The sequence below is a fragment of the Polypterus senegalus genome, chromosome 4 (assembly GCF_016835505.1).
Source record: "Polypterus senegalus isolate Bchr_013 chromosome 4, ASM1683550v1, whole genome shotgun sequence".
NCBI classification, from domain to species: domain Eukaryota; kingdom Metazoa; phylum Chordata; class Cladistia; order Polypteriformes; family Polypteridae; genus Polypterus; species Polypterus senegalus.
Window position 1 is genome coordinate 222,040,535 of NC_053157.1, and position 144,179 is coordinate 222,184,713.

The 144,179-nt window shown below is 41.7% G+C and overlaps 1 protein-coding gene across 1 annotated transcript; it reads left to right on the top strand.

Annotated features, from left to right (window-relative positions):
• The first annotated feature begins 19,163 nt into the window (after positions 1–19,163).
• On the top strand, positions 19,164–79,330 carry LOC120528036 (interleukin-20 receptor subunit alpha-like). The gene is made up of 6 exons (XM_039752001.1): positions 19,164–19,434; positions 57,741–57,870; positions 61,156–61,325; positions 61,805–62,224; positions 71,982–72,100; positions 78,563–79,330. Exons 1-6 carry the CDS (start codon positions 19,371–19,373, stop codon positions 79,001–79,003), a joined length of 1,344 nt encoding a protein of 447 aa, XP_039607935.1. The 5' UTR covers positions 19,164–19,370; the 3' UTR covers positions 79,004–79,330.
• Positions 79,331–144,179: the final 64,849 nt, after the last annotated feature.

The window sequence follows — 144,179 nt, forward strand, 5'->3', positions numbered from 1 at the left end:
TGCAGGTTTTTGTTCCAACCAGACTCACAATTGGTGATAACACTGAGCTCCTTTAATTAGCTGGTATTATTTTTCTTTAATTCTACATTCAGAAAGGCACAGCAGCATGATTTTTACATTTATAAGACATTTTTAGAATATTTCTAATTTTGCTATTGATTTAAATGCTTAACTCTCTTTTGTTGACTTCATTATATTTTGCCCTTTCTCTGTGCAGTTTTCCCCCTTCTTTATATCTTATTAATGACAATTAAAAATGAGCAGAGCAGACATGCTGACAAACACCACTGAATCATGAAAGGCTGCAACTACTTTAGCGCCAGACCCACTAATTAGTAAATAATGGATTAATTAAACAATTAGAACACCTAGAAACGTAGAATGAAAGTCAAGATGAAAATATTGTCAAAAAGACATTACTGTATTCCCATATAACTGCTTGATACATTTTAATATATATATATATATATTTACCAAACATAGTTTTCTAATTTTGATATTGTTCCCAAAACACAGAACTTGGGTAATAACACTTAATTAGCCCAGGAGTTCAATTAAAAACAGAAGCTGGTTGGAACAAAATCCTGGAGCCACAGGGGGTCCCGGGACCGAGTTTGGGAAACGCTGCTTTAGTCAAAAGTTTAAACTGCCCTCTATGACAAGACAGAGATGACAGTTCTTTCTCACAATTAAGAGAATGCAAACATATCTTCTCTTCAAAGGAGCGCTGTCAAGAGCAGAGAATTTAACAGAGAGCGAGAGAGAAAAGCAAACAATCAAAAAATCAATATGTGCTGTTGCACACTGCGATAAAGCAGTCGCAACAGAAGTGAGCAATGTGAAGGTAGTCTTTCCGCATTTTTAGAGTGGCGTCCGTATCTTCTAGGCAAACAGCCTCTGTGCAAACAGCCCCTCTGCTCTCACCCCTTCCGTCAGGAGCAGAGAACGTCAGAGAGAGTGAGAGAGACAGAGAAAAGCAAACAATCAAGCACCGCTCGGGAAGCACATCGTATATCATTGAGGAATTTTATTTAATACGTAATACGTGCTCTGATTGGGTAGCTTCTAAGCCATCCGCCAATAGTGTCCCTTGTATGAAATCAACTGGGCAAACAAACTGAGGAAGCATGTAACATTTAAAAGACCCATTGTCCGCAGAAATCCACGAACCAGCGAAAAATCCGTGATATATATTTAGATATGCTTACATTTAAAATCCGCAATGGAGGAAAGTCGTGAAAGTTGAAGCGCGATATAACGAGGGATCACTGTACACCAATATGAATGCATTCTGAATATTTTGTGTAGTTAATGTTTAAAACCTGTCATTATTTGGCAAGTGCTTTTATTTAAAGCAACTTACAAAGTTCGTAGTTGAACTGGTCCCAGATTTCAACATTTGCATATTGAGAGACTTGCTGAAGGTTATTTTGGTGAACAAATGGCAGCCTTGTTAGTTGCAGGCTAATGCCTGGACCACTAGGAGTGTATGAGGTGAGCCAGTGGTGGTGCTGTTCTTGAGGTCAGTGGTCTTATGCTGTGCTAGTTAATTAAACAAACTTCTAATTAGACATTTTTAGGTAGTTATTTTGCCATTCTAGTAGGTTACATATTATTCTTTACTTTCTCCTATACGAAGTATAGGGAAAGTATTGTAATCGTCCAAAGACTTGATGTCAAGATTTTGATGAATCTCGACGTTTTAGACCTCCCTGACTTTCTCGTATACAAAGTATAGGGAAAGTATTGGAATTCGAGATTTTAATAAATCTCGACGTTTTAGACCTCCCCGAGTCTGAAAATACAATTTTTGGAATTGTGTGTGTGTAAACAACACCTTCACTTAGGTCAACCAAAGTTTGCATACAAGTACTAGATACAAAACGTAGATTTCTATAATCTTTTGGCCAATTGTTTTAACTTGTTACAGTCTGCAGTCTTTTGCCAAAGTGATAGTTACTTGGCTTCTCATACTTTCATTTTTGTAGTAATTCACATTTACTTATAACTGAAATTGTATGCGTTATTCTCAAATGTCAATCTGCAACATTTCAAACACAAGTGATTTTCCCAGTGCTCTAAGTGTCTTTATTGTATTAGTAATAGTCAAATCCTAATTTACTTATACTTGTTGTGGTAATATTTATTATATAGGTAGTTTTCAATTACTAATAGTTTAAAGTTGACATGTTGCTCTTGTCTCAGTCTGCAGTATTTTGAATGAGTGTTATTTCATCTGTGCCTCTAATCCTTTTATTGTTATAGAACTTTTTTTTCTGTTATAATTCAGATTTTGCATGTGAATCTAAATTTGTAGTTGCTGCGTGTCAGTTCCCCTGTGCTTCCTATTTCGGTAATTTTCATTTATAAATAGCTCAAATTTGATATTCATCTCAACGTGCACTCTTTTCAAACATTTGTGAGTTTCCATTTGCTTTTCATACCTGACTACTGCATGTTGACCTTGGCCTATTCAGCTGTTTCTCAGGTTATTTGTCTCCTAATGAGGCGTTCATCCATCCATCCAATTTTTGATGAAACCATGGCCCAGTCAGCCCTTGTTAGCAATCTCATTCACTTTAAATCCAAACACACTTGGTCACTAATGGCCAACCAAGCACATCCTTTGAGGCTCTTATCTGAAGAGCACACCTCAGGTGTTGAAGAGTCTTGTCAAGGATCAAAACCTTGAAGAAGCCACCCTGTTTAACTCCAAGAAGAAAAATGCTTGGAATAGTTTAGCGTTAAATATGCTAACTTTTTAACTTCGACTAATTGCCATTGAAATTCCTATTAACCTGGGTTAGGTCCCCAGTTAGTTTCCTCTTCTGAAGTAGTTCTAAAAATCTTTAAGCATGTAGCCGCTGATGTATAAAGCGAAGTCAGGCACGGGTAAGATGCTTGTCAAAGAAATCTCACAGTCCAAAAGTTTGTTTTAAAATATTTAGTGAAAGTTAAAAGCAAATAATCCACACAAGAATAAAAGAAAAATAGTTACACACGAAGAATAAAGACAAAAAAAAGGAAAAATGTATCTTCTATAAACTTAGCTTTTCTTGAGAAGCTTTGGTTATTTCTGTACTTAAACGTTAATTATTTCTTTCTATACTTAAAGGTTCTTAATTTCTTCTTCTGTATGCCTTAAACATACGGTTCAACACTTAAATCTTTTATTTTACGAGTTACTTCACACTTCAAGGCCCGTAGGCGTTGGCACATAGACATGTGCCCAGGCAAGCACAATCACGAGCACAAACAAGAACACATTTAAAAACCGTATATCTCTATACCTTACACAAGACAAGGCTACACACTAACTGGAGATTATTGTTTTAGTCAAAACTGTTAGAAATGGCAGGGAAATACCAACAGAATTGTATTCACGGGGGTTACAGGAACCTCCCATACTTTATGCATTATCATCTAGTAAAATATTTGTGAATTTTATAGAACTAGGAAAATGGCTCTTACAAAGAAGGATTGGTATTTTCAGGAGAAAAAAAAAGAAAGTATTTACATTTACATATATTCATTTAAAAGACACTGTTATCCAAAACAACTTACAAAAGATGTCATCATAATCGAGTAAACGCAAGTCTGAGGGTTAATTTGGGATGTCATGGATAGTTGAGGAGGTGGAGGGTTTAGGAGAAGAGGGGTTGAATGTAGAGATTGAGCTACAAGTTTCAGACGGGTTGATTATCCAGTTTTGAAATAAGCTGTAGCTGTGCCATCCATGCTTGATTAGTAGTAGGACAGGATCAGTTGATGATGCTGTTTTAACTTTTCAGTGGTTAAGGGCACATTATCAAGTTTAGAAGACTTCTAGTCAGACTCTCTTCACAACAGATGACTGCTTTGTTTGGTGCAAGATAGTCAGTAGTCCAAATCATATACTGTAAAGCGGGTGTCGAACTCCAGTCCGGGTGGGCGCAGTGGCTGCAGGTTTTCATTCTTGCCATCTTCTTCATTAGTGACCACTTTTGCGGCTGATTACTTCTTTTATTTAACTTAACTCGGCCCCTTAGTTGTTTCTTTTCCTTAATTAGCAGCCAAACAATAAGGAGACACAAAACAAGCCAGCTCACCTGTGCCCATCACACAATATGTGAAAATAACTAAAAGTGAAGGTCTCAGTAAGACTGATTTCGAGGTCACCAAAACATTTTGAAGGTGTTATTAGAAAAACAGAACATCAACAGTTTTGGAAGTGTCTGCTGTGGCAGAATGTGAGCAGCAACAAGCTGTGGAATTAAATAACGGGCTTAATTAACAAAATCAGCTTCTCATTAAGAAAATGATTGGAGTTTGAAGCCCCAGTTTAGCTGGTCATCTGTTGGCTCGTTTCACGTCTCATTTCTGTGTGGCTGCCATTTAATGAAGAAGTGAATCTATTCAGAGGACTGAATCCTTAAAAACAGGGCTATTAAAATGAAGGAAAAGAAGTTAATTAGCAGTGAAAACTACTCACTGATTAGGAAAAGGGTTACAATGAAAACCTGTAGCCACTGCGGCCCTCCAGGCTCGGAGTTTAACACCCCTGCTGTAAAGTCATGAAAATAGAAGTGGGTACGGAAAGTATTCAGGCCCCTTGAATTTTTCACTCTTTGTTATATTGCAGCCATTTGCTAAAATCATTTAAATTAATTTTTCCTCATTAATGTACACACAGCACCCCATATTGACAGACAAAAAAGAATTTTTGAAATTGTTGCAGATTTATTAAAAAGAAAAACTGAAATATCACATGGTCCTAAGTATTCAGACCCTTTGCTCAGTATTTAGTAGAAGCACCCTTTTGAGCTAATACAGCCATGAGTCTTCTTGGGAAAGATGCAACAAGTTTTTCACACCTGGATTTGGGGATCCTCTGCCATTCCTCCTTGCAGATCCTCTCCAGTTCTGTCAGGTTGGATGGTAAACGTTGGTGGACAGCCATTTTTAGGTCTCTCCAGAGATGCTCAATTGGGTTTAAGTCAGGGCTCTGGCTGGGCCATTCAAGAACAGTCACAGAGTTGTTGTGAAGCCACTCCTTCGTTATTTTAGCTGTGTGCTTAGGGTCATTGTCTTGTTGGAAGGTAAACCTTCGGCCCAGTCTGAGGTCCTTAGCACTCTGGAGAAGGTTTTTGTCCAGGATATCCCTGTACTTGGTCGCATTCATCATTCCCTCGATTGCAACCAGTCGTCCTGTCCCTGCAGCTGAAAAACACCCCACAGCATGATGCTGCCACCGCCATGCTTCACTGTGGGGACTGTATTGGACAAGTGATGAGCAGTGCCTGGTTGTCTCCACACATACAGCCAAAAGTTCTATCTTGGTCTCATCAGACCAGAGAATCTTATTTCTCACCATCTCAGAGTCCTTCAGGTGTCTTTTAGCAAACTCCATGCGGGCTGTCATGTGTCTTGCACTGAGGAGAGGCTTCCGACAGGCCACTCTGCCATAAAGCCCTGACTGGTGGAGGGCTGCAGTGATGGTTGACTTTCTACAACTTTCTCCCATCTCCTGACTGCATCTCTGGAGCTCAGCCAAAGTGATCTTTGGGTTCTTCTTTACCTCTTTCACCAAGGCTCTTCTCCCCCGGTAGCTCAGCTTGGCCGGGCGGCCAGCTCTAGGAAGGGTTCTGGTCGTCCCAAACGTCTTCCATTTAAGGATTATGGAGGCCACTGTGCTCTTGGGAACCTTAAGTGCAGCAGAAATTTTTTTGTAACCTTGGCCAGATCTGTGCCTTGCCACAATTCTGTCTCTGAGCTCTTCAGGCAGTTCCTTTGACCTCATGATTCTCATTTGCTCTGACATGCATTGTGAGCTGTAAGGTCTTATATAGACAGGTGTGTGGCTTTCCTAATCAAGTCCAATCAGTATAATCAAACACAGCTGGACTCAAATGAAGGTGATCTCAAGGATGATCAGAAGAAATGGAAAGCACCTGAGTTAAATATATGAGTGTCACAGCAAAGGGTCTGAATACTTAGGACCATGTGATATTTCAGTTTTTCTTTTTTAATAAATCTGCAACAATTTCAAAAATTCTTTTTTTTTTTGTCTGTCAATATGGGGTGCTGTGTGTACATTAATGAGGAAAAAAATTAATTTAAATGATTTTAGCAAATGGCTGCAATATAACAAAGAGTGAAAATTGAAGGGGTCTGAATACTTTCCGTGACGCACTGTATCTTGAAAAGGCTGCTGATGTTGCATATGATGTGTACCAAAGAAACAAAAGTGAGGGAAGATGATTAACTTTAGGATGTATATTTCATAGTCTTTTAATGCATCTGTCTAGCTGGAGAACAAATGTGTTTGTCCATCCATTTTCTAACCCGCTGAATCGAATACAGGGTCACGGGGTCTGCTGGAGCCAATCCCAGCCAACACAGGGCACAAGGCAGGAACCAATCCAGGGCAGGGTGCCAACCCACCCAGGACACACACAAACACACACACTAGGGCCAATTTAGAATTGCCAATCCACCTAACCTGCATGTCTTTGGACTGTGGGAGGAAAGCGGAGCGCCCGGAGGAAAACCCACGCAGACACGGGAGAACATGCAAACTCCACGCAGGGAGGACCCGGAAGCGAACCTGGGTCTCCTAACAGCGAGACAGCAGCACTACCACTGCGCCACCGTGCCGCCCACAAATGTGTTTGTGTTTCATCTAATCCAGGGGACTCATGTATAAACAGTGCGCACACACAAAAATGTTGCATATACCCATTTCCACGCTCACTTCAGATGTATAAAAACTAAATTTGGAGTAGAGCCACGCAGATTTGCACGGCAGCCTCAAACCATGCATGCATAAGTTTCTGCTCGATTTTGCAAACAGGCAGCATCCAACATCAAATAAGTGCTACTGTTTCTGTGGTCTGCCTTTCTTTCTATAGATTCACATCCACGTCGTCCAGTTCCTAACCTTTCATTTTCTTTCCTCACATAACCGATCATCACATGATAAGCATCTTTGTAGTTGTTACTTTGCCTACACATGTTGAATACATGCTTTAATTTATTCCATCATTAAAATGATAAGAAGTATACATCAAGTTCAAAGAGCTGTAATATCATGATTGTAATCTGCGTGGTGATCACTGCTCGCGCTCCTGTCGGTGTAAGAAAAACCCTGTTTAAGAAACATGGAGTGATTAACGACTAGGTTAGGGAATACTTAAAATACAAAGCATTTAACGTGCTACTTTAGTTACCATGGGGTTTGTGAAAGTCTAGTAAATTAAACATTGATTTTAAAATGCAGTTTATGACGTCCTTCTTTAATGATAAAATAAATTACTTAGATTAAAGTGGAAATTTTGAGATGAAAGCCACCAAATAGTACGCTTTTCCATGCCTACACTAAAAAAGTACCTAAATTTCACATTTGCTTAAATTCTTCTTTTTCCTCATGCTTTTGCCATTGTCTTTTAACAAAACACTGAATGGAAGTAGCTATTTATATTGATTTGTATGTTCAAATAGGCAAAATTCTGGGAGGAGTCTGGTGGTGCTGTAGGTCGTGCATGTGAATTAAAATTCACGTTGACTATGCCTCTGAGATTTTTTTTGTGCATAAACACATTTCCAGTTTTATCCATACACCCTATTTTAGTATGAATTTCATACACAGCGTTTAATATACTGCTCAAAAAAATTAGAAGCACACTTTTTAATAGCATCAAGTCAATGAAACTTCTGTGCTATTGATCTGGTCAGTTAAGTAGCAGAGGGTTATCAATACATGCCATTGCCAGAAGGTTTGCTGTGTCTCCCAGCACAGTCTCAAGGGCATGGAGGAAATTTCAGGAGACAGGCAGTTACTCTAGGAGAGCTGGACAGGGCCTTAGGCCCCTACCTCCAGTTGGTAATTTCTCTTTGGAATAGGCCAAATGGATATGCACTCAGAGCCTCTCAAAATTGGACTCCATTGCTTCTACATGGCTGACTACTGCATTGACCATTAATCCAATTCGACTTTCTGAGGGTGGCTCTGGGGCCTGCATCCATCCATCCAATTTTTGATGAAACCATGGCCCAGTCAGCCCTTGTTAGCAATCTCATTCACTTTAAATCCAAACACACTTGGTCACTAATGGCCAACCAAGCACATCCTTTGAGGCTCTTATCTGAAGAGCACACCTCAGGTGTTGAAGAGTCTTGTCAAGGATCAAAACCTTGAAGAAGCCACCCTGTTTAACTCCAAGAAGAAAAATGCTTGGAATAGTTTAGCGTTAAATATGCTAACTTTTTAACTTCGACTAATTGCCATTGAAATTCCTATTAACCTGGGTTAGGTCCCCAGTTAGTTTCCGTACGCACTGTATCTTGAAAAGGCTGCTGATGTTGCATATGATGTGTACCAAAGAAACAAAAGTGAGGGGAAGATGATTAACTTTAGGATGTATATTTCATAGTCTTTTAATGCATCTGTCTAGCTGGAGAACAAATGTGTTTGTGTTTCATCTAATCCAGGGGGCTCATGTATAAACAGTGCGCACACACAAAAATGTTGCATATGCCCATTTCCACGCTCACTTCGAGATGTATAAAAACTAAAACTATTAACGACTGGGTTGGGGAATACTTAAAATACGAAGCATTTAACGTGCTACTTTAGTTACCATGGGGTTTGTGAAAGTCTAGTAAATTAAACATTGATTTTAAAATGCAGTTTATGACGTCCTTCTTTAATGATAAAATAAATTACAAGATTAAAGTGGAAATTTTGAGATGAAAGCCACCAAATAGTACGTTTTTCCATGCCTACACTTTAATAAGCAGTACCTAAATTTCACATTTTTCCTCATGCTTTTGCCATTGTCTTTTAACAAAACACTGAATGGAAGTAGCTATTTATATTGATTTGTATGTTCAAATAGGCAAAATTCTGGGAGGAGTCTGGGTGGTGCTGTAGGCTCGTGCATGTGAATTAAAATTCACGTTGACTATGCCTCTGAGATTTTTTTTTTTGTGCATAAACACATTTCCAGTTTTATCCATACACCCTATTTTAGTATGAATTTCATACACAGCGTTTAATATACTGCTCAAAAAAATTAGAAGCACACTTTTTAATAGCATCAAGTCAATTAAACTTCTGTGCTATTGATCTGGTCAGTTAAGTAGCAGAGGGGTTATCAATACATGCCATTGCCAGAAGGTTTGCTGTGTCTCCCAGCACAGTCTCAAGGGCATGGAGGAAATTTCAGGAGACAGGCAGTTACTCTAGGAGAGCTGGACAGGGCCTTAGAAGGTCCTTAACCCATCAGCAGGACTGACCAGTATTTGCTCCTTTGGGCAAGGAGGAACAGGATGAGCACTGCCAGAGCCTACAAAATGACCTCCAGCAGGCCACTGGTGTGAATGTCTCTGACCAAATAATCAGAATCAGACTTCATGAGGGTGGCCTGAGGGCCTGACGTACTCTAGTGGGCCCTGAGCTTACTTCCCGCCTTACACCGTGGAGCTCGATTGGCATTTGCCATAGAATACCAGTATTGGCAGGTCCACCACTGGTGCCCTTTGCTTTTCTAAAATGATAGCAGGTTCACCCTGAGCACACGTGACCTACATGAAAGGATCTGGAGAAGCCGAGGAGAACGTTATGCTGCCATTAACATCGTTCACCATGACCGGTTTGGTGGTGGGTCAGTGATGGTATATCTAGGGAGGTATATCCATAGAGGGATGTACAGACCTCTACAGGATTGACAACGGCACCTTGACTGCCATTTGCTATCGGGATGAAATCCTTGGACCCATTGTCAGACCCTATGCTGGTGCAGTGGGTCCTGTGTTCCTCCTGGTGCACCACAAGGCATTGTCCTCATGTGTTTGCGAGAGTATACAGGCATTTCATGGAGGATGAAAGAATTGATACCATTGACTGGCCCCCACATTTACTCATCTGACCTAAATTCAATAGAACACCTCTGTGACATTATGTTTCAGTCCATCCGACGCCGTCAGGTTGTCTGTCCAGGAGCTTAGTGATGCCCTGGTCCAGATCTGGGAGGAGATCCCCCAGAACACTATCCGGCATCTCATTAGTAGCATGAACCCCAACCAATGTTGTCAGGCATGCATACAAGCACATGGGAGGCCATAGAAACTACTGAGTATGATTTATTTGGAATTGCTGCAATGAAATTTTGGCAATATGGACAAGCCTGCCGCATCATTTTTTCTTTTTGATTTTCGAGGTGTCTTTGAATTCAGCCCCCTGTAGGTTGATCATTTTCGTTTCCATTAAACGATGTGGCATCCTTTTGCTCCTAACATATTACTTTATCAGTCCATATCAGTAGAGATACCCAGCAGGATTTTTTTTTCCCATTGAGATCTGATGTGTTTTCAAAGTATTCCTTTAATTTTTTTGAGCAATCTACAGTATATAAAGCCTTAGGTATGTGAGAGAACCCATAAGTAAGTGGGACTAAAGAAGCTATCCATAGTGGTGGTCCACTCATTTAAATCAGTCGAACAAAACTGTCATGATCTGCTTTTTTGAACACTATTTTTTTTTTGGTGTTGAACGTGGTGTCATCAACACAAGTGCATTGTTTTCCAGATGCCGCCATTGTGCTTTTGGTTTTCATGGCCTGTGTTTTCACTGTTACCAAGGCATGTGGTCGATCACGTAACATGCAATTAATGTGACATACCATGTCATCACAGCCCACCTGTATAAGAATGGCAGCACATGTCTTCACATCCTTGCTCTGGCTTGAAGATTTCTGTTGTTTTTATCTGAAAGTTTTTGCTTTTAGGAGTTGAAGGAAGGTTTTGTGGTTTTAGTGCCTGTTTTTTCTAGTCTATTTTTTATGTTTTTTGTCACCTGCCTGTTCAGCAACTATTCTTTGCGTCTACCTTTCAAGCTGTTTCTAATTCCCCATTTATTTAATCAATTGCATTTTGGCTGTCTTTTTTTTTTTTAAACAGTGGCGAGAATGTATAAAGGGTTCAGAAGGGGCTGTGACATGAAAAGCTCTGGAGACACTGACAACCGTCCCCTATCACTCTCATGCCACTTGTGCTTTAAACCAGCCTTCTAGTGTATTGTCAGTTTTAGAGGATGTGACTGAGCAAAGCCACCATTGCATTGTTTTTCTGGTATCATTTTTAGTTCACACCTCATTCTTCCGCCTGGGGCACAAACCCACAAGATTTACCTACTGCAACATCAAGCTAATGGGAGTGTGTTTTGAAAAGCGTCCAGGACAAGTTACAGCATTCTTCATGCAGTACTTTATGAAGCTACTAGATTGTTCAGTTGGTGTTGCAGGATTAGTCTTCGGAAAGCACTTTGCCTTCTCCACATGACCTTGCCTCTAGAAAAATGCACCTTGAGAACCTTGGTAAATTAATACAATGGTTCTCCCATTCAATTGGGGCAAATCGGGGACTCCAATTCCTTTTTTTAATTGGACTTCTTCCATAGTTATGGAAGCTGTTGTTCCGAGTCTCTGTCTCTATTTTTGTTTCTTGTATCAATTCAGAATTTACAGACTGGTTATGGTAAATCTTTAGTGAATGAAGCAGGACTCTGAAGAAGATGTAGACCATTTGTGCTGAAATAAAAAAAACTTGCACTGTGAATACTAAAAAGTCTCAATATGTTAAAAGAACTGGCCACTCTGTACGCATTCGTTCCCAGTGTTGCACATAAACCACTTGTCAACCCATCAAAGATATTTTTGCCTCCTCTTTATACAAAACGTTGACCGATTAAACATTTCATAAAGTGATTATCAAGGAAGGTGTTTGATTTCAATACTGGAGACCGATGTTTCCATGAAAAACAGATCCCAATATTAAGGAAGGCCACAGATCGAACACGTCGTCAGTTATCATTGGTTTGAAGGTCTGCTAGTTGGGCATCAGGAACTGGCATGGAATGAATTCAAGGAATTTCTACAGAAAGTTCTTGGCAACTACTGAGCCCCAAACTACATCCATCTGGTTACTAACAAACATCAAGCATGCAAAACCATCCAGTGCAAACAGGTCGCTGTAGCAAGAAGATTATTTGTGCCAAATGTAATCACCAGTTCAGCTGAGAGAGAGAGAGAGAGACAGAGACTACCGGGGTGATTGACAAATGACAGCTATAAGTCAGGTTAGGGAGATGAAGACGTGTAAACGTGTAAAGGACACAAGCAGGTTACTTTAGATGCTGATGTCTGCTTGACCAATATGGTTATAAACCCCATAGTCTGTATTAACAACCAGCCAGTTCTTCTGGTAGTCACCCATATCTGACATGAATTCTATGAATATGTAATTATATAGTGTTTATAATGACGAGGATCCAGCACAGCGGCAGAAGCATCTCACTATACCACCGACATTCCTCGCTACTGGATGGGACATCTGTGTGTCAGCATTCTCCCACTTGGCTGGGTTGTCCATTTGCTTCTCTCTGGCCTGACTATGTGTGTATACAAGATTATGCATTATATTCTGGGAATATAATATTTCTTAAAGCAAGTTAAACACATATATCTGTTATATCTGTTATTATTCCTTATTTCTCTCTTGTAATTATTTTCCACCACGAGTGCAAAAGGGATAGTATTGGTTCTAGTCAATTCAGCATCGAGAAACACATCTGTTATACTACATTTTTCTTTATGTCACTATATCTGGACAATACTGTTATGAGTTTTATTCACATGTGCATGTTAAATTTGGCACACAGGGGCGCAGCAGTTAGAATTGCTAGCCAAGCATTGGATTAGATAGCCAAAGACAACTGGAGGCTTGTATAGTCAGCTTAAACACAGGATAGGGTATTTCTGTCCTCTGTCAGCACAAAATCTTTTTCCTCATTGGGGTAATGAGAATCGGCATGTAAGCACTATGATATTTCTGTATTTTGTGGAGGAGGAATTCAGCCCTTGTTTGAAGACAGAGAAGACCAGTAAATGAAGCAAGACATTATAAAAGGCTTGGACAGCAGCCAGACCCTTAGAGGCGGTATCAACAAAGTTCGAAGAAAAACCTCCCAGCGTGCAGGACGAGAAAATGGCTGACTGTGTTGATCCAGATTTCCCACCTGGATTAAGTCTGTCCATGTGCCTCCCCGTCTGTAACCGCGTAACCGTCAGTAAATGTAAGCTAAAAGATATTTTTTCTCATGTGATTCTTGTACCGCTGTAATCACGATGGGAGGGATATTTCTGGTTTATTATGATATTGTTTAATTATTTAATATGCCACAATTTCAAAAGAACACATTTCAAAGAGAGCTAATTAATGCCTCTTCAGGAAACAACATCCTAGGAGAGAAACAGCACCCTCTGCTGGATATAGATACCAAAGATTATTTTTGTGCTTTTGAACTTAAACAACGTCTGTGCTAATCTCGGTGCACTTAATAACAAATATGTTGAATAGTTGCACCAGAGTATCACAAACAGAGGTTTAATCGCAAGCAGAATCCATGAATGCTGGCCAAATATTGTTAGTCATTGAAGAAAGATGCATCAGATGCTAAGTACAAATGAAAATCATCCCATCATTTTTTTATCAGATGAACTAATGCAATGTGTCGGCATCATTAAGTGACTAAACACACTACATTAGGTAAAAGTGAGTTTTGTGTTTCTCCTATGTGATACAATCAATCTAAAATTAAATTTGTGTTCTATCATAATCATCATGAAGGAAAACTTTTGTAAGCCATGGTGTTTGGCTTTTTAGTATTTTGTTGTTATTAATGTTCTGGTTATTTAAACTACAATAGGCATCTCAAGCATTCCTAAGAGAGCTATTTCAGTGCAAATCTGTGGCCATCAAGTGCTAAATGTACAGTCAGACACCACACATCAGATTTAGATTCTCAAGATGATGGTGAATTCGGAGCTTCTTGAATTATCGTAACTGCTTGGTACCGTAATTTGTTTTTTTCAGATTTACATTCATTTGCTTGGCAGATGCTTTTATCCAAAGTGACTTACAAAAGAGGTACACATAATCAAGTAACATATGGCTAGAGCCTGTTTGTTCAGCAAGTGTAATAGAACAGGTAACAAATGTTAATTGCCACATGTGAAAAGACGTGATAATTTACAATCAAAAATTGTAATTGATAAAGCATTTAAACTTAAAACAACATAATAAACAGCAATGTAACGGATCACAGAGCAAAGGATTTTTTTAAATCAATTAGACAGATATATTCGCAGAACAGATGGGTTTTCATTTGCTTCCCAACCCCTTATCAAGCGGGGTCATTTTTGCTAAATCGCTTGTAATTCGACCTCTCCAAATTAGAATCATTGCTGTTATTGAACTATCTGGAGTATAAACACATGTTTGGTCTCTTTGTAAAGGTAACATTCTCTAGTTTCACCCTTAGTAGTCAGAATCACTGTAGGTGTGACTGATCAAAAGTTATGCACATTAGAACTCACAAAAAAAATGAATTTTTTTGTTCTCACCTAAGTTTTTTTATGAAAATAAAGGAAAATAAAGCTGCAGGTGGGGACAGAAACACACTATGTACCAACAGAATAACTTGTTGACTACTCACATTTCAAATTTGAAAAGAATACCTGTAAAAATGACATTTTTACACCAGTTTTTATGTGGGCATGTCCAGGTGCTTTTTAGAGGGACCATTATCCACATTTTGGAACGTATGGAAAAAGTGTAATAACTTTTGAATGCTTCAACCCACAGATATCAATGAGGGCTCTACTGAAAGCTTACACCTAAAGGAATCTATATCTACACACAGTGTCACTCTATTAGTTATAAAAATAATAAAAACAATAAAAAATACACATTTCAATATAAAAATAGTCAATACAAGTCTTATGGGCCAAAAATATATTTATATTTTGTACTTTTTTTTTTATAAAATGCACACAAACTATATACATTTCTTTTACAAACTGTTACAACACAGCTCAGCGTTTTTCCATGTGCCACAGGTGGCAGCAATCCCTAGCAGGCAGAAAGCACAAGGGCGTGTCACATGTCGCTTTCTGCCATTAGACGTCTCCTGGGCCGATTGAATACTTTCACGCCGCGTACATGCCTCTAATACTTTTAATCGAGAGTGTATTCACGTTTATCTGTACTTTTATCCATATTTAAAATGCGAAAAAACTTGGTGAAATCACAATAAACAACCACGCACCAAGTCTGCAGACTGGCACGAATGCCACCTTCGCGCAGCTCCGATCGTTTTGTTTACAAGTTAGTATGGCAAGTTACATATTTACGTGCTCAGCTGCTCATTGGCTGTAAGTTTTGAGTGTCACTCACAGTGTCCAATCAAACTGGTAGATTCTACCAGGGTTTGGAGTTGTACGTCATCGTTCAGCTGTCTGTGACACTCGTTGGCTATACGAGGTGCCAGTCAACCCCAGACCCGTCGTAATTGGCACACTTAGGTGTCAATCAGAAGCTAACATTTCCGTGTAACATGCTGTAGCATGGTTATCGCCGACAGAAACAAATTACTTCTGATATGATCAATAGAAATGAAAAAAAATGACGTAGCTAGTCTCAAGTTATGAAACGTTTTCTGGAGTTTTTGTCCCTTTGAGGATATATCGTGTGTTTTGGACCTAATCCTTTTACTGGATTATATTCGCTGGAGCCTTACGGACAGAATGAGATCAATATTGCTCGGAAATATTGATGTTTGACTTGCAGAGGGTCTTCAAAGGTAGGGAAAGTCAACTCTTAAAAGTATGTACTTCTCTGTAAAAAAGGCTTTAGTGTCAGTGCTGTGGTTGTTGTGTGTCAAAATGGTTTATATCATCAGAAAGACGAGACTTTGAAGTTTCATTTGATGGGTAGTATGTCGAGATGCATGACAGATGGACATGCACACATGGCTGTAACGTTGTCAAAATGCTGTTATGTCCCGGGACCGGTACGTGTGCACGTTAAGGTTTAAATACATTGAGGGAGTCAGCAATACAAATGGAGGTGGGCAGCCCTTTCCACCAACTGGTAACTACACAGGAAGGGAGTCTGGATTGAGACTTGATACCACACAGAATTGGCATCACCTGATGCTGTTCCCTGGCAGACCTAAGGGGGTGAGAAGGAGCACAGCGCTTCACCAGTGTCTCCACATTCTCAGGTGCTGACCCACTGACTACTCTGTAGGCAAGCATCAGGAATTTGAACTTCATGCATGTGGCTACATGGAATCAATGTAGAGACCAGAAGAGAGGAATTGGTTAAATTCAAAATGGGCCATTGCATTCTGGACCATCTGCAGTGGCTATATAGCACATGAGGATACTCCTGCCAGGAGTGAATTGCTGTTGTCTAGACGCGACAAGACCAAAGCCTGGACCAGAAGTTGTGCTGCATACTCTGTCACAAAAGGTCTGATCTTGCTGATGTTGTACAATGTGAACCTGAATGAATGAGAAGCCGTAGAAATGTGGTCAGGAAAAGAGAGCTGCTCATCAAAAGTTGCGTACTGACCTGGTGGGTGTTAGCAACAATGAGCCAAGCTGTACAGAGATAGGGAATTGAACAGATTGGCTGGCTGGGATCACAAAAAAATTATTTTTGCCAGGTTGACCTGTAGATGGTGGTCCTTCATCCAGGTTGAGATATCAGTATGATATGCAGAGACTAGCTGACACCGTATTGTCCTCCAGTGAGAACAACAGGTATTGATTGCTGTGTATTATCCGCATGGCACTGATAAGAGAATGGGATTGGATAATGGAGCAGAGCAAGTGGTGTACAGACAGAAAAGTAGAGGACCCAGCACCGATCCTTGGGGTACACCTGTACTTGTCTGGTGTGCCTTTGACAACACTCCTCGCCAGGACTCAAACCATCTGAGAGCAGTCCCAGCGATGCCAAAGGTCAGAGAGGGTGGCAAGAAGGATGTCATGGTTGACCATGTCAAAGGCAGAAGAGAGATCTTGGAGGATCAGGACCGATGACGCAAGTTGTAGCTGTTAGCCACCGTTAGACACCCGACAGGATGGTGAATTCAGGGCTTCTTGAATTAACGTAGCTGCTTGGTACAGTAATTCATTTTTGCACTCGTATCTGACAAGGACTCATTACCCTGAGCAGGCCGTTTCTTTGCTTTGGGAATCCTGTGGCTTAGAAACTTGCACAAAGCTGTTGCTGTACATGTAACTCTTTTGACGATACACCAGTCAGATTGCACCTTTTCAACTTTGATGGGTGAAAATGAAATCTGTCATGTTGTATGCGGTGTCCCTGAAATAAAGAAACAATTAAATACTGCACATAAAGAACTAAGCAATAAAAAACATTTTGACACATTTAGTTATTTATGCTTACATCACTGCATTTTACTTATTGTAATGTTTGACAATGCATTTATTTATTTGCATATCTATATATATATAATTCACGCAAGACAGTGCCCCGCCTGCCAACTTACCGAGCCCCGCCCACCAACAATTCACTACACACGACACAACAGAGCCCTGCCCGCCAACTCAAACCCTCCTACTGCCACACTCGCAAACTGTTTTACATGCTGCATACAGTGATTCCCAACCGAGACAAACTTTGTTGACTTACCCGCCCGCCTGACTGTTACCAGCATTCACCACAATGTACTGGAGTGTTAAACTATCGCAGCCTATACCTCACAAACTGCCCTTATTCCCCGGATGTCGGATACGCATGCACTCAAGACAGAGCCCCGTCGCTTTCATCTGTGTACAGTCCACATGCACCTGTGCGCCATGTTGAATGTTCATTTTCCAAACACATCCTGAGTTGCTTTGGTCTGTGCTACAGTCTACATGCACCTCTGAGCCACATTGACTGTTCATTTTCCAAACATGGCCACCACTTCAGATATAATTCATGGAAACAACACTTCTTTCAATGTTATACAAATTCCCGCATCAGGTAACTGTTTGTTTCTATCAGTCAGATATTTTTGGAAAAATGTCATCGACGAAACTTTTGCTCTCGAACTTTGCAACATGACTGTAACCTTTGTTAGCCAATACTGGGATAACTTCGGCGACATGCTGTCCGTTGCTCTTAGTCAAGGCAGCATAGTCATACAGTCTGCTCAACAATATGCTGACTACACAAATACTTCCAGAGTTTATGGTGGTGACGCAGAAATTGTGACGATGTACTAAATACTTACAGCTACCATTACCGTTGACTTCCGAGAACGTCCTCCTGCCTCTCCTCGAGTTTACAATCAGGGCCAACGTCTCTCCATATCCCTGCCCTTTAGCGGTCGTTTCGATCATGGGCATTACGAAGTTCTCTTGCCTCTCACAAACACATCTGCTGACCTTCTGGTGCCATCTATTGACAATATCGATATGTGCACACAAAATACACACCCACGTGATCTCCACACTGATGTGACATCACCTTCCCACTATCCTCTTACTGAAAAACATTTACAAAACGCTTTTCACACCGGTATTGCAATGCAACGTTTGCTCCGAAACCTTCACACTCCAGAAATATCTCAACACACATTTAAAAACACTGAACGAACGCAACTGTGTCTTTCAAGAAATGTTCAGTCATCAATAAATAATTATGAGGCGTATGCTACACTGTGGGTTGGCTAGTTTCTTTAGTTTTGTCTGACGTAATCCTTCATTCCAGGCACAGGTATCCTTTGGCCAAGAAAAGAGCAGATTTGGAATTTGAACTGCAGTTTTCAATAAAACCACGAGAGGGAAGTATTGAGGTAAGCCAGAATGCCAGTTTTTATGTTAATGTATGCCAGTTTGAAAGTGTCAAGAGAACAGAAGAGGGGCATACCTGTCTGGGCTCAGGTGACGGGAGGTGTGATTGCACTGTTTCTCTTCATACTGTACTATTCATAAAGTGGCCTGTCCTGACATACACTGAAAAGACCCAATTCAAATGAAATCTTTTTAGAGATTCTCACAGAAAGCAGGGCTGTGAAGATGGCTCCTGTTATCTGTTTACTCTTTTATTTTTAATTTCACACCTTTTCTACAATATGCTCGTTAAGTCTTACATGCCGATGAGTGCTACGTTGTCACCAGCGGCTTTGGGGGGCCCAGCCTGGTAGGTCTGCGGCTGAGGTTTTCCTGTGGTTCAGCTCCCACGGTCACACACGTGTGCTGATGACCCAGATTGCTGTGTGACACTCTGACGCGAGAGGCACAGTGCCTCATCTTTTTCCATCGTGACGACAGCACCGTAGGAAACCCGGCAAGGGCCGCCCCGCGGGGGCCGTTTGGCCCCTTGTCCTCGGGTAGCTGCTTCCACTTTCTAAATGACAGAACACTCTAGTTCAGTCACAGCTGCACACCACGCTGCCGGAGACGGACTTACTGGCACTGCCGGCCCAGCATGTGTAGACAGATGGCTCAACTGCTCATCCACATCTAAAGATGGAGCCACTCTGTGGGGTCTGCACACTGCTCAGCTTCCTCTGTGGGTTTTGGATCTGCTTAGGTGAGTCGAATCTGACTGGGGTCAGCCTCAGGGTGGGAGGGTACCCGATTCTGTTTTATTTTATAACAACATCCTGGAGCTTACGTGGCCCTAGATGTCTCCGTGTGAGCCTATGGGTGCCGCTTCTGAGGGAGGGACTGGAATTCGGTCGCACGCCTGGGTGCCCTCCTTTGACTTTTTTTTAAACTTATAATCTACATCAAAGTGAAACATAGCACCATCATCTTTAAAAAGAAAGTATCACCTTAAAGAGTGAAAAGGGGCAATGGCAGTGGGGAATGGGGTACAGATGCCGAATCTGGTTTTTGCATTAGAGAGGAGCGGTTCAGGTACTGTGTTTTCATCTAGTTGGTCTCCTGGAGTCCAATAAAATGAGACAGTGCCTGGCAGGGCTTTTCTTTTGTGTAGCTGATGCCAATTTCTGAGTGCCATTTACTTTGGATTGGATTGTTAACCACCAAATAGTGAAAGACGCTCTATACAGTAAATTGAAGGTGGCAGTTAATTGAGAAAGATCTGCAGGTTGGAATGACCACCAATGTGACAACGGGAACATTTATTCATTATGCCGATGGAATATTAGAGTGTACTTTTAATATGATAATTAAGTGTGTTTTTTATTTATCAAAACTCAATGATACAAATACATTTTGTACCCTAACCCTAACCCTAATTTCTAAGACTTCTTTTGAGTTAACTTAACCTGCTTGTTTTCTTTTGTCTTTCACTGTGTATGATGGGATTGTGGTGGATGTTATCATTGGTTGTTTTATTAATCTGCTCTTGCATGATTTGTTTGTATTGTGTTTAATTTAATGCCTTTTTGTGCAGCACTTTGGCGCAACCTCTGTTGTTTTAAATGTGTTTTTACAAATAAAATAATCTAACTTATAGTTGGGGCTTGAAACAGAAGATTCTCATAGCTGGTAGTCAACATGTTAACTACATGGATTGTTATCTGTGAAAGGGGTGTGTGAAAAGGCACTATATGAAATAGCATTTGGCATTAAAGACACTATTTAAATAAAGTGTATTGTTATTATGGGCTGTCGGGACTTACAGAGGTGTGCATCAGTCTTTCATAATAAGAGTTTACTGCAGTTTAGTTGTTTGTTTTTAAGATGCAATTTTGAACTATCAGTTATATAAAGCATAATTTAAATTCATCTTTAAGAAATTAAAGTTTAATCCGATAGTTTCAAATATCTGGGTTCATTTTGGAATGGTCTGATTGGTCCAGCATCGGGGTTTTATATCCCATGACTGACCGTTGGACATAAGAAAATTAACAAACGTGAGGAGGCCATTCAGTCCATCAAGTCCCAAATGCTAAGCTGTCCCCATATCTCGTCCAGATTCTCCTTAAAGGTTATCAAGGTTGCTGCTTTAACTCCATGTCTCAGTAGTTTGTTCCAGATTCCCATAACTCTTTATATGAACAAATGCTTTGTAGTTAAATGAACTTCCCCTTAATTTCCAATGATGTCCTCAAGTATGTGATTCACCCTTAAGCTGAAAGAAAGTTGCTGCGTCTCTTTTATCAGGCAGGGCCTTTGAGGATTTTAAATTCTTGATTAGTTCCCTGTGCAGTTTTCTTTTTTATTTAGTTTAATATTATTGATATTATTTGAAGAGAACAACATTCTATGCAATCATGTCAAACGTAACTCCAAAATACTAGCTAGGAGGATTGAGGAAGTACTTCCATCTGTAATATCACAAGATCAAAATGGATTTATTAAAGACTAGCTGTCCTGCACGGCTCCACCTGCATAGTTGTGAAACAGGACAAACTTTAAAAATCGATCCAAAAATTTATATTGATAGCTTTCGTATCTGATGGCCTCTTGATATACAATATTTTTGGTTTTGCTGTCGGAGCAAGAATGTAGCTGTGATCTCTTTGGCAAAAATGTAAACGTATCTCTGGCCAAGTTGAAGGTGGGCATACGCCAACGTCAAATGTTACCACTGTAGCTGATTGTGTTCAGCTCTGACGGGAGAGAGCGCCCCCTGGCGTGGGGAGAAGAGCACATGGCCGTGATATCTCCGCCAATGAGCAACTACCCTGTAAAACACACGTGATCGCTTTCTCTCGAAAACGTCAAACGTTACTCTTTAACAGTGTCTAGATGATAATGTCTGCTGAACAAACAGGAATCGCTAGCTAAGCGGAGTCAAGGTATGCTCCAAAATGTGGTGAGAGGTAGACTGAGTCGAAAGGAGGATGGCGCGCGAGTGTGGTGGGCCGCACCCGGCTCCTTACTCCCGAGGTCCCACCTCGCCCTCCCCTTGGCCCACAGCCGCTCTTTCAGATTCTCGCAAATAAATCAATGCTGCAACCGAAATTTGATACTTGGTGCGATGAGGGAAGTTGCAAAATCAACCAGAATGTTCAAGAAAATTATAGAAAAAAATCCGTTAAGTAGTTCTCTCGTGAAAAGCAGACAGACAGACAGTCAGACGTTGGATTTTATTATACAGAGATATGAAGTATAATCTTTCCTCTAAAAAAATCCATCAGTTCCTTATGCAATATCATCTGCTCGAGACTTAACAGGTTTATTTCTCTGAGTCTGTCACAGTAGGCCATGTCCTTCATTCCCATGATGCAGCTGGTTACTCTTGTCTGCACAGCTTTAAGTGCTGCTATGTCTGTCTTGCACGGTAATGACCAGAACTGCACACAGTACTCCAGGTGTGCTCTTAAGGTGCATTATACGATTTGAGCATAACGTCCCTTGATTTATATTCAATAGTTTTTATGATATAACCAAACATTTTATTTGTCTTCTCCACTTTGCTTAGATGTTGAAAATGTGTCAACATAAACCCCTAAATCCTTTCTAGAGATGGCTTCCTTTAGCTCAGTTGTCTCCCATCTTGTATTTATAATTGATGTTCCTTTTACTAACGTGCAGCACTTTGCACTTTTCTATATTAAACTGCATTTTCCGGGTGTTCTCCCAGTTTTCTAGCTTGTCCAGGTCTTTTTGAATTCTTTTTGCTACCTCCTCAGTGTCTTCCATCCCTCTAATTTTAGTGTCCTCTGCAACTTTGTCAAGTTTACTAACTATACCAGAATCTATGTCATTAATAGAAATCAGAAATGGTCCAAGGAGAAACCCCTGAGGGACTCCACTATTGGCATCACTCCATGTGGAGTATTCGCCTCTTATCTGTACTCTGTGTCTCCTGCCAGTTAACCAACTAAACATCCAGGTTTGGAAGATACCTCTGATGGTCGTTGTCTCTGGTAGTTTTCTTGCAGCTACTCTGGTTTTCCTCCCATATCCTTTAAAACTTGCAGGTTTAGTTAGCTTTTGAGAGTTTTTCCTTGTCTTCTCAGAGAGTTAAGGCTGGGGAGCTGTCAAGAGGCAGGGCCTGTTAAAGCCCATTGTGGCACTTCTTGTGTGATTTTGGGCTATACAAAAATAAATTGTATTGTATTGTATTGTATGATACCTTGTGACTGTGTGCATGAATGGACCCTTCGGTGGACTGGCGACCTGTCTAAGTTTATCACCTGCCTGTATTGAATCCAGCCTGCCATGATCGTGAATTGGATTATGTGGGTCTGGCGATGTCCTTGTTAGTTTTATTTTAACTATACCACATTTTTGGATGTGTACAGTACTTTCAGCTTTAAATGAGAAGGGCACTCTATAAAAATTAATTGAACTCCATTCAGCGGAAGCAGGAAGAAGGCTAGTCCACACAATCCACCATGATGTTCCTACATTGATGGATTAAAGGCCAGAAGTCCACATGACCATCATCATCAAGTCCTTCCATGAGGACCCTAAATACAATGAGGACTGATTCATTTATGTTAGGTAGAATGCCTAGAGGGAGCTGGGCGGTCTCATGGCCTCAGGGCCGTTTGAAGGAATTTGGGGGCCCCAAGCAAAATGGACATGGAGGCCCCACGCACGCACGCACGCAAAGGAACCACAGCATAGCCATACTGTACATATTTCTGCTAGCCTACCTGCTGCAAAATTGCACCATTTGTACAAGACAAGTAGAGCTATTTTATGTGTGTAATTTATCACTTACCACTGTCTTGTTTTTTCTTATCCTCCTCTTCCTTTCTCTTCTTTCTTTTTTGGCTTCCTGAAGCATAATTACGCTTCCTGACTGCCGAGGAAGTTTTGTATTTTGCCGGCAGCAGAGATCGCGTGGTTGGCTGACTGCTGTCAGCGAGGGGGGCCCCCTTGAGGGGGATCCCGATAACAGTGTCATTGCACTTTACTGCATTCACTATCAATGGGGCGCTCACACAGTTTGTCGCTGCATTTTATTCTTAGCCAGTCGTTGTCTTGGGGCCCCAGGCCAGCTCGGGGCCCCAAGCAATTGCTTGGTTTGCCTGTCTTGTCGCGACGGGCCTGCATGGCCTGGAACCCCTGCAGATTTTATTTTTTCTCCAGCCATCTGGAGTATTTTTTGTTTTTTCTGTCCTCCCTGACCATCGGACCTTACTCTTATTCCATGTTAATTAGTGTTCTCTTATTCTTATTCTTACTTTGTCTTTTTTTCTCTTTTCTTCACCATGTAAAGCACTTTGAGCTACATTACATTGTATGAAAATGTGCTATAGAAATAAATGTTGTTGTTGTTGTTTTTAGCTGTTGTAGAAAAGCTGTTTTGGGCTCCAGTCCCCACAGAGGATGATTTCAGTTTGCTGCCACTTCCATGAATGTGGGTTATCATTATTAAACATTTCAAACAAGTCAAAGTCCACAGCCCTCGGTTTTGACATTGTTTTGTTGTTCTCATTCTGGGCTGCATGTTCTTGCAGTGGTTTTTACTGCTGTCTAGTGACCCAAGACCTGGTCACTGTATGTGTAGTGTCTGCATGCTTCCCCTTGTCATCCTGGGTTTTCTCTGGGTATCCTGTGTTATCCCCCATTCCACAAATATGCATGTTAGGCAGAATTGCGATGGATTGGCACATCTCCGTACACTCTTCAAAGTCAAAGTTATTTATAATAGCACATTTAAAAACAACAGATGTTGTACCAATAATGCTGTACAAAAGAACATACAATATATGATTACCGTAAAGCAAATGATTATGTACAAGGGGGATTTATTAGAAAATGGACGAAACCTTAACAAAACTGATCATGTCATTTCTCAATGTAGCCTCCACCCTTCTCAATGCACTTGTGACACCTGCCTGGAAGTGCCAGGATGCCAGCAGAATATAAAGGTTTTGTCTTGTCCTCGCCACCACTTGTGCACCGCTTTCTTCACGTCGTTATCTTTCTTGAATCGACGACCACCCAGATGTATTTTTAGTGGTACAAAAAGGTGGAAATCACACTGTGCCAGATCTGGCAAATAAGGCAGATGTGGCAATAACTCAAACTGTGCCATTGTCTGGTAGCAAAGGGACTTCTTGAGACAGCAGTCCCCGCCACATGGATCGAGTAGCAGGCTTTACATTGGTCTCCAGCAAGTCACAGAAACTTGCCCTAGTGACTGGAGTACCCCTCGGCATGTAGTGTTCGACGATAACTCGCGTGCACGAGTGGTGGCGAGAACAAGACAAAACCTTTTATTCTGCTGGAATCCAGCCATTGAGAAGTGTGGAGACTACATTAACAAATGACATCATCTAATTTTGTGAAGGTTTGTTCCATTTTCTAATAAACCCCATTTTCTAACTTTAGCTTGACTTCCCCTTGTAAAACAGTTTGTTAGTGACTGTTTAATTTCCATCCTCCCACTCCCAATATCTTTATCCACAGTGAAAGGTGGAAGGGATAAAGTGGGTTTTTAACCAAGTCTTAAAAACCTCAATAGAAGGAGAAGATCTGATGTGCAGCGGTAGATCATTCCAAAGCCTAGGGAGCAACAACTGAAAATGTCCCGTCAGCCCTGATCCTGGAACAGCAAGGAGTAGCTGAGCAGATGACTTCAAAGCCCTCGTTCTTGAGAGGGGATGTAGGAGATTTCAGATGTATTTTGGGGGGCTAAACCATGCAAGGCCTTAAAAGCAAGCAATAAAATTTTAAAATCATTCCAAAATCTCACTGGTAGCCAGTGGAGAGAGGCCAGTACAGGTAAGATATGCCCTCTTTTTCTAGTGCTGATTAGAAATCTAACTTCTGCATTCTGGGGCAGATATGGGCAAACTCACATATAGAGAATTGCAATAATCTAGCTGAGATGTAAGAAAAGCATGAATCTCTATTTCCTTCTATGAAAGAAAGGATTTTAATTTTGAGATTTGTCTCAATTGGTAAAAGCTGGACGTTACCACTGTGGAGATTTGCTTGTTGAAACTTAGTTATGACTCGATGATCATACCCAGATTCCTGACATCATTACGAATTTAAAAAGTAAAATTGGCAAGGTGGTTCTTTGGCACAAGGGAACCATTTTTAGTCCCCAAAAGAATCATCTGCATGAAGATTACACCATGATCCTTTATTTATTTAGACTGGTAACATGCTCCATAAGTAATCATGACTAGATAACAGATTTGTGAAATACCAGTGGGACTTGCTATAATACAATCTCACATCCTAAGTTCATATTTTCCTGATCTGTTTTATCCTGCTAAATTGAAGGATGTGTTATTTTTTCACCTATAAGGAACCTTATCAAAGCTGAAACAGCCAATCACATATGCCAGGAACACTCCCCAGAATTAAATAGTTCTTTTTCAAGCAAAGTCACCACACAACCTAGTAAAGTGCCATCAAAGAGCTGTTATTTTTAAGAGTTTGTGTTAAACACAACTGCTCCATGACTTTAATTTAGAAAACAAATGAACATTTTATTCATTATTTAGTGGTTGCTCCTAAAAAGCACATTTGGGCATTTCTCATGTAAGGCTGCTGAAATGAAGGCTTCTGTCTCCAGATTCCCAATGGACAGGATTTTAATTCAGTTTTTTTTTTTTTTTTCTTTTTTCTAGTGATTTTCACTGAGTTCAGGCACAGAGTGTGTGACAAGTTCACAGGTAAATCCAGGAGGTTGTCCGTTCAAATCCCATTACTGCCAAAAGGGATCCCACTTTGTTGGGCCCTTGAGCAAGGCCCTTAACCTGAAAATTCCTTTTGGAGTGCTATACAATGGCTGACCCTGCACTCAGACCCCCAAAGGTTAAGTGAAAAGACAGTCTAGTCTCTGGGGTTAATAAAGTATATCAAAAATACAAATATAAACTTTACTAAATACATAATGACTATATATATATATATATATACAGTATATATATATATATATATACATTTGATTAACCCTTAACTATTCGCACCATTTCTCATCTCATAAGAACTCATGCGGTGTGTGCTTTATACACCAGGGTTAAAATGGCTATTTATATGCATGCTGTGAGGTTGTAATATAAAATATTGCAATAATTTTAAGTTGTACATGTTTTAATATAATTTAATACCATATTACTGAATACTATGACACAATCTAGGACTATCTAAAAATAAACCTGATCCACTTCTCCAATACTCACACTTTTATGCACTGCAGGATGTATCACATTTCACTTCAGTTGTTGAAAAGTCAGTGCAAGAAGAACATCTCATTGTCGTCATAAATATGTAAGTTACCGTGCCGTGGACCAAATGCACTTTATGGAACTTGCGACTGTGCATCCACTCATAAAACCGGCTGGGAGGACACTGGAGGGAGACCATTGCGACACGTTACTTGTAGTGAATCAAACTGAGGAGAGATGGTGGATGCTTTGCCTGTAGGTTCAAGTAAAAGGATATTGGACAAAAATAACTGAGACTGAGGTACAAAATACACCAGCGCAAGTAGTTAAGGGTTAATAGACAGGAAAGCCAAGTACTTTGAAACAGATAAACATAAGTAAGGTCCAGTAATATCTGTCCATTAAATAATTAGAAGAAGGAATTTTTCTGTCCCATTGGAACTTACCGGCTTTTTAAAGGTTACACAGTAGTCATAATGTGGTCTTTACTAGTAAGGCACTAAATTAATAAATAACAAAACTCATCAGGTAGATTAAACCTGGGGCCAAACTCCTGCTGAGCAAATAGTCAATAAGCCAGACCCTCACTACATGTCTGACACCCTTCATCAGACACTCGCACGCCCTAATCCGATCACCACTCATTCACATTACACAAGATGAGAAATGGGGAATTTCAGAGCAGGGGGTTTGTAACGAATGATGCAACCATTGTGGACTGCTTTAATTATGCACCAAATGTACAGTGCCCTCCATAGTGTTTGGGACAAAGATACATTTTTTCTTAAAGGTTGCAGTGACTGCAGTGCTACCAGGTGACTACAGGAATCTATACTAATAAAAGGCAAAGCCCTCACTCACTCACTCACTGACTCACTCACTGACTCACTGACTCATCACTAATTCTCCAACTTCCCGTGTAGGTAGAAGGCTGAAATTTGGCAGGCTTATTCCTTACAGCTTACTTACAAAAGTTGGGCAGGTTTCATTTCGAAGTTCTAAGCGTAATGGTCATAACTGGAACCTATTTTTCTACATATAATGTAATAGAGTTGAGTTGGAGATGGCCGTGGGGGGCGGAGTTTCGTGTGACATCATCACGCCTCCTACGTAAGTACGTAGAGAACAAGGAAGAACTCCAAACAGCGATGAGCACAAAACGCCATTTCACAATTGAGAAGGCAGAACAACATTATGAAGCAAAATGATGCATACAAGCATATTCATAAGTACAGCTACTGCGGAAACAAAGCACGGCGTGAACCGTAAGTTTATATTAAATTAAGTTCATAGGCTACCACTAGCGTTTGTAATTTAGTGCCTGCCCATATAAGGCCGTCCATCAGCGGCAATCCAATACAAACACTGGCGATAAATGTTCACGGGTGAAGGACTGCGCTTATGCAGAGGAAGATGAGATGGTCAGGGTGGTGTTTGGCACAAACTCATTGAAACTGCGAGAGAAACTTTTAAGTGCTGGGTCTTAGCTGACATTACACGAGATGGCACCAGTACAGCTGGGAACCTTCGATGCAAGAACACCAAGAGGCTCACATGAACTGCGAGTGCACAGACAAAAAGCAACAGTTCCAAAGAGTGCTGAACAAAAACCGAATTACACAATTGAGAAGGCAGCAAAAAAATATGAAGCGTCTTATACATACAATCATATTCATAAGTGCAGCTACTGCGGAAACAAAGCACACGGTGGAAAAAGTGAATGTCCTGCTAAAGGAAGACAGTGTAAAAAACGTGCATGCAGTTTGTCACGTCTCAGATAAAAGGAAGACGAGCTGTTTATTGATGCAGTAAGAAACTAATCGATGAATGAAACCTCTTATCTTTACAACGATTGACAAACACGGAATGTAACTTGAACACAACACATCCTACAAATACGAACCTGATTGAAAGAAATAATGATAATCAAATCCTTGACAACAGCAACATTCAATAACACTCACAAAACAATTACTGTATATTGACAATCATGTTACGTTATTTTTAAAATGTTCCCTTTTCTTTTTCATAACTTCTACTTCTCCACTGCGATACACAGGTATATATATAAATGTATATATATACCCCGATCTACAATACATACTTTAGCATAGACAAGCCACACGCTGTGGCTAATTGTAGAGTCTTAAGCCTCTAACGCCGATATTCGAGGTTCGATTCCCGAGAGGGATGTACTGACTATATGCAGCGTGTTACCCGATTCGTTTACCTTCGCATCTCCTTGGTTTGGGACGTATGAAAAAATATTAGGTTAACGCAGAATCATGTTACGTTATTTTAAAATTTTCCCTTTCTTAGCACAAGCACAGCTGAGAAGCTTCGATGCATGTACTCCATAACGCATTAAAAAATAACGCATTTAATCACACTTTCAATTCCAAGCAAACGGGAACTTTTGGCAATGCATTATTTCCTGGTACATCCATTACACTGATGCACACATCACAGCTACAAAAATGTTAGAGTCGGAATAAAGCGCGTTCCTACGACTGATCATTTCGACTTCCCCAGCGAAGCCTTGATAAAAGCATGGTTTTGTGCACACTGAAAAGCAAGCAAAATTAGATGCATTACAGAAAGCGGACTTTGTGGCTCTTACTGGGGATCATTGGACTTCCGTGACCGTTAGTAATTCTAAATACATCTAATTACAAAATGTTCAATGATCACACTGTTTTAGCCTAATGTACAAAATAATTTTGGCTAATGTTACTCAGAGTTTAAAGAGTAAGTTGGTCAAATTACCTTTTATGTTTCTGACTTATTTTTTAAGAAGAAAACTGCACTTTATGTTGAAATTTTGGTTATTATTATTTAAAGACAATACTATTCTGAAAATGTACTTAAAGTACTTAAACTACCACTTTATTTTTAAGTCTGCCCAATTTTAACCAGGGATGATATTTTTGTTTCTGTTTTGAATTCAAATGCAGTTTAAAAGCTTTTTTTTTCAGAAATTAAAACAGCTTCAGTTTACAATATTCATGTCCATGTCTATTATTTGATTCTGTCGCCCACTAAAACCGTTTTAAATAAAAAAAAAAACATTGCGATTTGGGGCAAATTTACGTGCGATTACATACGATTAATCAAGATTAATTCTTACACAGCCTCTAATTAATTGGATTAATTTTTTAATCGAAGTCCCACCCTAATATATATATATGTAGATATATATATGTAGATTTGTATATATATGTGTATATACAGTATATATGTAGATATGTATATGTTGTATATACAGTATGTATATATGTGTGTGTATATATGTATATGTATATATATGTATGTGTGTATATGTATATATATATAACTGTATATATGTATGTGTATAGATGTGTGTATATATATATATATATATATATATATATATATGCCAGCAACACTCATGACAATGACAAAACAATTACATTGTCAATCATGTTACGTTATTATTAAAATGTTTCCTTTTCTTTTACTTCTCCGCTGCCAATCGCAGGTATTTTGCTATATATATATATATATATATATATATATATATATATATAATATAAATAGATAGATATGACAACAACACTCATATCAATGACAAAACAATTACATTAACAATCATCTTACGTTATTTTTAAAATGTTTGCTTTTCTTTTTCATAACTTCTTTAACACACTACTTCTCCGCTGCGAAGCGCGGGTATTCTGCTAGTACTATATAAAAGAAAAAGGCAACTTTCCTTTCTTTACACCTTTTTTCCTTTTATCCCAAACCAAAGCCTTTCTCTCTTAACACTGCAGAGGACACAAAACTAATTTTCTTTAAATGCCGGTAAGGCACATTACCAGAGGCACAAATTTGAACGTTCACATAGAAAATGTAATTTCAATGTACCTGTACTTCTTAAAACGTTAATGTTTTACTGTTTAATAACTTATAGACTATAATTTATTATTTTCCCTTGCACTCAGTGACCAAAGCTATACACACACATATAGACACATACAAACATACACACAAGTATATGTATGTGTGTATATATATATATATATATATATATACACACACACACACACACACACACACACACATTATATATATATATATGTGTGTGTGTGTGTGTGTGTATATATATGACAGCAGCAATCCAAGCTGTGAGAAAACAGTAAAAAAGAGGCGTGTCAGACGTCGTGGTACATTTTCTGATGCAGCTACCGAAAACAACTTCGTGACGCTGCCGCCAAATACACAAAACAATTACTTTGACAATCATGTTACATTATTTTTAAAATGTTTCCTTTTCTTTCTCTTTCCTTCTTTAACACACTACTTCTCCAAGCGCGGGTATATATATATATATATATAGATAGATATGAGAACAACATATAGATAGATAGATAGATATGAGAACAACACTCATATCAATGACAAAACAATTACATTAACAACCATGTTACGTTATTTTTAAAATTTTTCCTTTTCTTTTTGGTACCTTCTTTAACACACTACTTCTCCGCTGCGAAGCGCGGGTATTCTGCTAGTGTTTAATATATCCCACTTTATGTTCCTCTGTGTCTTTTAAATTCTCAGATGTTATATACTGTATGTAGGCAGCCATCAGATATTTTATGCGGTAAGACAAGAAAACAAAGAAAGAAAGAGTTGGGGATCCACCCGGTATATTGTGACAAAAGCACTTCTAAGTCAAAGTAACTCCAGAGCAGAGCAGTGTCCAAGATGGGACTGACTGGTAAGGTGAGGAGGTTGACTTTTATAGGTGGAGGAAAGAAAGAGGCGGGTCCAAAAGGGGGCTTTCTGGAAGTGAGACCTGTAGGAGGGCGTGGTTAGGAAGGACAGGCAGGAAATGGTCGCAGTTTAGGTGGTCTTCTGTTCTGGTGATCTGTAGAAGAGGGAGATGGGACATTAGTGCATTTCATCAACCGCTGACTTTGCGTCTTGCCCTCAGTTAGATTGTCTCCCAAGCGCACGTATGTGACAATGCTGATCATGTGATGTTTCTCAAGTTACCAGCTTGTCTGAGAGGCAGCTTTGGTAGGCCGGTGCTCGGGTCTGCATTGACAGCAGCATCTCTTCAGTTTAGTTTAAAAATGTATTAAAAAAGGTTGGTCTTGTCCGATGCGAGAGATGGACGTCTCAAGTGGAGCTCCGCTAGCAGCGGTGTTATTTTTCATATTATTTGCTTATTATCCTGAGATATCCTGTATTTATTCAACCCGAGAGGGACTGCTACAGTATATGTAAGCACATATAAACATGGCCAACAAGAAGGGGGGTCCGAAAGAATCGAAAACTAAAGCTACACTGAAGCTAAGATCAGCAAGTCCTAGTTCAAGATAAGGCCTTTCAGAGACAGACCTGGATCAATTGGGCGAAAGTACAGACTCCTCGGGACCACGGTCCACTACATCGTCGCCGGCTGAGAGCGAAAAGGGGAGGGAAGGTGCGATCGTGAGTGCAGATCTGGATAGCTCGCCAATCGGAGAAGATTACCTGAAACTGGAAAGGCCTTGAAGTCCGCGGCTTCAATTACTCCACGCGAGCCGGGAGCAGCGGGGACACCGGTTACAGCAGAGTCTGCTGCTTCATCTACGGTACAAGAAAGCACAATTGAACTGTCTGAACTGAAGGTGTTGGTCGCTGAGCTCATGCAAGATATAAAGAAAAGCGAGAAGGCTAATGAGAAAGCAAGGGCAAAGGCAAGCGAAAAAATGAGACAGGAGGTGAGACAGAAGTTGAAACAGGCAAATGAATGGCTGCGACAGGAATTCCAACAGGCAAATGAAAGGCTGCGTCAAGAGGTGCAACTTGAGCTTCGACAGGTGCTGGGTAAAATTGAAGAGCGCATTCAGGAAAACTCGGTTAAACTGAGCATGCTTACTGATCAATTGGAGGATCTCAAGGAGACATTCACGAATCGGATTGAAATGGCCGAAAATTTAGCTGCCAGTGCCGAGGAAAAAGCAGTAAATGTCAGCTCCGAATGCAAAAAACTCGGAGACAGATTGGCTGCTTTGGAAGATGGGAGTAGAAGGTATAATGTTAGAATTGAAGGTCTGCCTGAGAATCGAGAAAGTTCAAACCCTGTGAAATTCACAGCTGAACTCTTTTCTAAAATAATCGGGGACGACTTTAAAGCAGAATCTGAGATAGCAGCGGCTTACCACGTACGCGGATCAAACACCATTAGACCCAGACCCAGATCTTTTATAGTTCGTTTTGAACGATTATCATTTAAGCTAGAGGTGATGGCATTTCTCAGAAAGAAGGAAGATATTATATATGAAAATAACCACATTCGTATCTTCCCTGACTTCTCTCCAGCAACAGCTACTAAACGGGCAGCCTTCTACAACATTAAACAGCGGTTACGGCAAGCCAGCATCAAATACAGCCTCTTGTATCCGGCAGAACTGAAAGTGGAATGGCAGGGTCAATTGTATGTCTTCGCTAGCAAGGAAGAAGCAGAAAAGGAATTAAGAAAGCTGATCCCGGGACTATTCTGATACATAATAGTGAGTCATGGCGGTTAATGATAAAGCAAGGATTAATAATCTACTGTCTTATCTTTTCGTTTTAAAATACGGGTTTTTGTCAGCATATATTCTTATTATTACTTAGTATTACTAGGGCGCTATCTGTTTATGTTTTATTGTGCTTAATTATACTTTTTTCTCTTTTTTTTTCTTTCCTAATTATTTCATCTCTACCCTAAACGAGACTGTTCAATATCATACCCTTGATTTATTGTTATTGCTATTACTGCATATATGATCTTAATGCACTAAAATTGCTGAAGACTATATATATATATACTAGCAGAATACCCGCGCTTCGCAGCGGAGAAGTAGTGTGTTAAAGAAGTTATGAAAAAGAAAAGCAAACATTTTAAAAATAACGTAAGATGATTGTTAATGTAATTGTTTTGTCATTGATATGAGTGTTGTTGTCATATCTATCTATTTATATATATATATATATATATATATATATATATATATATATAGCAAAATACCTCTGATTGGCAGCGGAGAAGTAAAAAGAAAAGGAAACATTTTAATAATAACGTAACATGATTGACAATGTAATTGTTTTGTCATTGTCATGAGTGTTGTTGGCATATATATACAGTATATATATATATATATATATATATATATATATATATATATATACACATCTATACACATACATATATACAGTTATATATATACATATACACACATACATATATATACATATACATATATACACACACATATATACATACTGTATATACAACATATACATATCTACATATATACTGTATATACACATATATATACAAATCTACATATATATATCTACATATATATATATTAGGTGGACTCGATTAAAAAATTAATCCAATTAATTAGAGGCTGTGTAAGAATTAATCTTGATTAATCGTATGTAATCGCACGTAAATTTGCCCCAAATCGCTGAATGTTTTTTTTTTTTATTTAAAACGGTTTTAGTGGGTGACAGAATCAAATAATAGACATGGACATGAATATTGTAAACTGAAGCTGTTTTAATTTCTGAAAAAAAGCTTTTAAACTGCATTTGAATTCAAAACAGAAACAAAAATATCATCCCTGGTTAAAATTGGGCAGACTTAAAAATAAAGTGGTAGTTTAAGTACTTTAAGTTCATTTTCAGAATAGTATTGTCTTTAAATAATAATAACCAAAATTTCAACATAAAGTGCAGTTTTTCTTCTTAAAAAAATAAGTCAGAAACATAAAAGGTAATTTGACCAGCTTACTCTTTAAACTCTGAGTAACATTAGCCAAAATTATTTTGTACATTAGGCTAAAACAGTGTGATCATTGAACATTTTGTAATTAGATGTATTTAGAATTACTAACGGTCACGGAAGTCCAATGATCCCCAGTAAGAGCCACAAAGTCCGCTTTCTGTAATGCATCTAATTTTGCTTGCTTTTCAGTGTGCACAAAACCATGCTTTTATCAAGGCTTCACTGGAAGTCGAAATGATCAGTCGTAGGAACGCGTTTTATTCCGACTCTAACATTTTTGTAGCTGTGATGTGTGCATCAGTGTAATGGATGTACCAGGAAATAATGCATTGACAAAAGTTCCCGTTTGCTTGGAATTGAAAGTGTGATTAAATGCGTTATTTTTTAATGCGTTATGGAGTACATGCATCGAAGCTTCTCAGCTGTGCTTGTGCTAAGAAAGGGAAAATTTTAAAATAGCGTAACATGATTCTGCGTTAACCTAATATTTTTTCATGCGTCCCAAACCAAGGAGATGCAAAGGTAAAATGAATCAGGTAGCGCGCGTACATAGTCAGTACATCCCCTCTCGGGAATCGAACCTCGGCGTTAGAGGCGAAGACTCTACAATTGAGCCACAGCGTGTGGCTTGTCTATGCTAAAGTATGTATTGTAGATCGGGGTATATATATACATTTATATATATACCTGTGTATACATGTGGATAAGTAGAAGTTATGAAAAAGAAAAGGGAACATTTTAAAAATAACGTAACATGATTGTCAATATACAGTAATTGTTTTGTGAGTGTTATTGAATGTTGCTGTTATCAAGGATTTGATTATCATTATTTCTTTCAATCAGGCTCGTATTTGTAGGATGTGTTCAAGTTACATTCCGTGTTTGTCAATCGTTGTAAAGATAAGAGGTTTCATTCATCGATTAGTTTCTTACTGCATCAATAAACAGCTCGTCTTCCTCTTTATCTGAGACGTGACAAACTGCATGCACTTTTTTTACGCTGTCTTCCTTTAGCAGGACATTCACTTTTCCACCGTGTGCTTTGTTTCCGCAGTAGCTGCACTTATGAATATGATTGTATGTATAAGGCGCTTCATATTTTTTGCTGCCTTCTCAATTGTGTAATTCGGTTTTGTTCAGCACTCTTTGGAACTGTTGCTTTTGTCTGTGCACTGCGTCAGTTCACGTGAGCCTCTTGGTGTTCTTGCATCGAAGGTTCCCAGCTGTACTGGTGCCATCTCGTGTAATGTCAGCTAAGACCCAGCACTTAAAAGTTTCTCTCGAGTTTCAATGAGTTTGTGCAAACACCACCCTGACCATCTCATCTTCCTCTGCATAAGCGCAGTCCTTCACACGTGAATATTTACCGCAGTGTTTGTATTGGATTGCCGCTGATGGACGGCCTTATATGGGCAGGCACTAAATTACAAAAAGCTAGTGGCAGCCTGTCTATGAACTTAATTTAATATAAACTTACGTTCACGCCGTGCTTTGTTTCCGCAGTAGCTGTACTTATGAATATGCTTGTATGCATCATTTGCTTCATAATGTTTTTCTGCCTTCTCAATTGTGAAATGGCGTTTTGTGCTCATCGCTGTTTGGAGTTCTTCCTTGTTCTCTACGCTTACGTAGGCGTGATTAAGTCACACGAAACTCCCCCACGGCCATCTCAACTCAACTCTATTACATTATATGTAGAAAATAGGTTCCAGTTATGACCCTTACGCGTAGAATTTCGAAATGAAACCTGCCCAACTTTTGTAAGTAAGCTGTAAGGAATAAGCCTGCCAAATTTCAGCCTTCTACCTACACGGGAAGTTGGAGAATTAGTGATGAGTCAGTGAGTCAGTGAGTGAGTGAGTCAGTGAGTGAGGGCTTTGCCTTTTATTAGTATAGATATATATTTTTTAAGTGCAAAACTCTTTTTTAAATTTTTTTAAGACTATATTGGTAATAGATATCTCTATCTTTTAACCCTAAAGCGCCACTGCATGGGGCTTGTTTTGCTTTGGACGTGCTCTGTCTCTGGGTATGTCAGAGGACTGGGACTGCGTGAAGTGGGTTTTAGCCTCACTTGGGGAGGCAAAAGGGAGGGTGGGGGTTAAGGGGGAGAGAAAGAGAGCAGGCTTGATCTATACCTAATCTATCCTCTAATCTTTATAATTATAACTACCAACGTAATAATAAGCTGCATGGCAACAACTCTAGGGGAAATAGGAAAGCTGTCTCACTTCCAGTTAAGACTATAAAATGACATCAAAAACTCCATGATGGGACAGTTAACTTTGTAAGCTGGAATGTTAAAGGCCTGAATCACAAATTAAAGAGAAAGAAAGTACTCTCTCACCTAACAGGTCTAAATGCTAAAATAGTATTTTTACAGGAAACCCACTTACTAAGCAAGGATCAGTTCCGCTGCAAAAGACTGGACTGGCCAAATGTTCCATTCTAGTTTTACAAAGAAAACTAGAGGTGGGAATTCTCATACATAGAACAGTACCATTTGTAGCATCAGATGTAGTATTGGATCCTGAAGGGAGATATGTGATGGTCATGGGAGACTTATCTAACTGTAAAATGATTTTGATAAATGTTTATGCACCTAATGTTGATGATAAGGAATTTATACAAAATTTATTTGCATCCATTCCCAATCTGAACACTCATAAAGTTATAATGGCTGGGGACTTTAATTGTGTTCTAAATCCACTTTTAGATAGGACTTCCTCCACAGGGGAAGCATCTAACACCGCAAAGATAATTACAAAGTTTATAACTGATCACAACTTATCAGATCCCTGGAGGTTTTAAACCCAAATTCAAGAACATATTCTTTCTACTCACCAGTACATCATTGCTACTCAAGGATTGATTACTTCTTTATAGACAATAACTTCTTGCCTAAGATTAAATCTTGTAAATACGATGCTATTGTTATTTCTGACCATGCACCTATGATCTTGGAGCTGAAATTACTAAGCCCCATACACTCACCCGCAGATGGCGCTCAACCGCTTCTATTAGCTGACGAGAATTGTACTGAATTTATATCCAAACAAATCAAATTCTTTCTAGAGACAAATACATCCCCTGAGATCTCTGCAGGAATACTCTGGGAAACTCTTAAGGCCTTCTTAAGAGGACAGATTATCTCATATCTTTCCCACAGAAATAAATCCGAAGCCAAGAAAGTAGCAGAGATAAAAAGCAAATTACTAAAATAGATGAAGAACATGCCAGACTACCAAGCAGACTCTACATAGGAGGAGGCAGGCTCTACATTCAGAATTAAACCTCTTGACAACTAAAGAAACTGAACAACTAATTTACAAATCCAGACATCATTATTATGAACATGGAGAGAAAGCTAATAAGCTTTTAGCTCAACAAATTCACAAGCAAGAAGTGCAACGCAATCTCGTAATCACTAACACTAACGGAGATAAAATCATCGAACACAAAAATATAATGCACACTTTCAGAGACTACTATAAATCCCTATATACTACTGAGTTTAAAGAAGACAATATACAATCTAATGCATTTCTGGATACATTACAGATACCACAAATAGACGCTTTTAGTGTAGAGGAACTTGATAAACCTCTGTCATTATCAGAATTACTGGATGCTATAAAGTCACTCCAAGGTGGAAAAGCAGCAGGCCCTGATGGCTACCCTGCAGAGTTTTACAAGAAATTCTCCGCTCAGCTAGCTCCCTCCTATTAGCAACATTTACAGAAGCCAGAGATAACCAATCTCTTCCACAAACCTTTCGCCAAGCACTAATCACTGTCTTTCCAAAACAAAATAAGGACTTATTACAATGTGCATCATACAGACCAATTTCACTTCTGAATAACGACGTTAAAATACTCTCTAAAATCATAGCTAGAAGGATGGAGAAAGTGCTCCCTCGTAATATCACAAGACCAAACTGGATTTATTAGGGGCCGACACTTATCTTCAAATCTTCGACGCCTGTTTAATGTAATATACTCACCAACTAAATCAAACACCCCAGAAATATTATTATCATTGGATGCAGAAAAGCATTCGACATGATTGAATGGAAATACGTCTTTTACTACATTGGAGAAGTTTGGGTTTGGCCCGAACATTTGTGCATGGATTAAATTACTGTATACTAACCCAGAAGCTTCAGTTTGCATCAATAACATTTGCTCAGACTACTTTAAACTAGAACGTGGCACTAGACAAGGATGCCCTTTGTCACCGCTGCTGTTTGCAATTGCCATTGAACCACTGGCAATACATTGTCGAAATACTGATCAGATAAAGGGGATTAGCAGAGAAGGACTGGAACAGAAAATCTCATTATATGCAGATGACATGGTACTGTATATATCGGACCCAGAAAATTCTGTGCCTGCAGTCTTAGCAGCACTCACAGAATTTCAAAAGATCTCTGGTCTCAGAATTAATCTGAATAAAAGTGTACTCTTTCCAGTGAATTCTCAAGCATATAATATTAGATTAGACACCCTACCTTTTATCATTGCAGAACAGTTTAAATACCTGGGTAAACATCACAAGTAAACATAAAGCTCTTTATCAACAAAATTTCGCGTCTGCATGGAAAAAATTAAACAAGACTTGCATAGATGGTCAACCCTTCATCTCACACTAGCTGGAAGAATTAACACTGTTAAGATGAATATTCTTCCTAAGCTCCTTTTTATTTCAAAACATCCAATATACATTAATAAATCATTCTTTAAGCAATTAGATTCAACAATAACCTCATTTATTTGGAATTCAAAACATCCACGCATCAAAAGAGCGACCCTACAAAGACAAAAGGCAGAAGGCGGCATGGCTCTACCTAACTTCCAGTTTTATTACTGGGCAGCAAATATACAGGCGATAAGAACCTGGACACAAATAGAAGAACATACACAGGCTTGGACCGCAATAGAAGTAAAATCCTGCAGTACTTCTTTGTATTCCTTGCTCTGTGCTCCAATAAACACACGCTATCGGCAATACACTAATAACCCAATTGTGCTCCACTCACTTAGAATCTGGAACCAATGTAGAAAGCATTTTAAGACGGAGAAGCTTCTATCTGTGGCACCTGCAAGAGAACCACCTCTTTCAACCTTCACAAACATATGCAGTTTTAATATCTGGAAAAATTTGGAATTAACTTGCTTAGAGATCTTTATATAGACAACGTCTTTGCATCCTATGAACAATTACATTCCAAATTTAACATTCCAGCTACACATTTCTTTCACTATCTTCAAATCAGGAACTTTGTTAAACAGAACCTTCCAGATTTTCCTCATCTTGCACCCTCATCCATGCTGGAAAAATATTGCTCAATTTCAAGGACTAGACTCCATCTCTACAATATATAAAATCATTTTACAATCCCTTCCTTTCAAAGATCCAAGAGGACACTGGGAAAAGACTCTCAATTAATATATCAGAAAAGGAGTGGAAAGTAGCAATGCAGAGAATTCACTTGAGCTCCATATGCGCAAAGCATATAATTATACAACTCAAAATTATATATCGAGCACATCTGTCTCACTAAAACTCTCCAAAATGTTTCCAGGGCATGATCCAACCTGCGAACGTTGCAACCAAGTCCCAGCCTCACTAGGTCACATGTTCTGGGCCTGCACCAAATTAACATTATTCTGGACAAAAATTTTTAATTACCTTTCAGACAGCCTTGGACTCACAATCCCTCCTAACCCATTAACAGCTGTGTTTGGGGTTCTTCCAGAGGAGCTTAAAGTGGAGAAAGACAAACAAATTGTGATTGCATTCACTACACTTTTGACACGCAGACTTATTCTGATAAACTGGAAGAACCCAAACTCTCCTCTTTAAGTCAGTGGGAAACTGATGTGTTATATTATTTGAAATTGGAAAAATCAAATACTCAGTTAGAGGATCTGTACAGACTTTTTCAAAACATGGCAGGATCTAATCAGTAATATTTTAAAATAAGTTTATAAAGCACAGAGAATTTATTAATTTAGGTATGTTTACAAGCCTTAAATTTTACCGTTTGGCTTGCTCTCTCTCAGGGTGGGGATCGATCTGTTCTTAACTCAATTTTTCTTTTTGTAAAAACTTGATTGCTTTGTATGGATTGCAATAAAATTAATAAAAAAAATTATGAAAAATGTATGGGAACAAGCCAGAGGCCAAATCTTAGCATTACTAATTAATTATAAAAATAATAATAATTATAAAGAAGAAAAAGAGAGCTTCTGAAAAGGCTGCCACATGGCATGGTGCCCAGAAGTAGTAATAACACTTGTATTTGTAAATGGAGAAGTTACTTGGATGATAACACATAATTAAAAGTAATATTTAATGGGCAAGTCAAATTCAAATTTTAAATGTTACAAACACCTGTCGCTTTAATGTTCCAAATCTCTCTCTCATTTTTATAATATTTTTATAAGATATTCCATCATTTAAATGCTCTTTCCTTAGCATGTTCCTTTATTTAAATGTTTTATTGTTCCATCACTCCCTTCTTTTTTTTACTTTAAGATAGATAGATAGATATTGCACATTTGGCTCTCCATCCACCTGTTTTGTAATATTTCAGACCTACATTTGGGACCCTCATTATATAATACTAGCTGTTCCTAAAAATATGAGAAGAAATGCCTCTACAACATCTTCAGGATGGAGAGGTACAAATACTTGTGAGGGGCCCTGTGTGTGCTCTGCTCCAAGTGCTTCTTGCACGGTCCATTGTATTTATGCCTCTGCGAAATGTGTCTTATGATTGGTAACTTGTCCATAATCTGAAGTACATTATCAGTGCTGCGATAAAGGTTGCAACGTCCATGGGTTCACTTGTTTCATGGCAAAAAGCCATCTGACTACGTCACTGTAAAGATATATGAGAACAACAACATAAGGAGTTGGAGCACCAAGTGGTGAAATCCCATTTGATGACAGATTTTGATCCCAAAAGATAAACGGCAAAAAATATTCAACATGTAGCTAAAAAACAAGGATGTCTTGCTCAGATGTGAGGTTGTAAAGGCTCCAGCTGGAAGATGCAGAACTTCTAGTTGGAAGCGAAAGTGAAGTCAGAAGTTTGCTGACTGATGATCTCTGAATGCAAGGGCAATAAAGGAGAGGATGAGGGTGACAGCGCCAACTCATGGCCCAAAGTGGAACAACAGCCATTGCAAAAACCTTGAAGATGTCTTCTACACACAGCATTTAACAGTGCCCAAAAACTGTATCGGGGCTCTTTAATACCAAGAAAAATACACATTTATAAAGCTGACTGAACTTGTTATCTTTAGTCAAGTCGGAAGTTGTCTTTTTTAAGTCATTTTTGTGTGTATTGGTTGTTATAATATGTATTTATTTATTTATGGAGGTTTTGAAAAAAGCCTATCTATCTATCATATAGTGCCTTCTATTTCTATCTATCTATCTATCTATCTATCTATCTATCTATCTATCTATCTATCTATCATTATATAGTGACTCTATCTATCTATCTATCTATCTATCTATCTATCTATCTATCTATCTATCTATCTATCTATCTATCTATCTATCTATCTATCTATCTATCTTTTCTGTCTGTGGAATCTCTGTCTGTTGATTACTCTGGTCTGGGTGGGCGTGGTTGTTGGTTGCAGGTCCACTTTGTTCGCTGAGGGTCTCTGTGAGTATTTCTCGTTTTCTTTTTCTGTCTATTTTTCCTATCAGTTTAATGTATAAAGATTTTTTTACTGATTTGCCATTTAATTAAAAGTCTATTGTTTTTTGTTAGTGGTGGCTGTAATAGTCGGACGCGGCTGCGTCCCGAACAAAGCCTCCAGGGCTTAACCCGCGAAACTTTGAACACCTTTCCAGAAAAAAAACGGAATTAAGGTAGTTGTGGACCCGATAGTCTCTGTTGATGCGTGTGTTGTTGAGGAGGCGAAAAGAGTTGGCTGTAAGAATGTGAAGTCGGTCTCTTGCATGAACAAAATGGTTGTGGTGTTTTTGAGCGATGAATCTATTGTGCATACTCTAGTGCAGGAAGGCCTGGTGATGAACGGCTCGCTAGTCCCGGTTCTGCCTTTATCGACTCCTGCTAAAAGAGTTATAATTTCAAATGTTCCACCTTTTTTGAAAAATGAAGCTTTATTAAACGAACTTCGTAGATATGGCGAGTCATAGCTGACTTGGTAATGATACCACTTGGCTGCCGCTCTCCAGTTTTAAAGCATGTCGGTGTCTTTCAGGAGACAGGTGTACATGTTACTAAATAACTCGCGTGAGGAGCTTGATGTGGCCTTGAAATTTAAAGTAGAGGGTTATGAATATATTGTATTTATCTCTCCAGAATTAATGAAATGCTTTAAGTGTGGTCAGACAGGGCACAAAGTGAGTCAGTGTATGCGGGGTGAGATGACAGACAGCTCGGATAAGCCGGGACCGTCTGGTGAGCACAGAGAGCCCCGTAATAGAACTTCGGAGAACGAAGAGAATGAGTCGGTGATTAGTGACTCAGAAATGGAGGATCAGAGTTACGATTCTGATGAAGAGGCTGAAGATCAGGGTGAAATAACAGTGGTACAAAGTATCACAGCAGGCCCTGGACTTGAAGCAGGTGAGCCGGAAGTGTCCAGCGGAGAGCCTGCGATAGAAAAAAACAGATGGCTGAAATGGTTACGGGCACAGAGGAAACTACCGAACAGATTTGTGAAATAAATCCGAATAAGAAGGCTGATGTCGGCAATGAAGAGGAGGAGAGGGAGGTATCTAAAGTGGCACCAGGGGTTGAATGTTGTAAAGAGGACTCTGCTGCGCATCTCCACAAGACCCCCGCCGAGAGTGCTACCGCTCCAGAGACGAGCTCAGGCGCTACGCCTTCTCAAGGGAGGGCAGAGGAGAGCGTGCTGGCTATGCAGTCTTTGACTGATGAAATAACACAAGAGACGAGGACCGATGGAGAAGTGCTCTTTGAAGAAGGAAACGGTTTTATTAAGCCGGTAACAAGGAAAAGAAAGGAGCAAACAACCAGCGGTGGACACTCCAAGAAGAGCACTAAAACTGAGAGTGTAGTGGTCCGCAGCAGACAGACGGCACTGAAAGCACAATGAGAGAGGAAATGGGGGAGGACGGCAATGAATCTGACCCGTCGATCAGAGTGGATCTGTCATCTCACTCGAGCTTACGCGAAGCTTACAGTACAGAAAGCATTTTGTGTTTTCTGGAGTTTTTAGAAGGGAAGCGCAGGGTCAGCATAGTCAAACACTTTCCTGATCTTCATCTGTTTCTGAGCTTGGCGAAGCAAGTTTGGCGGCGGGCTGCTGAACTAGGCATGACCTCCAAAGACAGAGTCCGCTTAAAGAACATTATAAGCAAAGTGAAGCGTTCCTTAGAAGCGCAATCATGATGACAGTTTTAATGCGATTCCCCGTTTCTTGAGTTAACTTAGTGTTTTTGACCGCCACCCTATTTTCTTCTACAATGCCTGTCTATTCCCTGTGCTCTTTAAATGTGAACGACTGCAGAGAGTTAGTGAAAAGAACGGCGCTATTTGAGCACTTAGCGCAAAAAAGGATTAACGTGACCTTCCTTCAAGAAACACACGCTGATGCGGCTAATCAGTCTGACTGGCACAGAGAGTTGCCAGGGGTGGCACATCTAAGTCATGGCTCAAATCTCAGTGCAGGAGTTGCGATCCTGTTTTCTAAAAGTTTTGAACCTGACAGTGCGGTTTGTACGGAGTTAATCCAGAGGAGGCTGCTGAAGGTAGAAGCACAGCTGGGGGAGAAGAAGTGGGTGTTTGTTAACGTTTACGCCCCAAATGAAGGGATTGAGAGGACTCACTGCATCTCAGTTTTAAATGATGTCCTGGGGACATGTGACGATGATGAGCTGGTGTTTGTGGGGGGTGACTTTAACTGCACAGAGAACACGCAGCTGGACAGGAATGGACTAGAACCGCACCAGGGGTCTGTGGTCACCAACAATAATCTCATTGATATTTGGAGAGAATTTCATCCAGGGGTCCGGCAATATATGTGGGTGAAGGACACAGCTGGGCTGCTTTCTATGGCTAGACTTGACAGATTCTACATCCAGGAACATCACAGGAATCTCATTGCTAACTGCTCCATTCTTCCAACTGGCTTATCTGATCACTGTCTCCTTTTCCTTCAAGTTTTTTTTCTCTCTGCACATTCTGTCAAGTCCTACTGGCACTTTAATAATAATCTACTGAAAGACCCCCACTTCATCAACTGTTTCAAATACTTCTGGAATCAATAGAGATGCAAAAAGAAGGCCTTCTCTTCACTGATGCAATGGTGGGATTGCTCAAAAACCGAGATACTTATTGTGCCAACAATACACCGAGCAGACCACCAGGGATGTGAATGCGGCCATCTCTGAGCTAGAGAAAGAAATCGAAGAACTTCATTTGGTTTTATGTACAAACTTTGACGGAAGCACTTTTGAGTCCCTTAAAACTAAAAAACAATTATTGATGTACCTGATGGACAAGAGAGTCAACGGCGCACTCGTCCGCTCGAGAATGCAGTCGCTCACCCAGATGGATGCTCCCACACAATTTTTCTTTTAAACTGGAAAAAACAATTGGCCAAAGCAAGACCATTAACTGTTTAAAAAATGACAAAGGTCAAGACCTGCTAGAGCCTGAAGCCCTTCGATCCTGGGCAAACCAGTTTTATCAATGACTGTTTTCTGCACACATTGCAGAGGTACCTTTGGACTCGTCATGCTTTCTCCAGGACTTACCTCAGGTTCCAGGTGGAGAGAAGGACATCTTGATGACTTGACCACAACTTTGAATGTGCTGAACTTTGGGAAGTCCCCAGGAATCGACGGGTTGCCTGTTGAGTTTTTTAAAGCCTTTTGGTCTCACCTTGGTGCTGATCTAGCAGAGGTTTTCTGTGAAAGTCTGCAAGTGGGTGAACTGCCCCTTTCCTGTCGCAGGGCGGTTATCACACTAATCCCAAAGAAAGGAGACCTCACGGAGCTAAAGAACTGGCACCCAGTAAGCCTGCTGTGTGCGGATTACAAAATCTTCTCCAAGGCCCTGGCTGACTGGTTAGGAAGAGTCATGGCGAGTATCTTGAACCCCGAGCAGACATACTGTGTCCCCAACAGGTGTATTCTTGATAACATCTTCCTAGTTCAGGATGTGATTGATGCGGCCAGGCTCTTTGGGTTTGACGCAGGTCTTTTATCCCTGGATCAGGAGAAAGCGTTTGACAGGGTGGACCATAATTATCTTTTAGCAGTGCTGAAGACCTTTGGCTTTAGACCTTCGTTCATTCGGCACATTGGACTTTTATATCACAACGTTTTTAGTGTCGTGAAACTTAATGGAACACTAACAGCCCCCTTCAAGGTTACCAGAGGGATACGTCAGGGCTGCTCTCTGTCCGGTATGCTCTTCTCGCTCTCCATCGAGCCACTGCTGCAACAGCTTCGCATCCACCTTCAAGGTCTGAACATCCCTCAGTGCCCAAATTTACAGCTCAAGGTGGTCGCGTATGCGGATGACTTGACTGTGTTTGTCTATCATCCTGGAGACATCACAGCACTGAAATATTGCCTGGATGAATCTGCTAAAATTAACTGGGACAAAAGTAATGCATTTTTAATTGGTGACTGGAGGGATGGGGACCCACTGGGCCTGCCTGGTGGTCTTAAGTGGAACAGGAGAGTTTTCAGATACCTGGGGGTGTTTTTAAGACAGGGAGGAGTAGCTGAGGAAATCTGGGCAGACTGGGTGGAAAAAGTTCAAGCCAGACTGAAGAAATGGAAATACCTTCAAAAGGAGATCTCCTGTCGAGGCAGGGTCCTCATTATTAATAACTTAATAGCCTCCATGTTCTGGCATAAGTTGCAATGTATTGACCCCCCAATATCTGTCATCAGAACCATCCAGGGCATTATTTTAGATTTCTTTTGGGGTGGCCTACATTGGGTGAAGCGCAGTGTCCTGTATCTGCCTGTAGAGGAGGGCGGTCAGGGACTCATTGACTTGTTCAGCAAGATGGAGGCCTTTAGGTTGCAGGCTTTACATCTGCTCTTATACGGCCCCGAACACCTGCTGCAGAGACAGCTGGCCTTTGCCTTATTTCGTGGGGTAAGGGGCTTAAATTTTGCTGAACATTTTTTTTTTCTTACACTCTGCCAACGTTATTGGGTCTGACCTGCCAGAATTTTATCAATCTGCACTTCAGGTCTGGCACAGAAAACTCAGGAGGTCAGGTGCGAGTTCTCTGTGTGCAGGTGAGGGGACACCAGAGGCAGAGATGACATCGCTCGTTGTTATTGTAAAGCCAAATGTCACTGACCACACTGACAGACCTGGACACCTTCTCAGTTTTGGTTCTCTGGTTGAGAAAGACTTTGAACTGTTTAACAAAAAAGAACTGTATAAACTGTGTGTCAAAGTGACATTTTATAATCAACTGAAACAGTTGCCAGATACACGGTGGAGGAAAGAACTGCAGGTCTCAGAGAACATCACACCATCATGGAGGGCTTTTTCTCCCATTGCAGAAAAGACTTGGGGATCTGCAGTGGCGGATAATGCACTCGGCCTTAGCCACAAACTCATTTCTGAATATAATTAACGCTTCAGAGACTGACCAGTGCCCGTTCTGTGACACGAGGGAGAGTCTCTTTCACTTCTTCATTCACTGTGAACGGCTGAGGGCATTGTTCATGTTCTTGGATTTTCTTCTTAGTGGTTTTGGGTTTAAGTTCTCAAAAATTTGTTTTGTCTTTGGTATTAATTATAATAAAAAAAAAACAGGAATAAATGTTTTATTGGGAATTTCCTCTTAGGACAGGCCAAGTTGGCAATCTTAAAAACGAGGAGAAATAAAGAGAAAAACCTCATGGGGACCGACGCTCTGCTGCTCTTCAAAGTTTTAATTAAAAGTCGACTGAAACTTGAATTCATGTACCATAAACTAACGAACAATTTAGAAATGTTCAGCGACATGTGGGGGACACGACAGGTACTGTGTGCTGTGGAGGAGGACGAACTGGTGATCAACTGGGAATGAAAAGTATTGGTGGGCTTCAACAATATGTTCTAATTAATGTGCGGAGTAGGACGAGTGTAAAGGGGGAGTAGTGGTGGTAGTCTGATGTATACCTTTTTGTTTTATCCTGAATATTGGACTTGTTTGCCTTTTGACTGTGTATATTGTTAATATTTTTCTTTTTATGGTCATAATAAAGGTCATTTTAAAAATAAAAAAATAAATATCTATCATATAGTGCCTTCTATCTATCTATCTATCTATCTATCTATCTATCTATCTATCTATCTATCTATCTATCTATAATATAGTGCCTTACATCTATCTATCTATCTATCTATCTATCTATCTATCTATCTATCTATCTATCTATCTATCTATCATATAGTGCCTTACAGTGCTATCTATCTATCTATCTATCTATCTATCTATCTATCTATCTATCTATCTATCTATCTATCTATCTATCTATCATATAGTGCCTTACAGTTCTATCTATCTATCTATCTATCTATCTATCTATCTATCTATCTATCTATCTATCTATCTATCTATCTTGTCTTGCTGTTTCTCTGTGTGTCGATTGCTTTGGTCTGGAGTGGAAATGGCCTTTGTGCTAGCAGGAGAGTGAGTTGAGTTTAGCTTTTTTTTTTTTTTTTCCTTTTTTCTTTTATTTCTTTTTTCTAGTCATTTCTCTTAATTCTTTGCTGTGTTATTTATATATAGTCATTATTTCAAGTTTATTTAGTGTTTTTTTTTAAAAGAAGTGGCTAGGATGGCTGTGTCCCGAGGGATACAGCCAGGCCTTTTGCCACATGGCTTCGAAAAACTTAGCAGAAGAAATGGCATCAAATTGATTGTTGATCCAGTAGTTTCAGTAGAGAAGTGTGTTACTGAAATTGGAAAAATAATTGGATGTAAAACATTATTTCTGCTTCAAGAATGAATAAGGCTGTCGTGATATTTCTAAATGAAGAGGCCTTAGTTCACCAACTGGTTCAGGAAGGCCTAGTCATTAATGGAACCCTCATTTCTGTTTTGCGCTTTCAACTCCTGCAAAGAGGATTATAATCTCTAATATTCCTCCTTTCTTGAAGAATGAACTGCTACGTACTGAATTGAGAAGGTATGGCGAGATTATTTCTGACATTACTATGATTCCTTTGGGGTGTAAACAGCCAGAATTAAAACATGTGGTCTCATTTAGGAGACAGGTTTTTATGCTCCTCAACAGAGGTTACAATGAGTTAGATGTTGCTCTGAAATTCAAAGTAGATGGATGTGATTATATTGTGTTTATATCTTCTGATTCAATGAAATGTTTTAAATGTGGCCGTGCAGGGCACAAAGCAGTTGACTGTAAAAGAGCTGATTGTAGTCATGCTATGGGTGGAAACACAAATGCAGTGAGCGAGTCAGATATAGAGGATGAGTCTGAAGACTCCGACTCGATGCTGAAGATCAGCAGATTGTTGTCTGTGAGGTATCCACAGGTACTCTTAGCTCGACTGTAGGAAGTTCTGATAATCAGATACCCAGTTGTAGCTCCACAGTTGAAAGGAGTGAAATAAAGAAAGCTGAGACAAAAATGCCTGAAGTGGATGGATCGGCCGAGGCCGAGTTGAAGTCCTCTACTGTGAATATAAATCAGGATGAAGAAAAGGGCCAAGCTAAGACCGAGGTTATGCAGCCTGTCATTGAAACGACACCAACTGAGGTGGATGACATTGAAGGTCTGAATGCTGCGCTGCTACCTGTGAGCCATCTAAGGTGGATGAGCAGACCGAGGCCAGTCCTGAGTCCACAGTCCACAGTGAAACTGCTTGCCCTCTCTTAAATGTCAAAGCTGTGGCAGAAACTGAACCAGGCACTAATTCAGGCAGTGCAGTTAGGGAAGAAAAAGCTGGAATTGTTGAGGAAATGAATGTGAAGAAGAATGGACGACACTCCCCAGAAAGAGGAAAGAAACCTCAGACGGTGGAGTAGGAGCCAAGAGAAGTAACAAAATGAACCTGACAGAGGGGGCTGACGTGTCTTTAAGAATCGTCTTCTAAGTACCAGAGAGGTGACAATTAGCCCAGAGTGTGAGGGGAGTCAGCAGGGTGGTGAGGACAGTGACTCTTGTATGTCAAGTGACAATTTAACTGGCACTCTTGGAAAAACGAGTACAGCACTGAAAGCATTCTGAGCTTTCTGGATTTTCTTGAAGGCAAAAGGAAGGTGAATGTTGTAGAACATTTTCCTGACCTGGAACTTTTTTTGGTTTCAGCCAAGCGAGTTATGCGCAATGCTGTTCCTTTGGGAATGGAAAGAAAAGAATTTAATCGTTAAAGAATGTTATCAGCAAAGTTAGAAAGTCTCTCACCTCCAGCACATAATGGCTCCACACCAGCTCCTCTCTTTTCATTAGTTAAAGTTCTTCTTGTCATTGCTGCTCCGTTTCTTTTCTTTCTAATGCCTGTTTTCTCTTTGGGCTCTTTGAACGTTAACGGCTGCAGAGACTCCTTAAAGAGAGCCGTACTTTTTCAATATTTGGAACAGAAAAAACTAGATGTTACTTTTCTTCAAGAAACTCATACTGACCCAATGAATGAGTCGGAGTGGCAGAGGGACTGGAGTGGGACATCGATTCTGAGCCACGGCTCCAGTGCCAGCGCAGGGGTGGCAGTGCTCTTCAGTAAGGCGTTTCTCCCGGAGTCCATTGACTGTTTTGAGCAAATTAAAGGTCGTCTCATGAAGGTCGTTGTACGTATTCAGGGGAAAAACATTATTTTCTTAAATGTCTACGCTCCAAATGAAGGCAAAGAGAGAATTTCTTTTTTTCTTTTGTTAAAAGATGTGCTAGCTGAGTGCAGTTCAGAGGACGTTGTGTTCTTAGCTGGCGATTTTAATTGCACTGAAAATGCAGAGATGGACAGGAATGGAGCTGAGCCTCACCCGGGGTCAGTCAAGGTGTTGCAGTCGGTCCTTCATCAGCAAGAACTTGTGGATGTGTGGAGAGAGTCGAACCCAATGGCGAGACAGTACACATGGCTCAAGGCCTCCAGTGGCATGTTATCCATGGCAAGGCTGGACAGGATTTATACGTTACGGCACAATCTGAACCTCATTTTGGGCTCTTGTCTTCTGCCCACAGGGTTTTCAGACCATAGTTTAGCTCTCACTCGTTTCTCTTTGGGGTCTGAGCGTAATTTTAAATCATTCTGGCACTTTAATACTAAACTTCTTAAAGACTCTCTATTTCTTCAACACTTTCGTCTCTTTTGGGACAAATGGAGACTCAGCAAAAATGAATTCTCATCTCTGAAGCAATGGTGGGACGTCTCCAAGGTCCAAATTAAACTCTTTTGCCAGTTTTATTCTGAACATTCTTCTAGAAAGGTCACCATGGCCATTAAAGAACTGGAAGAGGACATTGGGATAATTCAAACCAAACTGGAAACCGGTTTTAATGCCAATTTGCTTGAGTCTCTAAAAGACAAAAAAGATTCTCTGAGGTCCCTGCTGGATGAACAGGTGAAGGGCCATTGTCAGGGGAGATTCCAGAATATTTCCCAAATAGACGCCCCTACGCAGTTTTCTTTTCATTGGAGAAGAAGGTTGCTCAGGCAAAAATCATTCACTGTCTGAAAACTGCAGATGGGACTGAAATGACGGAGACCGAGGAGATCCGGGAATTTGCCTTCAAATTTTACAAAGACTTATTCTCTGCAGAAACAGTGGACTTGTCTTCAAATACAGAAATTTTCTTTAATGACCTACCACAGCTGACTCCATCCACCAAGGAAGAGCTCGACCTGCCACTATCACTGGAGGAGCTCACTAGAGCTCTTGGGAGTTTAAATCAGAACAAAGCCCCTGGGATCGATGGACTTCCCGTCGAATTCTACAAGTCCTTTTGGGATATCATGGGTAAGGACTTCCTGACTGTGTTTGTGGAGAGCATCAGGGATAAAGAACTTCCTGTGAGTTGTCGGAGAGCAGTTTTGACTCTTTTACCTAAAAAAGGGGATCTCTGCAACATAAAAACTGGCGACGGTCAGCCTGCTCTGCTCAGACTATAAAATCTTTTCTAAAGCGCTGGCTCTTCGTCTGAGGACTGTCATGAACTGCTTGGTGGCCTTGATCAGTCATACTGTGTCCCTGAACGATGTATTTTTGATAACATTTTCTTTGTGCGGGATTTGGTATCTGCCTCTGAGATTTTTGGTTTTAAGGCGGGTCTCATCTCACTGGATCAAGAGAAGGCCTTTGACGGGTAGACCACCAGTATTTATTTACAGTTCTAAAGAGGTTTGGTTTTGGTGAGACCTTTCTAGGATATATTAAATTAATGTACACGAATGTGTTTAGTGTTTTAAAAATTAATGGAGGGTTGGGAGCCCCATTTTCTGTTACAAGGGCATTCGTCAGGGGTGTGCACTCTCCGGTATGCTATACTGCTGTCCATAGAGCCCCTGCTCCACAGACTTCGCCAATGTCTTCACGGCCTGTCATTGCCTGTGTGTCCCACTGCATCTTTTAAGGTGGTGGCATATGCTGACGAGGTCACAGTTGTCATCACTGAACCTGATGATGTTGTCCTGCTGCAGGACTGTTTACAGGTGTTTCAAACGGTGTCATCTGCCAGGGTCAACTGGTCCAAATGTAATGCCTTTCTGATGGGCAACTGGGACTGTCCTCCCCCAAACCTCCCAAGTGGTCTAACATGGAACTCTAAGGTATTTAAACATCTGGGAATTTACATTGGGAAGTCTGGAGCCACAGCTGATAACTGGGAGGCTTAATTGATCAAATTCAGGGAGACTGAAGAAATGGAAATGGGTGGTCGCCAAGCTCTCTTTTCGGGTAGGGTGCTATTATTAATAATTTAATTGCTTCAATGCTTTGGCATAAATTTAGGTGTGCAGATCCTCCGTTTTGGCTTTTAAAAGAAATTCAGGGGATATTACTAGATTTTTTTTGGGATAAACTTCATTGGGTTAAACGCAGTGTGATACATCTGCCTGTGGATGAAGGTGGTCAGGGCTTGGTGGACATTCTGAGTAGAATTGAAGCTTTTAGGCTGACAGATTTACAGCGTCTCTTGTATGCCCCTCAGCCTTTACTGTGGAGGAGTTTAGCATTCGCTTTTTTTCACAGGGTCGGAAATCTCAATTTTGATTTGCAACTCTTTTTAATTGATGTCAAGCGATTGGCGCTATCTGTGCTGCCCACCTTTTACCGCAACATGTTATTGATTTGGCACACCAAAACAAACAGAGTGGGAATTAATGTGGAGTCAGTCTTCTGGTTACTTGAAGAACCGGTAATATGGAATCCAGTCTTGGAGTTTGACTCGGTTAGTTTAAACTCACTGCTAATGAACAAAGGCTTTACCAAAGTAGCCAACTTTATTGATCCAGTCAGCAACCAGTGGAAGTCTGGGGCAGCTGTGGCACATGAGCTCGGGATTAGGTCTGTCCGTCTTGGGGGGTCGATAATCAACAAACTTAAAGTCTCTTTAGTGCAATTGGGTGCAGGTCCTCTGTGTGAGAATTATATCTCTGGAGATCTTATAAAGAGGCAGAACCTCCTGAATGTATCATTACAATTAAACCAAATGTAAAAGATTTTATCAGTTCTAATAACTCCATTTTAACAATTAATCACATAAATGGAATTTCTTTCCAAAATTTGTCAAAAAGAATTGTATGACTGGTGTCTTAAAGTGTCCCATTTTATGTATTTGAAAGACATGACTGATACCCTGTGGAGGAACACTCTGTGTCTGCATGACACGACATCTCCAGCATGGAGGACTTTATATAAACCGCCAATTGAGAAAAGAGTTGGGGACCTGCAGTGGAGGATCTACATGGAGCAATAGCCACCAATTCATTTTAAAAACCATTGGTGCCAGCACAACAGATCAGTGTCCATTCTGCCTTCAGAAAGAAACAATTTATCATTTATTTCTGTATTGTACCAGATTACAACCACTGCTGCATTTTCTTGATTTATTGTTCAAGGATTTGGGAATTATATTTAATAACCTCATTTATATTTTTGGAATGTCTGTGTCAAAACTTTGTAAAGACAATGTTTACTTGGCAATTTTTGTTAGGCCAGGCCAAGATGGCAACGTTAAAACGAGAAGAAATAGAGATAAAGATCAGAAAACTACTGATGCTCTGTTAATGTTTAAGGTCCTCCTTCAAAGAAGATTGAGAATCGAATTTGAATATTTTAAACTTATTAATCAATTAGATATATTTAGAGAAATTTGGGCTGTAAATGATGTTTTATGCTCCTTGGAAGATGAATGTCTAGTCTTAAAGTATGAGTAGGAAAAGTGTGTTATTAAATGTTGTTTAATTTTGACTGTTAATTTAAATGCAATTATGTTATAATTGTTAATAAAGGTCTGTTTAAAATTAAAAATTATCTATCTATCTATCTATCTATCTATCTATCTATCTATCTATCTATCTATCATATAGTGCCTTACAGTTCTATCTATCTATCTATCTATCTATCTATCTATCTATCTATCTATCTATCTATCTATCTATCTATCTATCTATCTTTACTATACAACATTATTCATATCTGTCATCTTTGTGTCTTATTTACAGTAATTAGTACCTTTTATCTCTATATAACTGTTTTTTATGCTGCTGTTCATTAATAATATATTCAGATGGTGCCTTACAAACTTATATAACTCATCCACTTACAGTATATGGCGCCTTTCCTGTCAATTTATTTGACTCTTTTAACGTATGTCTTTATTTCTCTTTACTCTCTTGAGAAAAAACAGAATTAATCAGAGCATAAATCCCAAATTGTCATCATCACAGCACCTAAGTGATCAGGTCGAGAGTCAAAGTGTGAGTCTCTATGTCACCATCTCTGTCGCCCGGGTTGCCCAGAGATGATTTGCTGAGGGTTTTAATCGAGTGTAGATAGCAGCCCACTTGAAGATAACAAAACCACCTTTGCAGCTTATCAGTAGATAACCGCAGAGCCTGAAGGTTTCTTTTTAAATGTCATTGTCTCTCTTTTTTTTTCTTTCCTTTTTTACTTATCAGAGAGACCCCCCCCAAACCAAACATCAAATCCTGCCACAGGGTTATCTATAATGGTCTTTCTTCTTTCTGTCAGTATAAAGCATCTTTCATGGTGATTACTGTTCTAGTTAATAGTTAAGTTAATTAACAGTTAAGTTAAAGTTCATTTCCATACAGAATGATATATGTACAGTATGCTCCCCTGCTGGAGTTCCAGGCAGGTTACATGGGACAACAAAGATTTTGCTTCCTGTACACTTAAAGGTGCATCTTAAGGATTTTGGCCTGTTAATCACTTTTACATTTTCTTGTCATATACTGCTTTATTACAATCGCCTCTTTGTGTGGTTTCTTCTCATATTATAAGACTACACATAGAGAACAACAGCTAGTCAAACAGCTACTGCCATGTCCTGTTGTTTCATTTGCGAATGGGACAGCCATGTTAAAGAGTCTCATTACATTATGGCCCGATGATGAGCGTTAGCTTCCAGGGCAGAAACGTGTGGCACACAAATCACTTGTCAACCTGACAAAAATATTTTTGCTCTCTCTTGATTATCAAGGAAGGTGAAGTATTTCAATAACTGAGACAATGGCTTCCATGAAAAACGGATGCCAAGATTAAGGAAGGCAGTTTTGTTAGTCCATAAATCAGACATGTCATTAATTTAAATAAATCGAAGGTCTGCTGGTGTTGCCAGAGGATACTGCATAGAAGGCATTCAAGGATGATGATGAGAATTTTCTTGACATCTACAGACTACGTCCAGCTGGTTGACATGTTTCAAGAATACAAAACCACGAAGTGTAACGTGTCACTTGTTCTGCAGTCACACTTAGACACTTCCCTGTTAATCTTTGTGCAGTCAGTGACTGACATGGTGTCCACAAGAACAGTGCGATAATTGAAAAGCAGTATCAAGGCAAGAGGAAATCATCAAATGTTGGCCTACTACTGTGGACACTGAAATATCAAATGAGGAGTAGAAACAGAAATCAGCAGCAAAATCTCCACACAAGTTAAAGTGTGCTAATGCAACATGTCAGCATCATTAAGGGCTTAAACACACTAAATTCAGTTGAAGTTGATTTCTGGTCTCCCTAATGTCCTACATGACACAGACAAACTGAAATTATATTTGTGTTCAGATTGATGCTGTCGATCAGCCACCAAACAAATTTCAGGAAACAAAACTTTGTCCTCCAGTGCTGGCCTGTTTTCAGGTCTGGCCTCTTAGCCTTGCTGACCACCTCATTGATTGATTTGGAATGGCTGGAAGCCATCACACATATCCCAAAACTAATTCTATTTTACCTTGTGTGTAATTTCATGCCCTGATCTTCCAGGCTGTACCAGAAAACACTGAACATTTGTACATGTACAATGAAATTTTTTTTACTACATTTTATACAGCTATGGAAGCGGTGAAAACAGCTAAACTCCCCACCCCACTACAATTCCTCCAATCCCCCATTTAAAAGTAAACCCAAAAGCGACTGATGCACGTATAGATCAGGGAGAGGCACAACAGACACAATATCAAAAGGCACAAAATGTGAGAAATTAGAAATTAAAGCTGAGGACAAAACACCAACCACCGGCCAAACAGCTGCCAACCAAAGGTACGGTGCACTGTCATTGCTCTGCATTGGAGCCAGATGATCCATTGATCTGCACTACCGAAAGTTCAACTAAAACGAGATTAAAGAAAAAGGATTTCCAGAAAGGAGAATCCAGCCAGTGGCTAGAGTTCCCTTTGCAGCACTCATTCCCATTCAAAATAACCTCTGCTAGATAAAAGTGAGGGTAAGAATAAAGAAGGAGGAAGGCATGAGACAAAAAGGGAAAACTGGCAGAGAGATGGAAGAAGAAGACAATGTTTCAAGGTTGCCATCTCATTATTTAGAGATGCATGGGCAGTGGTGAACAGGAATCTTGACAAAGGAATGAAGGGGACAGGCGGGTCTTCCATTCAAAAGCGCAATCTCGTGTGCGTTTCCACTGTATTTCCATTTATATGTAGTATTTTTAGGTGCCACATTTCTTTAATGAACTTTTTCATACCTGACCTAGAACATAAAACTCTTATTTCATCAGAATTCTCAAAGGTATAGATACATTTAAGTAAAACCAAGTTAACTGTTTTAACACATTCTTGTTTACAATCACAACAGAGACATGTTACATGTTTGCTAGGTATACAAGTAAAAGAGATGGCTTAACTTGCTTCCTACAAATTTTAAACAGTGTTGATTTTCAGATTTGTTGATTATAGTCATTAGAACTAAATGTGGCATAACCAGATAACTGTTACGGGGGCAATTTACTTCTTCACACAGTGCTGGTAGGTCTTGGATAAATTTGTTCATTGAATAAATTAAACAAAAGAATCTTCACTCGTGTGTTTTATCTACTATTAGATTGTGTTTGAAAACCTGAAAACATTCAGTTTCTGACATTTTCAGTAATAAATGAAAACACCATAGTGCTTGTGTAAGAAGTGCCATTCATATCTATCTATTATATAGTGCCTTTCATATCTATCTATCTATCTATCTATCTATCTATCTATCTATCTATCTATCTATCTATCTATCTATCTATCTATTATATAGTGCCATTCATATCTATCTATCTATCTATCTATCTATCTATCTATCTATCTATCTATCTATCTATCTATCTATTATATAGTGCCTTTCATATCTATCTATCTATCTATCAATCTCTATCTATCATATAGTGCCTTTTATATCTGTTTATTTAGTCCCCTATATATCTATCTATTACTTTTACTGTCTGATTCAAATATAGTTGTGTATTTTAATAATTCCTATCCATCATGGCACCAGAGAGTGGCGATATGTTGCCATGTTGCCTGACCACTGTGCCAGGCTTTTCACTGCCTCACTCCTATGCTTTTCTTTTCTCCTCATTGTCTTGCCAGGTCAGCTGGTGCCACCACCGCCAAGTGATCCTCATATCAGTTCGACTGACTTCCACACCACTCTCTACTGGAGTGCTCCACCAAATCAGCCTCCAGATACCAAATACACTGTGGAATATACTGAACTGAGGTAGGTGTGACAACAGCTGGATGTCCAGGAGGGGGGGAGTCCTGCCTTATGACACCCTGCTGGGGCGTGTGGCTAACGAAGGCTCATCTTCAGTGTTCTTTAAGATCATAGGTAGCTTAGATCAGACAGTCCAAAAGGATGCAGCATATCCAGTGAATTCAAAAAGTATTCAGATGCCTTCACTGTGTGCACATTTTATTGTGTCCATTCATCCTCTTCCGCTTATCCGTGATCGGGTCGCGGGGGTAGCAGCTTAAGCAGAGAAGCCCAGACTTCCCTCTCCCTGGCCACTTCTTCCAGCTATTCCGCGAGAATTCCAAGGCGTTCCCAGGCCAGCCAGGAGACATAGTCCCTCCAGCTTGTCCTAGGTCTTCCCCGGGGCCTCCTCCCGGTTGGACGTGCCCGGAACACCTCACCAGGGAGGCGTCCAGGAGGCATCCTGATCAGATGCCCGAGCCACCTCATCTGACTCCTCTCGATGCGGAGGAGCAGCGGCTCTACTCTGAGCCCCTCCCGGATGACTGAGCTTCTCACCTTATCTTTAAGGGAAAGCCCAGACACCCTGCGGAGGAAACTCATTTCAGCCGCTTGTATTCGCGATCTCGTTTTTTCAGTCACTACCCACAGCTCATGACCATAGGTGAGGGTAGGAGCGTAGATTGACTGGTAAATTGAGAGGTTTGCCTTACGGCTCAGCTCCTTTTTCACCACGACAGACCGATGCAGAGCCCGCATCACTGCGGACGCTGCACCGATCCGCCTGTCGATCTCACGCTCCATTCTTCCTTCACTTGTGAACAAGACCCCGAGATACTTGAACTCCTCCACTTGGGGCATTTTATTGTGTTGTAGATTTAAATTTTAGTTTGATAAATTTGCAATTTGTGCCCATCAATCTACATTAAATAACACCATAATGACAAAGCAAAAATCTGTTTTTAGATAGATTGATTTAAAAATCAAAAACTGACATTTCTCATTCGTATTCAGACCCTTAATTCACGACATGTCCTTCTTTGCTACAGTATGCCTCTGCAAGTTTCATACACCCAGAGTTGGGCAGTTTATTCTATACTTCCTGGCAAATCCTCCCAACCTCCATCATATTGGGTGTGACGTGTCTGTAAGCTGCCGTCTTCAGGCATCTCCACAGATGTTCTATGTGGGTTTCAGTCTGGGCTTTGGCAGGGCCACTCCAAGATAGTCAGAGACTTTTCCATAAGTCACTCCAGCTTTGTCTTGGCTCTATGCTTCAGATTATTGTCATCCTGAAAGGTGAACCAACATCTGAGTCTGAGGTCACATGCACTCTGGAGCAGGTTTTCTTTAAAGACCTCTCTGTATTTGGTGGCATTCCAACTTCCCTCAATTCTGCCTGGAGGATGGAAGGACCGTGAGAGAGACAATACCTCCCCCGGGACATGATAGGGCAGCCCCCTTGGTTTTCATCAGGGCCACAGAATTGCCTCTTGGAAGCTCAACCCTTTTGGGGCCTGTGGCCACCACCAGGGACCGCCTGGACAATTGTGGAGCCTTGGACGGAAACAGTTCTGCCACACCAAGAAGTGCTGCCAGATGATCATCAGGGAGCACCTGGAGTGCTTTAGGGGCAACATAAAAGGAGCCGCCTTACTCCATTCGGGGGGCCCCGAGTCTGAAGGAGGAGGACAGAGCTTGCGAGGAGTAGAGGTGGCAGAAGAATAGAGAAAGAAAGAGAGAGAGAGTGAGTGTGAAGAATAAAGGAGTTGGCAGTGATTTCTAGGGGTTCTGTGCTATAAAGGAAAAAGGAAAAAGAAATAAATATATACAGTATATGAAAGATTTCAGTTTGATTTTTGATTTTTGATAAATTTACAAACCTTTCTGAAAACATCTTTCACTTTGTCATTAGGGGTTACTGAGTGCAGATCGATTGGGAAACCTAACACATTTATCAGTTTAAAATGACACCGATCAGCCACAAAATTAAAATCACCTGCCTAATATGGTGTAGGTCCTCCTCGTACTGCCAAAACAATTCTAACCCAGTGAGATGTGGATTCTATGAGACCTCCGAAGGTGTCCTGTAGTATTAGCGGTAGATCCTTAAGGTTTTGTAAGGTTTAAGGTGGGAGCCTCCATGGATCAGACTTGTTTTTCCAGCAAATCCCACGGATACTCGATTGGATTGAGAATTGAGGATTCTGGAGGCCAAGTCAACACCTTGATTTCTTTGTCATGTTTCTCAAACATTTTCTGGACTGGTTTTGCAGTGTGATTGGGTGCATTTATCCCACTGCCATCAGAGAGTCCCATTGCCATAAAGGGGTGTAATTAGTGTGCAGCAATCTTTAGGTGGGTGGGACGTGTGTCACAGAAACAGCCACATGAATGTCAGGACCCAAGGTTTACCAGCAGAACATTACTGACAGCCTCACACTGCCTCTGCTGGCTTACCTTCATCCAAAAGTGCATCCTGCTGCCATTTCCTCCCCAGGTTAAAGATTCACACACCTGATGATCTAAATGAAATCTTCAGACCAGGCCACCTTCTTCTGTTTCTCCATGGTCCAGTTCTGATGCTCATGTGCCCTTTGTAGATGATTTGGGCTGTGGATAAGGACCAGCATGGGCACTCTGACTGGTTTGCAGCAATGCAGCCACATACACAGCCAGCTTTGATGCACTTGTGTGTTCTGCCACCTTTCTTTCATGGCTGATATTAAGTTCTCCAGCAATTTGTCCTACAGTAGCCCATCTGTGGGATCAGACTAGACCATCATGAGCATCACTGGTAGTCCTTCTTTGCACCACTTTTGGTAGGTAGTAACCCCTTCATACCATGAGCACCCCACAAGACCTGCCGTTTTGGAGATGTAATGACCCAGTCGCCTGGCTACCACAATTTGTCCCTTGTCAAAGTCACTCTAATGCTTATTCTTGCCCATATTTCCAGCTTCTAGTATTTCACCTTCAAGAAGTGACTGTGCACTTGTGCCTAATATATCCCACCCCTTGATGGGTGCCATTGTAACAAGATGACCAATGTTCTTCACTTCACCTGGAAGTGGTTTTAATGTTGTGGCCGATTGGTGTGAATCTAAAACACAATGAAGTGTGCAGAAGGTGAAACGTCTGAATACTTTCCAAATCATTTATGGATTGGGTGGTGCTTTGATGCCTCCTGTCTCACCTTAAGGTTAGTTGACTGAGGACATTAGTCAGTGGGGGAGGGCGATGTCTTATTCAGACTGGACTTTACTTTGCAGGCTGCTCATCCTCTTATCACATGCCTTCCTTTCCCAGAAATGATTGGAGACAGGTAGAGGGCTGCGCCAGTATAAAAACTAGAAGCTGTGAACTCTCTGCTCACCTTGAAGATCCTCATGAGCTGTACTGGCTGAGGGTGAAGGCTACCTGGAAAGAGGAAACATCCAACTGGTCAGAAGTCCTGCAGTTTCAGCCCTACAGAGACAGTAAGGGTTCTCCATGAGGGTAGTAGTGGTGGTGGGTACAGGTGCTATCAGACATGGTCACCAAGTGTCAATGTGCACATATCTTGGAGTTCAAAATACTGACAGCTATTATATTTCTGCTCACCGTGTTATAGTTGCCATAGAGGGTTATTAAAGTAAAATGTGCAAAGCATGTAAAGAAGTGTGGCCCTTTACCCACTTCGTGACGGGCAGGTACTAAAAACAAGAAATGGATGTTTTTGAGACACAATGGGAAGGGATTCATGATTGTGGTGCCCTCTGTGTGTGGTATTTCTAAATAAGCCTGGGTTGCTTCCTGCCATAATAGGATGAACTGCCAGCTACCCTGATTTTAATTCATTAAATCTTAATTTGTCTTATTCCATGCTAGAGATTGCTTACTGCTAAATAAGCAATAGATCTTTACCTCTGCCTATTCCATCATAGATATTTGTCCTCATGGTTTATCTCTTTTGCAGCTAATGTGAGCACCCCCAACTTCACCCTCTTGTCCTCTTCAAGTGAAACCATACAGATTGCGATGCACCTCCCGGCGGTGCCATTCACTAATTCATCCCGTCAAAAGGTAAAAAAGACTGGGTCCTTCTATAGCAAACTGAGGTGCAACATCAACCTTTACCAGCGGGGGCGCAGTTGGAAAGACAAAGCTGAAGAGGAACCTGAGTCTGTATGCAGATCACACACTGAGAAAGCTGGACAGATGGACAATCTGATGCAATGGGTGCCCAAGCAATTGAACAGAGAGGAGTGCCACCGGGTGACTTTTGTGAACTTAACACCTAATGTGTGCTACTGTGTGAAGGTCATGTTCTCAGCACCCTACAAAGACAGTCCTCTCTCACAGGAGCAGTGCATCTTCTTATACAGCAAATCATCAGGTAAATATTGACGGGTGGGTTGAAGTATCCAAAGTGGACATAACGAGGCATTATAGTATTTTGGTGGAGTAGATGGTTACACCTTCTTATTTATTTTCGAAAATACTAGGGTGCTTTGACCTCTGCTCGCTTCGCTCGCCAACCCCTCGGCCTGCGCTACGTGCTAGCCTCTTTGCGGTTCTGCCGCTCGCATATGGGGATGCGGATGTACAATTTACACACTTTTGTTACACATGCATCATCGCAACGTATAACTGCCCGAGACTGAATTTCGTTTCTTTCTCTCTATTAAATAAAACAACTTTTTCGAATGTTTGGCTCTGAGATTTGTTAATTGGCTTTGCAAAAGCTATTTTAACAAAAAAACTGTTAATGTTTAAATACGAATGGCATATCAAGATCTCATTTGTTGTGTAATGTTATCTGCGGTTGATATACTACATTACTTTTTTTTTTGGATACATCTTTCTTTCAACAGTAATTCGTGTCGTGTAAGACCAGATGTTGTTAGCGGTTATAGATATTCTTCGTGATGTTGTAAGTTGTTGTTTTCTTCCACACGATCACCACCAACCTTTTTAGCATAGTCTATTGATACACATTTAATCAATTTGCAGTGTAACCATTCAACATTTTTGGATGCATTCAACTAATTTGATGTGTAAATGATCGACATTTTTGGCATTAATTCATTTGACTTCCTTGTTTCTTGGTGCTAGGATTGCGCATGTACTCATTTTTTATATGTTGATAACCCTTCGTGATAAAATTCTTCAATAAAATTTGGTCATAATATGTCTTCTTTAATTGGGAACTTAAAGTGAGGAAAACGTTTAAATGTATAAGAGCTGAGAACGCAGGAAGTATTCCTGACAAAAGCATTCACACGAATGAGAGTTAAGAAGACCATGGTCTTGTTTGTCCATGGCATGACTTGAAAAATTCTCCAGGCAAACGTCTTGTCTCATAGGGCTTGAAAAAAATCTCTCTTCCAAAAAGTCTTGTTGCATCGAAGGATTTTTTTTATGTAATAGAGAGACAACTTTTTTGGACCCTAAGTGTTAATCCTGTTCATGAGGACCCAAGCAGCCATATAGCTTTCTTATGCTGGATTGTCTCCTGGACAGTACCTAATGGACACCCCTTCAACTCTTGTGATGCAGGGGGCCCTATAGACCCAAAGGGCCTCCTCATCAGACCTCCACAAAGTCAGACACAATATATATATATTTATACAGTGCATCCGGAAAGTATTGACAGTGCATCACTTTTTCCACATTTTGTTATGTTACAGGCTTATTCCAAAATGGATTAAATTCATTTTTTTCATCAGAATTCTACACCAACACCCCATAATGTCAACGTGAAAAAAGTTTACTTGAGGTTTTTGCAAATTTATTAAAAATAAAAAAAACTGAGAAAGCACATGTACATAAGTATTCACAGCCTTTGCCATGAAGCTCAAAATTGAGCTCAGGTGCATCCTGTTTCCCCTGATCATCCTTGAGATGTTCCTGCAGCTTCATTGGAGTCCACCTGTGGTAACTTCAGTTGATGTGACATGATTTGGAAAGGCACACACCTGTCTATAGAAGGTCCCACAGTTGACAGTTCATGTCAGAGCACAAGCCAAGCATGAAGTCAAAGGAATTGTCTGTAGACCTCCGAGACAGGATTGTCTCGAGGCACAAATCAGGGGAAGGTTACAGAAACATTTCTGCTGCTTTGAAGGTCCCAATGAGCACAGTGGCCTCCATCATCCGTAAGTGGAAGAAGTTCAAAACCACCAGGACTTTTTCTAGAGCTGGCCAGCCATCTAAACTGAGCAATCGGGAGAGAAGGGCCTTAGTCAGGGAGGTGACCAAGAACCTGATGGTCACTCTGTCAGAGCTCCAGAGGTCCTCTGTGGAGAGAGGAGAACCTTCCAGAAGGACAACCATCTCTGCAGCAATCAGGCCTGTATGGCAGAGTGACCCGACGGAAGCCACTCCTTAGTAAAAGGCACATGGCAGCCCACCTGGAGTTTGCCAAAAGGCACCTGAAGGACTCTCAGACCATGAGAAACAAAATTCTCTGGTCTGATGAGACAAAGATTGAACTCTTTGGTGTGAATGCCAGGCGTCACATTTGGAGGAAACCAGGCACCGCTCATCACCAGGCCAATACCATCCCTACAGTGAAGCATGGTGGTGGCAGCATCATCCTGTGGGGATGTTTTTCAGCGGCAGGAGCTGGGAGACTAGTCAGGATAAAGGGAAAGATGACTGCAGCAATGTACAGAGACATCCTGGATGAAAACCTGCTCCAGAGCGCTCTTGACCTCAGACTGGGGCGACGGTTCATGTTTCAGCAGGACAACAACCCTAAGCACACAGCCAAGATATCAAAGGAGTGGCTTCAGGACAACTCTGTGAATGTCCTTTAGTGGCCCAGCCAGAACCCAGACTTGAATCCTATTGAACATCTCTGGAGAGATCTTAAAATGGCTGTGCACCAGCGCTTCCCATCCAACCTGATGGAGCTTGAGAGGTGCTGCAAAGAGGAATGGGCAAAACTGGTCAAGGATAGGTGTGCCAAGCTTGTGGCATCATATTCAAAAAGACTCGAGGCTGTAATTGCTGCCAATGGTGCATCGACAAAGTATTGAGCAAAGGCTGTGAATACTTATGTACATGTGAGTTCTCAGTTTGTTTATTTTTAATAAATTTGCAAAAACATCAAGTAAACTTTTTTTAAGTTGTCATTATGGGGTGTTGTGTGTAGAATTCTGAGGAAAAAAATGAATTTAATCCATTTTGGAATAAGGCTGTAACATAACAAAATGTGGAAAAAGTGATGCGCTGTGAATACTTTCCGGATGCACTGTATATATTCAATTTTTGAACACAACAAGAATATTGTGTATTGTGTGAGCCGCTCTTACGGTATGTGTGACGTGACATGCAACAGGAGGGTTGATGGGTGGTTAAGGTACTGCTAAAATACCTGCAAACATTGGTAAGTAAAGAACAAAATGTTTCAGAATCACCAGAAAAGTGCTGCTCAAAGCAAGCAAATGGCGCAACAAGCTGCTGTCAGCCTACCTAAGAGAACGCCTGAAGCACGGGTGTCCAACTCTAGTCCTGGAGGGCTGCAGTGGCTACAGGTTTTCATTCTAATCATCTTCCTAATTAGTGACAAATTCTTGCTGCTAATTAACTTCTTTTGCCTTAATTTTAATTGACTCGACTCAGACACCTGAATCGTTTCTTTTTTACCTAATTAGCCGCCAAATAATGAGACACAAAATGAACCAAACACGACGCTAAACTGCGTCCATCACACAATATCTGTAAATAAAGGAAGGGGAAAGTCTCAGTGAGGCTGATCTGCTCAGGTCACTAAAACCTAAACAGACTGTGGTCTTAGAAAATCAACACTTTTGGAAATGTCTGCTGTGGCAGATTAAGAGCACCAACAAGCCATGGAATTATAATGGGATTAATTAGCAATACAAGTCAGCTTCTAATTAAGAAACAGGTTGGAGTGAAATTGGTTGGAGTTTGAAGCGCCAATTTAGCTGGTCACCTGTCGGCTCGTTTCACGTCTCATTTCTGTTTGGCTGCCATTTAGTGAAGAAATAAATCAATTCAGAGGACTGAATCCTTAAAAACAGGGCTATTAAAATGAAGGGAAAGGGAGTTAATTAGCAGAGAAAACTGGTCACTTATTAGGAAAAGGGTTGGTAGGAAAACCTGTAGCCACTGCGGCCCACCAGGACTGGAGTTGGACACCCCTGGCCTAAATCACCAGTGGAAGACGGAATTGACAATGTGCAACCAAGGAGTGTTATAACCAGATTTCTGTATGTCAGGTAAAATCCAGCGTCATAGCGGGATGGACAGAAGGGACTCCATCTCCTTGTCCTACTTGCCCACCTCTTCTCATTGTACAGGACCATAAGCCAATTAACAAAGAAGTGAACGGGCAAGCTGACAGCCCCAGATCCAGGTAGAAATGACATTAGGCAGTATTTGAGTAGCAATAACTCAGCAATTACATTGGGTTCTCAAAATCTTTGAGCGCTTGTGTGGAGCAGGAGTGACCGGGAGCCATAGCATTTTTCCACTAAAGCTGAAACCAGCTGACTAGGCACAGCACAGGATTAATATAATATGATAGCCAAAAAAATATTTGAATGGTTACTGACTTCAGCAGAGAAGTACTTGAATTTAAAATATGGTTACAGCAGCCACATAGTCTTTTTCTAGAGACTGTTACGATGCGGGTTCTGCTCCATGTTCCCGTCTCCATTTTGGGAGTTCTTCATCCCGGCACAGTCAGTAATGTAACCGGATGAGCTGGACAGTGAACACATCAACAACGAAGCAAGGGGATGGTGCCAAAAAGTGCAAGAGTGCTTTCATTTAAAAATGTCAAAGCTGAAAACAAAAGTGTTCAAATAGTGCAGTGTATCAAAAAAAATCTTTAATAAATAATCCATTAAAAATGAGTAAAAAATGTGGAGGATAAAATCACATAAATAGATCCTTTTAAAATGAGGTTAAAACAATGGCTGGAGGCAGTCCTTTTAAAAACAATGCCCGGTGCCTTCTTTTTACTAGACTCCCCTGCTTCTCCCATCCAGGCTATGCACCAGTTGAGTCGCCCTACCTGCAGCTGACCTTCTCTTACTTCTGCTGGTCTGGTGGCCTCCCCATCCCTGGCTTCGTTCAGCCCCTGCCAGACCGAGACTTGGCTTCCACCAACAGCCAGGGTGCTCACGCTGGGGTTCCACTCCAAATCTCTCACTCCCGCCGCCTTCTCGGCCTTATGCAGTGAGCCAACCTTCTCCCGGTCACTCCTGCTCCACACAAGCACTCAGCAGGAGTGACCACTACCGGCGGGCCTCGGGTGCTGGGCACGAAGCACCCGGGAACCGATCCGGCCACACTACCACACCCCTGTTAAGCCGCGAGTGTGGCGATTATCTATTTAAACACTGGCCTTTTCGATCGGAGCTGTGGACCCGCTATACTACAAGGACTAATGACCAGGGCCATGTTAACAACATTATAGGCCCCTGGGGAAAGCAGTGCACTGGGGTCCCTACCTACACAACCATTCACAGGAATAAAAATGTAAACAGTTCATAACATTAAACATGTACTGTATTTATTGTATTGGAACTTCCAACAAAATCAGTGTTTAAACATTAAAAATCATGCAGTACAGCAAAGATTAATCAACAAGTCGCAACATACAGAGACTAGCATGGGACCCCTATGCTCATAAGGGCCTAGGGCAACTGCCCAGCGTACCCATGCATTAAGACGGCCCTGCTAACGACAAAAGATAGTTAAAAATGACAAAAGTGTTAAATGCAAGACCTTGTGAGTAATTTCTCAAACTCCCGTTAGTACAGGTCTGGGTTCACAGTGTTTTCATTACTTTCACTGCAGTTTTTATTATAACTGATAGTTATGAGCAAGTTTGAAATGTCCTGATCTAGTCTGTTTAAGAAGTGTGGGGTGTGATAAGGGCTACAAAGGAGACCAAACAAGGTACCAATCAAGGAATGAAGAAGATAGAGAAATGTATGGACAGACAAACAAGGACAGTGGCAAGAGCCAAGGCACAGGCTTTGGAGGAGGTGTATGAAAAATTGGAGACAAAAGAGGGAGAAGATTAAGTAGGCTGGAAAGACTTTTAGTGAAATAAAGCAGAAGAAAGATGGAAAGGACTGGTCTTGATTGAGGATCAAGAATAGATGGAAGAAAAGCTGCTAAATGAAGGGTAGTATTGGTGGATGGAATCCCATGTGAAGGGCTAGGACCAAAAATAAGGAGGGATGAAGTAAAGGAGGCACTGAAAAGAATGAAAAATGGAAAGTCAACAGGACCAGATGAAATACCAGCAGAATTGTGGAAGACTTTAGGAGAAGAAGGAGTAGATGTGTTGTGGGATCTAATGCATAAGATCTAGGAAGAGGAGAGAATACCAGAGGAGCAGAGGAACGTTGTGATCGTACCCATTTATAAAGAGAAGGGCAATGTTCAGTGTTGTGGAAACTATAGAGAGTGTCAAATAAACAGATAAATGGCACAAAAAAAGGTTTGGGGCAGCCACCCGTACACTTGAAATCAGGCTGCAAAAGTAGGCAATTAAATGCGAGTTGTGTGCAGATTTGAATCCAACACAGAATTGACAGGATGAAACAAAATGGCCGTTTTATGGTTAGGCAGAGAAAGTGAGGTCAGCAGAGTTGGAACTGGAAAAGAGGTCATCGGGGCTGGAACCACAAGTGATGTCATTGGGGCCGGGTGGGATTTCCATAACTGGTCTCCGGAGGAAAGAGAGAAAGGGTTAGTGCTCTCTGCCAACCACTGGTCTGGCATGGAATTACCCACATTTGAGCCCTTTAGCTGCCTCCCATGCGCACGTGTGTGACAAGGGACAAAGCTGATATCAAACATAATGAAAATGTGGAAAAGGTTTATAGAGAAAAGGCTTAGGGAAGATACCATCATAGGGGAGGAGAGGAGCAGTTATTTTTATCCCAGGGAGAGGAAAAACTGAAGCAGTCTTTGAATTAAATATGGTGTTTATTGATTTGGAGAAGACGTATGACAGAGTGCCAGGTCAAGAGGTCTGGAGGTGCACGAGAGACCAAGGAGAACCCAAGAAGTATGTGAGGATTGTCCAGGATATGTATGAGGGAGTGAGGACTCAGGTTAAAAGCAGTGTTGGGGTAACAGACAAGAGGAGGTCTGCACCGGGTCCTCACCTCTTTGTTCAGGTTATGGATGTGTTAAGTCATGGGATAAAAGACCAGTACCCCTGGTGCAGGCTTTCTGATGAAGACATTGTGCTGAGTGGTACCAGAAAGAGGAAGTGGAGAGGATGTTGGAAGAATGGAGAGGGACTTTAAAAGATAAAGGATTGAAGATAAATAGGAAGACAACAGAATAGATGAGGTTTAATAATGATCGGGATTTAGAAGTGAGCCTGCAGGGAGAGCCATTGGAAAGACTAGAAAAATTAAAACATCTAGGGTCAGTGGTAACCAAAGATGGAAAACTAGATATAGAGGTAAATCATGTAATGCAGGGTGGATGGGACAATTAGAAGAAGGTATCAGGAGTATTGTGCGCTTGAAGAATTATGGCAAAGGATAAAGGTTTTTAAGACAGTGGTAAGGCCAGCAATAATGTATGGAGCTGAGACATGGGCAGTAAAGGGAGCTCAGGAGAAGAAGCTGCTATATGGCAGAGATAAGAATACTGAGATGGATGTTTGGATGGACAAAAAAGGACAGAAAGGAGGTTGAAGTGGTATGGACATGTGATGAGGAGAGACAAGGAATATGTGAGAATGGAAGTACAGAAGAAGAGAAAGTGAGGGAGTACAAAGCAGAGGTGGATGGATAAAGTTAAAGAGGGTCTGAAGGAAAAGGGCTTGACTGAGGAGGAGATGCAGGGCCAAGATGCTTGGAGAACGTTGATCAAGGACATTGACCCTACATAGAGGTGGGAAAAGATGAAGAGGAAGAAGAAGAATTATTTTGTCATTGTGTTATTCGTTTCCATGAAAGCTGCCATGATGTTGATAGTAACAGTCCCTGCTATCTTGCATTTGATTTTGGAAAACAGAAAAAAGGCCACATTCCCACTGCAGCTCTAGTTTCAATTTTTTTTTACTCATACATGACACGGATTTGATGTTTTCCGAGCAGTGTGATTAGCAAAAAAACTGATGAGGTCAGAACTTTTCTGTAAAAATTGACATACTGTAGCTCTCATAACAACTGTTTTGCATCCACACCTGTGCCGTCGCACTCTCCCCAGTCCTTTGGACCCCTTGTTTCGACGTATGTACAGGACACCGACAGAAAGACATGTGCTCAGACCAGTGGCTTTCATCTTTTGTTTCCTGTTTTTCATCTAAGCCATCACAAGCTTTGTCCAGCACTGAAACAACTGGAAGTAAAGCAGCAACCAGCATCTGTCTGACTGAAGTCATTTTTCGCATGCGGGATGCATTCAGGATAGATGTCTGCATTCATATCAGATTTATATCAAAAATTAAATATGAAACACAAATCAGAATGGGGTCACTTTTAGCTACAGTGCATGTACCCCTAAAAGACTCCCATTTCTTCAGAGAATGGCTGTTTTGTGTTCAACAGCAGCATCCATCTGTGTAAACATGCTACGAACGTCAAATCAGGGTGTCTTTGTAAATGCTTTGTTCAGGGAGGGCCCCCCTCTACTATTCCTGGGGGTCCACAGTTTTGTGCTACCTCAGTGAGTGTACTGTGAATACCACAAATATAGGAAATGTCCACTGTGAGCCACTTCTCGTGCCTTCAGGTAGATGCACTTGTTTACAGTATTTGTGACTTACCTGAACATTATGGTGCCACCTCCATGGGGGCACTAAAGACAGGAAGGAATGGGAGTCTGAGAGCTGCTCTGTGATTATTGTATGCTTGGACAGTCAGCCAGTATGTCTTCACAGGCAAAATAACCAAATGACAGCTAAGTGTCGCATTGCCCCCACACCACATACAGTAAATACCACTTGTGCCAAGCTGCCCCCAATACCTTTGCCACATTCAAGAAGCTTGTGTGCTTAAAGGATTTCACATCTCAGACAATTTTAACTCTTTCAGGGCTGATGTCAGCTTTTGTCAAAAGGAGGAGCTGATGGTGGTAATCAAGTGTGAACTGTGACAAAACCAACCATTACATTGGACTCTCATTGCTAGAAAGAAAGCGATTCCCTGCGCTCACGTGAATAGCAAGGTGCACACAACGGGAATAATGGCACTGACATCTGGCTAGAGATCAAAGCGAATGCAAAAAGCAAAACACTCCGTGGATGACGTCTTGTCTATTATCTCTGAATTGGACTATAACTTGTCGGACTCAGATTTTGATACAAGCGATCAAAAACTAATGTGAGGTTCCAGCTTCAGCTGATTGGTACTGACAATGTTCACCAGGGTGGACTGCCACTTAGCAATGATAAGAGGTAGAAACCAGATTGTAATGCACTGTGACTGTGACTGCTATTGCTGCTGTCCCAGCTATATGAAGACAGCCTGGCAGCCAGCCTGCCACTCATTCTTGGCAAACTGGCAGCCACAGCGTGCATTAACAGATGTTTTGTGTTGGTTTCTGTGTGAAACCATCCTTTTTTGGAAAAAATATTCAGGCCTCAAAGAGTTAAGGTGTTTTTAATAATTACAATCTTGGCCTGTTAAATCTGAAGCACTTACCTGTGCCGTTTAAGTCAGTGGGTGGTGTGTAGAGGGTACAACACAAATAACTCTAGTTCTAACTATAGTTCTAAGTGGGTATCTCCTCACTGGACCGGCAGACATCTGGGTGCTTCTGTTCCTTCAGATAGTCAGTGATAATCTTTACTTTGTAAAGTTCACAAAGTCACAAGGTTCTGAATAGCTCACACAAGAAGAAGACATGCTACTCGGCTGCTTGCTATTTGAATTTTATTATATATATATATATATAATATTAAAAAAATATATATATATATATATATATATATATATATTTTTTTTTATTTATTTTTATTTTTTTTTTGTGGTTACCTAAACTTTTGCTTCATTTACGTATTTTTAACCTGGAGGCCCCAGGTGAAGGAAAATAACCGCTGAAGAGAAGTCACGTGCTTTGAGGTCTCTGTGTTCATGCAGGAAGTGTGGCTCCTACGCTCTGTCTTTCTCTGACTCTTATTGTTTTTCTTCCCCTAGCCTCCATTTGGCACATCATGGCAGGACTCATCTCGCTTCTACTGCTGCTGATTCTGCTGGCAGCCCTGCGCCTTGTGAAAGGAAGGAGAATGCTGGAGGACCAGTTCCCCAAGACTCTGGTAGGCATCACACCGCGACTCCACTTGGTGTCGGCACAGGGGAGCTCACACGCTGTTCACAGATATGTACTGGGCCTAGAAACTATGCAGACCCCTTCACTTTTTGTTATGTGTCAGCCTTAGAAAACAGAATTTTAGAAATGTTTGCAAAAAACGCATTCAGGCCGTTTGCTACGACACTTGAAATTTGGCTCTGGTACATCCCATTCTATTGATCATCACTGAGATGTTTCTACGGTGTCCTTCAATAAGGGCGCGTAAATAAAGGCGAGCTTCAAAAGGGCGACCTCAATTGGGCGCAGCGAATAAAGGCAAACGCAACAAAATTATTACAGAAAATTTATTAGATAAAGGCAATGATTGAACGTATAAAAAGGCGAAAGCAAGAATATTAAAACATCCAATTAATTAAAGCATGAACTTCTAATGAACTATTTCTAAAGCCATCTATATTTTGTTGTTTTCTGCTCTTACTCATTGTTGTGTTACACTTGAAGCTGTAGATTATGTGCAATGTCACGTAGATATTCGAGATGCGTATGTGTAGCCTTCGACTACGAGTAGATCTGCACCTTTGCTGCTCTTCACATATTCCAGAGCCATTTGAACTAAATTATCTACGAATGCCTTTATTCGCCGCGCCCAATTGAGGTCGCCCTTTTGAAGCTCACCTTTTTGTGCGCACCTTTATTGAATAGAGCCATTTCTACACCTTGTTTGGAGTCCACCTGTGGTCAGCTCAGTTGACATGCGTACTGTACATAGAGGTGACAATGTCTATTAGAGTAAACACTGGGAATTTCCTACACGGCTTAGAGATAGGATTTTATCAAAGCACAGGCCTGGGAAAGGCTATAAAAATGTCTGCTGTGTTGAAGGCTTCCAAGAGCACAGGGGTCCCAATGATTCTTACATGTAAAAGGTTTAGAGCTGGGCAATTAGGGGAGAAGAGCAATGATAAGGGAGGTGACTAAGAATCCAATAGTCCCTCTCATGGAGCTCCAGAGAATCTGTGTGGAGAGGGGAGGAACTTCCAGAAAGACAACCATCACTGCACATTAGAACATTAGAATGTTCTGCAACACTCCACTAATCTGTGCCTTATGACAGAGTTGCCAGATGGGTCATGAAAGGTCACTTTTTTTGAGGATTCTCAGATTATGAGATGTAAGATTCTCTGGTCTGATGAAACCAAAAATTGAACAGTTTGGCCTCAACTCTAAACGTCATTTCTGGTGGAAACCAGCATCACCCAAGTACAGTACCATTCCAAGAGTGAAGCATGATGGTGGCAGCAGTATCAGGATGTGGGGTTGTCTTTCAGCAGCAATCGGGTTTGAGGGAAAGCTGAAAAAGAGCAAAGTAGAGAGACCCTTAATGAAGACCTGATTCAGAGTGCTCTGGACCTGAGGCTGAGTTGGAGGTTCCCCTTTCTAACAGGACAATGACCTCAAGCACAAAGCAAAGGAGTGGCTGAGACAGAACTCATGGGAACGTCACTGCCAGGAAGTCCCCAAATCCACGTGTGTGTGTGTGTGTGCAGCTTGTCAGGTCAAACCAAAGAAAACGCTGGGCTGTAACTTCTGCTGAGGGGGCTTCACCATACTTGTGTCAATATCACACTTCCATTTTTTAGTGCATTTTTAAAATTCTTAAACCTGTTGTTTTTTTGTTATTCTGGGGTGTTGAGTGTCGCTTGAAATTCAATAATTTTAGCACAGAACTACAACATAATAAAATGTGTAAGAAGTTAAGGGTTCTAAATACTCTCAGAAGGTTCTGTATGGGTGCTGAGGTGGAAAACCAAAATGTCAGAATGTGATGGGAACAGAAACAAAAACAATTCGAGGCTTTGCACCTTAGGAACCAAGTTACCCAAACTATTGTATAACATTTCAGTAATTATTAACCGCTCTGAGGCTGATCTTTCTGATCATAAAACAGGTCATTATGATAGCAAATGACGAGAAGAAGTCTTAATTAATCGCAGAATTACGCTGTCTGAGGGTTCCTCTACAGTGCTTCTTTCTCTTGCACGATTTGGCTGAAAAACTAATCAGCACATCGTCAGCTCATAACAGGGTGAAGTTTGGCTCCTGAACAGCGTGAAGCTCCGGAGGTCTGCAGGTGGAACTCTACTGGCCACAAGCACTTGTGACAGCGGTGTCACCTTACCTGAACCTGGTAGACACTGCCCATGCACAAGTGTATGACGCTATGTTATATCACTGCACTTTTTCATATGGTTTTTTATTTCATAATTGCCGTTTTATTTGCATAATTTGGCAGAAATGGTATTCTATATCCTTTGAGCCTGTATCTTGATTAAGGGAAATTAAACAATTGGCTGATGTGAGAAGGAATGTTAAAAGGCATGAACAGTAAATATCTTTATTAATATACCAAAAAAGGAATTGCATTAAGATGAACTAGGCATTCAGGACTGATGGTAGGTTCAGATACTCAGGATATGCCACATTCACTCAGACAATAATAATAATAATAATAATAATAATAATAATAATAATAATAATAATATCCAGTAATAAACTGACTCTCCACCCAGTGCTGCATGCCTCAAAATGCTCAATGGTTTCAGTGTCCCACTACCGTGAATTGTAGTTAAAGGCTGAAAGAACCGACGCCTAATAGTGAAGGGCAGGTTGATATCAGGTCTTGTTCTAGACTCCGCCCCCTGCCACTCCCATGACAGGTTTCTGTCTCTGGCCACGCCCATCCAAACTCTGTTCTCCTAATAGAACTGGCACAGTAATGAATGAGCAGAGCATTTGTTCAGTAGGTGGCTCCAACCCTTTGTAGTTTTGATTTTGATAAAAGTACTATGTCTTTAGAGCTCTTTTCTTGTTCTTTTTTTTTCTGCCTTTGTGGCTTTACCCTGTTATTGTTCATATTGCTGTTGTCTGTTTTTGACTTCCTGTCTGTTTCTGAATAGTCTTTGAGGTTTTTCTCTTTATTCTTTCATGTGTTTTAGCTTCTGGCCCCGTCTTTTGTGTTCTTTCAAAACACTCACCCGATAGCCCGTCTTCCATACATCCACCCGAACTTCATGTAATGTTATCCTCTCCTGTGACCATGGAGGAGGAGGAGGATGGGGTTGACATTTTTCCTCAAAAGAGGATAACTTTTGAGTATTGAGGACTGTCGGCATATTGTGGAAGGACTCCTGGTCACTGTGAGTCCATCAGATGTGGTAAATGGAAGGTTTGGAATAAGGATTACCAATCCGTTCACTGGTGGAAGTATCTCGAGAATAAAACACTCAAAAGTATTGTACAACAGACAAACCTCATTCATTCATCTGTTTTGAAAACCCAAGTTGGGGCCCAGACACTGCTTGAGCAAATATGGGTTTATATTGACACAGTGCCATCTCCTCTTCAGTTATAAGCTGAATGTGTGCTTCACACCTCCTTTAGGTCAGGAGCACAGGGCACATGTCAGCGCAGTGGTTAGTGCTGTCACCTCACAGATCTAACACCCTATGCTTAAATTCAGTGCCCAGTCCTCGACCATTTAAAGTCAGCATGGCCTTCACGTATCTGTAAGGGTTTCCTTCTCTCACCCTTGAAGATGTGAGCTTAGGTTAAATATTGAAAAACATGAGCTGAGCGGTACTTGAGTGTGTTTTCTTCGATCTGTTTATTTAATCCCTTACTTTATGCTTTAAAATTTTGAATGGTCTTACAATTTGATCATTGGCTTTGGTAAAAAAAAATAGGATTGATTTCAAATCACAAACTTCCAAGAAACAGGATTACATACTAATTGTAAAGTGACGCCTGGGAAAGTACTGCCTGCAATGGGCTTACTAACCAGACAGCGCTCTTTCCTGCTTTGTACCCAGTGCTGCTGGCAGGGGGTTGAAGGGGGGCGTCTGGCCCCTCACAACCATATACTGAATTTGGTGAGTTTGAGACACATGATTTAGAATGTCATAGTCAATGAAGACAGTGAATTCCAATATGGCGGTGCACTGAATATTGCTGTCATCACTAAAGAGACAAACTGTCCCTCTTGTGTCACATGGGATCCAGATGAGAATATCCTGAACTTCTGTTACCTGATTAACAGGTATGAAGGTGGAGGAGTAGGAGATATCTACTGTAGGGAACGGTGTAGTTGATCAGAGGAAGCAACGCCTTAGTCTGTCACGTCCTGCTAAGGATAGATAGATAGATAGATAGATAGATAGATAGATAGATAGATAGATAGATAGTGTAAAGCACTATAAGATAGATAGAAAGATACTGAAAGGCACTATAAGATAGATAGATAGATAGATAGATAGATAGATAGATAGATAGATAGATAGATAGATAGATAGATAGTGTAAAGCACTATAAGATAGATAGAAAGATACTGAAAGGCACTATAAGATAGATAGATAGATAGAAGGCACTATATAATAGATAGATAGATAGATAGATAGATAGATAGATAGATAGATAGATAGATAGATAGATAGATAGATAGATAGAAGGTACTATATGATAAGGCACTATATGATAGACAGGCAGACCAGCTCTTAGCCTTCTAAACAATCTTAAATACGTAATATAATTTAATTATTTAATTATTATTATAATGTTATTGTGTCTGCGGTGGGCTGGCACCTTGCCCGGGGTTTGTTCCTGCCTTGCGCCCTGTGTTGGCTGGGATTGGCTCTAGCAGACCCCTGTGACCATGTAGTTAGGATAAAGCAGGTTGGATAATGGATGGATGTTATTGTGTTTTGATACTTTTTCTATCACATTATTCTATGCAAACAGTCATTTCCTGTAAAGCATTTTGTTTCCTTCTGACTGTGATTGTGAATTTTTTCCCCTTTATTCACTTATTTACTCCAAACTTTTGGAACAAGGTGTGTTAAGTATTTTAAGATGACACAACCTTACATGGTGCACTATATGCTGACCATCACACTCATTTGATTTTGTTGGACACCCCATGGCAAAACCATGTGGACCTCCATTGTGGCTTTAACGTCATTTTAGACATCAGGTGATTTTGAAGTTGGTCTGTGGGAATTTGTACCCATTTAGCTAAAAGAGCATTTGTGAGACCAGGTTACTGGCTTTGGACGAGAAGATCTGACTCTCGACTGGTGTTCAAATTCATTCCAAATGTGTTCAGTAGAGTTGAGGTCAGGCTACTCGAGTTCCTCCATGTAGACCACAAAGCAGAGCCTTCAACAAACTGTTACCATAAAGATGGATGTGCTCACTTGTCTAAAATGTCTTAATCTGCCGTATTATTAGCAGTGCCCTTCACTAGAATCAAGCAGCCCCAGACTATTATGCCTCATTCAACAAGCTCTACAGTAGGCACCATGCAGTCCAGAAAGTTGTGCCTTTCTGGACATCTTCCAAAACAAGACTGGTCCACCAGACTGCCCTCCTGCCAGGGAATGCAGTGTGATTCGCTCCAGAATCCAATGCTTTAGGCCACTCCAACCAGCACTTGTCATCATACTGAGTGATCTTAGGCTTGTGTACGACTGCTCAGCCATTTCTTGAAGCTCCCAACTCACAGATCTTGTGCTGATGCTGATGCTGATGCTGTTGCTTCCAGGGGCAGTTTGGAACTGTGCTGTAAGTGACTCCATAGAGAAGAGGTGATATTTATGGGGTATGTCCTTCAGCACTTGACAGCCCCACTCTAAGTCTGCGTGGTCTAACACTTCATGGCTGAACTGCTGCTGCTCCTGAATGCTTCTGCTCCACAATAGTAGAACTTACAGCTGATTGGGGCAGATCTAGCAGAGCAGAAATTTCACATCCTGATGTGTGGCAAAGGTGGCATAGTTAAAGCCACGGCCCACTCTACTGCTTCTTTATAGGTACTTGTTAACAATGACATTCACCTGTAGGATGGTCTACATACTTTTTGGTCATATAGTGCATGTTTATATTAAAAACATTATATTATTGAAATTAAAATTAAGTGACAAATCAAATGCTTAAAGATGCCACAGCAGTAAAAAAAACAAAACAAAACAAAAAAAAAACCAACGAAACCCATTATGTGCCCTCAGATTAGTCACTAGATGGCACAGGAGGAAATGAAACATTAGGTGTGGGTGTAAATGACACATCAATGGCACCAACTACATTGGCAAATATAATATCAATAAAAAGACACCCTCTGAGCCTGTACTTAGAGAAAAGCGATGTGTGAAAATAAACAGAATTAATTCATGATTCTTCTCAACGACTTTTTGCATGTTTCCCGTTCAAGTGGTCTAGTGACAATCAAACCCGTCATCTTCTCCTGCTGATCTTGTAGCACCTAGCAATGGGTGCTGGTGTGTGGGTGGGGAGTGTTTAACTGTTTTTCTTTTTTGATGCACTTCAGTGAATCAATGGGATTTATTTTATATGTGTGTGTGTATATATATATAAATAACTGTCACAGTGATCCTCTGCCTTTGTTTTTTCACAGATGGTCCTATCCAATGAGGGTATGGTGGACTTTCCCCACAAAGTTGCAGAGATGGACAGTGCTGGTGATCACATCTCCTTCCTGTCAGACTTGGGCAATACGCTATATAGCGACCAAGTGTGTGACACGGACGACGCTGCCTGCTGGTCTGAACGGAGCGCTCCCGACTCCTCTGGGACAAGCTTCTCTAACATTCTGTACACCCAGGGTTTTCTGGATGACATGCCCCCCACTGACGACCACTCCGAGTCCGGCAGTAACAGCCCAGAGCCCGAGGAGAGAGTGTTTCCGGAGCTCCTGAGTATCGTGAGGTGCTCCACGGACATTTCACTCTGCACAGTCCGCCTCTCAGCTTGCACGGCGGGAACAGAGGAGTCGGCCGTCCCGTGCCTGCTGGGACCCAACTGCACTTGTCGGCTGTCCTGCCATGGCTTGGAATGAGCCAGGGGGTCACCAATGATGTCCGCCAACTGAACAGACAACTTGGATTTAGTGGGGGTCAGGAGGGCTTCTATTTGACATGGAAGAGCCTGTCTGGGGACGAGGACACTGTCTGGGGGAGCCCTTAGGGGAATCAAAGGGAGAATAATGCACTTTTGTATTTAAGAATTAAGTGTAAATATTTAATGTTTGAATGACTACTTCAGTTTGTATAATATAAAGACCCCTTTGTAAGTTAGTCATTATGAAAGACTCTATGCACAATGCTTGATTTTGACATTTCGATGTGAAACATTTCTAACATAAAACATAACATATATATATTCATAGAGTCCTGACCTGATTGTATGGTTGGTTACCTACCAGGTAATGCATGTGGTTAGTCTGCCAGTCGGCAAACATCTGAGGTTCAATCCCCATGAGGGGTGCAGTGGAGTGTGTACGCCTGATGAGCCCAAATAAGGGCGAAACATGTAAAGTTGTTGCTATTCCTGCTTTTGCTTGGATATAACAGAAATTGCATCCTTGAAATCATAAGAAGTCATAACTAATGTAACCAGTAGGGGGCGCCACCGAGCCCCAAATCCGATTCCCAATAATACTCAACATAGCAATGGTTTCAAATAATACCGCTTTTTACTCGTGTACCACACACCCTCGTGTAAGACGTGCACCCTAATTTTTACAAAGAAAATCGCGAAAATCGTTTTGCCCTGTGTATGACGTGCATTGTGATTGTATAGGAAGCATTTAGAGAGAGAGAGAGAGAGCACGAGCAAGTGAGAGAGAGAGAGAGAGAGAGAGAGAGAGAGAGAGAGAGAGAGAGAGCGAGCAAGCGAGAGAGAGAGCAAGCCAGCGAGCCCAAGCAGAAGAAGTAAACATTACATTTCCTCGTGTATGACGCGCACCTGATTTTCTAATGCTAATTTTGGGAAAAAATGTGCGTGTGGTACACGTGTAAATACGGTAGATTTCTAATCCATCAAGCACTTTCTCTACAAAGAAGAACAGCTAATTGTCATACAAACAATGACTCTTTTCCTCTCCTTCCGGCCTCCAGTTGAGTGTCGCCCACTGCCTCCTACCTTTGACTCCGACTCCCCGAGGACTGATTCTGTACTGGATCTAGAATGGCTTCTGTGACCCATCATGACTTGTGAGGAGCATTTCAGGGTTGTCTGAGAACCAGGGCAGTCCTCCTCCAACAGCACCCCCTTGTGGCACCTAGGGACCCCAACAGGTTTACACTTCTGGACTGCAGTCTCCATGAACCCCGGTGGTGGTGTCCAAACTGGAATGCCCTCCAGCGAACTACTGCCACCTAACTTATGGAGGATGGAACTGCTCCTGGCCTCTGGCTTCTGCTCATCCAAGCCCATGGCACCTTCAATCTTGACAAGAGGTCAGACTGTTGTCAAGCCAGGAATGCCCATCTGTCATTTGTGGCATTCACACCAGGCATGGCATGTGTGGAATCAATATGAAGGTATAAAGGGGCCTGACATGCGGCATTCTGTATGGAAAAAGAGACCTAACCACATTGGGAGGTCCATCACATTTGCTTTGGAGCAATCCAAGCTTGAAGGAGCACTCCACCCTGAAATCAAATTATTTACTCCATGTAGTTTCTACTCAAGTCAAGTGGGCTTATTTACATACCATCTATATACATGCCAAGTGGATGATGCACATTGGTGGTGGTTCTACTGCCCATGGGGGTACTTACTCAGTTCCCGTCCTGGAGGTTTGTGGTGGCTGCAGGTTTTTGCTTTACCCAAATCATTAATTAGATCCCATTTTGTGTTACTAAAGCATGGGTTTAGTATTAGTTAACTCATTTGTTACGATTCAGAACCCTTAATTGCTTATTTTAGTTTTAAACTGCTGCATTAATGTTTTAATTGTTGACTGTTTTCTTAAACTGCCATCAGTTAATATTGACTAGCAAATCACCAAGGAGCCACCAGCTCTCCAGCTGACGTGTTTCCATTTAAACCTGTGCACATGCATCATGAAGTATCTGTGTTAATGAAATTATTTGAAATGAATGAGAGAATAGGGAAGATCCAAGAGAAACAAATCTATTCTGGACCACAAAACATAAGGATAAAGTTTTGAGAAAATGAAAAATCTACAAAGTGATGATGATTTGTCTTGGAAGAATGAAAGCACTAACTAGCCACCTAATTGAGTACCAAGCTTGATTATCTGGTCTGCCATTCCTGGCTTCAAGTTATGGAACTGATTGGAATGAAAACCTGCATCGACTGCAGACCTCAAGAACTACAATTGAGTACCCCTGGATTAGAGTGTCTAGAAAAGTGCTATATAAATGTAACCATCTACTGTATCAATCTTGGTACATTATACAGTGGTATGAAATTACATTTCCCAGAGCCACAGTGCCATATTTTTCAAAGTTGGTAGGACTGATTCCATCCTTCGAGAGGTCTGGAGAAGTATGTGAGGACTGTCCAGGATATGTATCAGGGAGTGAGGACTCAGGTTAAAAGCAGTGTTGGTAGATTAGACAAGATCCCAGTTAGAGGAGGTCTGCACCGGAGGTCTTCTTAAATTCCTTATCTAATTATCTGGTTATGGATGTGTTGAGATGTGGGATAATAGACCAATCTCCCTGGTGCAGGCTTTCTAATGAAGACATTGTGTTGTGTAGCACCAGAAAAGAGGAAGTTGAGAGGATGTTGGGAGACTTGAGAGGGGCTTTGGAAAACAAAGGGTTGCAGACAAAATAGGAAGAAGAAGACAGAATATGTGAGGTTTATTGAATGAAAGGGAGGCCAGAGGAAGGGTGAAGATACATGGAGTGGAGCTGGTGAAGGAGAATGAGTTTAATTACTGGGGATCAGCAACATAAAGTAATGGGGAGTAAGGAGGAGAGGTGAAGAAGAGAGTGCAGGCAGGGTGGAATGGGTGGAGAAGATGGTCAAGAGTGATTTGTGACAGACGGGTATCAGCAAGAGTGAAAGGGAAGGTCTACAGGACAGTAGTGAGACCAGCTATGTTATATGGGCTGGAGACGGTGGCCTGACCAGAAATCTGGAGACAGAGCTGGAGGTGGCAGAGTTAAAGATGCTAAGATTTGCATTGGGTGTGATGAGGATGGACAGGATTAGAAATGAGGACATTAGAGGGTCAGCTCAGGTTGGACGGTTGGGAGACAAAGTCAGAGAGGCGAGATTGTGTTGGTTTGGACATGTGCAGAGTAGAGATGCTGGGTATATTGGGAGAAGGATGCTAAGGATAGAGCAGGAAGGCCTAAGAGAAGGTTTATGGATGTGGTGAGAGAGGACATGCAGGTAATGAGTGTAACAGAACAAGATGAAGAGGACAGAAAGATATGGAAACAGAGATTCCATTATGGTGACCCCTAACAATAGCAAGAAGAAGAAGAAGAAGAAGAAGAAGAAGAAGAAGAAGAAGTGTTATTATTCAGAGGTTAGCCTGCAGGGAGAGCTATGGAAAAGAGTGGATACATTTAAATACCTAGGATCAGTGGTAGCCCAAGATGGAAAAGTAGATGTTAAGATAAACTACAGAGTGCTGTGTGTGGAACAACTGGGAGAAGGTATCAGGAGTATTGTGTGTTATTTTCTGTTGAACATATTCAGCATTAATATCTGCAGGACATCAACTATTAGAAGGGCGGCATGGTGGCGCAGTGGGTAGCGCTGCTGCCTCTCAGTAAGGAGACCTGGGTTTGCAGGTTAAGTGCATTGGCAATCCTAAATTGAGCTTGGTGTGTGGGTGTGTGTGCCCTGTGGTGGGCTGGCTCCCTGCCCCGGGTTTGTTTCCTGCCTTGCGCCCTGTGTTGGCTGGGATTGGCTCCAGCAAACCCCCGTGACCCTGTAGTTAGGATATAGAGGGTTGGACAATGGATGGTTGGTACGGTGGTGCCGTTCTGGATTATCTGAGAGTGGATAAAGTAATGTAGCATTCGGTGAGTTTGCTTTTTAAATTTGTTTTTCTAAATATTGATTTAGTGTTGTAATATTTTGATAATGTCTTAGGATTTTGGTTATCAGCTTTGGTAAAAAGATTGGATTGATTTCTGGTCACAAACAGTTATGTCTGATCTTTTAGTCATTTTTATTCTGCAGTAAAGGTAGAATGTACAGTTGTAGCAATAAGGGCAACAATAATAACATAATAATAATATTTTATATAACGGAGCAATAAGCAAAATTAATATACTGTATCAATTGTGAAATAATATAAATTATTTTTCTAAATGTTTTTTCATGTGTAGATAGATAGATAGATAGATAGATAGATAGATAGATAGATAGATAGATAGATATGAAAGGCACTACAGTATATAATAGATAGATAGATAGAAATGAAAGGCACTATATAATAGATAGATAGATAGATAGATAGATAGATAGATAGATAGATAGATAGATAGATAGATAGATAGATACTTTATTAATCCCAAGGGGTAATTCACATACTCCAGCAGCAGCATTTCTCTGTATATTAAGGAACTGGAAAATGACTTTAATTTTTTTAAATGTCTTCTTAGTCTTTCGCAGGAGACCAGGGTTCACGTCTTGGGTTGAGTGTGCGTGTTCACCCCGTGTCTCTGGGGTTCGAAAGACATGCAGCTGAGGTGACTGGTGATGCCCCTCCAGGCTTCACTCCTGATTATTTTCTGTGCTAGGTGGGTTAGGCTGCAGCCCCCCACCACCCTTGTCTGGAGTGGCTTAGAGAATGTTGCGACATTTGTTTATTGTTCTCCCTTTTTTTTTTGTTAAAGTTAATTATTTAATTACTGTTATTGCCACTTTTCGTTGTATAATTAGTTATTCGATTACTTTTCTCCATTCTGTTTATTTGTATTGTGTTTTAATTAGATATTTTATTTTTGCATTATGGTAGTGACCACATTGTATTATATTATCCATCCATCCATCCATTATCCAACCCGCTATATCCTAACTACAGGGTCACGGGGGTCTGCTGGAGCCAATCGCAGCCAATGCAGGACACACACCTGCACACTAGGAACAATTTTGGATCACCAGTCCACCTAACCTGCATGTCTTTGGACTGTGGGAGAAAACCGGAGCACCCGGAGGAAACCCATGCAGACACAGGGAGAACATGCAAACTCCACACAAGTCCCGGGAAGAGAACCTGGGTCTCCTAACTGCGAGGCAGCAGCGCTACAACTGTGCCACCCCACTTGAATTTGTGCAGGCCACATATATGATATAAGGGATGTGAGGGGTCAAAGTTATTCATTTTCATAAAACTTCAAAAAAATGTGGATTGTTAATATAATGTAGGCATGTGGAGTATCATTCTAGGCTATTTCAAGATTGCTGATCATGAATATGACATCTAATCTTCTTACTTAGTGGCAACTGCCAGAAAGTTAAAAATGACAAATTTGAAACATATGCATGTTGGGTGTCTTTTTTAGCCTATTTCAAAAATAAAATTACTGCTAATCCTTTGCTAAGAATCTAGCCCTGTATGGACCTTTATCAGAGGGTGCAAATGGCAAACGTCTATTAGAATCAAGAGTATTTTGACTTTAAACTTTTCAATCGAAGCACACATTTTACAATTCCAAATTTCTGACCCAATTATTTGTATTTATTATGTACTTCTACCTCATGAATTAAATCACTGAGTTTCTTATGAACATCCATCTTTTTTAACAGTAAACCCATTTAATCAGCAGTATGCTGTAATCTTCGTGTTTCTTTGATTGCGTGCGTCCAGCTCTGTCAAGCTTGCTAGTGCTGCGACTCACAATTTAAGCCGGGGCTCCTGTCGAAGTTTGTTTCACCTGTATATGGCAACCCCACCTGCCGTACACCCAAGTAGTCACGGCGCTTCACGAGCTGAGGTACCTTGAAGGAGCTCTCCTTTGTGCTGAACGTCGGAGAATGCCGCCCTAGCTGAAATGACCCGGCTCAGCAAATTGTTCTCCGACAACACAGCGCTGGATGACTCGAAGACGGCTCGCTGACTAAATCTCGTCCTTGTTTCTTTCACGCTTTCACACCCGCCGAGAAATGAGGCGTCTTACGGGAAGTCGCTAGAGAGCGGCTTCGAGTGCTCTGGCCTTTCTGTGTGGGTGACGAGCGTTGATTCAGTTAAAGGTCAGGACTTGGGATACCATGCGAGGGTGCGGTGACACCAGGAGCGGCCCGCTTGAAGGTAACGGCCAGGCGTCCGCTTTCGCTTTGACTGCTGCACTTCGCGCTTCATTCGAGCGAGCGAGCGAAACTCGGAGCGGCTCCACTGGCATGTAAAGGGCGCCCAAGGGTGGCGTCGTGCACGTGGGGCGCTAGCAAAGCAGAGATGAAAGTCTTGGAAGCAGCTCATATACACAGTTTGATCCGCACACTTTCGTATGTCGCGCGACAGGTCTCGCCTCCTACGTCTCATCTCGATCACTTGTCGATTCTGCGGTGATGACACCCAAATGCATTAAAATTAAGGGAACTAAAAAGTTTGATCTGCGAACTCCCCGCTCGCCTCTGCAAAGAAGAGTAAAACATGTAATTATTATTATTATTTTTCTGTTTTATGCATTATAAAACCCCACACTGTTCCAGTGTGTTGCTGAAGTGTGACCCAGTCGGGTCCCAGTCCATGTGGTTCATTGTGTGCAGTGGCGGTTCTACATTAAATTGCTCCCCGGCCAAAAAAAAAAATAAAATGACAAAACTACACATTTTGTACACACCACACGTTTTATTGTAGTAATTCCGTCATTCCGTAACAGACCAATTTTTGCAAAAAAAAAAAAAATAAACTGCTCATAACTTAATTATACTCTGTACAAACCAATATTATTTAAGAAAAAATATTTTAAATTATTAAGAATAATATACAAATAAAATATAGAATAAATTACACTAAAGAAAATTAAATTATTTCACTGCAGAACAGAAAATACAAACTGAAACTAAAATCTGACATTTCTGGCCTTTCTAGATGCAAAGTCATCAATAATGGCATCATATGAGATATGCTCCCCTACTGAATGATTAATGCTTATGACAGCAAGGCCAGTGAGTCGTTCCTGAGACATGGTTGACCTTAGGTATGTCTTGATTAACTTCAGTTTGGAAAAGCTCCTCCTGCTTGAGCCACAGTCACTGGCAGGGTAAGTGCAATCCTGAGAGCAGTCCAAAAGTTGGGGTAGATCTCAGATAGATCCTTATCGTGCATGAAAGTGATAAGCTCAAGGAGGCTTATGGTTTTTGATGGCAGGTGAGTAAAGTTCTTGATTTCCTGCAAAAGCTCTCTACTGTCCAAATCAGAATGCCCTTCGAAGTGCAGTGTGGTACCTAGTGCATTGCACTGCTCTGCCAGCTCCTCATCTGCAAGACTAGGGAAATTTGTCAAAACCCCAAATTTGTTTTCCACATTTTCCAATGTGGTAAATCTCTCCGCGATGGCTGACAGGGCTGCATCAAGAACAACATTGAAGAATCCAATCTCCAACTTCCTAAGGGCATCACTGAAAGGCTCATCATGTGATTCATATGAGAAGTGGCGCTTTGTGGACCTCAGCCTTTTTTGTTTCAAAACAGCTTCCACATTCATTTCTTCACAAATGTCTTTGGCCGCCATCTGTGCAGTCACAAAGCCACTTGCCCTGTAGCTCTGGAGACCTTGCTCAGTCTTCTTCAAAAGATTCACAGCTAGGTCGACATGCATAGTTGGAGACTGCATGAGTTTGCTGACATGCTGTATTGCAGATAGCATGTCATACCAAACAACCGTGCAGATGCTGAAGCGGTACGACCCCACCTCCTCAGACAAAGACTGGGCCTCAGCCTTTATAGCAGGGTCTTTGGTGTTGTCTCTCACCTCAATTAAAGCCTCTCTCATTGCAGCTCCATGGTACCTCATGGGCTCAACGCTCTTGACCTTGCTCTCCCACCTTGTTTCTGCCCACATCTTTAAGGTGATGCTCACATGGTTCTTCAGAATGGACCATCTTTGGGAGGAGGCTGAAAATAATGTGTAAAGCTTTTGCAGTACACCAAAATAGCTCATAGAATCCACAGATCCCTTAGCAGCATCACACACAACTAACTTTAATGTATGCGCCCCACATGGCACAAACAGAGCTCTGGGATTCTTTTCTAAGAGCCTGGCTTGAACTCTCTTATTTTTGCCCTTCATGTTTGCCCCGTTGTCATATGATTGTCCACTGCAGTCGTCAACAGTTTTGTTGCAAAGCATAATTTTGTGGTTAAATTTAATTAGATCTCGTGTTGTATACATTGCTGAAAAAACAATAGAACCCTGCCCAAAAATAACAGAAAATGTAATGGATTTAATGGTTATAATGGGAATTGTATTGGTTTTAATGGTAAGTATAACAGTGTCTGCTGGTATATGATGGATTCTATTGGTGGGTGGGATGGTAAATCCTATTGGAAAAGTGCCCAAAACACACTACAATAAGGAATTTTGTAATAGTTTCACTGGAAAAAAGTTAATGGTTCACAATGGTATTTAACAGAAACCATTAGAATTTCTGTGATGGTTTGTATATTAGGCTTTTACTGTGTTTTTTTTTTAGCAAGGTAAGCATAGCATGCATCATAAGCAAGAAGGCTAACAAAGTAAGAGTTAACATTATACCACTAATTAACACAATGACAAGGATACCTTAATCATACAGAGAGAATATTGTTGCATACCTTTATCTTTTGCCCGTTTCTCCTCATCATCTTTTCTTTTTTTCCTAAATTGGGCACCTGACAGCTGTGGCCTTTTTCTCTCCATCGCTGTGTTTACTAAGTAATCGGCAATCAACAGATTTCCCATCATCCCCAACGCTGTCACTCACGACCAGAAGTCAAGACTAAACCAATTCATCTCCACATCATAATCATTTTTTATTACCTATTTTAATTTACGTAGAAAAAGAACTCATTTCTACATCACATTTAATGGTAATCATTTTCTCGGAGCAGTGATTCTAACAGGGCTACACAAGCTTTACTCGTCACTTATTTCAATTAAGCGGGCTGCCTAATGGACGGACGGTTGGTTACTAATACATTCATTCATTGATTCATTTTCCGAACCCAGTATTTTTTCTCACTAGAGTCGCACAGGACAGACGTCTCGACGAGGGTGGCGAAGGTTAACAAAGATACACTTTCACCCTCTCACAAGGCGACACTCATTCATTCCTCGTCAATTTATAGTCGCAAACCTGCAGGTACCCGTCAGGTGTAAATGTTCCAGACATGTTGAAGTATCAGTTCTCCAGTACCTTTTATTATTTTTTACTCACTTACAGTATCCCCAATAACGACAAGACACATTTTTCCTTAATCAAATGTGCCACAGTTTAAATTTACAGATCAAGCAATCCAGACGTGATTAAAGTGCCCATTGCAGACTTTCATTTAAGGGGATTTGCACATAGTATAGAAATGACAACACTTGTTCTACATGGCCCCCCACCTTAGGGAACCATAATGTCTGGGATGCAGCAATGGCAGGTCTATTAAAGCCGTCATATTTAGGACTTTGTCGTGTATCCCTTGTATGCAATGGCTGCTTGAAGTCTGCCACTCACAGACATCACAAGGTGTTGAGGATCTTCTCTGCCATCCTCTCAGGCCAAGCCTCTAATGTAGCCATCTTCAGCTCCTTCGTGTTTCAAGGGCTTGGCCCCTTTACGTTTCCACTTCATCATTTGGAAAGCCTGCTCAGCTGGGATTTAAATCAAGGGACTGGCTTGGCCATTCAAGAGTTTCCCATTTTTCAATCTTTGACAAACTCCTGTGTTGCCTTAGCAGTGTGTTTGGAATCATCATCTTGTTGTAGGATGAAGAGCAGTCCAATGAGTTTGGAGGCTTTTACTGGAACAGATCAGATATTTCTCTACGCCTCAGAATTCATCAGCAGTTCCATCATCAATGAAGAGAAGTGTGCCAGGACCTGTGGCAGCCATACATACCCAAGGTATAACAACCCCACCGCCATGTTTAACAGATGAGGTGGTCTGCTTTTCATCTTCACACGTTGCTCTTGCCATCACTTTGATGCAGCAGGTTTAATTTTATCTCATCTGCATGCTCTTTCAAGTCCTTCTTTCACAAATTGTAATCTGGCCATCCTGTGTTTGTGGCTGACTTGCGGTTGGCACCTTGCAGTATTAAACAGCTGCTCAAAGTAGCCAGCCCAGCGGGTCCTCAGGAGAGCCAATGGGGTCAGGCCTGTTGGGGAGCAGAACTGGTGGGGTGCTGAGGCGTCGCCCACTGCACGGCAGCACTCGGGTCCCAAATTGTAACACACAGGGAAAGAACCAAAAAAAAAAAAAAAACACTGGGACCACCCAGGTCAAAATTATGGGTTCCAAAGTAGTCTGCCACATCCATATGATCCTAGAAAGCAACTATGGAAAATTTGCAATTGCATGGGGAACATCATTCTGATGGTGGCACAGTGGGTAGTGCTGCTGCCTTGCAGTTAGGAGACCCGGGTTCGCTTCCCGGGTCCTCCCTGCGTGGAGTTTGCTTGTTCTCCCCGTGTCTGTGTGGGTTTCCTCCCCCAGTCCAAAGACATGCAGGTTAGGTGCATTGGCAATCCTAAATTGTGCTTGGGGGGTGTGTGCCCTGCCTGGGGTTTGTTTCCTGCCCTGTGTTGGCTGGGATTTGCTCCAGCGTGACCCTGTGTTAGGATATAGCATGATGGATGGACATCATTCTGTTTTTTATATGACAATTGCTCCTGGTGTGCTCTACAATGGCCGATCCTGTGCTCTGACCCCACAGGTCATGTGAAAAGAATATTAAAACAAAAATACACACACATTAAATGGGCTATACCTATGTAGGTCAGTAGGTGGCAGCAAAGCATAACAGAATACCTGATGAGTAGGCAATGTGATTGGTTTGGAAAGGCAGAGAAAAGAACTTGCATAGAATATCCAAGATACGAACACACACAGCGACATCTTAACTGGCTGTTAGCAAAGTGAGTAACTGTTGTCTATATACAAACAAACATTGATGCCCAAGTAATAATATCTACAAATGTTTACCTGTTCATATTTGCATATTTTAACAAGAAGCTCGCAGTCTGAAAGACTGCAAAGAAACTGTGTGGCAGTGTTTATCTTTAAAATACTGAAGCGTTACTATGCCAAGGTAGCTGTTTCCTTCTGTTTTTCTGAGGTGCCATAGACCATTCAATAAAGACTGGTATACAGTTAGGTCCAAAAATATTTGGACAGAGACAACTTTTTTCTAATTTTGGTTCTCTACATTACCACAATGAATTTTAAATGAAACAACTCCAATGCAGTTGAAGTGCAGACTCAGCTTTAATTCAGTGGGTTGAACAAAATGATGTGAGGCAACTAAAACATTTTGTTAACACAATCCCTTCATTTCAGGGTCTCAAAAGTAATTGGCCAATTGACTCAAAGGCTATTTCATGGGCAGGTGTGTTCAAGTCCGTTGTTATGTCTTATCAATTAAGCAGATAAAAGGCCTGGAGTTGATCTGAGGTGTGGTGCTTGCATGTGGAAGATTTTGCTGTGAACAGACAACATGTGGTCAAAGGAGCTCTCCATGCAGGTGAAAGAAGCCATCCTTAAGCTGGGAAAACAGAAAAAACCCATCTGAGAAATTGCTACAATATTACGAGTGGCAAAATCTACAGTTTGGTACATCCTGAGAAAGAAAGCAAGCACTGGTGAACTCAGAAACATGAAAAGACCTGGACGTCCACGTAAGACAACAGTGGTGGATGATCACAGAATCATTTCCATGGTGAAGAGAAACCCCTTCACAACAGCCAACCAAGTGAACAACACTCTCCAGGGGGTCGGCGTCTTGATATCCAAGTCTACCATAAAGAGAAGACTGCATGAAAGTAAATACAGAGGGTGCACTGCAAGGTGTAGGCCACTCATAAGCCTCAAGAATAGAAAGGCTAGATTGGACTTTGCTAAAGAACATCTAAAAAAGCCAGCACAGTTCTGGAAAAACATTCTTTGGACAGATGAAACCAAGATCAACCTCTACCAGAATGATGGCAAGAAAAAAGTATGGAGAAGGCGTGGAACAGCTCATTATCCAAAGCATACCACATCATCTGTAAAACATGGTGGAGGCAGGCAGTGTGATGGCTTGGGCGTGCATGGCTGCCAGTGGCACTGGGACACTAGTGTTTATTGATGATGTGACACAGGACAGAAGCAGCCGAATGAATTCTGAGGTGTTCAGAGACATACTGTCTGCTCAAGTCCAGCTAAATGCACTCAAATTGATTGGGCGGCGTTTCATGATACAGATGGACAATGACCCAAAACATACAGCCAAAGCAACCCAGGAGTTTATTAAAGCAAAGAAGTGGAAAATTCTTGAATGGCCGAGTCAGTCACCTGATCTCAACCCAACTGAACGTGCATTTCACTTGTTGAAGACTAAACTTCGGACAGAAAGGCCCACAAACATTAAAAAGGAGGAAACCCAGCATCTGGTGATGTCCAGGAGTTCAAGACTTCAGGCTGTCATTGCCAGGAAAGGGTTTTCAACCAAGGATTAGAAATGAACATTTTATTTCCAGTTATTTAATTTGTCCAATTACTTTTGAGCCCCTGAAATAAAGGGATTGTGTTAAAAATATGCTTTAGTTGCCTCACATTTTTATGCAATCGTTTTGTTCACCCCACTGAATTAAAGCTGAAAGTCTGCACTTCAACCGCATCTGAGATGTTTCATTTAAAATTCATTGTGGTAATGTACAGAACCAAAATTAGAAAAAAGTTGTCTGTCCAAATATTTATGGGCCTACCTGCATACACTCTGCACTGGAGCACACACACCGTATTTATTTAAAATGCGTACACCGAATACATGTTTTATGATGAACAGGCCTCTGAAGGGCCATATGACTATTGTGAAAGTGGTTAAGATCATTATTTGTGAATATTTTTGAATATTTAGGTGAAAATGTATTCCAGAGTAAAGCACACATATGTTTAACAATGGGAATTAAACTTGAGCAGTGTTGTGGGTTAAAAGAGGAGTGAGAGGTTAGGAGCAGAGGCTGATACAGCGCATTGCCGCACCCACCACATGACGATCCCAGATTAGGACCCGACTGCAGCCATACAACGGGTGACACCTCAGCACCACACCAGTTCAGATGAAATGGAACCAGTGTGTGGTTTTTTATGGTGGCCAGAGTGCCAATTCTGCCACCAACCCCAGGTTTTTCCCTGCAGGGCCTGATGCAGATGACCGTCATACCCAGGACGAAGCAATTGTAGGTTAAGGGGCTTGCTCAAGGGGCCCAATAGAGTAGTGTCACTTCGGGCGTTTACGGGATCTGAACCAGCAACCTTCCAATTACCAGTGCAGATCCCTACCTCAGAGCCACTACTCTGCCCGTCCACCCTGTGGGTTAAGGTTCAGCCATTAAACCACTTTGTCCTTTTATTGTCCAGTTTGGAATTTCAAAGGGTGCAAATTCTTATGTAAGTGTTACTCTATGAATTTTGTGTATTAAAGTCAAGCTAAAGGGAATAAATGGCATTGAAATTCATCTGTAAGGAGAAGACTGTTAAAGAGTTTGTGAATTATTGAAAGTGTGATGCTTTGACTATTTGACTATTTTTTGCTCCTGTAGATTTTGCATAAGAATGTAATCCTGTAAAGCTGAGGTAGCTCGTACTGCACATTTCTCAGCTGCATGTGTGTCACTTCCAGAAGCAGCTTGAAGAATGCAGAATAGGATAAGGCAGTGACCGTTAAAAATGTAAAGTAAGCTGTTGGTTTAAAAAGATGCAATGTGTAAAAACAGTTTAACAGTGAGAACGGGCCACACCCAGAATGGATACTAAGACGTGCAGGCACAAGACACGCCCAGTGAGGTCATCAACAAGTCCCTTCCAGTCACATGACTCAAGGGCACCTGGTAAAACAGGAACATGAAAGAGGAGAGATCAGTTCACTTTCTGCAAAGATGAGAGCAGGAACTTTGCCCTGCATAGGGGGTACTTTTAGAAATTGATCCAAATTTAACATCTAAATAAGCAAATGAATAAATACATACATAACTAAATAAAAACTTGATGTTGTCCCAGAGAGAGCTAGTAAAGGCCTAGAGAGGATCTTGTTGGACTGTGGTTCTTGTATTACAGAAATCCTGGAATGGCAATTCTGGAAATTCTTTTCCTGGCGGTGACAAAGTGCTAGTCAGAAAATGGCTGGTATCTTGTAATTTAAGGCGGCTATGAAGAATTGCATTGTTAAGATTTTTATAGGATGTTTGGCTGTCTGTCTGATGACAGAACCTTTACTAGAGGAATGTGAGGATTGGATTTGTTTATTTTTGGAGTCTTTTTTAAAGGAATAGTATAGCATAACATCCATCCATCCATTATCCAACCCGCTATATACTAACTACAGGGTCATGGGGGGTGTGCTGGAGCCAATCACAGCCAACACAGGGCGCGAGGCAGGAACAAATCCTGGGCAGGGTGCCAGCCCACTGCAGGGCACACACACACACATACCAATCAATCAATCAATCAACATTTATTTATATAGCACATATTCATACAAAAAATGTAGCTCAAAGTGCTTTACAAAATGAATAGAAAAATAGAAGACACAATAAAAAATAAACATAAGTCAACATTAATTAACATAGAATAAGTAAGGTCCGATGGCCAGAAAAAACAAACAAAACTCCAAAAGCTGGAGAAAAAAAATAAAATCTGTAGGGATTCCAGACCACGAGACCGCCCAGTCCCCTCTGGGCCATACCAAGCATACACTAGGGACAATGATAGGATTGCCAATGCCTCTAACCTGCATGTCTTTGGACTGTGGGAGGAAACCCATGGAGACACGGGGAGAACATGCAAACTCCACGCAGGGAGGATCCGGGAAGCTCACCCGGGTCTCCTTACTGTGAGGCAGCAGTGCTACCACTGCGCCACATGGCATAACATTTGTCTGGGAGCCACTTGAACCTGCCACCATCGATTCCATAACCAAGGGATGAGCTGAGCAAATGAGGACACATACACATAGCAAGGAATAGGTGCAATAAAGGTGAACAGTGATTATATTACAAACAAGTTTCCAGCAGTGCAGTGCTCCTTGCATAAATAAATAAATAAATAAATAAATAACCCATAAAATCATCCTTGGGCAAGTGGAGGTTAAAAACAATGCAAATAAACGTTCATAAAAGTCAAGTTAAAAATCCTAAGACAGGAACCTGTCCTCCTCTGCTTACCTCTCAAGAGACCCAACTGACAGACACAGCCATCCATCTTAAACCGGTTCCTGCTGAATCCTGCAGGCGGTGCTAGCTCCTTGGTTGGAATAAGTTCTTTTGTAATTATGGCATGTTACATAGACCGAAACTATATAGTGTGGTGGGTGGCCAGGTCCCATGCCAGGCCAGGACGCACCTTCTACTTATGTTCCAGGGAAGCAGCCATGCGCTCCTCAGTACCTCCCCCAGGACGTTTCGTGGCAGCCTCCCTGGTTCATGATGGTGCCTCAGTTTCCCACAGGGTTTCATGGGAGTTGGAGTTCTCCCCAACCCTGTGGGGATCTGGGGTGGCTGCCAGGGGGAGCGGCATGGATCCTGGAGTCCCCGCGCGGAAGTGCAATTAGCACCAGCTGATCAAGCACCTGGAGCATTTCCGGGTGGGTTATAAAAAGGAGCATCCACCACTCAGGAGCCAGAATTGGGAGGAAGAGGACGAGGTTGCCTGGGAGGAGTGATGGTGCCAGAGGAGAAATATTTTGTGTTGCCTTTAGTGGTTTTGGGACTGTGTTGTGGCTGGAGGGAGTACGGGGAAGACTGAAGAAAAATAAAGTCTGTGTGCTTGTACACGTGCCTATGGGTCTTTGTGCCTTTAATCACAATAGATATAATATAAAAAGGTAATTCTCCTCCCTTAGTGATGTGGCGGTAAGAAATCACATAGGAGAAATAACTTTCATTTCTTTAATGATGGTTTATGTGGCATAAGAGACGAGGAAGCATGACAACACCTTGTGTAGAGTCTGCCATTTTTGCCGCTGCGTTGGAAGGATTTTCTGGATCGGATGACGTTATCTCCCATCCGTCCGTCGGCTTCAAAGGTGTGCCGGGCAATGTACTCTTTTTTCATGTGCAGGCCCCCACTTAGGAGAATCATGCCATTCCAAACAAGGCAAAGAGAGGATACAATTTCATGCTGAGTTTGACACACAGAAATTGCATGCAATGCCCATTTTGCAGTTGTCCCTTTCTTGCCTTCTAATGCTTGCCTAGCAGTTCTAAATGATGAGCGCTTGTGTGCTAAATCTGGACTGAACATGTGAATGGATTTATAAAATATTTATTGTACAGAGCACAGTGACATATTTTAAACTCATTTACTTATTATACCTGTTCCTCAAGGCAGGACACACAGCAGGACTCACAATCCAAGCCTCTCCTCTCCGACTCCCGCTGCCTTCCCAGACATCCGCGAAGAGTCACTTGCACTCCATGAACCACTCAGCTGGAATGACCTTCTTCAGCCCCTGAGCGTTGACCCCACACCTCCCCTCAAGGGAGGCTATGAAGAACTGCATTGCTAAGATTTTTACAGGATGTTTGGCTGGCTGTCTAATGACAGAATCTTTACTTGGGGAATGTGGGGATTGGGTTGGTTTATTTTATCCTCCCGACTGTCTGCCTTCTCTCATTCACTCGCTCTTCCACCGGCTCGCTCCTGTCTTCCTGCCTTTCCCTCAGTCCCTTCCTTTGACCTCTGACTCCTTTTCTCTCTCTCTCTCTTTCTTTCTTTCTTTCTTTCTTTCTCTTTCTTTCTTTCTTTCTGCCAATATGTTTCCTTCCCCCTCTGCCCGTGCAGGCTCCTTATGTACTCTGCTGCCTAATTGGGCTCGGGTGTGTGGTATAGCGGGTCCGCGGCTTCCGAAAAAAGTCAGTTTTTTTTAATCCGTATAGCCGTGTCGTTCTCCTTGGGCGCGATTGCTCAACCGCGGGGAGTTAATGGGGTGATTGGAGTGAGTCGCACCTGCACGTGAGGATGCGGTCGTTCTTGTTTGCCTCATTGGCTTCCTGCGGTGTGTAATTAAGACGCTGTTCCCACGGAGGCAGAGGTGTGTATATATAAATGAAGGTACACCAGAGGGGGGATAAATCATGGGAAGAGAGAAAAAAGAGAGAGAGAGAGAGAGAGAGAGAGAGAGAGAGAGAGAGAGAGAGAGAGAGAGAAATGGAAGGAGGTTAAAGTACGGCAATGGCAGTCTAGGCTGGATGATCTGGCCACCTTAAGAGAGAGACAGAACAAGCGGGGGCCCCGCGAAGGAGCGTTAGATAGTGGCGCTCTAAGGGGCTAGTTCGCCCCACTGACAACTAGCGAGTGGGGTGAGCAGGAGAGGTGTCATCTCTCTGGATCTGAGGAGCGACTACGGGTGCGAAAGATCACGGGAGGAGAGCCAACCTCGTCGTTCTGGCAGTGACGTCCGTTTGGAGGTCAAGACGGAGGTTGACAGAAGGAGCTCGTGACTGTTGGGTCTCCGCGGCTGCGAGTAATGGTGAGCCGGGGAGAGAGTGATGGGGATGGGCCAGAGAACAAGAAGGGAGTGAGAGACTGCATTTTTAACTCCTACATTTTTAACCTCCGATTTTAAAGGATTTCTTTATTGTTGATGGTTTTAACCCCACTGGACACTTGATTTTTATGGATTTATTTATTGAACTTTGACACTGCACTTTTGCACTTTTTGTTTTTGATTGTTTTGAATAAAAGCACTTTATGGAATATCCTCTGGCCTTGAGAGATTTGTCCCTATGTTTCAGCTCATCTCAGGTGACATTATCGACGGTGTTGGGTTCAAGGGCTCCTAAACAGCAATAGGAGCATGGAGTCGTCACAGGGTGTAATAAGCTGCGCCCATTGAGGTGCCTGACTGATCCTCCTGCCTCCGCACGTGAATGTGGCGCAGTCAGCCAGCCAGCTCCTCAATTAACTGCAGAGTAAAATGCACTCCCACACACCAGCACCTTCTTGGGGCCATGATGATTTCTTTATAATTAGCCATCTGTTACTAAGCCAGAGACCCGCCATACCACAAGCAAATGCTGCTGACATGCAGTTTCATGGTCCTGGGTTCAAATCCCAGATTAGACGCTGTCTGTGTAGAGTCTTTCCAGTGTGAATTGTACCCCAAATATCTCAAAGATTTATGAATCGGCCCACTATATGAGTGAGAGTAGCTTGTCAATGCAAATACTCCTAAGAAGGACTGGCACCTGGAGGGGTCCTGCCCTGCACACACATAGCTGCCATCCTAGGTGAGAGTAAGAGGTGTGAGGATGTGCAGAAATGGGTTGTTACTGTCTTTGGAGACCGACTTTAAATGGAAACACGCTGAGCTCAGGACTGTGAGCCAATCTCTTATGAAAAGGGGATCTACCATTGTTTGGCATTTCAACTGACGCACTTGTTTTTTCTTTCTGTAGGAAATGTGTACTTTAGTTTGGGTACAGCAAAAATCGTTTACTCTTTGGCAACAAGATCTTAACAAAGGCAAATGTGGGGGAAAGAAAAATAATTTACAGAAGCAAGTGGAAGAAAATGAATTTGAGCTATGAAAACGGCTCACCAAATAACTTATTTGACACTTTCTTAGACTCAAACTAGTATGTGTAACAGACAGACGGAGTTTCAGTCCCTCAACTGGAAGAAAGAGCCTTTTTAGGGCACTACATCCTCCGGGACATTAGATGGCAGCTCCCTTGGATGGAAATGGTTCCCCGGATTCCCGCAGGGCAGCATGGGACATGGAGTCCGGTTCTTCAGCCCTGTTGGGGGCCGCCAGGGGGATAGTATCACGACATTAACCTGGAAGTACGTAGGAATCAGGAGGACGGAAACCCACAGTACTTCCGGGGCACCTGAAGAGGGTGTTTGACCCGGAGATGGAATACTTCCAGGTCATGGACTTTAAAAAGACTTCGAGAAACCCCAGCAGATGGTGCCGGAGTTGGGTGGTAGAGGACGGAGCTTCTGGGAGTGGAGGATTGTGGATTGTTGTTGTAATTATTATTATTGTTTATTAATTACTAAAAGAATTGTGGAGTGTGCGGTGCTTGGTGCACTGTATTTGAAGAATATTATTATTAAAATCTTCTTAGACGTCTGTCTGGTGGGTTCAGCGGGGCAAAAGGGACCCCTAGTGTCCACATATGATACACTTGGAACAGCACGAAAGTGACTTTTTTGTATGAAGTTGAGAGATAACTTAGTCTGTAGTCTGTAACTTAGTCTCCTTAGCCAGTATTTTTAATAAAGCTTTTGAAGTGGAGACAATTAAATCGTTCTGTTATATAAAAAAATCTTAGGACGAAACGAGACTTTTTCACAGAGACGAGACGTGATTTTCTCAGAAAGAGACTTTCACGTCCCGTGAGATGAGACTTTGTGTCAAGAGATTTAACCGTGCCCGGGGCTGGAAATAAAAGTCAAAGAGTAGATGACAAAGTAGAACGTCAGAAAGAATTCAAAAACGTTGGCGCGATACACATGCAGAGCAGGTTAGAGATAGTGGAAGTACGAAAATTTGAAAGTCTCAAAAAAGTGATAGTAAAGATCACATTAGCACAAACAAATGGAAATCATAACTCGGTGAAATAACTTAACAGCAAAAAGAGATTGAATATATTGCTTGGATTTAAACTTTAAGTTGGAGACTTGTAGATCGTCTAATTCATGTTGCCATCAGGGAAAAGTCGTGTTTCTTCCAACGAGAATTAAAAGATTTGTTGTTTGGTGAAAGTGAAATCCACATACGCTGTCACGCTTGGGTCATGGAGTTGCAATGATACGCAGGAGATTTTAGAGACAGAAATGTTATTCATACGGTTCAAAACAAACATAAGTCTCTTTCAGGAGTGAATCGAACTCCATGTGTAGTCGGAGGGGACAGTTCCATCTCTCAATTAAAAGAATAGGGGCGCACCTCGGGAGCGGGACCCCCAAACCCCTAGTTAAAAATAAAAAGAATTCTGCGCGTTCAAATTTGTGAACATATCAACAAAACACTGATGACTCCATTTTGGAAGAGTTTGAATTTTCACACAAAGTCTAATTTATAATTGGCCCTTGCTGTGACCTTCGTTCATAACATTTCAAAAGCCTTTCTACAGCTTAGAAATGTTGCAATTCTCAGTGGAGGTGTTTTTCTTAGAAAATCAAATTCTTTTATTGTTTGCATCTGTTTCAGCGTCTGAATCATTTGCCTCCCGTTCTAAAGGGGATTTAAACTGCGGGAGCACGCATCATAACTAGAACTAAGACCTGGGCTCTTGAGTCACTGCACTGACATTTTGGTTGATTTCACAGCCATTAAGAACATCCTGTATGTGAAATAAAAAGTCTTTTCTCCATTTTGCCTTAAAGACTTACTGTTGTGTTTAGTAGGGGGAAGTGAAAAAGAGAAGCTGTTTATTATGGTGGAAGACACAGTCTATCAAAAAGCCACAAGGTCACAAGTTCAGTCAAAGTGACAGACTTGCTGCTCTATGTGTTGTCACTCTGAGGGCAAAACAAATTCGTTAGTCATTTATAGAGCATGGAAAATAAAGTTATGTATTTACAGTATGTATTAGCATAAGTAGATATAAAATTTAGTGTGATCTTTAATAAGAATTAAACTTAGTGTGAGCTTTAACACGAATACTTAAATAAAGGCATATGCCATATTTCTTTTTTAACTGAGCTCAGAGTGAAACCACCAATATTTAATAACCCAAAAAGATGGAGAAGGGGGAGAATGATGAATGGAGACAGACCGAGGTCCGAGAAGGGGCAGCACCTGCCGGTTGAGGGCCGGCTAGGAAATAAGAGAAGCGAGAAATGATAATGAATGGCAAAACATGAAGAATATTGGTGGTTTCTGAGAGGGCCTGAAAGGGACCAGCTGGAGTAGGGAGTCAGAATAATCATCCATCCATCCATTATCAAACCTGCTATATCCTAACTACAGGGTCATGGGGGTCAAAACGATAAGAAATGATTATATAAACTGTAAATTCTGGCTTGTTCGGAGCTCAATTTGGTTTGGCTTAATTGGGTTGAGTCTGCGCTATTGATTATTGCAATAAATATAATCACGCTGTTTGCCTATCCTTCGACTCCTAGAGCCTTCTTTCAAGGTGAGAACCTCTGGTACATTTTACACCCCATCAAAAATAACTTTATATTTGTTTGGATTGGCTTCAGGAAGGAACTTCCATCCATACATTTTCAGACAGAAAGTGATCCAAATAATGGTTGCCAGATTGTGAAACACACTGTTTAAACAATTGTTACAATAATGTATGCCTACATTAACTTCCTCTGTTCCCCCAAATTGACACCCTAATATGAAGAGTAAACCAACAAACCAACCAAACACTTAGTCAATCAACTAACCAACCAATCAACCAATCAATCAATCAATCAATCAATCAACCAATCAACCAATACACACAGTAGAAGTGCGGTGCCATTCTTGAGTCTCCACCTTACAGAATTCAGCTACCAATGCACAATTAATGGTACAATTAACAGTACAGTAGCACAATAATACAGAACAATAAATACTAAACTACAGAGTACCAAATACTGAGCAACAGCTAACAACACACAGCCTGGAACAGTAAACATGAGGCAGAAAAGGGCAGTGGAATAAAAGGACCAGTGTTGTTAACTATGAGGACTTGCAATCACTGCCACAGTTTATGACTTAAGCAATAAAGTGACAGTTCTGAGATTCACTAATAATAATAATAATAATAATAATAATAATAATTATTAATAAAGTGCAGAGCAGATAACTCAAACAGTGCACAAAGTGAACAGCTCACAGATAACTGACAATTCCTGTATGTGCCAGTCCAGTAAGTGACATTGTAAGATAATGGAATTCAAAATACAGGATACAGATCACAGTTTAAGCAATAAATGACAAATTCTGATAGTATGGAAGTGCAAAATAAACTAGCATGAATATGCAGACAATTATTGGTACGATAGAAGAAATCTAGAATTGGTGCAGTACGTCCACATTGATGGCTAACAGTGTCAATACTGCCAGTCAGTACTTCTACTTGGAACCTTGTTGTGCATGTCTGGATGGTCCTGAGTCTTTTTACAAAGGGAGGAATGAGAAAAGTCCACCACAAGATGGCGCTAGCCCTTCATAATATGCTGTGCCTCTCAGAAGCAGCGTGTGGTGTAGATACACTGAATCTCTGGTGAAGTGCAAGCCGGCCATTTTCTGTGCTGCTCTCACAATTCTTATGTAGGCCTTTATGGTCCTGTGTGGTGGAACTGCTAATCCAGGATGTAACACATCATCAGTAGACCGACTCCACAGCACACCCATATAAACTGGTCAGTACTGGAAGAGGCATCTGTGGCTTTCTCAAATGTCCGAGGAAATGCAGGCAATGGTGAGCCTTTTTAATGATGAGGGCTGCTTATTGTTCATAAGAAGAAAAGAAAAACTGTAAACATATCAAATTTTGGAGGTCTGTCAGTGATAATCCCATACTGATAGATAGATAGATAGATAGATAGATAGATAGATAGATAGATAGATAGATAGTACTATAGATATAGATAGATAGATAGATAGATAGATAGATAGATAGATATAGATAGATAGATAGATAGAAGGATAGATAGATAGATAGATAGATAGATAGATAGATAGATAGATAAGATAGATAGATATTTTTATTTTTTTTATTTTTAAAATGACCTTTATTATGAACAATAACAAAAAATACAGTTATAAGACAAACAATCCCAATATTCAGGATATTAACAAAAAAGTCTGTATCAGACAACCACCACTGCTCCCCCTTTACACTCCTCCTACTCCGCTCATAAATATAATCAAAAAGTTGACAATTCATTATAATACAAAGACCACCACTACTCCCCCTTTACACTCCTCCTACTCCGCACATTAATAAGAAAATCAGATGGTAATTCATTATAACACAAAGACCACCATTACTCCCCCTTTACACTCCTCCCACTCTGCATATTAATAGATTATTTTAATATTAAAATTAAACTTTACTTCGTGCAATGACAAAAAAAAAAAAAACATGAACACAGCAGTAGTATGCAGTTAATAAATATGTTGCATTACTCCACTACTATTGCCCCTTGCACACTTCTTACTCCACACATAAAGTACAGAATTTCCATATTAAATAAGTAATTCATAATTTGTTCATTAACCCACTATTCCCTTATACATGCCCCCTGATCCACAAATAATAAATAATTGTCCATAATAAACACACATTCATAATCATTTACTCCACCATCACTCCCCCTGTACTCGTCTCCTACTCCGTACATCGCTCTCCATTATACACACAGCATTGTATTCCCCAGGAGTCTCCTATTCTGAGCTTTCAATCATCCAGTATTTAAATATTTTGAAGGACATTTAAAGAAGTCACCACCCAGTCACCAGCTTGCCCTTCTCAACAGAACACAAAGCCCCCCCAAGCCCCCATAAATCACAGAAGGTCTGCATGTCTCCAATGAGTTGATGGTAAGTGAACTCCAACTTCAACCGGCACTTCACCAGCACTTTAAACATCAGGAGCACATCGGTGGTCTTTGAGTTTTTCTCTTGTTCCTCCTGGTTTTGAGGATTGACAGTTTTGCTTGGCCCAGTAGATAATTTCCCAGCACACACTTGTTTCTCTGTCTCTGAGTATACTTAATACCAAAAATAAATCCAACAGTTGACAATGACAGTCCTATTCTATCCAAAAGTATCTTGAGAAATATAAAAATGGTTCGAGCCGTTTGCAGTTAACAAAAAGATGAAAAACAGTCTCTCGCTGTTGACAAACGGACAACAATCTGATGTTCCTGGTGAAATAACCGATAAAAAGGAGTTGGTGGCGAGAGCCCCATGAAGAATCCTCCATTGCAGGTCGCCAATTCTTTTTTGCAGTGGTTGTTTATAAAAGTTCTCCACGCTGGAGTTTCATTCACTCCAACATGCAGTTCTTGTCTCCAGCGTGTGTCTGGCAAGTCTCTAAGAAATTTATAAAAGTCACCTTAACACACACCTGGTAGAGCTCATTTTTTCCCATCGTGTCAAACTGCTTGTCTATTAAGTTGCCAACTTTCAGAATGGAGCCTGGCGGTCAGTGCAGTCTGTGACGTTGGGTTTGACTTGGATGACGAGTTCTGTGATATCTGAGTTGAAGATCGGATTGTCCGGAGAGACGCTCTGGCACAGTGACCCTGCGCCTAAGTTCACCAAGGCCTCCTTAAACTGGCACAGAAAGTGGTGTACAGACGTTCAGACCTCACGCCCAGGACCGATGTGAGGTGTGCTGCGGTGTGCCATGTGCTAGTGTGGTTATTTAAAAGATGGCCAATCTTGTGATTCCACTTTTAATAAGGATTGAGGTGAAGTGACAAGAGAAAAGCAGAGGAGATTTCAACACATTATTCCTAATCAGAGGTTCCTCTAAAAAACAATGAAGATTGCCAAAAACAAAACGAGATCTCATAAGTTTACTATGCCAAGTAAGCAACATTGACTGATAGAATTTTGGCAAAACTGATAAAGTTAGTTTGGAGACGTCTAAGAGGAGTAGCTGTTTGTCAAATTTTAACTCGCTCACTTTGTGTAAAATTACAAACGCCAGGTCTCTCCAAGGCAGGCCGTCTGGACCATAGAACAGCCTCTGCAGCGTCTGGAGCCTGAAGGCCTCGATTTTACTTCTGACGTCAATCAGTCCCTGCCCTCCTTCTGCCACTGGTAGGTGCAGCACACCTCTCTGGACCCAGTGTAGACTGTCCCAAAAAAAGTCAAGGATGATCGTCTGTACAGATTTGATCAGAGCTACTGGTGGATCAGCACACCTGAGCTTGTGCCAAAACATGGAGGCAATCAAGTTATTCAGGATTAACACCCTGCCTCTACATGAAATGTCCCTCAGAAGCCACTTCCAACGGTTCAGCCTTGCTTGGATCAGATCTGTCCACCCCACCCAATTTTCTACAGCAGTGCCATCTGTGCCTAAATACACCCCCAGGTACTTAAACACGTTTTATTCCATTGGAGGGTCTCAGGAAGAGCTGGAGGAGAGCGAGTCCCCAGTTACCCAGCAAGAAAGCATTGCTCTTGAGCCAATTGACTTTCGCTGTCGTCAGTCTTTGAAAAACGTCTAAGCAGTTGACTAAAGTGTTTACCTCAGATGTAGAAGACACAAAGACAGTAATATCATCTGCGTAGGCAACGACCTTAAAACAAGCAGTGGGGCAAACTGGGATGCTGAGACCAGAAAGACGACGCCTGAGCTGCTCTAGGAGGGGCTCAATTGACAGAGAGTAGAGCATCCCTGAGAGTGGGCAGCCCTGGCGAATACCCCTGGTGACAGAGAAAGGGGCTGTTGTGGCACCGTTAATCTTCAGAACGCCATATATATTTGAGTAAAGCATTCCAATGTATTTGGAGAAGGAGGACCCAAACCCAAAAGCTTGTAGGACTCTGAACAGATATTGGTGATCCACTCTGTCAAAAGCTTTTCTTGATCCAATGAGATCATTCCTGCCTTTAAACCGAGAAGCTTTGAAGTCGTAATCAGGTCTCGCACCAGAAATATATTGTCAAAGATGGAGCGGTCTGGCACACAGTAGGTCTGATCTGACCTGATGACACACCCCATTACTCTACGCAGGCGAGTAGCCAGAGCCCTGGACAGAATCTTATAATCCGTACATAAAAGGCTAACAGGACGCCAGTTCTTGAGGTCGGACAAATCTCCTTTTTTTGGGAGCAGAGCAATAACAGCCCGCCGACAGGATAATGGCAGTTCATTGTTCATTATGCTCTCTCCGAAGACTGCCAATAAATCCGCACCTAATAAATTCCAGAATGTCTTAAAAAACTCGACCGTCAGGCCGTCTATGCCAGGTGACTTTCCTGTATTTAGTTCGCTGAGGGCCGTAGTCAAGTCCTCTAAGCTGAGGGTTGTATCCAGAAGCTCTTTTTCCGTTTTGGGGATTTGTGGCAGGTTGTCTAGGAGGCTCCTGGTCTCAGAAGAATCTTCTGTTGTTTCGCACAGAACAGCTTTTATAAAAATCATGAGCAATAGCTCTGATGGCCTCAGGCTCCTCGATGATCGCCCATCCTCATTTTTCAGAGCGTGAATCACTTTACTCTGTGATCTTTTCTTTTCAAGTCCAAAAAATTGAGAAGGAGAATCCATTTCACCAACTCCTGAATTCTTGAGCACAAGAGCACCATGCACCCGTCTGTCCAATAAGTCCATGAGATCTTGTTTTTTTGTTTTTAGATTTTCAAAGACGCCATCGTTAAAAGAGCTGTCTAAAGACGAAGAGAGCTCTAAGATGTCCTCCTCCAACTCTGCCATTGCCTTCCTCATATTCTGAGTTGCATTCTGCGTGTATTGCTGACACAGCACTTTGATCTGAGTTTTGAACAGTCCCACCACTGCCGCAGAGATGAAAAGGAACTTGTCGTCAACCTCCACCTCTTCCAGAAGAATTCAAAAACTTCAATGAAACGGAGATCTTTCAGTAGGCTGTTGTTGAAGTGCCAGTATGACGGAAAGGAAGATTGAAATGGAGGGGAAACTTTGAGAAGGACAAGACTGTGATCAGAAAAGCCAGAAGGATGAATGGAGCAGTTCGCTATAAGATTGCTGTGGTGATTCAAGCAATACACTCTATCTAGTCTCGCCATGGAGATCGAGCCCCCCGAACCCCCCGAACCCTTCACCTCACAATTCCTGGGTGTAATGCCCTCCAGACATCAAAAGGTCGGCCTTGCTGAGGACTGACTTCAAGTGAGCGGAGCTGGGGTGAGGCTCCAGGCCATTTCTATCTAAGGAGGCGTCATCTGTGCAGTTAAAATCCCCCCCCCACAAAAACAAGATCTTCATCTTTGCACTGCACAAGTAAGTCATGGAGCAAAGAGAAAACAGCAAACGCTCCCTTCCTTCATTGGGTGCATAAACATTTATGAAGACCCACGTTGTGCCCCCTAAGCAGGCTTCCACTTTCAGCAGTCTGCCTTTAACTACCTCTGTCACGCTAGTCGAGTCGGGTGAGAAAGAAGTAGAAAAGAGAATGGCGACCCCGGCACTAACACTCGACCCGTGACTCAAAACATCTGTCCCTGCCAGCCTCTGTGCCAGTCTGCCTGGTTAGCAGGGTCTGTGTGAGTTTCTTGTAAAAAAATAACACTAAGCTGCTTATTAAGTAGATAATCAAACACCGCGACCGCTTGTTGTCATGTCGACTTCCATTGATGTTAATTGTGCCAAAATTACACAAAGGCATGAAAAGGCAAAAAAGAAAAGCAGTCACCAAGAACAACTTTAAAAAAGACATGGAAGGACGTGCCCAGCAGTACATCATACTGGCTTGGGATTTAAGGATCTTTTCACCCTGCTCATCACATTTTTCAGCCGCACAGCTTCAGTTCTCTTAAGGCCTAAAGCTGTAGCCTGGCGTAGGACCCCCTTAGCTGAGCTCAAAACAGTTGGAGATCGGGAAATGGTGACTCACATTCACACCCCTCTTGCCCTCAATAAATTTTACAAAACGGATTATGTTGTCGTTACTGTAGCCACCACGGAAGCTCAGCTGAGGTGACAGATTGGACCTCACTGATGTCCCCGAGCCACCGCCTTCATCCTGACTCACAATACCGACGTCTGCAGGCACCTCAGGCTCATCTTGAACATTCTCTGAGTCGTCAGCTGCGGAGACTGAGCTCTCAACTTTATTGTGCTTAAGTGCAACACGCTACATGCGGACCCGTCTTTCCTTTTTCTTGTCACAGGCTTTACCCACTCTGTCTCATCCTCCATTTCTTGAACAGCACTCTCGCTGTTGCCTGCTGGGATGCTCAACTTATTGATCGTATTCTCAGCCCTAACATTCTCCTCAACCTCTCGTATCTGTTGTACAGCTTCTGTTTCAATGAGCTCGGCGCTGGGCAGAGCCCCATCATCATGAACGGCAGCCACACTCACAGGCTGCTCAGCACCATCACTCGTATGTGCAGAATGAACAGTAACACCGTCCGTAGGCAGTGATCCGGCCTCGGCCGCAGCGTCCTTCTCTGGGCGCTCTCACCACTCTGCACATCTGTAGCTGTGGGTGCGGACTCAGCCGCATCCGCCGGCTCAGCTGCACGTTCAGGTGCCAGTTGCGCCATCATAGCAGGTAAAGAACTGCCCTGATCCTGCACACTCTGACCAGGGCCCTCCATTAAGTCCTCCTCCACATCAGAAAAACTGACGGAAGACTCACTGCCTTCATCATCATATAATATCGAGTAGTCCTCGCGGCTACTTTTAGAAACACCAGGTACTGCGGAGTCTGTAGTTTCCTCAGAGCGCTTACACTGGCTAGCCTTGTGCCCCACTTGACCGCACTTAAAACATTTCATGGACTCTGATGATATAAAAACCACATAATCAAATCCATCTACTCTGAATTTGAGAGCCACATCAAGTTCACCTTGTAAATCGTTTAAAATCATGTGAACTTGTCTCCTGAAAGAAACGACATGTTTTAAGTCGGGTGATCGACAGCCCAAGGGAATCATTGAAACTTTTGATATGATCTGCCCATATCTTTCAAGTTCTTTGATGAGAATATCATTCTTTAGAAACGGAGGAACATTTGAAATAATCACTCTCCGTGCAGGAGTAGAAAGAGGTAAAACTGAAATTAAGGTACCGTTAATAATCACACCATTCTGAACAAGAGTATGCACCAAACTCTCATCATTTAGAAACAGGACAACACTTTTATTCATCCGAGACGCTGAACGTACATTTTTACAGCCGATTAACTTGCCGACTTCCACTACACACGCCTCAACAGAGACCATCGGATCAACCAACAACTTCACGCCATGCCGGCGTGTTAAGTTTTCAAAATTGCGCGCATCAAGCCAGGCGGTGTTTGTCTCGGCGCCATTGCCACGCCGCAAATACAATACTGGAGTCAATAAGAAAAACAATATATAGACAGAAACAATGAACCCCTACACATTAGAGAAAACAAAAACAAAAAAAATAAAGATTAGGAAAAAAAGAATAAGAAATACTCACGAGCCCACCCGCACGCCACCACCTCCTCCTCCTCCCGCCAGCAACCCACAGACACGCCCACGAAAGACCTACGCAATCAAACCACAGACCGACAGCGAAACAGCATAGATAGATAGATAGATAGATAGATAGATAGATAGATAGATAGATAGATAGATAGATAGATAGATAGATAGATAAAGATAGATATAGATAGATAGATAGATAGATAGATAGATAGATAGATAGATAGATATGAAAGGCATTATATAAATAGATAGATAGATAGATAGATAGATAGATAGATAGATAGATAGATAGATAGATAGATAGATAGATAGATAGATATAGATAGATAGATAGATAGATAGATAGATAGATAGATAGATAGATAGATAGATAGATAGATAGATAGATAGATAGATAGATAGATAGATAGATAGATAGATAGATAGATAGATAGATAGATAGATAGATAGATAGATAGATAGATAGATAGGTTTGGTAGGTTTGTCATTTCTCCTCCTCAAGCCCCTTGGTTGAAGTCACTACCATTCCAGGGTCAGAATGATTCATCATTAGAGTATCGCTATTGGGTCTTCATTTGCAGAGGGAGGACTATAAACATTGAATGGTGTCAGGCAGGCATGAATAGGAAAGCTCTGCTCGGGTAAACAATAACACCTGTGAGAGATGGCCGACAGCTTATCCTGGCCAATACATCCAGGCCGCTAGATGGAGTCCTCCCTGCAACATGGATTCCTGCAGGGCATTATGTAAAATGGAGTTCGGCTTCACAGCCCTGCTGGATACCGTGGGTGCTGCCAGGGGACGCTGCAGGGAGACACGAAGATGATTGTTTCTATTATAACCCAGAAATACTCCCAAGTCATAGGGATGGAAGGACAGAAGTACTTCCAGGCTGAAAAAAAATATAAAAGTTTAATGGACCCGGAAGTGCTAGTGAATCACATTAACTTTATATAAAGGATTATAGGCAACCCAGCAAGTTAAGCCAGAGTTGGGAGGAAGTGTGACGGAGCTGCTGGGTGGAGATGAGGATTATTGTTGATTATTATTGTATTGATTATTGATTATTATTGTGTATTGTGGAGGTGGAGGTGCTTTGTGCACATTATAGAAGAAATTAAAATTATTTCTGGTACTTTTACCTGGTGTCTGGACGTGTTGACTGTGGGTTTAGAGGAGCGACAGCGCTGTCTGGTGTCACACACCCCAGGTCGAGAGGAGACACGCTTGTTAATGAAACATCACCTTCTATCCACAATTCAGGGGAACGTTCGCTGGAATAAAAGTCATGGCCCTTCAGGGCCCATGCAATTAAGACTCACCTCTTCCAGAAGCAGCATTTAAAACCATCTGGGACCAGAAGAAGCCAGTCAGTATCTTGACTCCAGGCATATGAGATGGACCACTTATTCTTTTCATTTTTTTAGCACCCTCACATGCTGTTTTCCTTCACCTTTTCTCCCATCAACCATCCTCCATTAAATGGAGGACCACTTGTTCCCCAACACTCTCTGTGGCTCCAGATCTACTACTTTCACAGAAGGATGATGTAACGTATTGCCTTAGGTAGTAATATGGATGAATTCCAATTGTATTTCAATTGTAATGTGCCCACCTTTGCTCCATTGCTCATTCACACTAATTTCCAGTCACCCTCCTGCCTTTTTTCAGTCCCATCTGATTGTATCAAAGAAAATCCATTCAGCATTAAAAAAGAGTCTTGAATAAGAAGTTATCCAAAATGCCACAGTACCTAACCAGACTGTGATTTGCCAGGCCATATGTTGATCAGTCAGTCAGTTTCTAACCTGCTTAGTTCTGAACAAGGTCATTGAGGTCTTTTGGGGCAATCATAAGGCACAAGTCAGGAAGAAACCCTGGACAGGGTGGTAGTCCATTACAGGGCAAACACACACACACACAACCTCCGCCACACACTAGGGTCAATTTAGGCTCGCCAGTTTACCCAACCTGCATGTCTTTCAATTATTGAAAGAAACCGGAGTACATGGAGGTAACCCATGGAGACACGGGGAGAACATGCAAACTCCACACAGGGAGGACCCAGGAAGTGAACCCTGGACTCCTTACTGTGAGGCAGCAGTGCCACCACTGCGCCACCGTGCTGCCCCATATGATGGTTTAATGCTTTTATTTGAAAGTGATCAAACATTCTTCATTATAAGGAAGCTGGCGGTTTTTAATTCTTTTCAGCTTACTTTTATTATCTATCAAGTTCTCCTCTTTTCTTCCCATCATGCTCTGTTTGCTCCCACAGGTCCAAAGACTTGGAAGTTAAGTGAACTAGCGTTGGTAGAGTTTGGTCAACCTTGTGTGTGATGATTGCTGGGATGAGCTCCAGCTTCTCAGTGACTCAGCCCTGGATTAGCAGTTTAAGAAGATGGATGGAGTGGTGTCTGCCCACTATTGCTCATACTTAGAAATGTCCTATGAATTGTTTTACAGTTTAATAGGTTATAACATTAGTCCATTAGTTCTATAAACGAGACACAGTTTTGCTCCAAATCGCCATGGACACAAAAAGGAATTTGTTTATTAGTTTAGCTTGAAGTGTTGAGGTCATAAACTCATTTCCCACCACTGTGTTGCTCCAAAGTCTTTCATCTTCAATGTATTCAATGTGGAATCATACAGATGCATATGGATGGAAGAGGCTCAATACATTTGATCTTTAATACTGCAACTTTCAAGAGAAAAGGTGAGAACAACAATGAAAAAAAAAGTCCCAGCCTGATTCACAAATCTAGATTTTGGAGTATGAGAATGGGAGACTTTTGGAAATACGTGATAGTGGATCTGGAGCTCAGTGGGATGGGGGAAAGCCCAGAATCAACGTACCACACCTAAACCAAGCCAAGAAACAAAGAGTTTGATAAAATGTGTCTGAAAACAATAGATTTTGCCAGTTCCTGTGCTGTTGGTCTTCATCTCAAATCACCCTTGACTTACCTGTCTCTGTTTTTCTGTGATCCAGTCTGGGCCTCCTTTGGGGCCATTGTCGTGGTGGACAGGTAAAACCACATCCTGGCTAAAAGAACATAAGAAGTTTGATAATTCACTCCATTATTTTTGCATGGTCAGCAAGGGAAAGTCTGGTCCATGTCCATGTCAAACATTTTAATTTGGTACTTCCTTTATTTAAGGGTGGCTAAGCAACCAGCGTCTTTCAGTTGGTGCCATCAATGAAGGTCAGAAGTAATTGAATGTGTCATCACATATGGTGTATAATGTGTTGCTTCTAGGTCATGGCAAATGTGTTTTGAGATTTTCCAAGTGAGAAAGATGGATGGTTGGAGGTGTTTTGTCATGGTAGGGTCCAAAGATGACCTTATTTTCCTTTTTAGACTCTTCCTTATGTAGACAACATAACAGAATTAATTTAGAACTCTTATATGTTTTGTTCTTTCCAGCCTGGTCAATGTCAGGGTTGACCGTTACTATAATTCAATGTTTCCCCCTTTCAATTAGATAAAGTATCAGAACAGGCTGAAGAGAAAGTTATGCTTTTATTCATGCAATATAGACAATATCATCAACATTTAAACAGAGTGCAGAGTGTGACAATAATTCCAATACAACTTTGATAATAAGCAGTTCATCTTTATTATTATATGCTTACTACCAGGTGGCTCTCTGCCTTAGTATGTTTATTGGTGGTCTGGCCTGGCCCTTAGATGGAATGAAGAAACAGACTGCATGTTCTTCTGCATAGAGCAGCAGCAAGAGGCACCTGCACACTACAATGTATCCAATTGTAGTGGTCCTTGACCCACCTCTTCCACCAATGGGGGTGTATTGCATCAGTAACCTCTCAGACAGACTCAAATCACACCAACCAGTCCAGCGGCTGGTCAGCACCATGTCATTTCATCTCTTCCACCTGTATTCCCCCAGTCTGGCTGGTCAGATAATAAACCTGCTGGTCTTTAATCTCCCACAAAACTCTTTTCTACCTAATCTGGGGTGTTATAGTTACACTCTGAACAAAAATTGGCTTCTCCTGCTTCCCTGACTACCAGGTTATTTTTTTTCCAATTAGATACAGAGCTGGAGGTGGCACAGTTAAAGATACTAAGATTTGCATTGAGTGTGACGAGGATGGACAGGATTAGGATTACAAGTCTGGGATCAAACTTGAAAAGTGGTAAAGTACCGGTGAAAGGAACTTTCTCCACTTACACCAACAGTGAGTGGGATGATTTCCTGAGGACACTAGACAAAGGGTGTGTGTGTGTGTTGTGTGTGACAAACTCACGTCTCTAGAGGGTGTAAACGGAGTGGTGGCTCTGAGACTGGGGATCTGTGCCAGCCATTGGAAGGTTGCTGGTTCAAATCCCATAAACACCAGAAGTGATTGTACTCCATTGGGCCATTTGAGCAAGGTCCTTAACCTGTAATTGCTCCGTCCTGAGTATGACATTAATCTGCATCCAGCCATGCAAGAAGGTCCTCCAACTTGCAGTGGAACGTAAGTGTTGGTGGCAGGAATGGCACTCCAGACACTGTAAAAAACCTCACACTGTCCGATTCCATTCAAGCTAGTGTGGTGCTGAGATGTCACCCGGGTCTTAATTTGGGATGCTGAGGTGGTGGAGGCGTTAACATGATGTATTAGTGCATGCTCCCAACCTCTCCTCTAGAGGGCATCACTGACCGACAATGGGATTTTATATGGGATGGGTGGATAAAAGGGGTGTCACAGTGGCATCACGAGGGTTGGTATCACCCAGTGCGGTAACCAAGGCCAGATTAAGACCCCCCACAGTCCCCTTGATGAACAGAGCTCATAACAGAGAATTGATCATACTTTAAATAGTGCAGGGCACAGACACCCAGTTGTTCAATTCAGGGCAGTAATTCACACTTTTAAAATGCAGTTTTCTGAGAAGCACACAGAGGAACAGTTTCACATGTAAATCAACATAAAATGTCTGTTCTTGTGTGCTGTAGCCACCAGTTTGCTGTCTCTTGTAGCTCGAGCCACTCATGGGCAGCATGGCAGCTGGCAGGGATGAGTAGCTGGTTGGCTGCCATGTTGTCTTCGGCAGCGGCGGTAGTCACAGTCGCAATGCAATGCAATCTAGTTTGTACCCCTTGTCATTGTAAGTGACGATCCACCCAGGCGAACATTGCCATAGGTGCATCAGCTACACGAACGTGTTCATCACCGCAATCAGCTGGGGACCGATCAGCTGATGCGGGCACTTCACTTTTGTTTTTGATCTCGATCTCCAGATCACTTGCATCAAAATCAAAGTCCAACAAGTCAGAGTCCAATTCAGTGAGAATATGCCAAATGTCATCCACTGAGCATTTTCACTTCGATCTCTCGCCAGATTTTTTCGTTGTTTGCTCTTCACTACTCATGTGAGCACAGGGAATCTCAGTCAGACCAACCTAACTACCTTTCTTTCTAACAACGAGAGTCAAACTAAAGCGTAATGGTGGGTTTTGTCATCATTTACAGAAGATTACCACCCTCAACCCCTCCTGTTGACGAGAGTCAACATCCGCCCTAAAAGAGTTAATGGTATGCAAAGAGTTGACTGTCGCATCACGTAGGGTGATTTCAGCTTTAAACACTGCACAGACTACAATTTTATAGACAGTCATTTGGGTGTCACCTCCTCCAATGGTGTCATCCGGAGTGGTCCGTACTCCTCATGCCCACCTATTAACGCCACTGGACATGCAGCTACACAGGGATTCTGGAAGCTTCTCTTTTTAAATGTGAACTAGGCTCAATGAGTACTGAAATAGAATGGTGGATCATCAGGGGCACCACAGACACATAATAGGAAAGATGTCTCCAGATACTAGAAGGTTTTCTAACATATGTGCACCCCTCAGTGACCTTAAATCAATAAACCCTGGCAGAGTGGAAGTGTGGATGTGCCTGGGATGAAGACTCGATGGAGGGAAGCTACATGACCTGAGGTACAGAAAAGGTGCTGACTTTAGAATTTGTCAAGCAACTCCAGAGTTTAGCTAGATGCTCACTTTATTATATGTAGTGAAGCCAGTACTTCTTTCTTTTTCTTTATTATTCTTTTATCCCCAAATGCCTGATGTAATTGCCATGCTGGATTGTCCAGCATCCCAACCAGAATGGTAGCTGGCTCCTTGCATGGAAGAGAGGCTGTAATAAAAAGACAGCAATGGACTGGCATCACATCCCAGATTGAAGCGGATTCCCTGTCAGGAGGCATCCACAATGAAAAAACAGGAATGGACTGATCTCCTGACCAGGATGGGAGACTTTCCCAGAAGACAGGCCTGTGCAGAAGGACAGAGGTTGTCTTCTTTCCATGAGTGTGTTTTCTCTCTGTACACACAATGGTCCCACTGGTGGAACACCCATATGGATACCTGCTGGGCAGGCTGGGAATTGCAGTCCCATGGGAGAACCCTGTTGGGGTTTTTGGGTGCCGCCAGAGGGGAGCTACAGGGAATTGTTATACCCTCTGCTTGACCTGGATGTGCTTCCAATGTGCAGTGCTGTGCCACAGAAAATACTCTAGGGTCCGACAAAAAAAGAACTGGGTTTACTGCATGAGGGATCAGAGTCGGGAGGAGGTGGATGAGACTGCATGGGAGTTATGGAAGGAGAAGGAAAAAATATGACTTTGTTGTGTAGCTTGAAAAGGAGGAAACTAGAACCCTGAATAAACACCTTATATTTGAACCCAGGGCTGTGTTGTGTAGCTGTGTCTCTGGCTTTGGGGCACTGCTACATCCCATCTCCTAGTGTTCACACTGAATTTGAGTTAGCTAGTTTGAAATTATTAGTGCACTTTTGTTTCATCATTTCTTTTTTTTTCCTAAATAATAAACATCCCATGTCATAGCTTCCTCTAGAGGGCGCTGGCCTTGCCTTGATTCAGTCACACAGACTCATTGATTTAATTCAGGGTCATGCATGTCCTTCAGATATCAGTTTTAACTTGTGTAGTGCCTTTCACCTTCATAGAATACCATAACAGTCAAAAGTGTTCTTTTAAACTAGGGTGGGACCAAATAGAGATGAAAGTGGAGAATTTATTTTTGACATCTTAAGTCCATTGTGCTATAAACATTCAGCATATTGCTGTTTCCTCCCTTTTAATTTATTTACTACTTTAATTGTATTAATTTATAAAAAAAATAATTAATCTTCTTCTTCTTCTTTCGGCTGCTCCCGTTAGGTGTTGCCACAGAGGATCATCTTCTTCCATATCTTTCTGTCTTGGCATGAAACCTTACTGCTGCTCACTAATCATCACCTCACTTCTTAACTGAGCTTCCACTACTATTTTCCATAACTTCATGCTGTGGCTCATCAATTTTATCCCACTGTAGTTACTGCAGTCCTGCACATCCCCCTTATTCTTAAATATCAGCACCAGTACACTTCTTCTCCACTCCTCAGGCATCCTCTCACTTTCCAAAATTCCATTAAACAATCTGGTTAAAAACTCCACTGCCATCTCTCCTACACACCTCCATGCTTCAACAGGTATGTCATCTGGACCAACGGCTTTTCCATTCTTCATCCTCTTCATAGCTGTCCTTACTTCCTCCTTGCTAATCCGTTGCACTTCCTGATTCACTATCTCCACATCATCCAACCTCTTCTCTCTCTCATTCTCTTCATTCATCAGCCGCTAAAAGTACTCTTTCCATCTGCTCAACACACTCTCCTCGCTTGTGATAAAAATTTAATTAATAAAAAATTTAAAATAAAAAAATAATTTAAATAAATTAATAAATTGCAACTGTTCTCAGGAATGCTAAGCCCTTGGTGAGACACTGTTCTCCTTGCTAACTCCTGATTAAGATGTGTGAACACACCCAATAAAGGACACCACTTTCTAATATAATTTGCCAGTTTAAGCCTCACAGTTATTTGAGTGAGCTGCTCAATCTTTTACACCCACAGAGTGTTCTGTCATATTTTAACCAATTTTAAGTCATTTAAACTAATTTCCAAATCCAACCCTTTTCCTTTAAAGCATTGCGTGGCAGATCTCCTTAATATTTACCCACATTCAAGGAGCCCAAGGATGTCCACCCACTGTCCATTCCATCTTGCTCTTAAGTTAGTACGCTCTGTGGACCTTGCCCCACTGAGACACCTGGAGGATGGAAGGACCGGGAGAGGAGCAATATCTACCTTGGGAAGCAAGAGGGCAGCCCCCCCCTGGATTGCATTGGGGCCACGGTCTTGGAGCTTGAAACCTCAACCCTTTTGGGGCCAATGGCCTCCACCAGGGGGCGCCTGGACAATTCCGGAGTCCTGGACTGCAGCATTTCCACAACACTTGGAAGTGCTACCAAAAGAGAATCCATGGGTGCCCATGCAGCACTTCCACCACACCAGGAAGTGCAGCAGGAAGATCATCCGGAGTATTATAAAAGGGACCTCCTCACTTCATTAGATGAGCCGGAGTCGAGAGGTGGAGGATAGAGCTTGCGGGAGAGGAGTGGAGATGGCAGAGAACAGAGAAAAGGAAAGGACTGTGAGCATTATTGTGGTGCTTTGTGCACTGTGTGTGATTTAAAAGAAGCAGGAAAATTAAAAGTGTGTGCGCTTTTTGGACATTGTGTGTCTCAGTGTCTGTCAGTGTCGGGGCTGATTCTCCACAGCTCCTAAGCTCACCCCAGTCAGAATCAGACAGCTCCAGATCATGGATACAGTATGTATAAAACAGAACTTAAGGTTTTCTTTCTTATATACTAGGGGGCTTCGCTCGCCAACCCCCATGTTTGGTTCTCCGGATACACACTTGTAAGATTTTTTTTTTCTTTGAATTGTTGCTATTTTATTAGTTTCACTTTTATTTCAGAACTTCTGTAAAAACAATATTTGGAATCTTTCGTGTTCCAATATGCTGAATCTTTTAAATGAGGTCAGTAAGACATGCGTTTAATGACTTTGTACCGTAATTCAGGACAGGTTTCTCTGTTTGGAATTTCAGCACAGACAAAACAATCAACATCATCAGTACTTAATAATTTTTTTGCAAAGTACCCAATAAATGCATGTGAGTTAAACCCTGTTTTTGAAATTCTCTGACTTAAACTAATTTCTTTTTGTTTCTGTCAATGTGATCTGTGCTATCTTTAATTTTTGATACTGTAGTGACTGACATAATAAAGTGTCACAAAAGTTGTACTTTAACAATCGTTGACTGCGTAACCCCAAACACAACTTTCTAGCACCCTCTTCAACCCCTCCTCCCACGGGTCTCGCCTCCCCCTTACCTCATCAATCAGCACCCAGCTATCAGTCTGCCGTGCTGCACTCTGCCCTCCCTCAATCGGACCTAACAGTCACTTAAAACAAAAAAGGCTTCAGCTTGGCTGGGACGCTACAATACTTTCGACTGTTACTGCTTTCATATTCTGTACCTTTCTCTGCATGTGTATCGCGCCTTGGGTCTCTTTTCTCCGCGCTGCTCTATCTTCTTTGCTGAGAACACAGGATCTGTGCGTGCCACGTGACTTCACATGACTGAATGTTTTGCTGGCTGGCCGTGCTACTATTTGATAAGAAGGGCATGTCTTCCAAGAATCTTATGTTTACGGTCCCCGTGAGACTGTCCTGGGACAATCTGTTGGCACCAAGTCTCATGTTTATGGTCCCCGTGAGATGCTGCGTGGCCAGTCTTTTTTGTCTCGCAGGTCTTTAAAATGTCTTTCGAGAACTTCCGAGAAGATCACGTATCGTCGCCTTGCTTTTCTATTACACCAGGATTTTTTTTTATATATAGAGAGATAAGCAAGCTTTTAATGTCATTTAACAATTAGCTGATACAAACATTTTCTGTAATTTATCCGGTGTATTGTTTTCTGTTGTTTTAGTCATTGCTTGTCTTTTAGATAATTTTCAGTTCTGTGCATTTTTACAGATCTAAAGTGCCTTAGGCAGCTATTGTGTGAATGTCTTCAATACTGTGAGCATCCTGGTGTAGTTTCTCCCGAGAATTACATTTTTCTCTTTCCCATATTTCAAAAATATAAATGTAAGCTGTAGTGGTTTGAAGACAGAGATTTTCTTATTTTATTATTGGGCCACTAGGCACACACCCAGCCTTGACCCAACATGCACGCACTCAAACACACAGACAGACATTGCTAAGAAGCTCAATAACTCGATAATTAATAAAGTACAGAGTGAGTCAAAATTGTGCTAATATTGGCAGAAACAATTTATTCACAAAACTTATGTGCAAGATGTGCAAAACTTATGTCTCAACTTGTTCGCCATCATGTTCAACACATAAAAACCCACGAGCAACAATTCCATTTAAAGCCCGGACACACATTTCATGGGGGAACAGATGAAACCACAGTCCGTATTCTGTCCTTCAGGTCATTGATATCACAAACTTACCTGCTATACACGCGCTCCTTCACTATACCCCATATCCAGAAATCACAGGGTGTCAAATCAGGGGAGGCCATGGAAATGGTCCACCACGACTTACCTATCGACCTGGAAAGGTGTGGTCAGGATAAAAATAATCCATTAGTGTTAACATAATTTTGACTCACCCTGTACATATTCAACAATTAAAGAAGGCAAACAAAAAAAAAAAAATTATTAAACAAACAACACGTACGCAAAAGCTCTCCCCGACAATAATTATTTACATCCACTAAATACAGGAAACCATAGAAAACAAGAGACACTACTCAGTAAACAACGAACACTAATAATAAAGTCCAACACAGTCCAGTACAGCAGGAGCAGGTGGCAATGGTGGGTGGAATGAAAGCCCCCATGAACAACCCTCTGAAGGAAATGTAAAGTTTTGTCCTACCAGGTTCTCATTATAGCATGAAGATTTGTTGAGATTGGGAGCTCTCCCTAGACGAAGACATTTCCACCAAGGTGAAATCACATGGACAAGCAGGCACAGGACAGCACATACATTCAGGCAGAAGCTGAAATCCATGGCGGTTGTAGTTGAGATCCAATAGTGTGTGATGCATAGAAACGAATACAGAAAGTTGATTGTAATTCTCTTGCTATCTTTTTGATCATCAAAGGGCTTATAGGAATGCACTATCTATAGCCAGGAACACACATTATGGCAGAATATTAGAAAGCAGCCATGATAACTCAAGGGTTTTGTTCTCTGTGGTTAATAAACTACTTCAACCTGCGTGTGGCCCAATTATCTCCTCTACCAAAGTTCCTCCATTTTTTCCACTTAATTATCCTTCTTCCCAGCAAACTCTGCACCCTTTGAATCTTCCCAATGGTGTAATACTAACAGGGCATGCTGGGAGTTGTAGGTAATTTAAGTAGTGCTACTGCAAATGCATTATGGTAGTGATAGTGTTGTATGATGGTGACAGCCTTATGTCCAGTGCTGCTGGCCCCTGTGACTCTGAACTGGATTAAGCAGGTATGCATGATGCCTCGGGCAGAATCGATACTGGAAGGGAGTTGAAGATAAGGTGCAGTCTTTAACCTAGCTGAAGTTTGTTACCAGAGCATTAGTTTAATCTTTTACCTAAACCAAAACTGTCAGCAGAAATCACATTCAAAAAGTCATTGCCAAAGATCAGTCCACTTTCAGGGTTTAATCGAATCTTAAGACACATCACAAGCAAAATAAAAAGAGAAGGAATAAGAAAAGAGCTGTAGTAGAACAAAGCAAAAACTAATTGTTGTCAAGCTGAAAACGCTAAACAAAAATGGTCAAAATACAGATAAAAAAAAACAAAATTGACTTTCAGAAAGAATATTATAGCAGAGAGTCGTGTCATCCACAGTCTCAGAAAGGGAAAGACCATCATCATCACACATTTTTATAGCTTACTTACCTCATGAGGTCTGTAATGGTGGCCAAGAAAAAAAATTGTTATCTCATGTTTTCATGAAAAAAGGATATAACAAAATTATAGGGAGGAGAGGTGTCTATGAAGACCAACACTGGACAACAGCAAACAACATGAAACATCCATTACTTGTCGCGTAATCAGGTCATCCAGTCTTATACTCAAAACATACAAAATGCATGCTAAAATATTGTTAAACCAGCGGTTCTCAAACTTTCGTATTTCGCGCCCCCCCCTTTTCTACTTGTAATAATTCTGCGCCCCCTGCATAATATAAGATAGATAGATGAGAATAACCCATGATACAACTAACAAAGGTATGATACTCATGCTGTTTGTGGTATCCTATCATTTTAACTTCCCCCGTTTCCAGTGAGAGTTGGACTCTGCCAGAGCTGCCCTTTGTCACCGATTCTGTTCTGTTTATGGACAGAATTTCTAGGCGCAGCCAGGGTGTTGAAGGGGTCCGGTTTGGTGGACTCAGGATTGGGTCACTGCTTTTTGCAGATGATGTTGTCCTGTTTGCTTCATCAGGCCGTGATCTTCAGCTCTCTCTGGATCGGTTCGCAGCTGAGTGTGAAGCGGCTGGGATGAGAATCAGCACCTCCAAATCCGAGCATGGTCCTCAGCGGAAAAGGGTGGAGTGCCCTCTCAGGGTTGGGGAGAGATCCTGCCCCAAGTGGAGGAGTTCAAGTATCTCGGGTCTTGTTCACGAGTGAGGGAAGAATGGAGCGTGAGATCGACAGGCAGATCGGTGCGGCATCCGCAGTGATGCGGGCTCTGCATCGGTCTGTCGTGGTGAAAAAGGAGCTGAGCCGTAAGGCAAAGCTCTCAATTTACCAGTCGATCTACGCTCCTACCCTCACCTATGGTCATGAGCTATGGGTAGTGACCGAAAGAACGAGATCGCGAATACAAGTGGCTGAAATGAGTTTCCACCGCAGGGTGTCTGGGCTTTCCCTTAAAGATAGGGTGAGAAGCTCAGTCATCCGGGAGGGGCTCAGAGTAGAGCAGCTGCTCTTCCGCATCGAGAGGAGTCAGATGAGGTGGCTTGGGCATCTGATCAGGATGCCTCCTGGACGCCTCGCTGGTGAGGTGTTCCGGGCACGTCCAACCGGGAGGAGGCCCCGGGGAAGACCCAGGACACGCTGGAGGGACTATGTCTCCCGGCTGGCCTGGGAATGCCTTGGGATTCTCCCGGAAAAGCTGCAAGAAGTGGCCGGGGAGAGGGAAGTCTGGGCTTCTCTGCTTAAGCTGCTGCCCCCGCGACCTGACCTCGTATAAGCGGAAGAGGATGGATGGATGGATAATAAGATTTGCATGTGTTCAGCTAACTTCAATCAAATATTTGCAATTTATTTTTTTTAAAGTGCTTTAATAACTGTTAAAATGCCTTGTGTGGTTTTTGGTAGTAATTCTAATCCCAAAAGCAAAGAATAAATTATTTATTCTTATTTAATTATTTTTTATATTTTTTAATTTTTAAAAATCTCGTAAACGAGGACACCGATGAAGTCAATCTGCGCACGACGAATGCATTTTCGTCCGACAAATATTATATCGCTGTTAGTTGTATCATGAAAATAACCCAATACGCAGTAAATTATTTAACTCAATTTGGCAATATTGGCTACGCTGCCAATGTGGTGCAGTCGCGCCACATTATCACCTGATCTGCTGTTACCCGAATGTTCGCGACAGATACCGATACGTCTCAAACTTTCTGGATAGAAAATACGCGACTATAAAAGCAGCAGCAGCGGCGCCGCTCGTCATAGAAACAAACTTCAAATAGTAAAGGAGCTCAGAGTGTCTTATCTCGAATATCAAACCAAACCTGGACACGCTGTGTACGTTAAAGCAGGTACATATTAGTCATTAGATCTATGCCTTAGAAATGTTTTAATTTTAGTTATAATGCATTCGTTGTGATTATATGCTTGCTAATTTAAATTTGAAATAAAAATGTAAAAAATAAATTTTGATGTCTTGTTCATTTATTCGACGTCCCCCTTGTACAGCTTCAGTGGGGGCGCGCCCCACAGTTTGAGAACCGTTGTGTTAAACAAATAACTCTCCTTCCCATGGGGTCGTGAATTTTATTTGAAGACCCGTCTCTCCTCTTCATTGATTGGTCAAGAGACCTGTTGGACTTTGCTTTCTTTCCAGTGACATTTTTTTTCATTTAGAAAAAGACATTTAGATATAGCTGTCATTTTACTGTTGCTTTAAACGTTTTGCTCCCTTATGTTGTTTTCCTATTAATTTTCATTTTATCTGTGCAGTTTGCTTCCTTAATTCTATCCTAATAAAGAAAATGATCAATGAGCAGAGCAGACATCCATAATAACAACAATGAATGACTTTTGCTTCAGAGTCAGACCTACTGGTGCTCTCATTCATAAGACCTAGAATTAATAACACTTGGAGAAGCAGAAGGAAAATGATGATGATGATGATGATGATGATGATGATGATGATGATGATAACAAATATAAGCTAAAACAAATGTTTGCTTTATTATCGTAAAAACATCAACATTGACAATAAAGTATAATTGGGAAATTGGGAAATAGCAAGCTTCTGACTTGGGTCAGGAGTTCAATTCAAAACAGGGGCCAGTGGGAACAAAAACCCTGCAGCCTCATGGGGGCTGAGCTGAAAAACCACTGGAGTCAGAGGACTGTGTTCTTACCACAGTGTTATATACAGAGCTTTTGTCAAAGAAAAAAAAAAAAGAAAATTTGAGAACATCTGTGTCAAGGCACACCAAAAGCAACAGCTGCACTCTGGCAAGTGTCCCCTGGAGAAAGATTTTTAGATGTGAGGTGATAGCACTGCATCATGGGATGCATTTTACTGTGACTTAGTCATTACATATTCTGGCTGTCAGAATCTTATTTCTGTCCAACATTTTCATTATTTTCATTTTTGCTTGCTGATAATAGTTGACTGAGTAAACAAAATTCAAATAATAATATAAGGAATCATCTAAATGCTTTTTTGATTTAAGTTAAAACAAGCTTAGCTTGTTTTGCGGTTCATGCTACAATACTACAGTTATTTTAATAATAGATAGATAGATAGATAGATAGATAGATAGATAGATAGATACTTTATTAATCCCAAGGGGAAATTCACATAATCCAGCAGCAGTATACTGATACAAAGAAACAATATTAAATTAAATAGTAATAAAAATGTAAAGAATTAAAATAAAATTAATGTTCGCAATTAATAATATATTTTATATATAATAATAATAATAATAATAATAATAATAATAATAATAATAATAATAATAATAATAATAAGGTCCATGAAAGGAACCCTAATGTTAAGATCGTGAATCAAACCACAATTATTAAGACCATATATTGGGACCCTAAGCGTAATATCTTTTCCTGAATCCCTGATGTTAATTCCAACCCCCAGAAGGTTTCCCAGACCCCATATAAACAACAGTGTATGGATTTAAGATTAACCTACCCTACTACCAACCCTGACCCTAAGATTATTATTATTAATAATATATTTATTTATTTAATAATTATAATAATAATACATTTTATTTATATAGTGCTTTTCCCATGCTCAAGGCTCTTCGCTGAGTCTGATAAAGAAACAGCAACAACAACAACAACAACATTTATTTATGTAGCACATTTTCATACAAACAGTAGCTCAAAGTGCTTTACATATTAAAGAATAGAAAAATGAAAGACACAATTATAAAACAAAATAAATCAACATTAATTAACATCGAATAAGAGTAAGGTTCAATGGCCAGGGGACAGAAAAACAAAAACTCCAGACGGCTGGAGAAAAATACAATCTGTAGGATTCCAGACCATGAGACCACCCAGTCCCCTCTGGGCAATCTACCTAACATAAATGAAACAGTCCTCTTTGGATTTAGGGTTCTCACGGAAGGGCTTGATGATGAAGATGGTCATGTAGACTTCTGCTTTTTAATCCGTCCAGCAGGTATATGTAACATTGGATGCAAATGTTTCCTGAATAGAACAATAAACAGATAAAAGACAGTAAACCAGAGTAAATTACTAAATTCAATACTAAAAGAAAGCCTGAACAAATAACATAATTTATGATATAACACACACACAAGTTATCTGGAGCATCTGTACAGAGAGGTAATCTGAAAGAGGAGGCAGAATATTAGGTTAAGTTAAAAGCCTTCCTGAACAGGCGAGTTTTCAGTTGTTTTTTTTTTAAAGAATGAATGGAGTCAGCTGATCTAATTCATTTTGTGCGGTCATTCCAAAGTCTTGGAGCTATACAGCTGAATGCGCTGTGAGCCATGGTGTGCAGGTTAGCATGGGGCACAACAAGATTGCCAGAATCAGAGGACCTTAGTGGGTGAACAGGAGCCTAGTGATAGAGAAGGTCACTGATGTAGTCTGGTGTAAGGCCATTGAAAGCTTTGTAAGTTACAGTATTAATAGAACATTATATTCAATCCTGTAAAGCACAGGGAGCCAGTGTTGGTGAAGCAGGGTGGGTGTGATGTTCTCGTTGTTTCTGGTCCGTTTTAGGACTCTTGCAGCAGAGTTTTGAATTAACTGGAGATATGATATAAGATTAGAAGGGGCACCTGCCATTAGAGAGTTACAATAATCAGATGCGGGAACTGATAAAAGCAGGGACAAGTTTCTCAGCATTAGAAAAGGAGAGAAATGAGAGAACATACAGCACCTCACCAAGCAAACATATGTTATGGAGGCGGAATAAGGAAGGGACGGATCAAAAATGGCACCAAGATTCCTTGCATCAGAAGAAGGTCTGACGAGATCACCATCAAGAGTGACAGAGAAGGAGCTAATTTTCTTAAGTTGTGTCAATTTGTAGGAGTTCAGTTTTGTTACAATTTAATTTTAAAGAATTCTGCTTCATCCAGGCTTTAATTTCCCTGGGGGAAGTTGTGAGCCGAGAAAGCTCTGATGCAGTTTCATTATTAACACTGTAGTGAGGTCAAGCAAAATGACCCCTTTTATTGGTGTAACATGAATGTAAGTTTAATGTCACTGTGCTCTGTACAAGAAATGTTTTTATGGATTCATTCACATGTGCAGGCCAAGTCTGGCACACAGGGGCTAGTCTGCCTGCATTTAGAAAACCACTACTTTAACAGTTTGGAGAATGAAGGGGACAACTGCGAAGGCATTGTACTATTCCTGAGATGAAACTGAATCCAGAGAAGGGCCTGCATGTGGAGCAGACAGTATAAATACGTGGACAAGCAGTCAAACCCTTCGAAGCCGAAGGACGGAAGATTATGTCATCTGGCCAGAAAATCCTTTCAGCGCAGTGACGAAAAATGGCAGACTGTATTTATCAAGATCCCACCTTGATCAAGTTTGTCATGGCTTCCTCATCTGTAATGTTGTGTAAACCATCATTAAAGAAAGCTAAGTTATTAACTCTTTATGTGATTTTTATCACTATGGGAGGGATATCTCCTTTTACATTATACAGTGGAATCTCGGTTCACGACCATAATTCGTTCCAAAACTCTGGTCGTAAACCAATTTGGTCACGAACCGAAGTAATTTCCCCCATAGGATTGTATGTAAATACAATTAATCCGTTCCAGACCGTACAAACTGTATGTAAATATACAGTATATATTTTTCAAGTTTTCAAGCACAAATATAGTTAATTATACCATAGAATGCACAGCTTAATAGTAAAGTAAATGTAAAAACATTGAATAACACTGAGAAAACCTTGAACAACGGAGAAAACTAACACTGCAATAGTTAGCGCTATAGCGCTACCAACAGCTCGGGAAAAAACACTTTTTTTTAAATGAGTTTTAAGCACAGGGAAAAAAATGAACATTTGAAAAATCCGTAATTTAATAAACCACCAAGAAAAGTAACATTGCAAAGATGCACGCTACGAACCGATCGCTGTAAACAGAAGTGAAGTGGAGGTTAAAATCCAATAGAAGAAAGTCTTCATTAAATACAATGAGGTTAAAACAATGCTCGGATCTGTCTCTTCAAAAACAAGCCTGGTGCATTCTTTAACTGCCTTCTCGGCCTTATGCATCCAGCCATCTCTCTCTCTCGCTTGCACGCGTCTGTGTGTGTCTCTCTTGCGCGTGTGTGTCTCTCTGGCGCGTGTCTCTCTCTCGTACGTGTGTGTGCGTCTCTCTCTTGTGTGTGTGTGTCTCTCTTGCGTGTGTGTGTCTCTCTCTCGCGTGTCTGTGTGTGTCTCTCTTGCGCGTCTCTCAGTGTGTGTGTGTGTGTGCGCGTGTGTCTCTCGCTCACTGCACAGGGAATGCACAGGGAGAGACTGAAAACGTGCAGAAATCATCAGCATGCACAAACCGAAAGGGAAACTGGTTTGTTCGTATACCGAGTGTGTGGTTGTGAACAGATGCAAAAGTTTTGGTCGTTAACCGATTTGTGCGTGTTCCGAGACATTCGTGAACCGAGGTTCCACTATATCTATATAGTTTCTGGTTACTTAAAACGCCGCAATTTAAAAGAACTTATTCCATCAAGGGAGCTTTTGCTTCTAAAGGAAACAATTGGCTAACTAAAAGATTACAATATGCAAGCTTTTAAGGCAACTCAGGACCATTCCTTAGACAAGATATAATAAAGATGTAATGTAAGATGTGATTACATCTGTTTAGTGTAATCCAACTGTCTTCATTGCCCTGGAGTTATTTTCCCATCATTCAATCAACTGTCAAAACTAAGGTGAATGTTTATAACACCTTTCATCATACGAGTTTGGTGAAGAAGAAGAGAAGAAGAAGTCTTGGTGTTGTTCCGGTTGCATAGAAAGCATTGAATGTACTGGAATGAGGCCATATTTTTATTGTACTGTAAAAATTTGTGTTTGAATCAACTTGCAATGCTTTAGCCTAGAAGTCTCCGTTCAGGTAAACAGTATAGATTCTCACTATTTTACAGTAGACCGTGAGATCAGGTGGGGTTGTTCACTATCACCAAAACTTTTTGCAATTGCTAGTGAACCACTGGCTATCTAACTTTAGCAACAGCTATATCTCAATCGGGATGACACAGTTCTTTTCATTTCAAACCCAAACTGGTCATTCCCGTTTTGTATTATAACTACTAGATCAATTTTACAGATCTTTGGGGGTTTAAATTTAATTTGAAGATGTGCTCTTTCTAGTAACCTTACTTGGCTCACTACTTTAGAACATTTTTTTCTGACTATCTCAGTGCAGTTTAAGTATTTTGGAATCAGAGTCACAGGAAAATTTAAAGAGCTTTATACATTCTATTTTTATCAGCTTGATGGAGAGCATCAAATGGGTAGAGGGTCAATCCTCCTAAACTCTGTTGACAGAATTAATACTAAAATGAATATCCTTCTAAAATTATTATTTCTCTTTAAGAATAGTTTCAATATATTACTACATCTATTATCAAAAAGCTGGGTTTAACTATAAGCCTGTTGAGGTGGAAGACAGAAAGGCCACACGAAAATCGTAAAACCAAAGATCAAAGGTAGAGGTTAGCATGGCGAGACCTGACTTTCATCTTTAGTGGAGTATATTCTTGTTTGATGTGGACTAAGCCTCGGACACAGACAGGTAGACATGTTAACACCACCACACGTTTATTTACAATACTACTATTTACAGTCACAAGTGCACAAACCCCCAAAAGTCCCCAAAGTCCTGGCCTCACACTGCCTCTTTGCTTCAGGCCTCCTCCTTGTCTCCTCCAGAGACCTTGTCCTTCCTTCTCTCCCGACTTCAGCTACAAATGAAGGGAGGCGGCCCCTTTTATCCACACCCAGATGTGCTCCAGGTGCTTCCCGGCAGTCTCCCACCGACACACCCCCGTGTGGCGGAAGCACTCCGGGTGTCCTTGCTCCTCTTCCCCCCAGCACTTCTGCCACACCAGGACTCCAAAGGCATGGGGGCGCCCCCTGGTGGTGACCACAGGCCCCTACAGGGTGGAGCTTCAAAGCTCTGTACCTGTGGCCCCCAAAGGAACCAGGGCGGTCGCCCCTAGATGGTCTGGGGAAAATGTGCAAGCCCTACTCTGGTCCTCCTGGGCGTCCCGGCTGGATCGCCACCCTGGCCACCTCTGACATTGGTCTGCAATGACACTATGTGGCGAGGTGTTGTATGGCAAGCGACTGGGGGTGGTACCCAGCCGGGACGCCCAGGAGGATCGGAGGAGGGCTTATGCCTCCTCCAGACCATGAGGGGGCAACCACCCTGGTAACATTAGGGACCACTGGAACAGAGCTTAGAAACTCAACCATATAGGGGCCTGTGCTCACCGCCAGGGGGCGCCCAAATGACTGTGGAGCCCTGGCCCTCAGCACTTCTGCCACACTCAGAAGTGCTGAGGGGAAGAAGGGCTGGTGGAAACTAATTGGGAGGCACCTGGAGCACGTCTGGGTGAGCTTAAAAGAGGCCGTCTCCCTCCATTCGATGGCTGGAGTCGGCTGAGGAGAAGGACAGAGGAGTGGAGGCGGACCTAAGAGGCAAAGGCATTGTGAGAGGCCTAGACTTTGTGGGTGAGAGTGGGTTGTGTGCTTCACTTTATTCTAAATAATAGTTGTAAATAAACGTGTGTGGTGCTTAAAACAATGTCTACCTGTCTGTGTCCAGGCTGTTCCCCATAGTTGGTTATCTGTACATGTGACACTGATACTACTACTACTACCACTACTATTGCTACTACTAACATTGTCACCACTGCTACCACCATCACTATTATTAATAATACTCTTACTGCTACCATTGCTACTACCTCTAATGTAAATGAAGTCTACAACCATAAATGGCTAGTAAAGTGGTGTTGTGTGACTGTTTGTACCCTATGTCTTGAATATTGCATTCCACACACTTCTACCTCTTTTTACATATTACAAACTGTGTTAAAAAGAACTAACCTGAATTTCCTGATCTTTCATTATTATTCACACTTAAAAATATTTCCTTTCTCTAATTAGGAGAATATAAGAAATATTTCTTGTCTTTTATCAGTTAATATATATCAGTTAGTCCCAGATGCTAACGTGGAGCTACCTGGGTTTAGCACAGTTAGAGCGGACAGAGATGCAAATACCTGCGGGAAACGGAAAGGAGGAGGACTCGCTCTCTATGTGAACACAAGGTGGTGCAACCCTGAACATGTAAACGTTAAAATCTCCACTTGCTGCAGGGACATCGAACTGTTGGCCGTAAGTCTGCGTCCATACTACTTGCCCAGAGAGTTTGGACATGTCATTGTTCTTATTGTTTACATCCCTCCTCGGGCAGATGTGGAGATAGCGGGTGACATCATCCATTCCACTGTTGCTAAATTACAAACACAGCACCCTGAGGCACTTGTGCTAATCTCTGGAGACTTTAACCATGTGACGCTGGACAAAACATTACCTGCCTTCTCCCAGTATGTGGACTGTAACACCCGTGGAAATAGGACTGTCGACCTACTGTATGCAAACATTAAAGACGAATACAGCGCCACCCCGCTGCCTGCGCTTGGGAAAGCAGATCATAACCTGGTTCTGCTTCAGCCTCACTACAAACCAAGAGTGAGGGCTCTACCTACAACTACACGCTCATTCAGGAAGTGGTCCCCTGAGGCAGAGCAGGCTCTGAGAGACTGCTTTGGAACTACAGACTGGGATATCCTGCAGGGGTCAAATAGTGAGAACATTGAGGAGGTTGTTGACTGCACTACTGAATATATGAACTTCTGTATGGACATTATAGTTCCAGTAAAACAGTACGCTGCTATGCTAACAACAAGCCATGGATTACAAGTGACATCAAGGGCCTTTTGAACCGGAAGAAAAGGGCTTTTAAAGGCGGTGATCAGCATGAGCTCAAGCGTATGCAGAAGGAACTCCGAGTCCAGCTCAGGACGGCGAAGGAGCAGTACAAGGGAAAGCTGGAGCAGAAATTGCAGAATAACAGCATGAAGGAAGTGTGGGATGAGATGAAGATCATCACTAACTGCAGCTCGAAGCAGGGTGCCTCCATCGAGAGAGACGTGGAGAGAGCAAACCAGATGAACAACTTCTATAACAGGTTTGACCACCCTAACCCACTCTCACCTCGGAGTACTGTACCCTCCACCCACCCTTCTGCTGATACCAGCATAGGAGAGACATCCCCACCCACAATTACAGCAGCCCATGTAAGCAGAGAGATGAAGAGACTTTGTGCTAGCAAAGCAGCAGGTCCAGATGGAGTAATGCCACAACTGCCGAAGGCCTGTTCGTTGGAGCTGAGGAGTCCTCTACAGCGCATCTTCAACCTGAGCCTGGAACAGGGGTGAGTCCCGAGGCTTTGGACAACAGCGTGCTTCACCCAAGTCCCAGAGGTATCATGTCCTAGTGAGCTGAATGACTTCTGGCCTGTCGCTTTGACGTCACATGTGATGAAGACCATGGAGTGGCTGCTCTTTCACCACCTGAGGCTACAGGTCTGCCACGCCCTCGACCCTCTGCAGTTCGCATACCAGGAGAAGGTGGGAGCGGAGGATGCCATCATCTATATGCTACACCGATCCCTCTCCCACTTGGACAGAGGCAGTGGTGCTGTAAGAATTATGTTTTTGGACTTCTCTAGCGCCTTCAGCGCCATCGAACCTCTGCTCCTTAAGGACAAGCTGACGAAGATGGGAGTAGATTCATACCTGGCAGCATGGATCGTGGACTATCTTACAGACAGACCTCAGTATGTGCGCAGGTCTGACATTGTGGTCAGCAACACAGGAGCGACACAGGGGACTGTACTTTCTCCGGTCCTGTTCAGCCTATATACATCGGACTTCCAATACAACTCGGAGTCCTGCCACGTGCAAAAGTTCACTGATGACACTGCTATCATGGGCTGCATCAGGAGTGGGTAGGAGGAGGAGTATAGGAACCTAATCAAGGACTTTGTTAAATGGTGCGACTCAAACCACTTACACCTGAACACCAGCAAAACCAAGGACCTGGTGGTGGATTTTAGGAGGCCCAGGCCCCTCATGGACCCCGTGATCATCAGAGGTGACTGTGCAGAGGGTGCAGACTTATAAATACTGGGAGTGCAGCTGGATGATAAACTGGACTGGACTGCCAATACTGATGCTCTGTGCAAGAGAGGACAGAGCTGACTATACTTCCTTAGAAGGCTGGCGTCCTTCAACATCTGTAATAAGATGTAGGCACGAAGCTGAACATCCATGGCAGAGCAACGGGCGCTGAGCAGGCTCCTGTCAATCATGGAGAATCCACTGCATCCACTGAACAGGATCATCTCCAGACAGAGGAGCAGCTTCAGCGACAGACTGCTGTCACCGTCCTGCTCCACTGACAGACTGAGGAGACCCCACACTATGCGACTCTTCAATTCCACCCAGGGGGGTAAACGTTAACACTACACAAGATTATAGACTGTTATACCTGCCTCTCACTTTCCACCTTGCATTTTTTAACTTGCACTGCATGTTTATCACTACTTAATGAATGTTGCTTTTTATCAGTATGCTGCTGCTGGAGTATGTGAATTTCCCCTTGGGGATTAATAAAGTATCTATCTATCTATCTATCTATCTATCTATCTATCTATCTATCTATCTATCTATCTATCTATCTATCTATCTATCTATCTATCTAATGTTATAGTGTGCACTGCTGGACGATTTTAGACAATACTGGGAAATAGACCTCGCTATTTATTTCTTTGGTAGGGAAGGAGTCTCATATACTGATAATATACATTCTTCATCAATGTATGCAAAGTACAGTGTAATTCATTTTAAAATTTTACATCTGCCACATTCACAGATTATATGATTCCTTACGGGGAAGGATTTTAAAGAAGTGCAAGGGAAGAACTTATCGGCTCCACTGCCATCTGTTTCTCTTCTTTATCTTCAGAAAGGAAGTCTGGCACCCAGAAAAAGAACTCTGACACAATTACAGTTAAACATCTCTAAACATCTAGTAAAAAACAGGAAGTGATTGTCAGTTGCTCTCCAGCACTTGCAAAAGACATGACTTGGTGCCTTAGAAAAACACTCAACTTTTTTACAACACCTAACCTTACAAATGCGTATTAGATAGTGCTTTCTATTTCTGTAACCTCAAATACATTCACATGTCTTTGTGATCTTTTTACAACATCACAATATTTCTATGATAAATTAGGGACTGGACTTATCATTTACGAATGATGCAATGCAGAGTGGCCTCGCTTGGTCGTTTGGGACACCTGTGTCATTTTCTTTGACTTCTCACTTCTCACTGCTTTCAAAATGGCTAACACCCTAGTACTACAGACTTATCTATCAGACAGTGTTGGACTTGCCAAGGTATTGTTCAGATTTACATTAGATGGCACTGAGAGTGATGAACTTTCATACATTACATTGTTAGCACAACATCAGATTTTTTAGGAAATCTAAACCATCATTCATAACTTAATGGTAAAGCAGCATTTTATGTATCCATCCATCTTCTTTACCTGCTTATCCAAGGCAGGAACATGTGCAATTGTAGCCAATCCCAGCAGTCCTTGGGCACAAAGCAGGAACAGCAGCTGAACAGGGCACCAGTCCATCACAGGGTGAATACACACAGGGCAGTTTGCCAATTCAACTAACCTGCATGTCTTTGGACTGTATGAGGAAATCAAAACAACCAGTGGGAAAAAATGAGGAGAACATGTAAACTGCACATGGGAAACACCCACGACATAAGCCTCCTTGTTTTAAGGCAGCAGTGGTACCATTTCCCAAACATATCGCTCACAGCAGTTTTTGTTATCTAAAACTGGGAATTTGGGAAAAAAATATTAACCTGCTGTTAAAATAATTCTGCTGGGTTCCTGCCCATTTCTGCTTTACTGCTGGTGTTTTTGTCTATATGAGGAAATATTTTATAATGGCCTTTTTCCATATTTCCCTCAAACAGCTCTACAAACTGGTTAAGGGTGGGCTTTTATGGTTTTATCCTGTACTAGCGACTGGGAGCCCGATTGAATCGGGATAGAAATTCTACGTTTGTGAAATCCATACTTCCTCTGTAAAGAATTATTTGTTTTTTTAAGTCCTTGAAATGATTTTGTTATCATGGCACTGATTTGTACTTAAAATAGACCTATTCGGGCGATGTAATGAAGAGCTTCCTGTTTAAACGAGGCTGCGAGACGTGAACTCAGCTCTTCGGTGCACCTCATTTCATTTTTTTCCGGCAAACAAATTTTCAAAACAAACCGTATTTTACAACTCCAATCAGGGTCGGAGTAATAATTATGTTGGCGTGGTCATTTTAGATTTGAGATCGGTTAAAATTTAAACAATGACCGTTGTTAATACCCAGCCGTCATTACTCAGTTTGCCAATAGATGTAAGAAGGACAGATGCCAAAACCGAACTGCCCAAAGATAGATTTCGACCTACCAAGCAAATGGCGATACGTTCTAAATTACTTACGGTTCCAGAGCTGTCGAAGGGTTTAAGTCAGTCAACGATATTAGTCCTAGAAAGTACGCCCCACCAAACCAACATTACAAAAACCAACCGAACTTACTGCTATCTGCTCGAACCAACACCGACTTACTATACTCGACCATCCAGCGGCGTCACTATAGCATTCAAACATTCTTAGCCAATCATGCAATAATGTATTCGTGTTTGCCATGTTATGTTTTAACTACAGAGGCAGAGTCCCATTGCATGGTTCTAACTTGTATTGAGTCGAGGCATTGGCGTGAACACCATACATACGGATAGTATCAAACTATATATAAGGATTAACTCTATCTTTGAAGTGTTAAATTAATTGTATTTTTCATCGGACTGTATTTTACATATTGCAATGTGATTTTAATAGCATGATGTGTTTAACTGCTTGGTGCCATGCGTATGTGTCGGAGGATCACCTTCCAGGCTGATTATAGGAATGTAATGCCACCCTGGGAGGAGAGGGGGTGCTTGTAATAAGTGTATATGTTTAATATGTCACTGTGCTCTCTACAAATATTTTTAAAATCTACTTTTCTTTCTACTCACATGCACACTGGACATAGATTTAGCACAGAGGCTCATCATTTAGAACTGCTAGGCACACATTACAAGACAGGACAGGGACAACTACGAAATGGGCATTGTATACTATTTCTGTGTGTCAAAGTCAGCATGAAATTGTATCCTCTTTTGCCTTGTTTGGAATGTCGTGTTTCACCAAAGTGGGGGTCTGCACATGAAGAAAGAGTTTAAAGCCTTGGAACATTACTCGGCACACCTTTGAAGCCGACGGACAGATCATCCGATCCTGAAAATCCTTCCACAGCAACGGTGAAAATGACTCTACACAACAGGTCCCCACTCCCGAACTGGGTTCTTGTCATTGGCTTCCTTCACCTGTTATGTAGCGTAAGCCGTCATTAAAGAAAGCTAAGTTATTTCTCCTGTGTGATTTCTTACCTCCGTATCACTAAGGGAGGGTTATAACCTTTTAATATCATATCTGTTGTCACGCTTGGATCACAGATTAGCACAGAAACACAGGAGACTGTAGAGACAGGAACTTTATTCAAACACTTCAAACAAACATGTCTCTTTCAGAAGTTAGTTCTCGTTTAAAAGAATAGGCAAACATCATAGGGGAGCACAACGGGAGCGGGACCCGCAACAGGAGCAGAGGATGTGTGGGGGAGAGAGAAACAAAGCAATCAGCCAAAAGGACAGATGCTGTTCAGGGTTTTAAGTATGCGTACCGCCGAGCGACAAACATATCATGTGACAGTGCAGCCGCAAGTACGCCCTACAAGTAAGGGAGCAATGTGAAGGTAGTCTTATCTGTGTTTTTAAAGGGTTTTTTATTTTAGGAGTGTCTGTGTCTTCTAGGGGTGCATTCAGCCCCCATGCTCACACGATATAGTTTGAGGTTATGTAACACTCTGCAATTACAAAAGAAGGGAGCTAACACTGCCTGCTGGAAACAGAGCTGCTGCTAACTGTGCCGTCTTTCTTTCCATCCATAGTGTCAAGACGACACCCAGTGAAAGCAACTGACTCCACGCCTTCTGGTTACCCTGACAAAGCCCAGACATCCATGGAAGAAGATGTTTACTCGAGAACCGAGCTCCCTGTAGGATGAGCAGCTCAAGAGAGCCGATTAAAACAGCCGGTGGGCTATGCTTTCTTGTTTTCAGCTTAAGCATTTTTGTTTTCCTGTGCCAACAAGCTCTTATTTTGGCTTCAGTGATTCAAGATAATTAACCTGGCTGGTGTCCCAACGTTTCTTCTGAGTTTGGCGATTTCCTCCCCAGAGAACACTTGATTATAACTGAAACATTAATTTAAAGCTTCTTATGAAAGGCACCATAAAAATAAGAACATTTCAGACAGTGTACAGTTTATTCATTGATTTTATTTTACTCTTTTTTTTAAACAAATCCTCTTAAAGCACATAAAACAAGATCTGGGTGTGGAGTGAGAGCAAGAGTGAATGCTAGAACACTGAAGGATGCAAGTGCTGGTGGCCCGGGAGCTCATCAAACTTTGATCACTGGAGTGCCAACGGAGGCAAGCATGACGTGCTGGATTATCGAATGAGTTGAGTACTTATTGACTGTGGGGAAAGGTGTCCAGGAGTCTGGTGAGCTTGTGATTGCTAGAGCACATATGGAGTCAAGAGGTAGTGGCCAGAATCTCATCGGAGTGAGATCAAAAGAGCATCAATATATATATATTGTAGAAATAATGTTGGTATCTTTCAAAATAAGAGTTAAACTTCATTGCTTTTCAAAAGAATTCAGGTGTGATTATAACTTCCAGAAATTAAAAGAATTTAAAGGCATGCTCTTGAGAGCCTGAGTTGGGGGTGCACAAGATTCACAATGGCTAACAAGGGACAAGCACCTCAGAAGGCTAAAAACCAATCACTTTTAAGAGTTTCTTTTACTGTGAGATAAGAAACTTGTGCATGAAGGCTTCTGATCCTGTTTATGTTTAACTATTGTCTGTGTGAAAGGGTGTCTTCTCTATATATAGACATATATATATACAGTTAGGTCTATAAATATTTGGACAGAAACAACTTTTTTCTAATTTTGATTCTGTACATTACCACAATGAATTTTAAATGAAACAACTCCGATGCAGTTGAAGTGCAGACTTTCAGCTTTAATTCAGTGGGATGAACAAAAAGATTGCATAAAAATGTGAGACAGCTACATAGAAAACCCATCGATCTACACTCAGTAGCCCATAATGACAAAGTGGAAACAGCTTTAAGAAAGATTTGCAAATATATTTAAAATCAAAACCTGAAATCTCTCATTAAATATATATATATATTTTTAGGCACATGCGATTAAGAGGCATCCTCAAGACTACATGCAGGTAAGCAATGCCACTTCAAAGCAGAGAGGGGGTGCTCTTGTTAGCAGAATTTCTGTTGTTATCCGCAGTTTTCAGGGGAACCTCAAATAGAAGACAAATGACACTACTTCCAGGTCTACGTTGTTAATGAGACAGTCAGTTTGTTGACTAACTGTGACTGAGAAAGATCATTCACAAGTAGTACAGTCTTTGATTGTTTTAGCACCCACCTCAGCTGATTATTTTGGCCAGATTTACTCTCACTACCCTTGAATTACATGTGGGCCTGTTGATTCCCCAACAGTCCTTTGTGGCTCAAGTCTGTTAATATGACTATATATATATATATATATATATATATACACATACATATTATGGGGTGCCAAACAGGTAACTATAATGATTTTCAGAATATATAAAGTCATTCCTGTACAGCATTCAAAAATGACTTTATATATTCCGATGCTGCCTTTATATAATCAGGATTTGACGTCATATATAATCGGAAACGATTTTACATATTCTGCCACTGACTTTATATATTCAGGAATGACTTTATATATTCCGATGCTGACTTTATATATTCAGTAGTGACTTTATATATTCTGACGTTGACTTTATATAATCAGGCTTTGACTTTATATATTCTGCCTCTGACTTTATATAAAGAGGTTTTGGTGTTATATATTCAGAACACTGACTTTATATATTCCGAAAATCATTAGGCAGGGCACACTCCAAGTACACACTAGGGACAATTTAGGATCGCCAATGCACCTAACCTGCATGTCTTTGGACTGTGGGAGGAAACCGGAGCACCAGGAGGAAACTCGCGCAGACACGGGGAGAACATGCAGACTCCACGCAGGGAGGACCCAGGATATATATATATATTGTGGAAAGCATACCCCCAGACACAGACAGACCGACACCAGAATGTCCAAAACACACTTCTTTTTATTTAAATCTTTCTGCACCACAATGCCTTCTCTCACCAACTCTTCTTCCTTTCTTCTTCTTTCTCTCCTTCTCTCACCAACTCTCTTCCTTTCTTCTTCTTTCTCTCTTGACCTCCTGTCCCCTCCTCACAAGCTTCGTCTCCTTCCTCCCATCTCTGGCTCGTCTACTGGAAGGAGGTGGCCCCTTTTATTATGACCCGGATGAGCCCCAGGTGCTCTCCCTGACGTCACCTCCTGGTGTGGCGGAAGTGTCAGGAAAGCACCTGGAAGTACTCCGGGTCTTCTTGGAATTACTGCTGCCATCCAGGATTCCCTAACTGTCCGGGTGCCTCCTGGCGGTGGCCGCGTCCTCTCATGAGCGTCCCAGCTCCGTCCTTGTGGCCCCCAAATAGACCCGGTCGGCTGCCCTCTCGTGGCCGAGGAGAAGTATTGCCCAAGTCGGGGACTATCCAGGCGTCCCGGCCGGGCAGTGTCCCTGGACATCTGTGACACTGCCCCCTCACCAGCTGAAGCCCATCTAACAAAGCGTCCCGTCCAGCGAGGGCTAGGAGTCTCCCAAGGTGGGGTCCCAGCAAACCATTTTCTATGGTCTGGACCTGCAAAACAGGAAACAGGTGCGGAGACGTCGTCCCGACGCTGCCTAACGGCATCTTTACTTCAGGCATATGGACAACGTCTCCACAGATGCCCAAGTCCATGGCACGTATAACACCTGTGCACCCTCTGTCTTTCTGGTGCCCTCCGGATCTGAAAACAAGATGGGAATGCCCGTGCCTGTATCTCGGCTTGATTTGGGGCAGCTCTCCACTGTCTCGGTGAGAGCTCTCTCTCTTTTACACAAGCTCTCGTAACTTCGTTTCCACCTGTCAGGAGACCCCTACGTTTTTCTCTGGGGCCTCCCGTTACTCTGGAGCACTGTAACAGCTTGGATCCCCTTATGAATTAAAGAGGGACCCCGTGCTGTTTGCACACCTCTCAACCTACGTGTGCCGCAGTTTCCTGGCACGGGGCGGTCTGGGTGCCGACACATACAAGCTGGCACCGTCCCCCCGTCTCTGCTTGTACTGCGGGCTCAGTACTCGTCTCCTGATCTACTGTCGGAACCCCTGCTACTTGGATCCCTTCCATTACATCCGGGATCTTTTCGCTAGGGATTCCTTTATCATGTTCGGTACCGGTATCACTTACCTGTACCCAAGCATCGGACTGGCTGGAGAATCCCACGTCGCGCTGCCTCAACCATTCCAGTACGGCTCTCAGGGGCGTGTCCGCAGTCTCCTCCATCGTCTTGATTATACCCTTCAAATCACTGAGTATCTGTAACAGAGGCTGTAGAGGACGAAAGACTTTCTCCAACTTCTGTACAGCCAACAACAAGTCATTTAAGCCAGCCGGTGATGAAGTCATACTTTTTTCACACTCACCTGCCGGATGGGAGCCATGGAGCTCCTGCGCATGCTCTGTTGGGTCTTTGAGTGTCCCAGGATTGACGTTCGTTGGTCCCGCCTTCAAGTACTCATCGGCGGGTACACAACACACTCCGTCCAATCCTGTGCTTGTTTTTGAGAGGAACTTCCGGTCTTCTGACGCTCCCTCCACCCTATGAGTGGACTCAGTCGGGGAAGAGTCTTCCGGGGCAGCTCCCGCCCTGCAGCCATTCTGCAGTCAGCGACGGCTCCTCTTCATCTCCTGTCGCCGTCTCGTCATCACTCCACGGGTCGGCGTATTTCGGCCACAGACGCAGATTCGGGCAGTCCCCTACTAAAAAAAACAAGACCAGGGGACAGCAGGGTAAGCCCTGCCAAGCGTATCACCATCACACGCGAGACTTACCTCCCAAATCCCATCTTCTTGAATAAGCTGTCGCTAGACAGCCTCTTCCACCGCCCCGTTCATCTGTAACGACGACTCCGGGTAGTGGTGTCACTACCTTCAGGGCGCGTTTGCACTTCTTCTTCCCCATAATATAGACGTCTGTCAGGCGTGGTCCTAGGCGAACGTTTTCAGAGGTTTTGACGCAGGCCTGTGTGCTGCGATGGAAGTGCGCCTTTGTCCACTGTGTGGGGTTGCCTCCACAAAATATTTTTAAAATGGAGTCCCCCCTTTTAGCAGGAGGTGGGCCCCACGTTGGGCGCCATGGTGGAAAGCGTACCCCCAGTCACACACAGGCTGACACCAGGATGTCCAAAACACACTTCTTTTTAATTTAAATCTTTCTGCACCACGATGTCCTCAAGCACCAACTCTTCTTCTTTTCTTCTTTCTCTTTCCTTGACCTCCTGTCCTCCTCACAAGCTTTGTCTCCTTCCTCCCAACTCTGGCTCGCTTACTGGAGGGAGGCTTCCCCTTTTATTATGACCCAGATGAGCCCCAGGTGCTCCCCTTGATGTCACTTCCTGGTGTGTCGGAAGTGCTGTCATCCAGGGTTCTCTAACTGTCCGGGCGCCCCCTGGCAGTGGCCACATCTTCTCATAAAGAGTGTCCCAGCTCCATCCTTGTGGCCCCCAAATAGCCCCGGGCGGCTGCCCTCTCGTGGCCGAGGAGTAGCATTGTCCAAGTCGGGGAATATCCAGGCGTTCCGGCCAGGCAGTGTCCCCGGTCATCTGTGACAATATATATATACTGTATATATATATATATATACATATATATATATGGAGGCCAAGGCATATGATATAGTTTGCAAATTTGTAGCTATCTACAAATATATATACTGTATACTGTACTAAACAAAAAAATTAAAAGAACACAGAGACTCTAATGAGAGTATAGCATCAAGTCAGTTGAAACCTGTGTGCTATTGATCTGGTCACTTAAGAAGCAGAGGGGCTTGTTAATCACTTTCAGCTGCTTTGGTGTTAATGACATTAATAACAGGTGACCTAGAGGGGCAGCAATGGGACGACCCCCAAAACAGGAATGGTTTAACAGGTGGAGGGAGGCCACTGACATTTTTCCCTCGTCATTTGTTTTTTCACTAGTTTTGCATTTGGCTACGGTCAGTGTCACTACTGGTAGCATGAGGACATACCTGGACCCTACAGAGTTTGGTTGCACAGATAGTCTAACTTCTCCAGGATGGCACATCAATATGTGCCATTGCCAGAAGGGTTGCTGTGTCTCCCAGCACAGTCTCAAGGGCATGGAGGAGATTCCAGCAGACAGGCAGTTACTCTAGGAGAGCTGTACAGGGCCCCTCGTAGAAGGTCCTTGACCCATCAGCAGGACTGGTATCTACTCCTTTGGGCAAGGAGAAACAGGATGAGCACTGCCAGAGCCCTAAAAAATGACCTCCAGCAAGCCACTGGTGTGAATGTCTCTGTCCAAACAATCAGAAACAGACTTCATGAGGGCCTAACATCCTCTAGTGGGCCTTGTGCTCACTGCCCGACACCGTGAAGTTCGATTGGCATTTGCCATAGAATACCAGAATTGGCAGGTCCACCACTGGCTGGCACCCTGTGCTTTTCACAGATGAGAGCAGGTTCACCCTGAGCACATGTGACAAGACTTGAAAGGGTCTGGAGAAACCATGGAGAATGTTAAGCTGCCTATAACATCATTCAGCATGACTGATTTGATGGTGGGTCAGTGATGGTCTGGGCAGGCATATCCATGGAGGGACGTACAGACCTCTACAGACTAGACAACGGCACCTTGACTGCCATTAGGTATCGGGATGAAATCCTTGGCCCCATTGTCAGACCCTATGCTGGTGCAGTGACTCCTGGGTTCCTCCTGGTGCACGACAATGCCTGGCTTCATGTGGCGAGAGTATGCTGGCAGTTCCTGGAGGATGAAGGATTTGATACCAGTGACTGGCCCCCACACTCACTCACCTGACCTCAATCCAATAGAACACCTCTGGGTAGGACATTATGTTTCAGTCCATCCAACACCTCAGACTGTCCAGGAACTCATTGATGCCCTGGTCCAGATCTGGGAGGAGATCCCCCAGAACACCATCTATTGTCTCAATAGGAAGTTGTCAGGCCTGCATACAGTACAAGCACATTTGGTATACAAAGTACGATTTGGAGTTACTGCAATAAAATTTCAGCCAAATGGACTCGCCTGCCACATCATTTTTTCCCTTTGATTTTCGGGTTGTCTTTGAATTCAGTCCTCTGTAGGTTGACCGTTTTCATTGACATCAAATGATGTGGCATCCTTTTGTTCCTAACACATTACCATATCAGTCCATATCAGTAGAGATATCCAGCAGGATTTTTTCCCTTTGAAATTTGATGTGCTTTCAAGGTGTTCCTTTAATTTTTTTGAGCAGTTTATATATACAGTATGCATGTACATAAATACACATATATGTATGCGTATTCAGACACTGTGCTGTTGCACTCCATATTTTGCTCAGATGCATTCTGTTAACTTTAATTCTCCTTGAGATGTGTGTAGAGCTTGATTGGAGTCTACATGTTACAAACTGAATTAATTGTACATCGTTTAAAAAGGCTCATACCTGTGTATGGAAGGTCCCACAATCCACACTGTATGTCAGAAACGAAAAGAATTGTTCATACACGTCTGAGATCAAAATGCGGTGTGGCATAGATCAGGGAAAGTTTCTAAAAATCTTTTAAGGCTTTGAATGTTCCTAGAAAAAACAGTGTCCTCAATAATTATGATTTGGAAGACATGTGGAACCAGCAGGGCTCTTCTTAAAGGTGACCATCTGGAACAAAATGAGTAATCTTCCTGGAGGGGACTTGGTTATGGAGTTGACCAAGAACCAAATGGTCACTCTAGCAGAGCTTCACAAGAGCAGTGCTGAGATGGGTGAGTCTGTCAGATAGACAGTCATCTTAGCAACACCCCATCAATCAGACTTATGCATGGCACATGAAAGCCCACTTTAAGTTTACTCAACAGCATTGAAAGGATTCTAAGAGCATGAAAAAGATCCTCCAGTCTAATGAATCAAAAATTGAACTCTTTGGCCAGAATCCCTATGTCTGAAGACGACCAGGTACAGCACATCACCTGCCTAACTCCATTCCAACGGTGAAGGTAATGATGGTTGCAGCTTCATGCTGTTGTGTGCTTCTCAGCTACATGGACAGGAAGACTGGATAGAACTGAGTGAAGGATGAATGCAGCCAGATATAGAGAAGCCTTTGAAGAAAACCTGCCCCAGTGTGCACATCACATCAGATTGAGCCAACAGTCCACCTTTCAGCACAATAATGACTCGAGGAATAAAGCCAACGCAATTCTGGAGTGGCTTCAGGACAAACCTCTGACTGTTCTTGAGTGGCCCAGCCAAAGCTCAGAACGTCTGTGGAGAGACCTTAAGATGGCCGTTTACAGACGGTTTCCATCCTATCTAAAGGAGCTTGAGAGGATCTGACAAGAAAAATGGGATTAGCTGCACAAATCCAGGTGTGTAAAGCTTGTACTATTTTGCTATTCTGTATTATAATAGCTATTGATGAATTTTGCTTTAGTTATTTACCCTGCCTCCCTAAACTGATGCCCAAGGAGGCAGGGCCACATGATGATATAGCTGGCTGGTGGCCCCAGTTGTATTAAAGAAGAAACTTTAGTTTACGCTGTGCTTCTGAATTGTGATTTTGATTTTTCATACTTTGTTTTTTTTTATGATTTGCGAATAGAGGAGGAGAAGCAAAGAGTAGTGCTGAGTAGAGTAGAGTAGAGTAGCATGCAGCGTCTTTAAGATGTGACTGGCATTTCATTGAATTATCTGAGGCGTTTTGTAAACTTAAAAGCTCAAGTTTTTCCACTTCAGTGTCAGGGAAAAAAAAGACTCCTGTCCTCCTCCTCTGAAAAAGAAGAAGCTTTGTGGCATTCACAACAAATTCAGCGCTGATGTGCATTGGTCTTTTTTTACTTATGTGAAAGTAAAAATCTGATATTAAAAGCCAGTGAGATATTACCTTCCTTGCATAACCTGTTATGTCTCCACTAAGACAGGGATTTATTATTTAAAGAAGGTGGCAATTATTAAAGAAGAAATTTTCCATGGAAATATGCTCCTTCTATCATGCAAACTGGGGATGTTTGAAAACAGGAAGGGTCTGTTGCCAAAACGCTGAAGTGATAACAGAAGAGAATTAGCAGGGGGTGGTCTCCAGGGGTTTAAAATAAACTTTGCAGGGAGATTTTTGAGGACGGCACTTGGGGTTGAGTATTAAAACATACACACATACACAGATTGCTAAAAGTGTTGTAGAAAAAAATGGAAAAAATAATATACAAGAACAGAACAGGACAAGTAGATGGCACAAGAGGAGCTGATTCTATTCTGCATCCAGATGTTTAACTCTTTGAGGGCTGAATATTTTTTCTAAAAAACTCAGTTTTCTGTGAAGCACCCAAAGGAATTGTGTCACACATAAATCAACATTAAACATTTGTTGCTACATGCCGTGGCTGCTGTTGGCGCATATTCTGCACCTCTGGCATTTCAGTGGACAGCAGGAATGCACGATGGGCCTGCTGTCTGGCTGTCTTTGCACAGCAGGTGGGTGGTTGGTGGTGGTCGCAGTGTTATGCAATATCTGGTGGTCCTCCCAGGCGAACGCTGCTGTAGGCGCGTCAGCTACATGAAAGTGTTCAGCACCACGATCAGCTGGGGAGCGATCAGATGATGCTGGTACCTCACTTTCGTTCATCTCCAGATCACTTGTATCAAACTCAGAGTCGGAAACTCTATTCAACGAAATTCCGTAAAACACCCATGGAGTATTTTGCTTTGCACATTCGCTTTGGTCTCTCGCCAGATGTCGATGCCATTTTAGAGGTTGTTTGCTCTTCGCTGCTCACACACATGTAGGGAATCGAAGT

What these genes read in the sequence shown, in the direction of transcription:
- LOC120528036 (XM_039752001.1), top strand. Translation starts at nt 19,371, where the DNA reads ATGGAGCCACTCTGTGGGGTCTGCACACTGCTCAGCTTCCTCTGTGGG. An exon ending in GTGGAATATACTGAACTGAG is followed by an intron (nt 57,871 to 61,155) that starts GTAGGTGTGACA and finishes TTCCTTTCCCAG; the next exon opens with AAATGATTGGAGACAGGTAG. An exon ending in GTTTCAGCCCTACAGAGACA is followed by an intron (nt 61,326 to 61,804) that starts GTAAGGGTTCTC and finishes TCTCTTTTGCAG; the next exon opens with CTAATGTGAGCACCCCCAAC.